This window comes from Schistocerca cancellata, chromosome 5 (assembly GCF_023864275.1).
Source record: "Schistocerca cancellata isolate TAMUIC-IGC-003103 chromosome 5, iqSchCanc2.1, whole genome shotgun sequence".
Taxonomy (NCBI): domain Eukaryota; kingdom Metazoa; phylum Arthropoda; class Insecta; order Orthoptera; family Acrididae; genus Schistocerca; species Schistocerca cancellata.
Window position 1 is genome coordinate 378,035,985 of NC_064630.1, and position 144,179 is coordinate 378,180,163.

At 43.5% G+C, this 144,179-nt stretch overlaps 1 protein-coding gene across 1 annotated transcript; it reads right to left on the reverse strand.

The window, feature by feature from the left end:
* Nucleotides 1-31,915: 31,915 nt before the first annotated feature.
* LOC126188550 (facilitated trehalose transporter Tret1-like) lies at nucleotides 31,916-88,675 on the reverse strand. Its single transcript, XM_049930149.1, has 5 exons — nucleotides 88,553-88,675; nucleotides 66,224-66,603; nucleotides 53,510-53,728; nucleotides 47,056-47,493; nucleotides 31,916-32,557 (listed from the first exon to the last, which is right to left on the reverse strand). The coding sequence occupies exons 1-5, from the start codon at nucleotides 88,596-88,598 to the stop codon at nucleotides 32,219-32,221; spliced, it is 1,422 nt and encodes a 473-aa protein (XP_049786106.1). The 5' UTR covers nucleotides 88,599-88,675; the 3' UTR covers nucleotides 31,916-32,218.
* Between the last annotated feature and the right edge of the window lie 55,504 nt (nucleotides 88,676-144,179).

The window sequence follows — 144,179 nt, forward strand, 5'->3', positions numbered from 1 at the left end:
TCCTCTACTTTTCCGACTTTCCCACAGTCCAAGTTTCACTTCCATTCAATGCTACGCTCTAGGCGTACATTCCTTCTCAAATTAAGGCCGATGTTTGATTCTATTAGAGGTCTTCTGGCCAGGAATACTTTCTTTGCACGTGCTATTCTGGTTTTTATATTCTTCTGGTTTCGTCAATCATGTTTTATTTTGTTTTGAACTTACGAGGATCTGTTCACTTCGTGGTCCTCTTTTTTTTTAATTTATCGTTAATAACACTTTTGCTACCGGTCATTACTTTCGTCATTCTTGGTGTTCTCTCAATCCATAGTGTGTGCTCATTAGTGTGTTCGGTCCATTCAATAGGTCCTGCAGTTTTTCATTACTTTCACCGAGGATAGGAATGTTGTCAGTGAATCTTATCATTTATAAGTTTTAGCTCTGAATTTTAATCCCTCTTTCGAACCTTTCATTTCCGTCATTCCTTCTACGATGTATAGATGAATAGTAAGGGCGAAAGACTACATTCATGTCTTATATCATTTACAATCGGCAAACTCCGTTCTTGGTTTTCCATTCTTATTTGATTTCTTAATTCTTATAAATATCCTAGAAGAATTAGGAGCATATAGACAGACCATAGCCATCATAGGAAACTTTATCTGAAACCACCTCAGTGAGGTGAAATTCTTGGGGGAAATCTCAAACTTATTCGAAATTCGTAATGGAGTGCGACAAGGAGACGGCTTATCACCACTCGCCACACTTCAACAACGTACAGGAAAATAATACTGAGAGAATGGGAAAAGCACGTCAAATGACTCCAAACTGGAAAAGAGAAAGCAATAAGAGTCACTCTGAAATGACTGGCCTTTACTGATGACCAGTCTGTATTAACGAACAACAAAGATGAAGCCAAGGCGTACGAGGGAACTCTACAGCCCCGATCCCGATGGACCGATTGAAACTCTGAGTGTATGTAACTATGTTGCACTAGATGACTGACGACGCTATCATTACCGGAAATCGGCGGAACGGAAAATGAGTTGTTGGAGTGAGCAAAAAATAAGTCAAAGTGGGAAAAAGTCGAAGACTATTTCCGAAGTCCTTTTCAAAGCTCCCTCGCAATTCCTGTAAGTCCTCTGCATGGTCACCACGATGACTGTTTCCTCGCTGGGAGCACAGGCACAGATGCTTTCCTTTGAGTAGCTACCAAATAAAGTCGTTGCAAGACATATTCTGCAATTCAGTCTCATCCGCCGAGTGAGGTGGTACAGTGGCTAAAAAAGCACTTGGCTTGCACTCGGGAGAACTCGGGTTCATGGCCAGTCCGCCCATCGTGATTTAAGTTTTGTTTGCTTTTCGTATATTAAGGTGAAAGCAAATATGTTTAGTGTGTAAAGGTAGCGACAGGTTTCCTTCCTCTTCTTTGACCTATCGGGACGCTCCTCTCAAATCTTCTATCCGCTAAAATTGTCATTTTTGATACAAATGAGGTGGTCAGTGTCGAGACATGTCATTGGCACTGTAACTGTTACATTCCACTCACAACCAGAAATGCGTGAGAGTTCTGCTGTTCCCTCGTGCATGCCCGTGAACATTAAATGGTCAGTCGATGCATTACGAAGCGCCCGTATAATAAAGAATAATAATAATAATAACAACAATAATATTTCCTGTTCTTTTTTTTAACAAACAAAGAAATCTACGGGATTAGTATGTTGCATCCGTTAACTTGTAGTTACTGTCTCTAGAAGTTGCTTACATCGGAACCTCGAGAAACTCCACGATATTAACAATAGTCTTCAACACAAAAAGACAACTATGAATGAGTACATTCGGGTTACTAGATAAAACTGAGCAAATGCGTATACGTTAATTTACCTCAATCTGAATCATGCCGAAATCCGTCCACATAGTATCGCTACGTCCTTGAGTGTTGTACATCGTTCCATTATACAACGTGATTCCGTAATGATGGAGAAGGGTAAATGTATCAGTATGAAACGACCGACTCGAGAGTAAGCGAAAACTGTTCTGATATCTCAGACAGTGGAACACCTGTAGTGATACCGTTGTTGCTGAAATTGTAGGGCAGCTAACTATCAGAGGCCGTAGTATAGTCCAAAACAAGAAAAAAGTCGAGAAAACGTGGGCTCTACGATGCATACCTTAAGAGCTATGAGCACTTCTTCATCTTAGATACTGTGCAAGACCTTTCGTTTCCATATTTTGACGGGTGATGGTATCGACCAAAACATGAAGACAGTGTCCAGTTAATATGGGCTCTAAAATGCATATTTTAAGAGCTATGGCCTCATGTTCAGTGGTGTTTCACAGTAGTGAAGATGAACAAGTGCTCATAGCTCTTAAGGTACACATTTTCCACTTGTTTCGGTCCATACTAACACCTCTGAAAGCTGCCTACCCCACTGCCATAGGAGCAACGGTACGGGTACAGGTGTTCCATCGTCAGAGGTATCACAACGATTTTCACCTACAACTATCGACTCTTCTGCTTCGAGACTAGGATTCCTCATCTCTAATTGATAAATTTACCCTTCTTCATCATCCCCGAAAGTTTGTAACATCACCGAATCGCCCTGGACTGGTCATATAGTGGCTACTTGATGTGAAAAATCAGAACTGACTTCTTCTCGTACTAATGCTGATACCGGCGAAAGTAAAGTCAAAGAGCTAAAAACTCGGACGTTCTGATAGACAAATGAAACACGACATTCGATCTGCGAAGTATTATTAAAAGTTTCTGTCCAGTGAAGATAAATTGCCGAATAAAATACATTAATATTCAAGAAAAATAGTAAATTATGCATTAGATATTACAACAAACGTTACTTTGCAAGTTTTTAGTTTACGTTTGTGGACATATTTGTGAAGGGATGCTACGGACACATCAGTCTAAAGTGCTCAAGGGCACAAGGATTTTCTCCAAGTAAAGTACATACAGCATTTACCAGAAAGCGACGCAAAGGCCAACGTGTAGGCGACGTTCGGAGCCGATCTTGCCTTGTAACCGGAATGAGCATTGTAACAAACGCTCTAAGGTACAAATGGCTCTAAGCACTATGGGAGTTAACATCTGAGGTCATCAGTCCCCTAGACTTAGAACTACTTAAACCTAACTAACCTAAGGACATCACACACATCCATGCCCGAGGCAGGATTCGAACCTGCGACCGTAGCAGCCGCGTGGTTCGGACTGAAGCGCCTAGAACCGCTCGACCACAGCGGCCGGCTACGCGCTAAGGGAAAAAAAGACTGCACAGACAAACAAATGATTACAATTCCAGAAAAATTTAATTATTTATTCAAGATTAAGAGTTTCACAAATGGAGCAAGTCAATAACGCAGTAGTCCACTTGTGGCACTTGTGCAAGTAGTTATTCGGCTTGACATCAGTTGATGAAATTGTTGGACGTCCTCCTGAGGTACATCGTGCCAAATTCCCTCCAACTGGCGCGTCTGATAGTCAAAATCCCGAGCCGATTGGAGAATACTGCACTTAAAGCTCAAACGTTCTCAATTGTGGAGAGATCCGGCGAATATGCTGGCCAAGGTATGGTTTGGCAAACACAAAGGCAAGCAGTAGAAACTTTCACTGTTTGCGTGTGGGCTTTAGCTTCCTGAAATGTAAGGACAGGGTGGCTTGCAATGAAGGGCAACGAAACGGCGCGTAGGTTATCGTTGATGCACCGCAATGCTGTAATGGTGCTTTTGTACGAAAAGAAATGGCATCTCACACTGTAATTCCTGGTTGTCGGGCCGTACGGTGGGCGACAGTCAGATTGGTATTCCATCGCAATGCGGGGCGTCTCCAGACGTGTCTTCGCAGATCATCTGGGCTCAGTCCGAAGTGGGACCCGTCACTGAACACAATTCTACTCCAGCCAATGAGATTTCAGCGAATGCGCCCGACACCACTGTAAACGAACAGAGCTCAATGACAGCCGGTGGAAGGGGTACAGTGAGGTCTGTCTCCTTTCTGTTAGTCGCTTGGTAATGGTCCTGAAGCATCGGATGCATATCGGATCGATGATAACGCTAAGTCCGGGACTCTGACTGCCTCTCTGACGATTTCTGGGTCCTCTGGGTCTGTCGTCTCTTTAGGTCAGTGGTTCCCAAAACTGGGGTATTATCCCCTGAGGGGTAATACGAAAAATTTTGAGGAGTAAAAACCAAACGATTCGATCATGTTTCAGTCACGAAACTAAATTAGTTCCAAAAGATCGTTACTATTATCAAAGTTATGTAAGACTCTAATACTGATTTTATAAGTTATTAACAATTTTTCTCAATTAGTAGTATTAATGCGGTGGAGGTTACAGGTTCCTCGCATATTCCACCCATTACATACAAATATTGTGCTTTATTCCATAAAAGCTGATGATAAAAGTGAGACATATACGTAACAAATGCTAAATATCTCAAGTATATGTCTACTAAAAATTGTAGATCGTACCTGCAGCACTCCAGAAATTGCTTCATTATGCTCCTCGAAATACACTCATGCTCATAAATTAAGGATAATGCTGATACATGGTGAAACAACGCTCTGGTGGGCGGTTTGCGGGTTTAAACCACCTCGGGGTATGACAATGCGTTTCATTTGACCTGCGGTCGTCGCACGGTGCGGCTGGTAGCAGTCCACATACGCAGAGGTTTGTTGGTGCATGTCAGAGTACGGTGCAGCGAGTAAGTGTGCAGACGTTTTCGGACGTGCTATTGGTGACTGTGTATTGAAAATGGCTCAAAGAACACGTGTTGATGACGTTATGAGGGGTAGAATACTAGGGTGACTGGAGGCTGGTCAAACACAGCAGGTCGTAGCACGGGCCCTCCGTGTGCCACAAAGTGTGATCTCAAGATTATGGCAACGATTCCAGCAGACAGGAAACGTGTCCAGGCGTTACAGTACGGGACGTTCACAGTGTACAACACCACAAGAAGACCGATATCTCACCATCAGTGCCCGCAGACGGCCAGGGAGTACTGCCTTGCTCGGGATCTGACCGCAGCCACTGGAACAGTTGTCTCCAGGCACACAGTCTACAGACGACTGAACAGAAAAAAATGGCTCTGAGCACTATGGGACTTAACTTCTGAGGTCATCAGTCCCCTAGAACTTAGAACTACTTAAACCTAACTAACCTAAGGACATCACACACATCCATGCCCGAGGCAGGATTAGAACCTGCGACCGTAGCGGTCGCGGGGTTCCAGACTGTAGCGGCTAGAACCGCTCGGCCACCCCGGCCGGCGACTGAACAGACATGGTTTATTCACCCGGAGACCTGCGAGGTGCATTCTACTGACCCCTGGTCACAGGAGAGCCCGTAAAGCCTGGTGTCAAGAACACAGCACATGTTCACTGGAACAGTGGTGCCAGGTTATGTTCACGGACGAGTCCAGGTATAGTCTCAACAGTGACTCTCGCCGGGTTTTCATCTGGCGTGAACCAGGAACCTGATACCAACCCCTTAATGTCCTTGAATAGGACCTGTACGGAGGTCGTGGTTTGATGGCGTGGGGTGAGATTATGATTGGTGCACGTACACCCCTGTTTGTCTTTGACAGCGGAACTGTAACAGGTCAGGTGTATCGATACGTCATTTTGCACCAGTATGTCTGCCTTTTCAGGGGTGCCATGGGTTCCACCTTCCTCCTGATGGATCATAACGCACTGTCCCACCGAGCTGCCATCGTGGAGGCAATTATCCTTCATTTATGAGCATGAGTGTAGATAAATGAATTAATTGACAGCACGACACAGCAGTAACTACTCAAGGGCTACTAAAGTATAGTATCAGGCGAATGGAGTGGCCTGCCTGTTCTCCGGACCTAAACCCCATCGAGCACGTCTGGGATGCTCTCGGTCAACCTATCGCTGCACGTCTTCAAACCCCTAGGACACTTCAGGAGCTCCAACAGGTTCTGGTGCAAGAATGGGAGGCTATACCCCAGCAGCTGCTCGACCACCTGATCCAGAATATGCCAACCCAATGTGCGGGCTGTGCATGGTGATCATATCCCATATTGATGTCGGAGTACACGCGCAGGGAACAGTGGCGTTTTGTAGCACATATGTTTCGGGACGGTTTTCTCAACGTATCACCAATACCATGGACTTACAGATCTGTGTCATGTGTGTACCCTATGTGCGTATGCTATTAGCGCCAGTTTTGTGTAGTGCCACGTTGTGTGGCACCACATTCTTCAATTATCCTTAATTTATGAGCATGAGTGTACATAAATGAATTAATTGACAGCACGACACAGCAGTAACTACACAAGGGCTACTAAAGTATAGTATTATTATTATTGTTATTATTATTATTATTACTCGTGGCTCTGTTCAGACATAAAGCATTAACAGCTTGAAGTCTTCCGATATTTGCCAGTTCCTAAGTAAGGAGTGCAACAGTGAAGTGATTTACGAACAGTAGGTACAGTGCACACATTTTAATTTAGTTGATTTTAAGTGGAGCTGCAGTGTGCAGATCAAGCAAGTGCGGCAATGGAGATAAGTAATGCAGGGGAAGAATATTTTGTAACAAGTGTCTCCCCTCACTGTGGATAATTAGCTTCCTGAGATCGAGCTGTGGGTACTTCCTTCGTCATTCATTCTAACACACACACACACACACACACACACACACACACATATACACACACTCAAACAAAAAAAAACTAAATGTCATTCACATTCCATCATTTTGAAAATAAAAGTGGTGAAGCTGGTGATAATGTTCGGGCGGGACGGGGGCGGGGGAGGGGGGGGGGGCAACAGACGGCAGGGGCTGGATGGAGAGGGAGGGGCTAATAGGTGATGTCTCATTGCGCTCAGGGGTAATGGTTTAAGAAAGGTTGAGTACTACTGCTCTAGGGTTGCCGTTTCCTGCTTGACACTGTGTTCGGCTGTGGTTCAGCCATTCCTGCCAACCTCGTCGAGTACTCGCATCGCTCCTACTGCAATCTCGAGCGATTCACCAGTCACTCTAACCGGCTTCTTTGAGCGCAACTACGCAACTACACGTCCTGTCACAAATGTTAACATCTCCGTGCATTGTTCACTCGCCTGTCGCGAGGCATAGTTACTGTCCAGCTGCGTAAACGAAATGAAATTCGCACAGACTTTATGCTCTGGTATAGACAAGTCTCCTGCTTGCCAGCTGCCAGATGAAATTGCGTTGTAGCGTCACAGATCCATCCATTGGCTGCCGAAATTTGCAATTTTTCACATTCCTTCGATACCTGCGTGCATATCAATTTGTGACCAATTTGCATAACTCTGTGGTGCATCGATTCCTTTTTTATTTATTTTTTGTGTTTGGCTTTGTACTATAAAATGTACAACTCTGAAACTTGCGCTTTTTACACCGTCATACAAAAAAATGGCTCTGAGCACTATGGGATTTAACAGTCATCAGTCCCCTAGAACTTAGAACTACTTAAACCTAACTAACCTAAGGACATCACACACATCCATGCCCGAGGCTGGATTTGAACCTGCGACCGTAGCAGTCGCGCGGTTCCGGACTGAAGTGCCTAGAACCGCTTGGCTACCTAGGCCGGCAACATCGTCATACACAATACACATAACGGAGACTGACTTGAAAACTTTTTGACCATGAAACCTTGATCAAGCGTAACAGGAATCAATACTGTGTCAGAGGTCAGTAAACCAGGTCTCACCAAGTTCGATCTCATTTGTCATTTTTTATGTTTCCCCCTTTATATATTTTTTCCTTTTTTGCCTTTCAGGAAGGCTTCGGAGGATGCTTAGTTCCATCTCTTCTGCAGCTAGGTAAGTTCTGTAGCCACTTCCAGCCAGTGTCTAGTTAAGCTCACCGGACAGGAAATTAGTCAGCCCAGTAAGCACACACAGATTGTTGGATCTTGCCTACTCGTCGCTTATAGGGTGCCTAAAGGGATGCTGCGTTCTCGGAATGCTATACAACAATTCAACCAAATAACGTTAGTAGTTTTATTTTTATAAAGCAGATTGACAATACTTAACTTGTATTTACAAAGGTGTCGCAAGTGACATACGAACAGTAATAGTCTTCGCTATAGACAAAGTCCAAGTAAGCACTTGATACGGATCATGCCTAACAGTTCTGTGAGTGCCGGTCTGAGCAGATCTGAGCCCCCAATGCTGGCAGGAGCGGCGCTTGCAGAGGTCGCTCCTGGCGCGGAATGGTCCTTGTCAGTGGGCTACTGGCTGACGTCGCCGCACTACCTTCTCTGATCTTCTTCGTCTTCGTTCCGCCGTTGTGGTTACGACAGAACACAGATGATTCGTTAAGCCTTTACACATGGCGCCGCGATCGAGTCATGTGCTCAAACACGAGCGCAATGCCTCTACGCCAGCATAAGATAGTGGCGGTCAGTGAGACATTCATATTTCAAGCGGACATTGTAGGTAAAGATGGGTAAATTGCAAACAAGGCCAATCGTGTTTGACCGTGCCCATGGCAAATACATCCGTACTCCGCAAGCCACCTGACGGTGTGTGGCGGAGGGTACTTTGAATACCTCTATCCGTTCTCCCTTCTATTCCAGTCTCGTATTGTTCGTGGAAGAAAGATTGTCGGTATGCCTCTGTGTGGGCTCTAATCTCTCTGATTTTATCCTCATGGTCTCTTCGCGAGATATACGTAGGAGGGAGCAATATACTGCTTCACTCCTCGGTGAAGTATGTTCTCGAAACTTCAACAGAAGCCCGTACTGAGCTACTGAGCGTCTCTCCTGCAGAGTCTTTCACTGGAGTTTATCATCTCCGTAACGCTTTCGCGATTACTAAATGATCCTGTAACGACGTGCGCTGCTCTCCGTTGGATCTTCTCCATCTCTTCTATCAACCCTATCTGGTACGGATCCCACACTGGTCAGCAATATTCAAGCAGTGGACGAACAAGTGTACTGTAACCTACTTCCTTTGTTTTCGGATTGCATTTCCTTAGGATTCTTCCAATGAATCTCAGTCTGGCATCTGCTCTACCGACGATCAACTTTATATGATCATTCCATTTTAAATCACTCCTAATGCCTACTCCCAGATAATTTATGGAGTTAACTGCTTCCAGTTGCTGACCTGCTATATTGTAGCTAAATCATAAGGGATCTTTCTTTCTATGTATTCGCAGCACATTACACTTGTCTACATTGAGATTCAATTGCCATTCCCTGCACCATGCGTCAATTCGTTGCAGATCCTCCTGAATTTCAGTACCAACTTCCATTGTTACAACCTCTCGATATACTACAGCATCATCCGCAAAAAGCCTCAGTGGACTTCCGATGTTATCCACAAGGTCATTTACTTATATTGTGAATAGCAACTGTCCTACGACACTCCCCTGTGGCACACCTGATATCACTCTTGCTTCGGAAGACTTCTCTCCATTGAGAATGACATGCTGCGTTCTGTTATCTAGGAACTCCTCAATCCAATCACACAATTGGTCTGATAGTCCATATGCTCTTACTTTGTTCATTAAACGACTGTGGGGAACTGTATCGAACGCCTTGCGGAAGTCAAGAAACACGGCATCTACCTGTGAACCCGTGTCTATGGCCCTCTGAGTCTCGCGGACAAATAGCACGAGCTGGGTTTCACACGATCGTCTTTTTCGAAACCCATGCTGATTCCTACAGAGTAGATTTCTAGTCTCCAGAAAAGTCATTATACTCGAACATAATACGAGTTCCAAAATTCTACAATTGATCGACATTAGAGATATAGGTATATAGTTCTGGACATCTGGTCGACGTCCCTTCTTGAAAACGGGGATATCCTGTGCTCTTTTCCAATACTATGGAACGTTACACTCTTCTAGAGACCTACGGTAAACCGCTGCAAGAAAGGGGGGGGGGGGGCAAGTTCCTTCGTGTACTCTGTGTAAATTCGAACTGGTCCAGCGGCCTTTCCTCTTTTGAGCGATTTTAATTGTTTTTCCATCCCTCTGTCATCTGTTTCGGTACCTACCAATTTGTCGTCTGTGCGACAATATAGAGAAGGAACTACAGTGCAGTCTTCCTCTGTGAAACAGCTTTGGAAAAAGACACTTAGTATTTCGGCCTTTAGTCTGTCATTCTCTGTTTCAGTACCATTTTGGTCACAGAGTGTCTGGACATTTTGTTTTGATCCACCTACCGCTTTGACATAAGATAAAAATTTCTTAGGATTTTCTGCCAAGTCAGTACATAGAACTTTGCTTTCGAATTCATTACACACCTCTCGCATAGCCCTCCTCACACTACATTTCGCTTCGCGTAATTTTTGTTTGTCTGCAAGGCTTTGGCTATGTTTATGTTTGCTGTGAAGTTCCCTTTGCTTTTGCAGCAGTTTTCTAACTCGGTTGTTGTACCACGGTGGTTCTTTTCCATCTCTTACGATCTTGCTTGGCACATACTCATCGTACGCATATTGTACGATGATTTTGAACTTTGTCCACTGATCCTCAACACTATCTGTACTTGAGACAAAACTTTTGTGTTGAGCCGTCAATTACTCTGAAATCTGCTTTTTGTCACTTTTGCTAAACGTACGGTGTGTGAAGTTGCTGGTTTTGTTGATGTTTCACGGTGGAACGTTCAGCTTGTATATAAGCAGAGGTTTAACACAAATGGCCAAGAAGCGCAACATCGGAATTGTGGTCGGATACAGATCCTGACTGAGAAGCACTGCTGATGAAAAAAATGGCTCTGAGCACTATGGGACTCAACATCTTAGGTCATAAGTCCCCTAGAACTTAGAACTACTGAAACCTAACTAACCTAAGGACATCACACACACCCATGCCCGAGGCAGGATTCGAACCTGCAACCGTAGCAGTTGAAACGTCCCCTTTGAACAATTATACAAGACTGTGCTTAAACTGACACACAATATTTTTAGCGCAACGCAATCTGACTATCAAAGATCCCTGCAAAAGAATGGCCCTAAGTAACATTAAACTATACCTTTCAGAAATCACATACCTCACAAAAACCTTCGTTACTCGAACTACTGCAATACAGCGAGCGCCACTACTGCCAGCTAAATAAAAGATTCAAACTACGGAAGGCACTAACTACTGATAGGGATAGTTAGCAAATGAAAGATATTAATAGAGAACAAACAATGTATTTACCTTAATATCATCACAAGTCATAATATATGTAATTTCAAAACTCCGCCATCTCTCTCCTCACATCCACCACTGCTGGCGGCTCACCTCTAACTGCGCAACGCTACACGCTGTTCACATCCAGCTGCCCCTCTACAATGGCAGACAACAATGCAAACTAGCCACAGACTGCACACAGCACAGCCAGTGATTTTCATACAGAGCGCTACGTAACGTTGCCAATAAGAAAACATAAACAGCCTACTTACATAGCCCCCATGCTCCCCACAAAAACTTTTACAAATTGTTTGGGGCAGTGGCCAATAATGATTTGATAAAATTTTTTATAATTACAATAACAAAGATATCAAATGCACACACTTATTTATACAATGTTGGTCAAAAGCTAAAATTTTCTCACAGTCCATAAAGACAGTTCTGATCATTCATCACAGTAAAATAGCAGTGTTTTTCTCAAAGTCTGAGCAGTAAAAGAAAATGCACACGGAAGTAGTGGATTTCCCAATAACGACGCGCGCCAACAAAGAAACAGACAATGGCTCGCATCGCAGGCAGCCACTTGCGCCCGCTGGCTCAGGTAAAAATAACATTGACGCTAACCTTGAGCAAAATTCCAGTATTCTTTACGGACGAATACTGCATGATAATTGCATTCAAGTTGAAACTCTGCGTACTGAGAAGAGCAAAGGTTTACACCACATTTCACATGTAAAACCGTATATTGAAAGATAATCTGCTTTTTAACTTAGTCTTTGCCATAAAATTTTTCACTTCACGTTATTAGTATGCCTTGTCAGACTTAGAATCTGTTACCATGCAACAATGTTGGAAGTTAAATATCAAATGAAGAACCAAGAGAACTTACTTAAACAGAAATTACGAATGCATTGTTATAGTGAACAGACGTCACAGTGTAATTGTGTGTGTACATTCTTGCTTGTTAGTTGCACGATTACGTAACAACTATAAGGCTCACATACTTAGAACATTTACCAGTACTGCTAATGAGATTCTAATGCAACATTTTGGTTTACTTGAAAATACATTCCGGATTTAAAGTACTTTCTGAGAGATACCAGATGACACAGTGGTTAGTTTATGTGACAGCTACACGATTATATCACGACGTTACTAATGTGTGACACAATTTACATTGTTGCTTTTGCGGAGTATCTGTTTTATATCTGCACAGTTTTTCTGAATTCTTCTGGGAAGTAAAACATGTTTTAGTAGTAACTTTTGTGGTATAGCTACAATGAGACAGCCTCTTTCGTAGCACAACAATACATTACAGCACAGTACGTTCTTCATCACAACAATAAGCGTAATAACTAAGATATCTATATGCACAGCATTTCACTTTTGTTTATCATGAGGTAAGTACATTGGCTTCTGCAGAACTTAGCTTTTGGAGGAAAATAACTACGACACTTCCACAGAGATTATCTTACAGCAAGACGCACATTTAGCGCTACAGGACACGTATTTGAGTGATTAATTTTGTACTTAAAACATTTATTTTTAAAGATTTTTGAATTACAAAGAAAGTTTTCCACGATACATTTCATTCCATTGCTGTAATCTGTAACACCTGAGGATATAATTACATTAATCCTCAGGGGGGTACATGCTTACTTTGTGTATCATGTGTTTGGCAAGCACAAGGAGCCCTAGCTAATATGGTATTTGCTTATACAACTTTACACATCGGTACCATATTTCTCTAACACAAATTACACAGCTATCTGATCATTTAACTGAGAGAGACAAACTTTTTATTACGTCAGTAACAGATGTTTACGTGATTACACCGCTGGATAACTTCACACTTACGAAATTGTATTTTGTCTGTACTTTGTGAACTGTTCATATTTTTTTGGAACCATTGTGATACTATGAGAGCTTTGAATGATGTATTTGGGATGGGATCATGATTTTTAAAGTACGTTTGTGGTAGATGACACTATTGAAATGAGCAGAGAATTTTCTTTAGGTTTTGAAATTATTGCAGAAAGCTACGACGTTTTTGAGATTTGACTGAGGTGTTTGATGTTATTATTACGACGGCGATGTGTATTACGCTGTTGAGGAATGTTTATTATGATATGTATTTATTATGATGAAGTGTTGAAGACGTGTTGATGAATATGTATATGTGTAATAAGGTAAGGAATAAGAAGTAGTGGTTAGGGACTCTGATTTATGAAAAGGATGTTGGAAACCAAGAATCGTACTTTAAGAGTTATGAAATGTGTGTAAATGCGTGAATGTATCACAATGCCGGCGAAAATATTTTGGACACTGTTATATTCATAAGATTTTGTTTCTACACATTTGTAACGCAAATTCTCGACCTGTGAAATTTTTTATATGAGACTGTCACTGTAGCGGAAACTGCTGTCATAAATATTTCGTTAAGAAAGGTAAGTGATCTTGACGTAATGCGTTTTTGGCGCCCAACTGAGAGGTAGTCGTCTGACAAAAGAAAGCCATTAGGTGGAGAAAAAAGAGGCCTATACCCACGCGAATGACATTCCTTTTTAGAAAGCATCGCAAAAACGATATGGTCGAACTTGAAAACATATGATTACACTGTGGAGCTCTTAATTTATAATACTTATTGACATGCCTAAGGAAATGACGAGAAATATTTTTATGTCTATGCACCTGATTATGACTACTGTCTCTCTAGTTGAGAGATTTTTCTACTAACTTATGAAATGCCTCATGACTACTGAATGATGTTCTTATGCTTTACTTTGTACATAGTTGCTTATTTCATTTGATATCTGGTTTCCAGCTGTCTTGCAGCATTGGTTTCATAAAATAAAATTAAATGCATTTGCTAATGTGAACACTTTCTGTCAATAGATCTATTAAATAATTATTTTATGATCCACATTCTTCGAAAAAGGAGCTTTAGGAATGGAAAGAACAATAAGAAGGGACTAATAACAGTAACTGCATATATAATTTTCTTTTCAAGTACATGGTAATATTTCTTTTTACAATAAGTTGTTGTGGTGCACCACTTTAATTACATAGACATTAAGATGTGAATATACATTTTCCTTATCTGCATTGTTGTTTTTACTGTAATATTTTTTCTGCTTGAGCTATGTCATGTTTAGGTATAAGTTGCTGCTGCTGTTTGCCAGGCATAGTGTTACTGAATTTGACTTTGTATTACGCTGTTAAGCCAGTTTTACTACTGATTTATTTTTCTTGTTGCTGCACATTGGCTCATATTAGTTGTAATTTTGCATTTTATTTGTTAATTTAGTTTTATTGCTGCTTGCATTGCTGTTTGTGTTAATTTGTTATGTGCTGCTGCCATGCCTCGTCCCTTAGTTTAGCATCTGAGCTCAGTAGTTTTAAGTTAGCTTAAGAGGGGGTAGACTATATAAGAAACTAACTATGATGAATTGGAAGAAATGCATTGAGAAGATATAAGAAAATGGTTTGGCCAAAAAAAAAAAAAAGAAAAAGGGTAGTGTACAGTGGAGAAAAACTATTTTGAAAGAGGATGTGAACAGAATACAGAAAGCAGGCTTAGATAGTACTTTTGGGAATAATGATGAACAAAGGGAGATCTTCATGCAAAATACTGCAGTAAAACAAACACTGTCCTTTCCTTTTGTGTCATCCCTCTATATGTCTGTGTACCCTTGTGTATTTGTGTTTTTCCTGTCTTTATGTGTTTAGCTGATGAGAGCTATGTTGTAGAATTTTTCTAATACTCTGTTATTTACTTTGTAAACATGCTTAGACATTATTTATTCTGTTTTGTTTTAATGGTCATGTGTGAAGTTGATGTTTCGCAAGTTACTCTGATCTTTTATGTATGTACTCATGTCATAATTCCTGTAACACTGATGTATATGTTTATTTCTATTCTGTTGTAAAGCCTGTACTACAAATGTTATCTGTATTGTTATGTTTTTAATTATGACTCTTGACATGCAGACAGGTAATGGGCCACAACAGAGCAAACCCACAGCAGAGTCATTCGACGTTTTGAAGAAGATTGGTAGGTAGGTCATCACAGAGTAGACCCACTGTAGTCCTGGTAGAGAGTATGGTATTGGTGGGTCATCAGAGGTGCAGACCCACTGTAGTCCTTGTAGAAATTGTGGACAGGCCCACTGTAGTCCTGGTAGAGATTGTGGTATTGGTGGGTCATCAGAGGTGCAGACCCACTGTAGTCCTTGTAGAGATTGTGGACAGGTCCACTGTAGTCCTGGTAGAGATTGTGGTATTGGTGGGTCATCAGAGGTGCAGACCCACTGTAGTCCTTGTAGAGATTGTGGACAGGCCCACTGTAGTCCTGGTAGAGATTGTGGTATTGGTGGGTCATCAGAGGTGCAGACCCACTGTAGTCCTTGTAGAGATGGCCAGCAGCCATCTGTTGCGATTGTGCAGGTGCACATTCACCATCGAAGAGTCTTGCGGAGAATTTTGCAAGTCCATAAACCACCGCTTATGCACTCACAAAAATTTTGGAATTGTCCTTAGAACCAGCAATGGTGTTATCCAGTCCCTTGCTGAATTATCAACACACGTGCAAACACTAAAAGTCCCTACTTCTCACATATTGTCCATATACTATGACCAACAGAAACGTGTGCAGTGAAATGTAACGTACAAGTTACTTAATTAGATGAACTGGCGTCAATTACAATTTTATAACATAAGAATACAATTACAAAGGTACTAAATACATCATTAAAAACATAACAATACAGATAACATTTGTAGTACAAGCTTTACAAAAGAATAGAAATAACATATACATCAGTGTTACAGGAATTATAACATAAGTTCATACATAAAAGATCAGAATAACTTTTGAAACATCAACTTTACACATGAGCATTAAAACAAAACAGAATAAATAATGTCTAACATCTTTACAAAGTAAATAACACATTATTAATGCCAATTATATTTGAGGATAACAGTATTCCTCATCATAGTGAATGTAGCTTAGTATTAGAAGAAGAAAGAATTCTATCAAACTACACAGAGACAGGAAGAAAACAAATACACAAGGGTACACAAACACATAGTGGTATAACACCAAAAGGAAAGGACAGGGTTTGTTTTCAGTGTAACATTTGGTACTGCAGTGCAACCCTAAACTTCATTCCATATATCGTCCCTCTTATTTCAACATTTGCTCCAGCCAAAAAAACATCCTATCCAAGCATGCTTTCTGGATTCTGTTCACACATTTCTTACCTCATTATTTATTTACCATTATCTTACCTCAACATTTATTTCCAAGAAAATCCTACCTAAACCTGTTGTCCCTAATGCCTACTTTTTTTGTTCATATCCTCTTTCAAAATTCTTTTTTTTTGGCCACACCATTTTCTTATATCTTCTCAATGCATTTCTTCCAATTCATCATAGTTAGTTTCTTATATAGTCTACCCCCTCTTAAGCTAACTTAAATCTACTGAGCTCAGATGCTAAACTAAGGGACGAGTCAATGCAGCAGCATAAAACAATTAACATAAACAGCAATAAAAATGCAGATTTCCGAAGCAAGCAGCATTAAGAAATTAGCAAAGCAACTGCAATATTATAACTAATATAAGGCAATGTGCAGCAAACAATAAAAATAAATCATTAGTAAAACTGGCTTAACAGAATAATACAAAGTCAAATTCAATAACACTATGCCTGGCAAACAGCAGCAACTTATATCTAAACATGACATAGCTCAAGCAGAAAAAATATTACAGTAAAAACAACAATGCAGATAAGGGAAATGTATATTCACATCTTAATGTCTATGTAATTAAAGTGGTGCACCACAACAACTTATTGTAAAAAAAAATATTACCATGTACTTGAAAAGAAAATTATGTGTCCAGTTACTGTTACTAGTCCCTTCTTATTGTTCTTTCCATTCCAAGAGCTCCTTTTTCGAAGAATGTGGATCATAAAATAATTATTTAATAGGTCTGTTGACAGAAAGTGTTCACATTAGCAAATGCATTTAATTTTATTTTATAAAACTAATGCTGCAACACAGCTGGAAACCAGATATTAAATGAAATAAGCAACTACGCAAACCAAAGCATAAAAATATCATTCAGTAGTCATGTGACATTTCATAAGTTAGTAGAAATTCTCTCAACTCTCGTAGAAAGACGCTTGTCATAATCAGGTGTGCAGATGTAAGTATCTTTCCAAGTAATGAGGGTGTCGCATTTGCAATGTTTTCTCTAAAGGAATGTCAATGGTAAATACATTGTTTGTTCTCTATTAATATCTTTCATTTGCTAACTATCCCAATCAGTAGTTAGTGCCTTCTGTAGTTTGAATCTTTTATTTAGCTGGCAATAGTGGTGCTCGCTGTATTGCAGTAGTTCGAGTAATGAAGATTTTTGTGAGGTAAGTTACTTGTGAAAGGTATAGTTTAATGTTAGTCAGGGCCATTCTTTTGTAGGGATTTTTGAAAGTCAGATTGCGTTGCGCTAAAAATATTGTGTGTCAGTTTAAGCACAGTCATGTATAATTGTTGAAAGGGGACGTTTCACAGTCCCGTGGTTCCGGACTGCAGCGCCAGAACCGCTAGACCACCGCGGCCGCCTCACTGCTGATGAGTTTCACAGCTTGTGAATCAGAATCGATTCGAAACCTGAGAGGAATTTCTGCAGGCTGTGAATGAAAGTCCGTTCCAACCTGTTAGCGAAAGAAAGTTGTGACGGGATCTGGACGCAAAGAACATTTGGATTCGGTCATTTCGCAAAAGGCTATTGCTTACACAGGCAAATAAATACGACAACAGCAAAGTTAGTTGGGATGGAAGAATATGTGACTAGTTTTCGCAAAAATTCCCCTACCCAATGACATCTCGACTGGCCTGTAAAAACCCAGGACTTGAACCCTATAGAAAATTTGTGGGACATGTTGGAACAGCAGGTAAGACGTCAACGCCAACACTAGTATCCCGCCAGTTTTGTTAAACTGCGGCACCAAATCCTCGGCGAGTGGCTTAACCAGGACGCGACGTACCTGCAAAACATTGTGGACTCCGTTTCTAACCGAATCTGGGTGTTTATCAAGCCCAGAGTAGGAATTAAAAGGTATTAAATAATGCTTGTAGTGATTTCTTTAGAGATGAGTAGTTTCTTTTTCAGTGAGTCTATATCAGAAATATTTAGTTGGGTTGAGATCAGGGTATGAGGCTAGCCGCTTTATTTCGTTTCCGTATCGTCAAATGTGTCCGTCGTGGATTTCCCTTTGTCAATAGAAGCATTATCACCCTGAAAAGAAAGATAGATGGTGTTGATTGTAACAGTGAGGGTATAAGAAGTTTGTTGAGTACTTTGTAAAAGGTTTCGGCCCTGATAATTCGTGAAAATGAAATTATCAGATGTAGAGTAAGCTTCTAATGACAGGCGTATGTTGATAAACCACTTCTGTATTCGTTAGATCTATAAAAGAGCGTAAGTTTTCCGCTATCTGTACTTGATTCTATACATCACATGACGTTCTGCCATAGTTCTGCTACTCACCGGCAACTTATTTGCACCAATGCAGTCTTTTTTTCTTTTCACAACACGTTCACTCAATGTCGATCATGGTACTGAATGACACATTCTCCCAGTGTTACCGGGGTGGAATCGTCAAATCATTGAGCAGCGACGTTAGCGTCGCTCGGATAACTACCAAAGTCTTCTACCATGCATCCACTGCTTTGCATGAGCTTCAAATGACGTGTGGCATCAATTAAGTATCATTTCATAAGGTATGGGAGAGGGTAGCGAAGAAGTGTTAAGTATACAGTTTATTGATGGAACACTGGGTAATCAGGAAGATGTCTTGGGCTTCTGAATGTTTTTCTTTTGCAAAAATCGGCGCTTCATTTTGCATTTTACATTTTACTGTGATATATGGGCAAACATTGACGATTGCTGTTGAGGAACAGTATGCATGTCTAACAAATGCAAAGTTACAGGCCGCTAAGTTAGCCAAGTACTTGCATCCGGGAACTGTATCCGTAGTGCTTCTCAGAAACCTCAAAATTTTGCAGTGAAATTACTACGGTTAAATACTGGTTTACACGAGATAGTGCAAACAATAAATATTATTGAATATCGTGTGTATTTTCTTCTGTTTTTGGTGAAATACATTGGTGTCCAAAATTAAAGCAACAAACCGCTATGTCTAAGTCACGATATAATCAAACCAGCTGTCAATAGATGTCCGTACGATAGTGTTCTGCATGGAAGACGGCATTCCGGTCAGTGGAAAACCACGCTGGCGATGACGTCAGGATACCCATCAAACGGGTTAGCATTTTTCGGGTAGTCCCACATCCCCAATCGCTGTCACAGAGGGTGGAGTGTGGCTCAGAGAAGACGCCTGACAGACACTCTACAGCCGGAAGGAGCAGGAGAAATGGAAGCAGGTCAGTCGCAAAAGCCGGCCGGAGTGGCCGAGCGGTTCTAGACACTACAGTCTGGCACCGCGCGACCGCTACGGTCGCAGGTTCGAATCCTGTCTCGGGCATGGATGTGTGTGATGTCCTTAGTTAGGTTTAAGTAGTTCTAAGTTCTAGGGGACTGATGATCTCAGAAGTTAAATCCCATAGTGCTCAGAGCCATTTGAACCATTCGAACAGTCGCAAAACCGATGTGGCCCGATGGCTTAAAGTGAATCGTTCTTTTGTTTCTCGAACATGGTGACGGTTTGTAGAGACCGAAACTACATCCCGAAGACCAGGACAGGGGCGACCGTGTGCGACATCAGGAAGAGAAGACCGTTGTTTGCCTGCAAGGGAGCAACAGTACCGCCTTAGTACTGCACAGCTGTTGGCATCTGACCTCGCAGCATCGACTGGACGAGTTGTATCGGGGCAAACTGTGTATAGAAGGCTTCGGCAGAGTGGCCTTTGTTGTCGACACTTGCTGTATGTGTGTCTCTGACGCGTCTTCACAGGAGGGAACGTCTAGAGTGGAGTCGCCAACATGCCACCTGGGTGGACGAACAGTGGGCCAATCTTCATTTCACAGATGAGTTCCGAACTGGTCTGGAGACTGAGTCTCGACGAATTCGCATCTGGAGGAAACGTGGAACACCATTTCGGGATCAAAACATTGTCGAAAGAGATCAATAACGAGAAGGATCCCTTATAATGTGGGGAAAGATTATGCTGACCACTTGAAGAGTTCTTTATGAAATTGTACGGTTGAATTGGCAAGGTTTAACTGCTGTCAGGTATCGTGACGAGATCTCGAGACCTCATGTGCGGTAGCTGCGAGGTGCTGTCGGCCCAGACTTCGTGCTAATGGACGATAATGCTCGACTTCATGGAGCACGGCCTGCTCGCTCTCCCTGTTTGAATCCCTTGGAGACTGTGTGTGATGCACTAGGGAGACGAGTTGCATCACGTCAACATCCACCAACCCCTCTCCCAGACTGCGAGCAGCTCTGCAGGAAGACTGGCTGTTATTGCCACAACATGAGGTTGATGACATCGTACACAGCGTACTACGTCGTTGTCAGGCCTTTATTGCTGGAAGAGGTGGTAACACCCCATACTCAGCACATTAATCAGTTGTCGGAATGTGTGTGCAAATCCGTTAAGTTGGAAAAAACCGAAGAACAGATTTGCAATTGCTTACGTTCTGTATTCTTTACATTGTTCCTACTTTACTATCACCTTACTGTTTAGCGGCAAAATAAACGCAACCTTGCAAAATTTCCGTTTGTTGCTTTAATTTTGCACACCATTGTATTATGTTATTTGCAAAATGTATCAATCGGAGACATAATTTGCAAGTAAAATGAAATTGAGCTGCTACTGTCCACACAGCTCCGGAAATTTGTTATTTGCGTGACGTCACTAATTTGCTGCGAAAGGCTGGGTTTATCTGTGTGCGACGAGCAGTGGAGTTAAATGTGCTAAGTCACCTTGCAGCGAGGTGCGAAGACGTCAGTTTAGTTAACAGCGTGCGAGGGAACAGGAGCAGCTGGTGTTACTAGGCAGGCAAAAAGCTTATGCAACAACGCACATTGTGGCCTGGCAGACGAGTGAAGGACAGAGGTACATATGACGGATAAAATGTTGTGCACCTCCAAAATAGCATGTGAATCTTTTGTATATTTGTTTCTCAAAAGTTCGTGGGTAAATTTACTTGGTATCCATAAGGACTGCAAAACTAAAAGTCAATAAGTACAGGCAAAAATTTATGAAGAAAGTCAGTTTGCATAAAGATGTTTATCGAGTTCTCTTGGTCCACAGAGACAAGTATCGTATTTAGCATACTTTCATTCATTACAGGTGACCCTCATATACCTAGAGTGTTTGCGGAGCAAAGATGAGACATTATAACATAGTACAGTGTTGTTAAAAAGCGGATGTCCGTATTATTGTGCACAGATTAACCTGCAGACATGTGTTAGCTCTCAGACGCCTGAAACGGAATTGAGAATCCCTACAATTTCAACAGGCAGCGAAAGTCGTATATTATTTCTTACCTTCTTTATACGTTATTTGAATATTTGGACTTTTCATATTCCTTTCATAGATGCAGATAACAATGTACATAAGTTCCAGTTGTAATCGAGTAATGAAGGATCTTCAGAGACGCCTGATAGAATATTATTCACAAGACTGTTAAGCACATTGTAGTATGTAGGTAATCGTAAAATGTAACAGAGAAAGTAACAATTTCCAGAAGTAGCGACTTTTCCGTTATTTATGTGAGACATTAATTTGCAGACTTCGTAAGTGTACAGAAACTGTGTTTAACTAGAAACTTAAGCTGCCTAATGGAATGATAAATGACCGTTAACGCTGTCTACCGAATCTGTGTATCACGGCTATAGCTCTATGTTGACGTGCGTTTTCCGCCGGCACACAGCCCTGTGATTTTCTATCATAACGAGTGGATGAAATCCATAATGTAAGGTCGACGTTGTGGCAGTAGGGAAGAGAACTGGCACACTGTGTTTATAATTTCTGGAAAACATGACTGATTTAGTATTGTAAAATGTTATGTTAAATTCTCCTTCAGATATACTTATCGAGTTCTAACAAATGGCAATGCGAACGTCAAATGTTATTATATTTCGAATAGAAACATGTACTGCTTGATGACGGCATAGCTTAATACGCAAATGAAATGGGGGCGATAAGTAGTACAAATTTCTGAAATGTAGTGTTCCAGGAGAATGCTAAAAATTATGTGGGTAGCTAGACTAACTAATGACGAGATACTGAATCTAGTTGTAAATTAGAGACCGTAATGGGACAACGTGACTCGAAGACGCGATAGGGTAATACCACTTTTCTAAAACAACTATGTTTTGTGTAAAACATTTGTATAAAGATATCAAGCACAGAGTCGATGTTCGTATTTGTATTATCTGTGTGATAAAAGAAGGCACAGCCTTCAAATTTTTTGAGAGCAACTAGGCCAAGCCTGCCTCTCGCACTTGTCTTTCTGCCCTCAGCTTTTGAAATGTAAAAGTCGTGGGCTGTTGCTGAAGTGAATTCAAAATATACTAAGTCATTCTGATTTACTTAAGTGCTGTTTTACTATCAGTTAACCAGTCCACATGTTCATTTAATTATACATTGTATTATGAATTTTATTTTTCAGCACTTCTAGCAGGGAAGACGTAACACTTCGATGTGGCATCGATTCACCATTGGCGTGGTTTCACTACTAATTTGCAATATCCACTCTCACGTAATGTTTGTGAGGAACCTGCAATCATTCAGAAAAGAAGTCAGAGATTTTTTTTTTCTAAAATATTTGTGTTGACGGAGGTGGAAGCAACAAGCGACCCCTCTCGCAAAATTATTAAGTAGCTTATATTACTGTATAAAAATGTAAGTAATTGTCATAGTTTGCATTCTCCTAATTGTGTTTTTTTTTTATATGTCGAGCGATCGCTTAAAGTACTACTGCTTGCACATAAAATAAACGGAAACCGGAAATTGAAACATCTAGAAAGAGATAAAGAGGAAACAAGAGAAATATATGAAAAGAAACTACCAAAAATAACACGAAATCAGAATGAAGGCATTAGTGGTAAGAGATAATTCATTATTGGGCTTTGCTGCTTAGAGCAGTTAGTGCTAGGCTGCGATCGTATTTTTTTTTTTATTTTAACTCAACAGCAGTACATTATTTTTGTAGCATGGTTAATAACATACTTTAATCACAATATAATACAATACAGTAACAACGACGAACTTAACAATGCGCAGTTTAGCTAATACAGGATGGACGATCTTGTGTCTCGCGCGTAATGGCGGAGCGTAGGTCAGGGGGAGCTGGACCACATTTCACCTTCACTATAAAGTTTGATTGTTTTTCTACTTTTTTGACTTCGGGCAGTGTGTTCGTACTGAGTGTCACATAAACCGGAAGAAATGAGTCAGTTAAAATTTCATATTTTTGTTTGGAATAGGCCCACAGTTAGGAGTGTTCGGGTCAGTGTGTGTTCAGACACACTTGCACTCTGCACAGAATTAAAGTCCGACAGTTGGGCGCCTGCCTTGTTTTACCAGCCTTCCCAGCCTACGACGCCTGACATCTGTAATGAGGGGTGGCTGCAAAACCCCACGACGTCTGGAAGAGCTTTCACTTTGCTTTCGCCACGGCACACAACACAGCACTCCTCGAACGCCCGACAAGTCGTGCAGTTTCAGAAATGTTTGTGGCTGGCCGAGCGGTTCTAGGTGCTTCAGTCTGGAACCGCGCGACCACTACGGTCGCAGGTTCGAATCCTGCCTCGGGCATGGATGTGTGTGATGTCCTTAGGTTAGTTAGGTTTAAGTAGTTCTAAGTTCTAGGGGACTGATGACCTCAGCTGTTAAGTCCCATAGAGCTCAGAGCCATTTGAACCACTTTGAAATGCTTGTGCCAAGCTTGCGGGCCATCACAATCTGCCCTTGGTCAATCTCAGATAGATCGCGCGGCATGCCCATTCTATACATGGACAGCATGGTCAACGTTGCTATGTGCACTGTGCAGGTGCCTGTCTAGCAGTCGTCCCTCGCCAGGTGACGCTGCTATCGCTTGAACGTCTTTATAGCGATATTAGGTCGGTGGTCATAACATTCTGTCTGGTTAATGTGCGTGCGTGCGTGTGTGTGTGTGTGTGTGTGTGTGTGTGTGTGTGTGTGTGTGTAGATGAAAATGTGCACTGAACTGTAAAACTTGGTGCAAACAGCAAGTGCAATGAACTTCTCCAGTTCACAATTTGCTATATGATGAAACTTAAACTGTTTTTTAGTAACAACTTCGCAACATGTACTGTATCTGTGAGTAATGAACTTTCCAATAAATGACAACTCACCTAATGCTTGTACTGTGACTCCACCAAAACGGCACGTCATGAACTGTATCCATGAGTCACAGAAATGTATGGGTTTATGAACTATGCAGGGTCATCTAATCGAAGGAGTAAAGGTCCTCAAATTGCCACAAAAACTGTCACGCCTGTCCACTGATTAACGTTGCCTGAACTCTCAAACAGAATCGTGATTTCTGCGCGTTTTTCGTCTTGCCGAGTGCTATATCATGTGCAAAACTCAACTGAAAGTTCCCAGTGTGCCTATGCCAATAAGTATTAGCGTGTCTTGAACAGTAAGTTACTCCAAAACTAGTGTTTTTCTACGTATAACTGTTTTGCTTTCTCTGTCTGCATTTTACAGGGACATTAATCTTTGTGTACCAGTAGTTGCCAATACAGAATAAATTTTATATCATATACGTTTACTACAGCATACACGAGAATTTAGCTGCAAGTTAAACTATGTGCACTTTCCCGTGCCTCACCATAACACAACTGCTTGTAAAAGAGTTGATGATTTTCAATTTGCTACCTCTCAGGTAGATAAGTGTTTGCAAACGACACATTATTTTGATATTCCTTCTTTTGTTTACCAGTGACATGTTTTGCAGTTATGTATATTTGATCTGAATTTATGAACGTGATTGTAACGTAGAACGTAAGAACCTTTGTAACATGGTTCGTTTCATTCTGTGAATTTAATGTTGTGCTTAGTGTCTGCGTTGACACTACTCTGTAGGATTCATATTGTTATTTCGTGTCATATGTCCTCATCCAAGAATATCGATTTGACTCAAATAATGAGTTGACTTTTTTTAATTTTCCTTTTTTGTGCTCATGGAAAGTTTGTTTCATGCTAAAATATTTATGTTTTGATTATATGATGTTTCTCATTTTATGTTTGTGTTTTATGTGGTCATGCCGCAATGTAATGTTTCTTATACTTAGAATAGTCGGTGAAGTATAAGAATGAATTATCTCTGTAAAACAAATGGGATGAATGGGTTCAGTTTACTGTAAAGTTTTCACGTGTGTCAATGGGACCACTATAACAATCCTTCCAAGTGTGAATAATGATGAAGTTTTGCTCCCAAGCAGACTATTTTTATGTAAATTATATTGGTATGAATGAGTTTAAAAGATGGTTTACTAAAATGATTATATGAGGTTAATTTCTTGCTACTACTTTGCTTTTCTAATTATGTCGGCAAATATATTAGCAGCATAGTTGTATGAATGGATGAGGCTTGACCTTGAGCACGAGTGACGATAATTACGATGTAGTTTGGTATCAGTTTTCAGCTTAAAAAGTTTCCACTAAAAATAAAATCAAGTTTCCCACTTTCCAGCAAAATAGTAAGAAAAAGTGTCGTTCCTGGCACAACTTCACCTCCAGAATTTCTAAACAAGGGTCGTGTATTGTAAGAGGGCTTAATTATTCATGTAGTGGCACCCTACATATTTTATTCATATTTTTTATGCTCTTATGGCACTCCCCATGTCCATTAAGAAGATGAATAGATAACTTAAAGGTCATTTTCTTAATTAGTATTACTAGTTGCAAAATGCATATTCAATTCCACATGTTGCACTCGGTCAGGCTAGGAATTGAATTAGCTGTAAACTTTTGTTTTTGAGAAACTGTATTTTTGCGTTTATTTGGCACAGCAACTTACCAGAGAGAGATGGCCAAGGGGCGCCAGCATTTGACGTTCGCCACAGTCATTAAAGTGTAGCTTTAAGTAGCATTCAGGGCCGATGCAGTCTCCAACCTCGTGCTTCTTCTGAATCGGGGCTGGCCATGTTAACGCCATAGGAGGTGATGCACTGGGCAGATAGAAAGCACTCTTGCAATGGTGCTACGCCTATATGCAAAAATGTCTCCTTTACTTAAAGAGATCGGGGGTTGAATTTTTCCGTGGCATCTGCAAAACACAGCGTCTCAACGGCTGCTCTGGAATGTGGCTAGAAAGAGGGTTAGTTTCTGCCTGCACCCCCGTCCACATAATAAACAAAAAGTGTCACTTTTGGTGGCGCTCTGTCAAAATATTGAAATTTCATTGGGAAAGTGGGCGAAATCTCGACAAATCTTGGCTAAAGATTGGATGGTGCTCGGAATCATTGCCATCATTTGTGGATGACTTGGAACTTTTCCAAAACTTGAGAGAGAGGTTAAATTTTCTGTTTAGACACACTCTACCTTCTGTGACCTCGAACGACAGTCTTGCTGGCATCCTCGCAGGCCGCACACATAGAGACTTTATCAAAGACTTTATAAAAGTTAAAGCCAGTTTTGTCAATTTATGTAGCGCTTTTTAGCTATGCTAGTACAACGTCCTACCTCATTGGACATAATAATCACTTAGGAATTTTTTGGACTATTGACTGTTTAGGAGATTTCCTTTTGTCAGACTGTACGTCCTGCAATTTTGGTGTTTCTAGAATGATTGCAACTTAGCTAAAAAATTCGCCAAACATTAAGGTTTCTGATTTTAGATTAGATTCCCTTTCCGTTTGGTAACCCAGAAAATGAGATGATTCTCGTGGTGTGGAAAATGTCAAAAGTATAACATAAAAAACATAGAACATCTGAATTTAATACTCACTTCTCTGATCATCTGTCACGACATTGTCAAAATATGTGAATACACTACAGTAAACTGGCACTGCTAATATTTACACAGTAGACTGTCAGAATTAAATATAGTTATGCACTAAAATTTATCATACACACAATACCTAATCTTGACTGCTGAGGCAAAGTAGTGTCAAAACTGAAATCCGACAGATGTTTCTACTTACGGTGGTGTAACAGTCCTTGTTACAATATTCATCTATAGAGTAAAAGGAGTTGTCTATTAAAAAGTCTTTCAAACTCTTTGCTTTATCTGAAACCAAGTTTTTAATGGTTGCTGGCAATTTATTGAAAATGTGTGCTCCTGAATACTGGACCTCTGTTTGGATCAAAGTAAGTGATTTTAGGTCTTTATGTAGATTGTTCTTATTCCTAGTATTGATATAAATGTTGAACTATTGGTTAGAAACACAGACATATTATTTGCGCCAAATTTCTTTAAGGAATAAGTATACTATGAGGCAGTGGTTAGAGTCTTCTACATGATGTTCTTAAATTTATTCCACAAATGAGTCTTATTGCAATCTTTTCCACTCTAAAAGCTTTTGCTCAGCTTAATAAGTTACCCTGGCATATGATCCCCTAAGACATAATAGACTAAAAGTAAGCAAATTATGCAAGTATTTTTAATATATTTATGTATCCTACATCTGATATCAGTCACATTGCAAATAAAGACTTCTTTAGGCACTTCAGCAGTTCTGTGTCAGGACTTTCCCAATTGAATTTATTATCAACTTGTAATACCAGAAACTGAACACTGTCAACCTCTTCGATCTGAATGTCTTCATATGTTATACTCGTGCTAGAAGAAAATCTCTTACAGGTTCTGAACTATGTATAATGATCATTTCAAAGTCTGATGACAATGAATTTGGCTTAAACCATTTATTGATGGCAATGAAAATTTTATTAGGAGCCATTTCTGAATCTGTACTTGACTTGATATTTATTGCAATGTTTGTATCATGTGAAAACAAAACAAACTTAGCATATGGCAATGTAACAGAGGAGAGGTCATTAATGTACACAAGAAAAAGTTACAGACCCAAGATGGAACCTCGAGGAACACCATGTATAAGTAACTCCCAGTCACATAAAGACTGATTGCTTACTCTACAGGTATTTCACTAAGACACCCTTTGTTTCCCATTAGTTTCATAAGACTCAAGCCATTTCTTTGCAGTGCTAGTGACACCATAATATTCTAATTTACTTAAGAGAATGCTGTGATTCACCCAGTCAAAGGCTTTTTATAGGTCACAGATAATTTGTTATCTAATGAATTAAGCACATTCTCACTGTATGTGCAAATAGCCTTAAGGAACCCAAACTATGATTTGGATGTTATAGTATTTGCTGTCAGATGCTTAAGAAGACACTTAAACAAAACCTTTTCAAAAAATTTAGGAAAAACCAGGAAACGAGAAACTGGTTGATAGTTTGACAGTAACTCTTTGTTCCCCTTCATGTAAAGTGCTGGGACTTAAATATATTTTAGCCAGCCTGGATATGTTTCCCTGATAAGGGATTGACAACTCAACTCACATGAGCACTCTTGATTAACTTCATTGACATGTTATCATAACCAATAGAATACTTTGATTTTAAGGATTTTATGATGGCTGCTACTCCTTTGGGAGATGCTAATGTCATTTCCATTTTATTGAAGTTATTTGTGAAGACTGGTCTCAGATATTCCATTCCACTGTTTACTGAACCTAATAACCCCAAACTATCAGTAACAGAAACAAAGTACTTGTTTAACAGGTTTACAATACTACATGCACTTGTTACCAATGTCTCCTTTTTTTAGAACCATCTGTTCCTCTTCCTTTCTAATCCCATCTGTCATTGTCTTCATTACATCCCATATAGTTTTTATTTTGTTGCCTACTGTAATTACCTTCTTTCATAATAAAATTACTTACATTTCTGGATTACTTGCTTCAATATTTTGCAATATCCCTTGCAATGCATCACAATGCTAACATCAGATATGTTCCTAGGTAGTAGATACAGTTTCCTTTTTGTCCCACATGATATCTTATTCTTTGTGTAGCGCATGGTTTATTTTTAGACTTCTGTTTGATTTGAGTTACTTTTAGGGGAAATGAACTTTCAAATATGGAAGTAACGTTATTAATTAATTCTTTGTATTTTCCATTTGAGTCAGAAGTGTTGTAACCATCTAACCAGTTCATGTATTTGAGAAATCTCCTGAAATTCTCAGTTTTTGACTGACTTATTACCCTTCCTTGCTCAGATTTAATATATTTTTTATCCTAACAAGTTTCAGCATTTAATATAAGGTTCTGCTTGTCATAATCAGATAGGCCATTTGCTATTAGTTTTTTGATATTGCTTTTTTTTACCTAAATTTGTCTACAAAGATAGTATCAATAGCAGTCTCAGAGCATGTATTTGTCCTATTTACAAAGTTCACAATAGGGACAAAACTGAATGACAGAGTTACTGATTGCAACACTTGTCCACTGACAGATTTGTTCAATAAATCCACATTGAAATCATAAGTAAATACTATTTTCTTGTTTCCTACTGTGAGATGGGACAACAGAGCTTCCAGATTTGTTACGAAGAAGTTGAAGTTTCATGAATCTGTTCTGTATATATTTACTATTACAAAGAATTTATTATGAAATATTCTGTTCCATAAGCTTCTAAGTGCTGCTCAGAGCAAAACTTATTAATATCAATATTCTTGTAATTAAAACAGTTTCTGACAAATGTAGCAACTTCTCCTGTCTCCATATTTTCTCTACAGAAGTAAGATGATAACCTGAATCCTGTAACATTTAACGTAGCAATACCAGTGGTCACATAATGTTCAGAGAGGGAGATTATATCAACTGGTTTGCTCAACTCTAGTTCTTCAATACAAATAAGCAATTAATTTAGGTTACCCCTCAGTCCTCTGACATTTTGATGCGATAAGAATAACTGATTTTGTGTACTGGATGAATTAGAGCTGGATGAACCTAATTTATCTGTCAATTTTTGAATATCTCCAGTTTCGATCTGGGGTTGTTTGCTGAACTGGGTGCATTATAATTTGCTTTCTGGCTGTCTGTTTTATCAATGTGAATGTTATTTTCAACCCATCTCTGGAAACCTTTTGTTTCTGCCCTCCCTAGCTTAAAAAACTGCTGTTCTGTCACTTGTAACAACTGCTACTAAAGTACATGTGATATTGTCTCCCCTTCAGTTATTTACCATTAGACCAGACAATTTTCCCTTCCGTTTCCTGCTGAGGTGAAGGCCATGCCTTGTATAGTCCCACCTGCTGATAGAATCAAAAGGAAACACACTAATATGAGACTTCATACCTGATCCATGCAGGCGTTCCACCTCTAAATTAAGTCTCCTAACAGAAGAGTTTAAATGAGGCCGGTCATGGCGCTTCAGAACAGATTTGACCCCATCACCAGTATGTCTCGTTGCTGAAGCTATCTTCACCATGTCCGGCACGACTGCCCTTCAGCTAAGGCGAGAAAATAAATTCCCCTTGTAATTCCTTCTGCGGAAGTGCTAGAATCACAGTTTGGCGCAAATGCAGTAGTTGCTTTGAGTCAAGGAGAAGGAGATGACAAAATTTTGAGTTCTCTGTATATCGTTTATATTGTATAATTCTTGTGTAGAATGGTGAGGTTGATTGAAAATCCTTCCAAGTGTGAGATTAGATCTGTGATTTTCTGAATGCAAGAACACAGATCAGTCGACATACATCGACAGATTTGTGAAGTTCACGATGAAAATGAGATGATAATGAGATGAGTCTGACAGTTCATAGAAAGAAATGATGAAGGAAGTGAAGGACGAACGAAGTTGGAGTCCATTTTTGGCTAATAAAGAATTAGGTCCGTGCAGTTGAGGAACTTTTGAAGGAAAACCCCAAATTAAAGTATCCAATTTTTCTAAGAATATCGCACAGATTTCAAGAACACATCTTCTAAAAACTCAATTTTCGAAAATTGTGCAGGTTTGATGCCAAAACCTCTTGCAGAGCCATATAAAAAACTGTTGTGGACAATGTATTTGACATATTGATACGTTAAAGCAATGGTGGTGATGATTTTCCAAGCAAGATAGTGACCGTGTGTGAAGATATGGTCGCTTATGAAACCCCCAATCGAAACGACACGACGAATTTATTGTTTGACACCACTGATTTTACATCGTTTAGTGTGATGTAAATGTTTTCGAAACTGCTGATGGTCCGTGGCGTGAAACTTGAATACACAAATTTTATCAGCAGCCCTTGGTGGCAAATAATGAAGTTCTACCAATATTTACGAGCTATGGCTCACCACCTTCTTAAGATATATTGAGACTACAGTCATCTGAATGAAGACACACTGCGTCGCCAATAAAAACTGAATGCAAAAACATCTTAACACATCTTTTGGGATAGACACGGCATTGTAGTGGTGCATTTGTTGCGGCGAGGTGAAACAATCAGTGCAAATTTTCCTGTGAGATGATAATGAAACAGCGTTTTGCAGTATAGTGTAAGCGCCACGTAAAGCACACAGACGATACTGGGGGTTTTGATCCATAACAACTTCTGACCTCTGAAGAAGACGCGAAAACTCCAGCAGGACTTTGGCTGAAGCAAGTCTGACCAACAAACCGTGACCGAGCTCCTGGCGATCTACATCTCCTTTTTGCAGCTATAAACGCTCCTTTGAGGTCAAAAAAATTTATAACAGTGACGAGATCAAAGAGACCATGTTAACAACTGGTAAACAACACAGGCAGCAACGGCCTAAGAGGAAGGCATACAAAAAGTGCTACGTTACCACACGGGCGACCAAAATGGCGGAAACTATGTAGGAAGATAGTTCGAAATCTGTAGCTTTTTTCAGTAAATAGTTTTTCTGTATATACACTAAGTTTTTATTACAAAAACTAAACTTACTTTCGGGGCGCACCTCGTATAAGAAAGAGTAGAGTGCCTATAGAGGTATACAGACAATCGTTTTCCCATCTCACAATACACGAAAGGAACAAGACCGGAAAACGCTAATACTGCTATGAAGTACCCTCCAGCAGACGTTGGACAGTGGCGTGCTGAGAGTACATGTACATGCAGGTAACTTCATTTCAGATCTGTGCTCGCAGTGTCGCTCGCCGCGGGCAGATGCTGGGAGGAGCTGTGGCCCATCTCCTGCGTGATCTGGAGCAGCGACTTGCCCTTGGTCTCGGGCACGACGACCAAGACAAAGACGGCCCCCAAGGCGGAGAACGCGGCCTCCGCCCAGAAGACGACGTGGTCGCCCAGGGCGGCGGCCGCCAGTGGGAACACCTTCACGAACAGGAACACCAAGAGCCCCACGAAGACGCCCACCAGCGAGATGGCGACGCCCTTCACCTCGGGCGCGAACACCTCGCCCAGCGCCATCCACGGCAGCGGGCCAGCCCCGAACGAGTAGAATACCTGCACCGAACACACGCATCCTGACTTCAGGCTCCAGTCACATCAACATCTGCTATACGACTCAAATCTCGCCGCCATAATCAGGTGGAATTAAAAAAAAAATCACATACTAGACATCTACGTATGATAATACAACAATGCAGGTGGATTATTCTTCTGAGTTTTGTTGTGCTGAATCCCCATAGGATGACAAAAATACTCTATCACCCATATACAGGGTGAACCAGAACTACACCGACATACTTTCAGAGTGATACTGTGGACCAAAAGAACAAAAAAAGTCTAGTAAACATGAGCTCCAAAATGCATCCCTTAAGGGGAGTTAGAAAGGAAAAAAATCTTTTTTCACATGTTCGGATTTTATCTCATTATAAAATTTACAATTTTCCGAATAAAATGGTATACAAATCTCAAGAGGTTACACGCATTCAAGCCCAACCATCGGGCGACGACATTCGACATGCTAGCACAGCCGGTCTCTTGGGCTATAATGCATTCCGCTGCTAGGAAAGCCCCTGGTCATGATGGCATTCAAAACCGTGTCCTCCAGGAGTTCACGGATAAAGCAACTGAGTACCTAACACACATAACGAATGCCATACTAAAACACCAACACTTCCCCGCCTTTTGGAAGACGGCCAAGGTCCTGATGTTCAGGAAGCCGGGGAAAGACCATAGCCTCCCACAAAATTACCGACCCATCAGCATTCTGAGCTCGCTCAGTAAGATTGTAGAGAAGGTGATTCTCAAACGCATCACTAGGCACTGCATAACAAAAGACATCCTCAGACCGGAGCAATTCGGCTTCAGGAATCACCACTCCACAACACAACAACTCTTACGGGTCGTTGAACATATAACACAAGGCTTCAACATAAACAAAGCTACAGGGGCGGTGTTCCTGGACATCGAAAAGGCTTTCGACCGTCTATGGCACAACGGCCTCATTCACAAACTCAGCGACGCGGGATTCCCCGACGGGCTGCTGCGTCTAATACACTCATACCTCACAGACAGGAGTTTCAACACTGACGTGCAGAGAAAACAATCAATACGACACGGTATACACGCGGGAGTACCCAAGGGAAGCATCCTAGGGCCCCTACTGTTTAACCTCTACATAAACGATCTCCCAACCACACACAACACAACGATGGCAATCTACGCGGATGACACAGCCATCCTCGCGCAAGATTGGAAACCATCAAACATTACGTCACGCCTACAGACTGCACTCAGAGTGGCTGAGCCTCGGTTGGAGAAATGGCGTGTTAGAGTAAACGTCGACAAGTGCGAAGCCGTTCTGTTCACTAGAAGACCGAAGCAACTGCGCAAGCACCGATACTGTAGATCAATAACTCTACATGCACGCTCAATACGTTTCCGTGAGAAAGTCAAATACCTCGGTGTCTGGCTGGACCGGAAATTACTCTGTGGGGACCACATACAACACATGACCAACCGAGCTTGCGTGAGGCTCAAACAGCTCTACCTTATGCTCAACAGGCGTAGCACACTGAACAGAAGGGTGTTGAGGTCCATATACATGACACTTATCCGACCCCTGATGACGTACGCAGCTCCTGTCTGGGGATACGCTGCGCCTACACGCCTGCGCCGTCTGCAGCTCATACAAAACAAAGTACTCAAAATCATAAGCAATGCTCCACGATACACACACATCGCGGACCTTCACCGGAAATACCGACTTGAGACTCTCACGGAGGTAATCCACAAACTCACCACAAGACTATACAGAAACTCCAGACATTCGCAGAACCCGTTTATTCTGAATCTGGGGAACTACGACCACAACCATAGATGGAAACATAAAAGACCAAAAGACATAGTTGTAAGGACCTAACATCTATGGCCAAGCACACACAAACACAACGGTACAGGTGAGCCCCTGTTAATCAGACGCCTTTACTGGATATCCAGCTGGAATACACTGCCGAATAACTGGCACCACGCAGGGAAGCCGTACCGTACACTGCATGCAGACAAGCTCCACACATCCCCCACACAATGAGATGATCTATGGCCGATCTCCCACTACTGTATAACGATCTTGATTGTGCCAGGAATGTAGCGGCTGCAGAAACTGGGATACATCGCCATCGCTTGCCACGGTAATGATGCATGATACCCATACTAACAAATACAACCTTGCATGAACTATCGCAGCTAGTAAGCCACCACTGCTCTTACTACCCACCCCACTGTCGCAGAGTTTTTTTTTTCTCACGGCACGAACCTTGGCGCTTTTTTCCCTCTGCTCTTCAAATCGGTACCCTCACTCGCGTTTCGTCCACTGTCTATCACCCGATGGACCGCGTTAATGCGTAGTCTTACCCAGACGCACGGATAACATCACAGCCCAGCATCTTGTGATCCACTTACTAGATAACTAACATGTTGACGGAGGTGACAGTAGAACTTTTGGTTTGGTCACCACGTTGGTACGGGCGTGGAGGGGCCCCATCTCCTACGAGAAAACACAGTATATTGAAAACAAATCTATAGATAATCTACTCAGTACGGGAAAGTGGAACAAATTTCCCACTTCAGATATCTGGGAGAGATAATCCAACCATCAAGACTGAACTCAATAACCAATAAAGATAGAATATCCAGATTACAAAAAGCATATGAGCTCACTTGGAATCACTATAATTAGAAATCTATTTCTGTCAATGCGAAACTAAGGCATTACAACACAGTAGTCCTGCCAGAAGCACTTTATGCTGCAGAAACTACAGTGATTCACGGTCATACTAAGATCAGAGAGGCTGAAAAGCAGGAAAGAAAAATTCTGAGGAAAATATATGGACCAGTGTTTCGCGAAGGAATTTGGATGAAGAGGCCAACTAGAGAGATTTACAAAGACATAGAAACAATAACAGACACCATTAGAAAGAGAAGGATGAAATTTTATGGACATATTAGCAGGATGAATAAAAGCAGGATCACAAGACAAATATTCGAGATAGTAAACAAGAGCAAAAACAAGACAAAGTGGATCACTGAAGCAGAAGAAGACATTAAAGAACTGGGGATCACACAAGACAAAGTAAACAATAGAGAACAGTTTAGAAACATCATACAGAAACACACACTTAAACAAGAACATACGGAGAACAGAACGGGAAAAAGATGGTCTGAAGAACGCAAGAGAGAACACAGTGAACGTATGAAGAGAATTTGGTTAGAACGAAGAAAGAATAAGAAATCATGACTACTCAAGTTCAATCGCTCTCTCAAAAGGGAATAATCGAAAATAATAAATAATATATATCTTATAAGGGGTCAAGGTGGTTGGTAGAGGTAGCACCTTTGCTTGGGGTTGACTCAGTACTGGTCCTCACCACCCCAGGGATGAGCTGAGGAGGTATGCAAGACCTTTGCCTCTGAGGAAGCTACGTCCAAGACCGTCCGTGCGTGGTGAAGAGCCACATCCTACACGAGGTGACCCTGTTAACGCAGAACACGGCGGATCTATATGAGAAAACCTTGAAAAAAAATCTCACATTCCAAATCCTCAATGCGTCTGTACTCGAGTCGAGCGGCAGCGAGGTCAGCGTCTGTCCATCTAGTAGGTGCGGCTGTATTATATGCTCCAGGAACTGACAATCCCTGGTTCTAAACACCCAGTGGAAACACTGGACCAAAACTTACAAGCTATCATGATTCGTGAGAGTAATGACAGAATTACCCCAGGTGGTAACCAATCCACTCGTCGACAGACGACAACTGGGTTTTCGGATTCTGGGGAACCCGGGCCATCACGATCAGTGTTCTCAAGCAAACTTCGTCCCAAGGTTCCCATATACATTGGTACCTTTAACATTCAGACCCTAATTCAAACTGGAAAATTACACAACTTAGTAACAGAGCTAGACCAACAAAAAATTAAGATCTTAGCGTTACAAGAAACTAGATTCACGGATGAAAATACAATATACTATGGAAACTACCGCATCTTCAAGAGCAAGACTGACAAACGAATTGCCAATGGTACACCACTCCTGGGCATGGCATTTGCGGTGCACAGAAATATATTAGGCTCAATTAGAGAGGTCTCTTCCATAAATAATCGCCTCATGACCATGCGTATCCAGTGCGCCAACAAGTAATACACATTGATAAATGTTCATGCACCCACAAACATAGACAACAAAAAACGCCAACTACAAACTGAAAAGTTCTGGACTAAACTTGAAGATGTCATGGCCAAAATTCCCCGGGATGATATCAAAATCTTAATGGGAGATTTCAATGCACAAATTGGCAGAGAGAAAGAACACCAAAAAACTGTAGGAAAATATCCAGCACACAGATTCACCAACAGAAACGGACTGAGATTTATTGAACTACGCCAACAAAATAATCTAAAGATAATGTCTACATCTTTGAGAAAAAAACCTAGAAAACAAAAGACCTGGAGGTCCCCCATACAAGAGATCGGCGAATATCAGATTGACCACATTGCCATCTCCTATTTCGTACAGAAAGAGATCCAGGATGTCCAAGTCCGCAGAGGGGCGAACATTGACTCAGACCACTACTTAACACGCATTAAAGTGAAATTCACCCCAAAAAAATTCTATCCGAAGAAAACACACATGATGAAATTTGACACACGAACAATCAAAGAAACCAATCTGAAGAAGGAGTGGGAAAAGGAACCAGCTGACTCTTGGGAAAAATTTCGAACAAAAATTACAAAGAAGGCAAAAGAACTGATCCCATTGAAAAAGAACACAAAACACCCCTGGTGGGACTCTGGATGTGAAAAAGCGCTGGAAGAAAGAAAGAAAGCCTTTCTGAAGTATAACAGTAAAAAATCCCCAGAAAATCTAGATCACTTCCACAACACCAGAAGACAAGTGGCAAAAACAATCAGACAAGTCAAGAGGAAGTACCTCAAGGAACAGTGTGAGTCTATTGAAGAAAATTTCCGTAACTATAATGAACGAGACTTCTATAAGACCTTTGCTGGGAGAATCAATGGATACGGCTCACGAAATCTATGTTTCAGAAAACCAGATGGAAAACTAGCGCTCACAAATCGGGAAAACTGTGAGGAGCTGGCGAGATACTTTTCCGGACTCCTCAATTGCCCTGAACCTTCTTCAAGATTCCCTCAAGAAACTGCTGTCTACACAAATCCAGAATCCCCACCACCTACACTAGAGGAGATCCAAAGACATATTCATAGACTGAAAAACAACAAGGCATCCGGAGAAGATAATATCACTGCAGAACTACTTAAAAATCTTGGACCAAATTCCCTCAAAGAACTCACTCAAATCATCACAGACATTTGGCAGACAGAAAAACTACCAGAAGATTGGAAATGCGCCCTAATTCATCCACTGCATAAAAAGGGAGACATGGCAGATATAAACAACTATCGAGGAATCTCCCTTCTCCAAGTCACTTATAAAATCCTCTCAGCTTGTCTTCTTCAACGGACACAAGAACAACTCGAACACAGTATTGGTGAATACCAAGCTGGCTTTCGCCCTCACCGATACTGTGCAGAACAAATTTTCAATTTGAAGACAACACTAAAATACAAAGCAGTCAGAAACAGTCCGATCATTTGTTCCTTTGTTGATTTCGCAAAGGCTTATGATTCAATCGATAGGCAATCTCTCTTTATTATCCTTGAGGAGCTAGCACTCGATCCGAAAACCCTAAACCTTATCAAAGAAACGCTCACAAACACAACTTCTAAGATAAAATTCCTGGGTGAAATATCAGAGCCCTTCCTGATCAAAACCGGCGTCAGACAAGGTGACGGCTTGTCTCCACTCCTCTTCAACCTTGTCTTAGACAAAGTCATCCGAGAATGGGAAAAAGAACTGAAGAATCAAAATTACTGGAAGCCTATACAACTAGGAAGATCGAAAGATGGTATTAAAATTTCATGCTTGGCATTTGCAGATGACGTGGCCATTCTAGCAGAAAACGAGACCACAGCAATTAAACAGATAGACATTCTCAAAGAATGCGCCGAAAAAGTTGGGCTACAAATTTCCTTTCAAAAAACCAAATTCATCTGCTCAAAATTTGAAACTCAAAAACTGACTACAAGATATGGACAAATTGAGAGAGTTCCATTCTTTAAATACTTAGGCGAGGTCCTAGAACCCACAGGGGGAGAGAAAACTGCACAAAAAGTTCGACTGCAAAAACTGAAAAGAGCATACTGGAAAACCCACAACATCTACAATAAAAAGTGTCTCTCCATTCACTCAAAAATACGACACTACAATACAGTAATCAAGCCCGAAGCACTATATGCCAGCGAAACACTCACACTCCATAGAAAAGGCGACCTGGAAGGCATCCTGAAAGAGGAACGCAAAATTATCAGAAAGAATCTTGGCCCAAAAAGAACTGAAGATGGATACAGGTTACAGTCTCGGAAAACTACAGAAAAATTATCTAACCTCGCCGCAGACATCCGGAAAAGAAGACTAAAATTTTACGGTCATATCCACAGACTCCCAACACCCAGACTCTCCCACAAAATTTTAATATACATTGAAAAATTGAAAACCATACCCTGGATAAAAGAAACCAAAACAGATCTAGCAAATGCACAAATAAATTCTTCAGAAGTTATAAACAGAAATGTATACAGGCAAAAAATCAATAGTTGGAAAGTACAACCCGAGAATGAAGTTTGCAAGAGACAGGGGAGAAAATGGACAGAGGAAAGAAAGAGATTGAATCGGAAAAGCTTTGCGTGATCCGTATGGGTCCAATCGCACATAATAATAATAATATATCTTATAAACTCACATGGGAAGTATTTTATTTTATTTTTTAAATATAAACCACACCATATGGAAATGTTAAAATTTTTACGTGCGTTACTTAAAGATCTAATAAAGTCGGTAATTTTTTATATAGAAAGCTGTAGATTTCTGTGTTATAAAGATTAAATTACGTGTTTGTATTGGTCATGTCCAGAAGAGGATGGGCACCATGTTGAGGAAGTTGAAACAAACTTTGAGAGACAAGAAACTTTCTGATTGTAAAACCATAAGAGGCAGGCTGACAGACAAAATGATTGATGAACTACAGCATTATTATGGGATGGCCACTAGAAATAATACTGATGATTTATTGAAAATGAAGCAGACAGTATGGGCTATCTTCTTCCACAGACTGTCAACTGATGAAAAACCAGTTCACTACCTTTGCCCTTCTGGACCTGATTCATGGTGCAGTTACCGAAATGCCCAGTACTCATACAGTTCATGCATGTCATAAAACCTATTTGCAGAGACCTGGCAAATCCTGAATTACTGAAAAGTGTCTACATGGTCAGACTCAAAATCTCAATGAGTCGTTCAGTAATCTTATATGGACTTGCCTACCAAAAAATGTTTCTGTTGGAATGAAGATACTAAAGTGGGGGTTCAGTAATGCTGTTATTACTTTTAATGATGGCAACATTGGTAGTGTGAAAGTGCTAAGCATATGGGAATTAATCCTGGGGCAAACTGCATTAGAGAACTTGAACGGATGGACAAGGTCTGCATTGATAAAGCGGAGTATGCAGCGCACTTGGACACTAAGGTGTCCAGAAAGAAGAAAAGAAAAAACTTGGAAAAGATCAAGAGGATGATATACAGTAAGGTGCAGGATGCTTCTGAGTGACCTAGAATAAAAAATTAAGCGTATATTAAGTGAGTTATAGTCTTTTGAAACTTTAGAAACCATTCCTGTAAATATACATTTTCTGTTGCATTTTTCCCTAAATCTCAGAAACCACTTCTAGTAGAGTATTCAAATTCTCAGGGAGTAGTAACATACATATTCTGAGTCTGCAGGAGTAAAAGAAGAACATAATGTTATGTATAATGAAAATTATTTAGGATAACGTACAAAAAAAGCACACAAAATTTTAGCCATGTAATTAATAAAATTGTATTTCCGAAAACAGTAGCTGAAATGTAATTATTGTAGTTCAGTAGACTCAGAACATACAGTTTAATGTCCTGCACAAGTTTCGTGTCAGTGGCTACAGGGGTTCCTGAAACACGGGAAAGCCAAGTCACTAAATTTAACATTGTCGAGATAGGGCGTTCCTCACGCCCGGGTTCCCGGGTTCGATTCCCGGCGGGGTCATGGATTTTCTCTGCCTCGTGATGACTGGGTGTTGTGTGATGTCCTTAGGTTAGTTCGGTTTAAGTAGTTCTAAGTTCTAGGGGACTGATGTCCATAGATGTTAAGTCCCATACTGCTCAGAGCCATTTGAACCACTTGAGCCATAAGGCGTTCCAACTACCCTTAAGAGCTATGGGCACTTGTCCACCTTCGATTCTGTGAAACACGTCTCTTCCGAAATTTCTTTGCTTTCCAAGTTTGGAGAAGCGGTAGTATGGACCAAAACAAGAAAAAATTGTTTAGAAGACGGGTTCTAAAGTACATGCCTTAACATATATGAGCACTTGTTCGTCTTCGCAACTCTGAAAGAAATCTTTTCTTCTGAACAAGTGTCCATAGCTCTTAAGATATACATTTTAAAGCCTATGTTTACTGGACATTTCTGTCTTGTTTTGGTCCATACTACCTGCACCCAAAATATGGAAAGCAAAGAGCTTTTAGTAGAAGAGATGTGCCTCATAATATCAAAGTTGAAGGAGTGCTCGCAATTCTTAACGTATGCTTTTCAGAACGCATCTCTACTAGATATTTTTTTCTTTTTTTCGTTCTTAGTATTACCTCCGAAAGTTTGTCGGTGGAGTTCTGGTTCACCTTGCATGCAGCTTATCTTTCATAAAGCCGTCAGGCGCCTTTTCTCTGGTGTTTCAGCAGATACTGCAATTTCGTTTCTGCATTGTGTACCTGGACTCAACCAAAAGAAATAGTGCTTTTCGCGCCTTTCACGCGACTTCCAGTGCCGACGCCATCCGTCGATTTGTTTCCCATTACAAACAAAATGATTTTTGAAGAGGAATCTTACGTGTCCATTCGATAGAGCGCTCCCAGGTTACTCTAGAGCGATATTTGTTTTACCAATATTTATTAACAGTAACAGTAAAACACGACGAACAAATAGCAATACACTAGTGACTCAGTAGCGCTGCATGCATGGCGGTACCAGACAGCGTGTGCAGAGCAGTGCTGTCACTGCTGGACCACTGGTTATTCTTCGACTTTTACTGTACCTGTTAATACATATTGAGCAAACGAATATCGCACTAGACTGATTTGGGAGTGCTCTATCGAATGGGCATGTAAAAGTCCGTTTCAAAAATCATTTTGTTTCTATCTGGAAACAAATCGACGCTTTTCGTCGACACTGGGCGTCGAATTAGAGACACGATGACCACTATTCGTCTGGGCTGAGACCAGCAACGCAATGCACAAACCAAATTTCAAATGAAACTTCCTGGCAGATTAAAAGTGTGTGCCAGACTGAGACTCGAACTCGGGACCTCCCAGGAGTGCAAGGTATGCAGGAGAGCTTCTGCGAAGTTTGTAAGGTAGGAGACGAGGTACTGGTGGAATTAAAGCTGTGAGGACGGGACGTGAGTCGTGGTTGGGTAGCTCAGTTGATAGAGCACTTGCCCGCAAAAGGCAAATATCCCGAGTTCGAGTCTCGGTCCGGCACACAGTTTTAATCTGCCAGGAAGTTTCATATTAGCGCACACTCCGTTGCAGAGTGAAAATTTCATTTTGCAAATTTCAAATATCTGGTGAAACACCAGAGAAAATGCACGTGACGACTCTTAGGAGAGTCACCGCGTATACACAGGATGTAACGGGTGTAAATCCAGATATTTTTATTGGTGATTGAGAACAGTGCGCTGAACAACGATACATCAGTATTTAATTCATTATAGCTATTAGGAGTAGCATGTTTCTAGGTCGGTTAGTATATCCAAGTACACATGGCAGGAGCAAGCCATTAATGCGTATTTTACCCTGGGCAGCAGGTCAAGTGTGAAAGTATGGACACGTTGAAGCAAATCGGTTAGTCTGTACTGACAGGTGTAATCCACTTAGTGGTGCAGTTAAGACCATGCAGAAAACATCAGGCAGTAAACTATATGACGTCTTTGTGCAAAGACTGTGAGACACAGCTGAGAAACAACCAACACACTAATATGAGTGCACGTTGAGGTACCACATGTGACAATATCTGAAAATATCTGCATTTATACCTATTAGACCATGTATATAAACACTTGTAATACGAGGTTGAGTCAAATGAAAACCTTAAACATTTTTTTAAATATTATTTATTATGCAGAAGTGATACAAAGCTGTATCACTTTTCAACATAATCTCCCCCAGGCTCAATGCAAGTCCTCCAGCACTTACGAAGTTCATAAATTCCTTTAGAAAAAATTCTTTTGGTAGTCTACGCAACCACTCATGCACCACGTGGCGTACCTCTTCATAAGAACGGAACTTCTTACCTCCCATTGCGTCTTTGAGTGGTCCAAACATACGTAAATCGCTTGATGAATATGGTGGATGAGGAAGACACTCAAAACTCAGGTCTATGATTGTTGTAACTGTTGTACAGGCAGTGTGGGGCCTTGAATTGTCATGTTGCAAAAGGACACCTGATGACAGTGATCCATGTCGCTTTGATTTGATTGCAGGTCGCAGATGATTTTTTAGGAAATCTGTGTATGTTGCACTGGTGACAGTGGTGCCTAGGCATGTAATGCTCCAAAATGACGCCTTTTTCGTCCCTAAAGAGAGTCAGCATTACCTTCCCTGCTGATGGTTCTGCTCGAAACTTCTTTGGCTTTGATGGTGAGGAATGGTGCCATTCCTTACTCGCTCTATTCGTTTCCCGTTGGTGGAAGTGAACCCAGGTTTTGTCCCCAGTAACGATGCTTGCAAGGAAATCATCATCTTCTCGTTGAAAGCGCCGAAGAAATTCTTCACAAGCATCAACACGTCGTTCTCTCATTTCAGGAGTTAGCTGCCGTGGCACTCATCCTGCAGACACTTTGTGAAATTGGAGCACATCATGCACAGTGTGGTCTGCTGACCCATGACTAATCTGGAAACATGCTGCAATGTCATTCAGCGTCAGTCGGCGGTTTTCCGTCACTGAGGCTTCAACTGCTGCAATGTTCTGTTGAGTCACAACTCGTTGTGCCTGACCTGGACGAGGAGCATCTTCCACTGAAGTCACACCATTTGCTAACTTCCTACTCCATTCGTAGAATTGCTGTTGTGACAAACATGCATCACCGTACTGAACCTTCATTCGTCGATGAATTTCAATAGGTTACACACCTGTGTGGCGGCCATCTTTATACTGATACTGCGACGGTATGTGTGCATCTGCACTATGCTGCCACCTACAGGCCATTCTGCACGCTGTTTGCAGCATGCTTACCAACTTACAGGATAACGGCGCGAAATTTCGATTTGTTATTACAAATTTAAGGTTTTAATTTGACTCACCCTCGTATATGGATAGAGCTGAGCGTACCGTCATTGACTAGCAATCAAAGAGTTCTGAGTCGCAGGTTCGATCCCATGAATAAAATTCATCAGCATGGCTATCGCAGCTTCTATTATAAGAAGTCACCCTCGTTGTGCCAGTGAAAGTGTCAAAGAGGACGGAGGAATGGACAGAGCTTCAGGAGAACCTGCTGCTCTGAGGGTGGGAAGAAGAATAAGCAATGATGGCAGGGGATGCAGAAGGCAATGTAACCCACTGAATTAATTCACTCATTGTGTTTCCAGAGGATATATAACCTGCAATTGACTTGGTGTCTTGATTGTCTTTCCACTAGCCAGCGACTACGCATGAGTCCCCCATTCGGATCGCAGAAACGGGGCTGCTAAGAGGGAGGTGACCAATGAAAGGCTAACATACTACGACTCGTGACGTGGAGTCCGGAAGTCTGATGTGGTGGGAAAGCTGGAAAATCTGAAGAGGGAAATGCAAAGGCTCATATATTGGCGGTCAGAGAGTGAAATGGAAGATAAAGATATCGAGTCAGACGAATATAGAATAATATCATCAGCAGCTGAATACGGTGTAACGGGAGTAGAATTCATTATGAATAGTAAGTTATGGTAGAGAGTGACTAACCGTGAGCCATTCTATGATAAGATTCTCATCAAAGTCGACAGAAAATCAACGGCAACAACAGCAGTTTAGGGATACATACCGTCAGAAACATAACATGAAGATGTAGAGGAAGTGTATGAAGACTACGGAAAGGGTAAAGCACCAGACAGGCAGTTCTGACTTTGTACTTGAAAATAGGGTCGAGAATTAACAAAAATCAAGAAGCCTTATATGATTTTCCGGTCACGAAAAAGAGGTCGACAACGGGAAATGGTATAAGAGGCTCGAAATTTTCAGAAAAACAGGAGTAAACTGTAGAAAATGAGGAGTAATGTACAATATGCACAAAAAACAATGGGAAATATAAGAATGGAAGAACAAGAACACAGTGCTTGGATTATGAATTGTGTAGAATAAGGATGCAGTCTTTCGTCCCTACTGTTCAATCTTTAGATCGAAGGTGCAATGACTGAAATAAAAGAAAGGCTCAAGAGCAGGACAAAATTCATGGTGAAATGGTATCGATGAGGTATCGACGACAAGATTCGCAGTAGCTCTGTCATCCTCAGTGAAAGTGAGAGAGATTGCAGGTCTTGGAATGAACAATCAAATGAGTACAGAATTATAAGGGGCGTTCAAAAAGAAACGAGCCGGAGTCTGGAATGCGCAAACCGGTGACTGGAGGGCAATTTCGTGGCATGTGTAACGAGGTGTGGTTCCGACCAGAGCGTGGAAGTTCACAGCCCGTCGCTAGAGGGCACGCGTGCACGTCACGTGACTATACAGAGCTAGCAGCAGCATGCATCAATCGTCCACCGCAGCCAGTCGCATTGCAAACAGTGACGTGGAGGCGTCAAAAGAAGAACAAAGAGGTGGTGTTCGTTTTCTGACAGTGGAAGGAGCAGGAGAAACGGAAATTCATCGACGAATGTCACAAGTGTACGGCGAACACTGCATGTCCCTTCCAACGGCCAAGGCGTGGCACAAGCGCTTCAGGGAAAGACGGGTGCCGTTAGCCGATGATGCACAGTCTGGAGCACCACACTGCATTACCGATGTCATCGTCCAGGTGGTGGATGCACTCATTACCCAAGGCTTGCGAGTGACAGTGAAAGCCAAAGTCCCCTTAAAAAGGCTCTGAGGAGCAAACAATTCACCTCGGACGACGACGTCCAGCTAAACGTGGGGAACTGCTTAACATCGCAGCCCTGGGAATTTTATGAGACAGCCATTTACTGCCTTGTGTCACAGTGGGACAAGTGTCTCAACAGCCAGGGTCAATACTTCTCAAATATTGGTTTCTGTGATTATGCTTCCCACTCGTTTCTTTTTGAACGCCCCTCATAGACTGAGAGGAAGACGAAGGAAGACGAAAGTAACGAGGAGTAACAGAAATGATACTAGTGATAAGCTCAACATCAGTAGTGAGGACCATAACGTAGACGGAGTAAATGAATTCTGCAATCTTGAAAGCAAAACTGAACATGAGGGGCAAAGCAGGGATGACGTAAGAAGTAGACTGATACAGGCAAAGGAGGCTTTTCTGGCCAAGAGAAGTGTACTAATATTAAACATAGGCCCTCCTAAGAGGAAGAAAATTTCGGATGATGTACATCTGGACAACAGCATCGTGTGGTACAGAATTCTGGAGCCGCGCCGTTTAAGGCGGCTTGCCACGGTTCGCGCAGCTCCCCCCATCGAGAGTTCAAGTCCTCCCCACTTCATGGGTGTGTGTCCTTAGCGTAAGTTAAAGTAAGATAAAGTGGTGTGTAAGCCTAGGGACCGATGTTCTGAGCAGTTTGGCCCCATTGGAACTTACCAGAAATTTCCAAATTTTCCAAGAATTCTGAGGTGTAGTTCAGCAGAAGAATATTGAAAATTAGATGGACTGGAAAGATAAGGAATGAAGTGGCTATCCATAGAAACTGGGAAGAAAGGAGCATGTGGAAAACACCGACAAGAAGAAGGAACAGGATGACAAGACATGTGTTACGACGGCAGGGAATAACTTCCATGGTAACAGAGGGAACTGTAGACGGAACAAATTAAATGCAGCGGCGAGAGTTGAAAGTGTGTGCCGGACCGGTACTCGAACCTGACGGCTCCGCTTCTCCATAATTGTTGTCTCGGCCGCCTCGGATACGCCATCCGTCAAATCGAAATTCCCAACTTCCAGCTCGCACTCTCTAGTCGCAGATTTCTGATTCCTGTAGGTGCTCGAACGTTGGTTGTGCATCCGCACTGAAACTTTTTCGCCAAACAGCCGTCGTAATCATAAAATTATAAATGTGAGTCCGAAAGAACAGACACCACTCATGTAATTATAGCATCAGGATCATCACGATGATGATAATGACGATAATGGCGGTGCAGAGGAAGACGAAGGCGACAAAGCTAGCGTGGTTCAAAAAGGAAGACTCACGTAATAGATTATGAGGGCGGTGAGCGGCAACCAGCCTAGAGTGGAGACGTCCGTATCGGTGGCGTTCTGGAGGTAGAAGTAGGCGCCCACGCCGGCCATGGAGGCCGCGCAGCCGGCGAAGGAGGCGACGAGCAGCGGCCGGCGGCCCAGGCGGTCGACGACGAGCGAGGCGGCCAGGTTGACGACGATCTGCACGACGGCCAGCAGCATCACCGACACGTCGGGGTCGAGGCCGGCGTCGACGCTGTCGAAGATGGCGGTGGCGTACGAGGAGACGCTGACCATGCCGCTGGCGACCTGGAAGAAGAACAGCCCGCCGGCGACGAGCAGGCCGCGCAGGTGGCGCGCGCGCCTCAGTAGTTCGCGCAGCTCCGCCAGGGGGTTCCGGCGCCCACGCAGCTGCTCCGACACGGCGCGCTCCATCGACTCCAGCTCCTCCTGCACCGCGCAGACAACGGTTACCGCCCTCTCCCCCACTCTGTCATACACTGACAAGCCAAATCATTCTGACGACTGCCCACAGTGAAGTTGGATGCCGCCTGAAAGCCCTGCGGGCTCGTGACGCAGTAACAAAAGTATGTAAGCGGAGCACACACGGACGGGGTATCACCCTAGCGATGATATGCGCTGCAAATGGGGAAAACCACTGAGATAAGCGACTTCGACAAACGGCAGATTAATATTACTCAGAGTCTGTGAATCTACATCTACATGGATACTCTGCATATCACATTCAAGTGCCTGGCAGAGGGTTGATCGAACCACCTTCACAATTCTCTATTATTCCGATCTCCTATAGCGCGCGGAAAGAATGAACACCTATATCTTTCCGTACTTTCCCTTATTCTATCGTGGTGATAGTTCCTCGCTATGTAGGTCGGTGTCAACAAAATACTTTCGCATTCGGAGGAGAAAGTTGGTGATTGGAATTTCGTGAGAAGACTTTCGTCGCAACGAAAAACGCCTTTCTTTTAATGATGTCCAACCCAAGTACTGTATCATTTTTGTGACACTCTCTCCCATATTTAGAAATAATACAAAAAGTGCTACCTTTCTTTGAACTTTTTTGATGTTCTCTGTCAGTTCCACCTGGTAAGGATCCCACACCACGCAGCAGTATTCTAAAAGAGGACAGACAAGCGTAGTGTAGGCAGTCTCCTTAGTAGGCCTGTTACATTTTCTAAGTGTCCTGCGAATAAAACGCAGCCTTTGGTTAGCCTTCCCCACAACATTCTCTATGTGTTCTTTTCAATTTAAATTGTTCGTAATTGTAATACCTAGGTATTTAGTTGAATTTACGGATTTTAGATTAGACTGATTTACAGTGTACATCTACATCTACATCCATACTCCGCAAGCCACGTGACGGTGTGTGGTGGATGGTACCCTGAGTACCTCTATCGGTTTTCCCTTCTATTCCAGTCTCGTCTTCGTGGAAAGAAAGATTGTCTGTATGCCTCTGTGTGGGCTCTAATCTCTGACTTTATCCTCATGGTCTCTTCGCGAGATATACGCAGGAGGGAGCAATGTACTGCTGGACTCTTCGGTGAAGGTATGTTCTCGAAACTTTAACAAAAGCCCGTACCGAGCTACTGAGTGTCTCTCCTGCAGAGTCTTCCACTGGAGTTTATCCATCATCTCCGTAACGCTTTCGCGATTACTAAATGATCCTGTAACGAAGCGCGCTGCTCTCCGTTGGATCTTCTCTATCTCTTCTATCAACCCTATCTGGTACAGATCCCACACTGCTGAGCAGTATTCAAGCAGTGGGCGAACAAGCGTGCTGTAACCTACTTCCTTTGTTTTCGGATTGCATTTCCCTAGGATTCTTCCACTGAATCTCAGTCTGGCATCTGCTTTACCGACGATCAACTTTATATGATCATTCCATTTTAAATCACTCCTAATGCGTACTCCCAGATAATTTATGGAATTAACTGCTTCCAGTTGCTGTCCTGCTATTTTGTAGCTAAATGATAAGGGATCTATCTTTCTATGTATTCGCAGCACATTACACTTGTCTACATTGAGATTCAATTCCCATTCCCTGCACCATGCGTCAATTCGCTGCAGATCCTCCTGCATTTCAGTACAGTACCGAAGTTTAACGAGTTCCTTTTCGCACTCATGTGGATGAGCTCACACTTTTCGTTATTTAGGGTCAACTGCCACTTTTCGCATCATTCAGATAATTTTTCTAAATCGTTTTGCAGTTTGTTTTGATCTTCTGATGACTTTATTAGTCGATAAACGACAGCGTCATATGCAAACAACCGAAGGCGGCTACTCAGATTGTCTCCCAAATCGTTTATGTAGATAAGGAACCGTATTTCGAAAACGGAGAAGCTGGTCGAATGTTCACATGCTACTCTCGTGAGCATCTACGGAAAGAGGTAGAAAGACACTGATAGTACCAACAGGCGCTAAATGGTTGGATGTCCACTACTCTTCGCAGAATGTGGGGTTTGGAGGCTTGTCTGCTCTGTATTTGTGTAAGTAAGCACAATTATTAATTTCAGCAGGTCAAGTGTAATCAAAGTCTGGATCTCGTCCTTCCAAGGCACTGACAAAACTGCTGTATCAAACACAATTACGCCCAGCGGCATGTTGGCTGGATTCAAAGCGACAGGCATGTCCCCATTAAGCAGTAACATTTTCACCGATAGTGACTTCCTGACTTCATACGTTACATGCAGACCTCAAGGTTGTGGAATAAATGCTGAACCTCGCCATCCAAGTGCTCAAGAAAGCTGTGGCATGCCTATGCTATCGGTAACAACACCTGTTAAGTTGAACGTCGCGTCACTTAGCTAGCTTTGCTTCCTTACGCCTGAAGAAAAATAGCATGAAAAACACCAGCAAACAAATGGAAAAGAACTTCAGCAATATTGACGGACAGTCCAGTGAATGCCGCGTTACAAAGCAAACAACAAACCTACATAGGAGAAACGAAAACACTTTGAAGAGACATGTAGATTTTCTGCGTAAAAACCTATTTTCTTAAAAATAGTGGCCGTGTTCAAGATAAATCACACTATAAAACTCCTCAAATAAAGCGCAGAAGAAATAGACGGTTCTTCGAGGTGAGATAAGGGTGCCCTGTGTTTAGGTGACTTAAACCGATTTCTCACAGCAATGGATTCAATGCACAAATTGTAAGCGGTGGACACATGTGTTAAGTTATATGAAAGGAATCCTTTTCTTAATGTTTTAACCGTGAAGATCCTATTGGCTAATCATTCGTAGATTCATGATAAAAAAAAATTGCACATACTTTTCCGTCAACCTGTTATTATAACGATGAAAGTACGGTTTATGACTGTAGTTTTTGTGATGAAGCTGTATGAATTTGTATTAACATAAACTGTGAGACTTGTAGTAGATATATTTTCGATCAAATAACCAGTGTCATAATAATTAAAATGATAAACTCACATCAGCCAACTTGCCCCAAATGCTGCACCAAATTGCCACATGGATGGGGTTGGTTTTATGAATAAACAAACAGTGAGAAGCCTTGATTACTTATTTCTGAAGACGCTGAAATGACATAGCAATGTTTCCACGCAAAAAAGATCAATAGAAACATTTAAAATAAAAGCTGCAAAAAATCAAGAGAAGAGACTGGGAAAACTTGTCCCGCTTTTCCCTACAGGGTTTTTCATAAGTAGGGAAACCGTGGCAGAACGGCGTACTTAATGTTCAACAGTCATGTGTGGTGTTATCACCTAGTGTGCACTCCTGTAATTGTGCCAAGGCACATCGTTTTTATATGGACTGTGTTAGGACAAACTTTTATGAATATTATGAATGTTCTACATTTGGTTGGGTCAAATATGACGAAAATGTATGTCTGATACATTGATGTACACTGTTTACCTCCTGTGAAAATGAAATGAAATGATCGTGGGGCATTGTTGGCGGGAAGGCCCCAACCGGGGAAGTTCTAGAGCCGGGTCAAGTCTTCTTTCATTCCATTCCCATTAAGCGACTTGCACGATAGTGATGATGATGAAAGGATGATGATGACAACACAACACCCACTCCACGATTGAAGGAAATCCCCAACCCGCGCCCGCTGCGAGGTAGGCAAACATGTTATCATTTAGCTAAGCAGATGGACTGCTGTGAAGATAATCGTAACAGTCGAATCTCGTAGAAAATAAACATACAATTGTACAGCTGATAGCACAAATATGCCTTTTTTAAAAATTATCTAACAGCTGTGGACAGTCGTTTACGAGAAGTTCTAAAAAATATGCTTAATCATTTTTTGGAAATTTAACTACTAAGACGGTAAAAACAGCGCGTGAAAGACTTTTAAAATAAATCATTATTGAAGTACAACTAAGAATTTTTTAAAAGCTACAGCTGTGAAAACTGATATTTGACTTTACTGTAGGAAACATAAAAAAATGTGATTCAGTATTTTTGTAAATTCATCGCCTAAGCGGGTAACATAGGGAATGAAAATTTTTATGAAAATGTTTTATAACGAAAGCACTTATGAAAAAATCTCCGAAAATTTGTGTTTGAATTCTCGGTTAACAATAAAGAAACCTGTTTCAGGGTTTGTTGTTTGGAAAATCAATCCCTAAGAGGGCGAAATAGACGATGAAAGTTTTTATGAAAATATTTTCTTATATTAAAAATTTTTTCAATTTAAATATATGAAAACTGGTATTTGGTAATTTGACTTCTAAAGATGAAAGTTTCTACGGAAATATGACTACAAGAACTCAAAACGCTGAATTAACAAAGACCTCCGACCATAGCCTCCAGAATGACTTTTTGGTCAGAAGTACGTTCGTAAAAGACCATACTTCTATGACTTTCACTAGTGCGAAACGTTTAGAAGTTTAGAATCTGCGCAGACCACACCCTCTATGAGAGCGAAGCAACAGACGCTAAGGTGGTCTAAGTTAGGTCTGTAAAGTTATGGAGTACAATAGACATAACAATGACTAAAAACTAAAGCAGTCTGTCGATAAAATTTGCGTACGGCGCTAATGTAAATCAAAATTTATTGTGCCTTCCGTATCGTATCAGATATATGTTATTGGTTTGTAACCTCAAGGGTAAAAGATTTGCGAACTGTTTTTACTATGCACTATTTTTATATTTCAGTGGTCACACTTAAGAAGGGATGGAGATAAAGCAAATGTTAAAAACAAATATTAGATCTACTATACCGAGGTGACAAAAGTCATGGGCTACCTCCCATATCGTGTAGGACCTCCTTTTTCCCGGCATGGTACAGCAACACGACGTGTCGTGAACTCGACAAGTCCTTGGAAGTTCCTTGCAGAAATATTGAACCATGTTACCTCTATAGCCGCCCATGATTGCGAAAGTTTCCGGTGCCGCGTTCTGTGCACTAACTGCCTTCTCGATTACGTTGGGATTCATGGGGGCCAAATCATTCGCTCGAATTTTCCAGAATTTAACTCAGACCAATCGCGAAGTGTTGTGTCCAGGTGACAGGCGCCTTATCATCCATAAAAATCGTTGCTTGGGAATATGGTCTCCAGTTTATCGAATATGTCCATTTTCAGTCAATGATGGCTTCAATTTGACCAGAGGACCCAGCCCATTCCATATACAGACAGCCCACACCATTATGGAGCCATCACTAGTTTGCACAGTGCCTTGTTGACGATTTGGATCCATGACTGTGCAGGGTCTGCGCCACACTCGAATCCTACCGTCATCTCTTACCAACAGAAATCGGTACATATTTGACCAGGCCAAGATTTTCCAGTCGATATCAGCCGATATGGTCACGAGCCCACGAGTCCAGAAGAGGCTCCGCTTTTAGCAAAGGTACTAACATCGGTCGTCTGCTCCCCTTGCCCATTGACGCCAGATTTCGCCGTACTGTCAAAGGGATATGTTCCTCGTATTCTGCGGTTATTTCAAGCAGTGTTGCTTGTCTGCTAGCACTGACAACTCTACCCAAACGCCGCTGCTCTAGGTCGTTAAGTGGAGGCTGTCTGCCTCTGCGTTGCCCGTGGTGAGAAATTGCGCCGTAAATTTCGTACTCTGGGCACACCCTTAACACTGCGAATCTCGGAATACTGAATTTCCTAACGATTTCCGACATGGAATGTCCCATGCATGTAGCTACAACAACCATTTCACATTCAAAGGCTGTCAATTCCCGTCAGACACCTTTTCACACGAATCACCTGAGTACAAATGACAGTTCCACCAATGCACTATCCATTTATACCTTGCGTATGTATACGTGCACATCGCTATGCCATGACCTTTGTCACTTCAGTGTATTTCTTGTGTGCAATAATCTAAGTATGGACTTTGTGTAATTGGGTGTGCCAAAACACCTGAAATGGTGAGGGGCAGTGAAAAGTATTTTAATCACATAAACAATGACTGGATCCTGTAATCCCTTTCAGAATAAGAAAAGATTCTGTCACATATGAGTGAGACATACCTGAATCCCATCGGGGTCGGTCTTGCCCCTCATCCTCAGAAGGGACTTAACGGCGTCCTCGCGGCGACCTCTGGAGAGAAGGTGATACGGGGTTTCGGGCATCCAACAGAAGGTGATCATGAACAGCAGCGGCAACACCACGCAGGCACCAGATATCCCTCCGTACGAGACGTAAGGCCCCAAGGCGTACATGTACAGGATGCCCATGTTTTGCACCACCTGCAACCAGCCGTGAAGCAGTTACATTGACATCCTTGATGGTCTTCACACACCATTTCCCTCTGTCCACTGTCTCATAGAGCGGGCAGTATGAATCATTTAAAATTCTGTAAAATCGTAAGGTTTGGATAGCAGCTTCTAGAAATCAGTCACAATAAAGACTAGATATGAGTTGTGTCATATAATTTCTGCGTAGCTTAAAATGTTGCAACCTATTGGAAAATAAGAAACTTTTAATATTTTTGGGCCACATTCCTGTAATAACGTTTTAATGATATTTCCGCCGTTTGACTGAACAACTTCTTTATTCTTTATTACTATCATGATTTCGGCCTTTAAAGCCATTATCAAGTACAACACTGACAAAAATTTTAGTACAAATTCCTAGAACGTGAGGAGGACTAATACAGGGCTATTACAAATGATTGAAGCGATTTCATAAATTCACTGTAGCTCCATTCATTGACATATGGTGACGACACACTACAGATACGTAGAAAAATTCATAAAGTTTTGTTCGGCTGAAGCCGCACTTCAGGTTTCTGCCGCCAGAGCACTCGAGAACGTAATGAGACAAAATGGCGACAGGAGCCGAGAAAGCGTATGTCGTGCTTGAAATGCACTCACATCAGTCAGTCATAACAGTGCAACGACACTTCAGGACGAAGTTCAACAAAGATCCACCAACTGCTAACTCCATTCGGCGATGATATGCGCAGTTTAAAGCATCAACGATGCTTTCGAACTCATTGATGGGGGCGTGTTGCGCCGAGTGTGAGAGGAACTTGATTATTGGCTTGATGTCTGCCGAATCACTAAAGGGGCACATATCGAAAATTTGTGAATGCCTAAAAAAACTTTTTGAGTTTTTGTATGTGTACGCAAAGCATTGTGAAAATATCTCAAATAATAAAGTTATTGTAGAGCTGTGAAATCGCTTCCATCATTTGTAATAATCCTGTATTTAACATCAGTATACCATTCCAATGTCAGATTAAAAATTATCGAAATAATGCTAACGACAAACTTTCATAATTTTCTGGACCATTTTTATGACCCATAGACCCGCTTTTTAATAATATTTTACAGATGGTTGTGTTCTGTCACGGTGATAATTGTTCTACACTGCACTGATGTATGGGTGATTCTCATTTAAAGCAGTATATGATTTAGGGGACTCCTATCTTCATGATATAAGCATATTGTTTACACCTTGTATTTACAGATAATACTGGTCTTCCAAACATGTATTTACAAATTTATTAATAGGTAACACAGTTCTTCCAATCATGTATGGTTTAATGTCCCTTTAATCTTTCCGTAATCGTAGATTACGCAACATAGGCTTACAACCTACACTGTTTCTTTGACCACCAGTGAGCCAGTAACTTCCACAATGTATTTTAAGATCATGTTCACTGCACATTCAACTACTGTATTTATGTTCATTATGTGACTCAATTGTTTTATGACTGGAAAACACGTTTGTTGTCTGCCATATATTTCGTTGATTTTGTATTTATCTACACGCTGGGACACACAGTGCAATAGAAATTGACAAACTCTAATTGTACTCATCATGTAAGTAGTATTATTTGATAATTTTAAATCTGACGTTGGAATGACATACTGATGTTAAATTTTGGTCATCCTCACTGTCTATCCGTTTGTACAATTCTTTTTTTCGATATTGTACTTGATAATGGCTTAAGGCTGAAACCATTGTAGTAATACAAAATAAAGAAGTTGTACATTGAAATGGCGAAAATATTCAAACAATAGCAAAAATTGCTCACTGGTTAAAGTAGGTCCTGTAAATGTCACTATATCATCTCCACACAAATACAGAACAACATTTTTAATAAAAATCTTTTGTTTGTAATTGCTAGTGGTATGAAAATAAATTGAAACTTGACACAGACCTGCGAAATGCAATTTTCTTAAACGAAAAAATTATGCGCATCATTAATACTGTTCAATCTCCATAAATAAAGAAAAAATTATTTTCTACGTGATGTATCGTATCTTTTTACCAAATTCGGTTTTATTCTGAATACTCAGATATTCATGCAAACAGTAATTCAAAATAAAAGATTCTATATTTATTAAAAACTATGACTCAATATTCATTAACCTATATTTCTATTTATTAATGAATATGGAATATATATAAAAGTAAAAAGGAAAGTAGGGTAAGGTGCCGCAGCACTGATACAGTAAAAACTTTCAAAACATTGCACACCCAGTCTGTTCATAAGAAAACCATACCCTTACAAATGTTTCTACTGTTAGTTATGTTGACATTGTTTAGCTACAGTTAGTCATAATTTTTAACCGTAAGAAATTTATTTTTTGAGATAAAAATTAATTTTGAGGGATACCAGTTTCGGAATGAAAATAAACGCACACACAGCTCTAAAACATTTGCTACACTTACACAAATATTGAATACATACCAACCAAATTTATTACACACACAGAAACTTGTGCTGTATCTGCTGAATTAGTCATTATTGCCACATTTATTATACAGAGATAATTATTAAGCAGTCAATATGATCCATAAATATGTTATACACAATTCCAATATCTATATACGGTGGTGCCTGTTCTTTCGGACAAATCTGAAAGACTTGACGCCATTTTAAACCAGCAGGCACTATGAACTAAGACACAAAGGAATGAAAGACATTAGCTGCGAGTGGACACTGAGTTGTATCAAAAGGGAAAGTAAAAAATTATTGCTGGACCGGGACTGGAATCCGGATGTCCTGCTTATAGGCAGATTCTGTGACCACTTTCTCTTTTTTGGTTAATCTCATTTTGTTCGTTACTGGTCGTTGTATTTGCTCGGGGCAGAGTTCCCACGACGCTTGCTCAAGTTCATCGTTGATTCATTTACTCAGTTTTACTCGAAGGGCAGCTATCCCTTAAGCCATTCGGACACAGTGATCATCGCAACTACACGAACTACCCTCGCACGCCTCCCGTGAGACCCAAATTCTCGGCTTATCCACACACTACAAATGCAGCGCCCCTTGACCATAATCCTCATTACTCGCGACATTTCACTGATTTTCGTAGGAAGTCGACACTGGTTAGCATCCTCACTGAAGATATCATTGGCCGTCCTCGCCTTAATTATGTGTGGTGTCTGATGTTTCGGACAGACCGTCAACGTGATAAGATTGCAGCATGTCACAATAAGCAAATCAGAACGTTTCACAACACATAAAGCCACCTTAGCTAGCAGCCTGACCTATAGACACTGTCGCAGAAGTCTCTTTTAAGGGATAACATCTCGTCGCACGATTCATCTTTAGTTTCATCGCGTTGAGGTAATAAATATGCTAGTGCGCTTGATATGGTCTGAGATAAAGTATTCTGTTCAGGCCGCAAGTTGAAGATTGAAAACTAATAGTTCTGTTTTCCCATATTTGGTGCTCAAAACTATCTCAAAATATTAAGAGATAGTGCGTTACATTTAGTGTCCAAAATAAGAACAATACATTCATTTAATACATTACGGCTGATACCAGCTTAGTGGATCAAAATATCTGGTAAATGTGTTACGAGCTCTTCTCTGAAATTGTTCAACACTGTCTGAGCTTAACCATTATCCTTGTCAATGGTGAATTGGTATCAGGAAAAAACTAAATCCAAAGCCTGAAAAGTAACATATACAGTAAATGTAGCCTAAGATGGCAACTGTAAAGGCTAGAAAGAGTGGATGTAGACGAATGTGTAGCTCGACTCTTTCTTTTTTCTTATCTCACGCACAACTATTGCGCTTGTGAAAGCTCACACATATTACAGCCTTAAAAATTAAGTTGCTTCGTTTCACATGATTTTATCGCATGCTTTGATAATGTAGAACGCTCATTGCAAGAATTATTTTACTTTCAATGCTAACTGCCTGACAATGATGTTGAGCAGATCCTTTTGCTCTTCGTCTTCGAGAATATTTCATCCTAGACATTGAAAGGCATGCTTTCCTCTCTTTTCAAATGTCTCTCAGTATGATGTATCCTATCAGCTCAGTTGCAATGTGGCATGTAACATTACCATTCGAATCGTATTGTAATCCCATGGTGTATGTTAGCCAGTGAACAACTATTGAAACCTTAATTTTTATTGAGAACTTCGATGACATTGTAGTCGCATTAATAACTAATTTTTTATGATTTGAGTTATTTTATGACTTTACAGTCATGTGGACTTCCTCATATGCCACATTCTGCCTTGAAGTTTCGGCAGTAAAGTGTATATCATCTTTGAAATGTCTCAGGACGGAAAAGTATGTAAGTTGCTTGGATTGAATTCATATATAGACGGAAGTTCTATTGGGGTTGGGGGTCTAGCCTTTTCATTGAAATTACAGTCGAAAGAGATACGCTTGACAAACAGAATATTATGACCGCTGACCTACTATCGATATAAACCCGTGCAGGCGAAGCAGCATCACCCGGCGACGAATGCCTGCTATTCAGTCCCACGAGCGGTGCATGTAGTATCAGTGAGCTAGCTACCTGTGTGTAGAATGGGAAAGGCGCGCTATATATCTGAGTTCGACTGAGGACAGATTGTGATGGCCCCGTTACATTTCGGAAACTGGACGAATTGTTCGAGGAGTGCTGTGGTGAGGGTCTTCAACACATGGCGAAACCAAGGTGAAACCACGCCCAGGCATCGTGGGGTTCGACGCTGTTTCCACTGTTTCAGACTTCACTGACTCTTTGAAATTACTTTCACTGTTTTCCCTAAAGCATCCGTATATCATGAAATATTAGTAGGGAGGGATAACCGATTCATAAGAGCTTACAATGTTTTTCCAGCCCTAAGTCCTTTACCGATGCATCTCAACCCATAGAAATACCTGAAATTCGTCACAAAATGATTATTGTTTTTAGATTTTTCAGATAACCAAAATTATTTCTTACTCTCACAACTCGAACAAGAGAGTTCCAAACTAAGAACTAAACCGTTTATTTTGAAGACCTTTTTAAAAATTATTATCTCTCCACCACATAAATTACGGCAGGTCGTTTGATTAAACATTATTTTAGTACAGTAGCTCTGGTTTCAAAGTACACTTCATTACTGTTCACTTGGTGGTGAAAAATTTTCTTGAGTGTTGCATGTCCTGACCTCTTTCTCTGGATATAAACTTCAAACAGGACGTTGTCTGTAGAAACTATTTCCCTTATTTCTTCTCGTCTTTAATATTGCCTTTGATGAAATCATATTAAAGAGAGAAACACAACTCAATAAGCAACAAGTACGAATATATACAACGATAGGTGTAATACGACATACGAAACTTGGATGATACCATGCGTTATTCCACAAACAGATAGTGATATCACAGGAACCAGTGCACCCAATCTGCGCAGCACGATGTTTGCTATAAATCAAGATAAATTACTGCCTTATAGGTGAAACAGTTGCCGAAATATCTGGTCGTAACTAAATAAATGCTCAGCGAACCTGTAGCAATTAAATGTGCAGTAAATTATTTTAAAATAAATTAAAAATACTTATAGCCATACAAAATCAACGATACGCACACAAAATTAAAAAGAAAACTCCAAACAACAATTTTCCATAAAAAATAAACATCGACGTTTTATATCCACACGACCTGTCGTACTCCCCTTAAGTGTTTGTCCTCCACTAAAATATTAGGTTGGTGCATAAGATCGTAGCGTTTTTCTTTTATGTTAGTTTTAAGTTAGTATTCTGGCTGCTATTGGTTTATTACTCGATTGTCAATTTTTTTTTTTGTAACTCACTGTTGCTATTTGAATTTACAGACTGTTATTTTCTCGTTTGGGGATAGTATGTTGAGCTATGGATGCTAGAAAATGGAGTGCTAAGTGGAGAAGTTGGAACATGTCCGACATTTTCTTATGTTTGAGTTCAGTGGAAGGGTGACAACACTGGAGGCAGCCAGAAACTTTTTGCGCCGTGTAGGATAATAATGCCATTCGACAGAGCACGGTAAGAAAATGGTTTTCTCGTTTTAAGGACATTAGTGACTTTCTACGTTCAGCAAGACCTTCGTGATCTGATGAATATCGTTGAAATGCATTAATCCTCGTCAGTGTATTCGAAAACTGGCAAATGTGATGAACTGTTATCATTCCACCATCGTGTACATTTGCATGCAATGGAGATGGTTGAAAACTCGGGTATATGAGTACCGCATGCTCTAGGACAAAATCACAATCAATGGTTGGCCATATGTGCGTCTCTGCTTGCTATTTATCACTTGGCTCATGAACACTACCGATCATTCCGATTGTGTTTCGTTACTGGTGACGAGAAATGGTCTACTTATGTTACCATATGAGCCCAAACAAAGCAACAGTACTGTCCGTAGAGAGACCTGCGCACATCCACAAAAGATAATACACTGAAGCGCCAAAGAAACTGGTATAGGCATGGGTATTCAAATAACGAGACATGTAAGCAGGCAGAATACGGCGCTGCGGTCGGCAACGCCTCTATAAGACAGATCGGTTGCTGAAATGGCAGGTTATCAAGATTTAAGTGAGTTTCAGCGCTGGAACACAGTATCTCCGAGGTAGCAATGAAGTGGGGATTTTCCAGTACGACCATTTCACGAATATCAGGCCTTAAATATCAGGCATCGAGTAAAACATCAAATCTCCGACTTTAGGCAAGTGTACCAGATTCTTCGGCTCTTCAGTGTATTATACATCTGGTGGAACAGCAATGGTGTGATGTAATACGAATTGCTTCCCGAAGGTGTAACCATTACTGCTGACATTTGTTGCCTAAAACTGAGAAGTCTTGTAGACGCAATCCAAGAACAACAACCAGAAAGAATGAGGAAAGATATGTTTCTTCAAGCCCGGCGGCGTTCTATTACACTGATAAAAAAACATTAGATAGGAGTTGGGTTGGGAAGTCATTCCGCGCCCACCTTATTCATCTGCTCTTGCGCCCTCAGATTTTCACCTATTCCGCTCAGTACCGAACGACCTTCAAGCAAAACCACATGATTTCTACAGTCGCGGAATCGAAAAGTTACCCCAGCGTTGGCAGGCTGTTGTAAATACTGAAGAAGAGTATACACTCCTGGAAATGGAAAAAAGAACACATTGACACCAGTGTGTCAGACCCACCGTACTTGCTCCGGACACTGCGAGAGGGCTGTACAAGCAATGATCACACGCACGGCACAGCGGACACACCAGGAACCGCGGTGTTGGCCGTCGAATGGCGCTAGCTGCGCAGCATTTGTGCACCGCCGCCGTCAGTGTCAGCCAGTTTGCCGTGGCATACGGAGCTCCATCGCAGTCTTTAACACTGGTAGCATGCCGCGACAGCGTGGACGTGAACCGTATGTGCAGTTGACGGACTTTGAGCGAGGGCGTATAATGGGCATGCGGGAGGCCGGGTGGACGTACCGCCGAATTGCTCAACACGTGGGGCGTGAGGTCTCCACAGTACATCGATGTTGTCGCCAGTGGTCGGCGGAAGGTGCACGTGCCCGTCGACCTGGGACCGGACCGCAGCGACGCACGGATGCACGCCAAGACCGTAGGATCCTACGCAGTGCCGTAGGGGACCGCACCGCCACTTCCCAGCAAATTAGGGACACTGTTGCTCCTGGGGTATCGGCGAGGACCATTCGCAACCGTCTCCATGAAGCTGGGCTACGGTCCCGCACACCGTTAGGTCGTCTTCCGCTCACGCCCCAACATCGTGCAGCCCGCCTCCAGTGGTGTCGCGACAGGCGTGAATGGAGGGACGAATGGAGACGTGTCGTCTTCAGCGATGAGAGTCGCTTCTGCCTTGGTGCCAATGATAGTCGTATGCGTGTTTGGCGTCGTGCAGGTGAGCGCCACAATCAGGACTGCATACGACCGAGGCACACAGGGCCAACACCCGGCATCATGGTGTGGGGAGCGATCTCCTACACTGGCCGTACACCACTGGTGATCGTCGAGGGGACACTGAATAGTGCACGGTACATCCAAACCGTCATCGAACCCATCGTTCTACCATTCCTAGACCGGCAAGGGAACTTGCTGTTCCAACAGGACAATGCACGTCCGCATGTATCCCGTGCCACCCAACGTGCTCTAGAAGGTGTAAGTCAACTACCCTGGCCAGCAAGATCTCCGGATCTGTCCCTCATTGAGCATGTTTGGGACTGGATGAAGCGTCGTCTCACGCGGTCTGCACGGCCAGCACGAACGCTGGTCCAACTGAGGCGCCAGGTGGAAATGGCATGGCAAGCGGTTCCACAGGACTACATCCAGCATCTCTACGATCGTCTCCATGGGAGAATAGCAGCCTGCATTGCTGCGAAAGGTGGATATACACTGTACTAGTGCCGACATTGTGCATGCTCTGTTGCCTGTGTCTATGTGCCTGTGGTTCTGTCAGTGTGATCATGTGATGTATCTGACCCCAGGAATGTGTCAATAAAGTTTCCCCTTCCTGGGACAATGAATTCACGGTGTTCTTATTTCAATTTCCAGGAGTGTATTATTAATGACTGTGTTTGCTATACTTATGGCAAAACGCTGCGGACTTATACACCAGTCTAAATACCCAACATTATGTCTTTGCCAGTTGTCCCAGGAGTCAATGAAAGTTCTCCAGTCGACACATTAAAATATAGTCACGCCATGTTTTTGTCTTGCCTTAACAGTGGGCATGGTCCAAAAGTCAGAGCACATAAGTGATACGCAGACGACACAAGTTGAAAGTTGTCTGTCATCTTCACAATTTTCTCTGTTCAATGATTTCACGTGTATAAAACTTGCAGATATACTGCAAATATATCGACTATCGAGCTGTCGGTTTCTGTAAGCGTAACTGACTGTGACACGGTCAGTGAGGCGGTCGGAAGACACTCTCTGAGTTTCCGATAACACGAGCTAATGTATTCGAGCGCCTCGTTTCGAACGGAGGACGGCGTGATTCCACAATACTATATTGTCAGTTTTGTACAATCTGTCGGTGATCTCGCGTGGGGCGGTGGTTGGGGGAGGGGGGAGGAGAGGACACGGTGTGGAAAATGCTATATGATTGGATGAAATTCGAGTACAAATGAAATCGACATTGTACCGTTAATACGTGCCTATTTTCTAGTTCCTGTTGCAGGGATTCGAAGTAGCGACTTTCGCGGTGTTTTCAGAACTTTACAGCGAGTCTTTTTGGTGCAGAAATTTTACACTTTTGGCTTTTTGAAGTCGATGATCTTCGATGCACCGTAGAAAAGAGGTTTTCCATTAATCCATTCGAATCGTAGGACATTTAAAACCCATCACACTCCCATTCAATGTGCTTCTTTGAACATTTTTCGAGCTATACAGATTTTCTTTCTTTCCAGTATTTCACGTGTTGTAGCCTTGTGTACACAAATGTTGTACGTGGCATGACGACTTAACCAAATTTTTGGAGCAATTGCATTTCTTTCCTAATAAAATATTTTCAAAGTCATTCGAATTTCTTTGCAATAATTTCTTTCCATTTATGATGGCTTTAGGCCGAGTTGTTCTTTGTAATCTGTACTAAACAATTTTTCACGTAAAGTGCAATTTGCCAACAGAAAAGATAACCATTATCCTGAATTGCTTTTTACGATCAACAGTACATTACTCAGTAAACGCGGTGAGCAATACTCTCCGTCTTTCTATGAATGCTTTCTCAGAACAGAAGATAAGTCAGTTGAAGTCAGTGCTAATGGAACTGAAGTTCGTCATTTTGTATAAAGTGTGATTACTTTACGTCTTCCATTTGTGAGCTATGCTAAGAAAATGGGTTCAGCATGCCCAATGGATACATTTGAGCTATAAGCACAATTGTTTAAACATTTCTCTTGTAAATTCATATGTTTATTATGACAAGTTAGGTACACAAAAAACTTTCTTTCTTAGTAATTTAGACAGATCGCATTATTATAAAAGTTAATTGATGAACTTTGTATATGTGAGGCCATTTCAGTTCAGGACATATTTAGACTATACATTTGCAGGTAATACGGTTATCAATAATCTGACAGAGCGCTTATATGGTCTTCTGCAACCAACGTTAGCGGTGACCGTACAGCATGCAGTACCTCCCTAATATCTCGTTGTGATAATGCTGCTGTGTTTCAGATTCGTTACTTGCAAAACACTGTACGTTGGTGTCCACAATTCACAATTTAGGGACACTGGTTGTCTCTATAAACAGAAAAGTACCGGTCGGCCAAGTGTGCCAGATACAATCGTGCAGAGAGTGAGGGAAAGTTTCATACGCAGTTCAAGAAAGTCAATTTGCTGTGCAAGCCGCGAATTTGGAACATCGCAGCAAAGTGCAATGAACGTATTCCGTCGGTACTTACATTTCATACCGTACCGTCTGCAGCAGGTGTAGCAATTAAAACTGGCTGGCCGGACAGCACCTGTAACACTTTAAGATGAACATTTGGCCTCCAAGCAAATATTCAGTGACGAATCAATCTTCCATTTACCTGGAAAGATTAACTGTGACAATATGAGAGTGTGGACACTGAAAATCCTGATGTAATAGGGGCTCTTAAAAAGTACACTGGACTTTAATGTTTTCTGTGCAATCTCACAGGCGAAGCTGAGCCATGGTCGGCTCGCCTTAATGCCGTTTTTCCTTTTGGGCATTTTGTCACCATCGAGTGGCGTCTTATTCCTCCCTCAGTTACTATCTGAACGAGTTGCTCACTTTCCTCCGTCAGTGGCAGCAGCAGTGTTTATCGATATCAGTACTGCTGTAACTTCTTTGGTGTGGCAGTTATATTTCTGTGTCATGGTGTGTGCGGGCAGTTGGTCGGTTGCGACGAAGCAGCGAGGATGTCTCTGTGGCGTGTGATCAGGCTAGTTGCGAGAACTGCTAAGTGCCTTAACTGTGTTTATACGCCAGTTATTAAGACATAATCCTGCTGCGATCCTCGTCTTCACTGATATCTTTGGTTGTTTTGCTATTGGTAGGGTGGAAGGAAATTGATTAGGCGGTTGGTTGGTTCGTCAGCTGTCCGTACATTGTGCTGCAACCAGATTGTTTAGTGTTACGTTTGGCTATCTGTATCACCTACACTGTGGTTAGAGTTTCCTCCCCAGGCCGACCCTTGGAACACTTCTGAGCACAACTGTTTGTTGTTCGTGATTGTCATTTTCTTAGGCCGCAGGTACTTGAATTCTTGAAATGGCCGCATGATGGAAAGCAACAAACTTTGAATGTGGAATGGTAGTTGGAGGCAGAGACACGGGACATTCCACTTCCGAAATCTTTAGGGTATTCAATATTCCGAGATCCACAGAGTCAAGGATGAGGCATTGCCTCTCACCACGGACAACGCAGCGACCGATGACATTCACCTAACGAGAACAGCGGCGTTTGCGTAGAGTTGTGAGTGCTAACAGACACGCAACACCGCGTGAAATAACCACTGAAATCAAGGGGGCGTACGACGAAAGTATCCGTTAGGGCAGTGTGGCGAAATATGGCGTTAATGGACTGTGGAAACAGATGACCGACGCGAGTGCTGTTGCCAATAGCACGACATCGCCTACAGCGCCTCTCATGGGTCATGACCATATCGATTGGACCCTAGACGACTGAAAATCATGAGCTGCTCAGATGAGCCTCAGTTTCGGTTTGTATGAGTGAATGGTAAGGTTCCTGTGTTGCACAGATACCATGTAACCATGGGCTCAGGTTGTCAACAAGGTACTGTGGAATCTGGTGATGGCTCCATAATGATAGCGTTCACATGCTACTAACTGGGTCCTTTTGTCCAGCTGAACCCCTCATCGACTGGAAATGGTTATGTTGGGTTAATTGGAGACCTTTTGCAACCATTCAGGGACTTCATGTTCCCAAACAAGAAAACGCCGTTGCCCTGGACCACTGTTGTTCGCGATTGGTTTGAAGAACATTCTGAACAATTCAAGTGAATGATCTGGCCACCCAGGTCGCCCGACATGAATCCCATCGAACACTTACGGGACATAATCGAGATGTCAGCTCGTGCACAAGATGCGGTACTGGAACACTTTCACCATTATGGACTGATATACTGGCAGCATGGCTCAATATTTCTGCAGGGGACTTCCAGCGACTTGCTGAGTCCTTGCCACGTCGACTTGCTGCACTACGCCGGGCAAAAGGAGGCCTAACCTGTCATTATCAGGCGTGCCACGACCTCTGTCAGAAATCGTTCAAATGGCTCTGAGCACAATGGGACTTAACTTCTGAGGTCATCAGTCCCCTAGAACTTAGAACTACTTAAACCTCACTAACCTAATGACATCGCACACATCCATGCCCGAGGCAGGATTCGAACCTGCGACCGTAGCGGTCGTGCGGTGCCAGTCTGTAGCGCCTAGAACCGCTCGGCCACTCCGGCCGGCACGACCTCTGTCACCTCAGTGTGTAGTAGTTCTGTATGTAGACGAACTTGTGTGAATTGTTGCTGCTGGGATGGGATCACGTTACCTGCAGCAGCGTGGTGATGAGTCCGCGCACGGCCGGTTCTGCGACCTCCGCGAGGTACATGGGGCCCACGGAGGTGGCGACGCCCACGCCCAGGCCGCCGACGAAGCGCGCCGCGATGAGGACGCCGGGGTTGGAACTCAGGCCCAGCATGAGCCACTGCACGGCCAGCGGGACGCCCGCCGCCATCAGGGACCACTTGCGGCCCAGCGGAGAGTCCACCATCAGCGACACTGCCAGACTGCCCGCGATGATAGCTAGGTTGTTCACGGACGCCAGCCACGACACCTCGTCCGCGTTGGCGTAGCCGTCATTCTCCAGGCGCTGTGTCATCGGCGACGCCCAGCCCATCACGGTGCCTGCGCTGGCGTACACCAGCGTCTCTGCGGGCAGGGCCAGCGCCCACACGTTATCTCCTGGCCATCCGAAGTGCGATCAAGAAGTATCTGGATTTTTTTTTAATTTCGCAGATTTTATACATCCTTTTTTTTATCTTGTTGGTAAACGTTTCTCTGATTTACGTTTGCATTTTCAGTCGTTTTTAATATTCAGCTTACTGCTGACACTCGATAAGGTTATGAATGTTTTCTAGTATTCGGCGATTTCGGCATTCGAAAAACTAAAATTATTTGTCCTGAATTTTGCTGTGACATTGCAATAAGGTGCAGCATCGCATTGCGCATTCGAGATGTTGACACTCGCTTTTTGCGAATCTACTATGAGTAAGGGTTTACGAGTGGTATTAAAGTTTCAAAGAGGGTGGAGAAGACGTTGAAGACTGTGACCACCCTGGACGCGCTAGCACATTAATTACTGACGACATGTGGAGGAAGTACAGAAAATGGTTGTGGAAAAGCGCCAAATCACCATCAGAGCGTTTGTTGATGATGTCGGCATATTCTTTGGCTCATGCCAAGCAATTTTTCCGGATGTTTAGGGAATGAAACATGTAACAGCAAAATTTGTTCCGAAATTGTTCCTCACGAACGCTCTGTATGCATTCGACAGTTCATGTAGTACGGTGTTTGACGAAGACTGGCGTGGAACCGAATAATGCTACATTCTGTGTGGTACGAGAACATGTGTGCAAGGCATCATTTGAATGCTTACGATCGTGGATGAACAGTTCGATAACTAAACCGATCGAAGTGTCCCTACTGTGGCAACAGAAATAGGTGTGTCCAAAAGTGTCATCTCTCGACTATAATAGGCCACTGAAGATGAGAAAGCTATACGAAAGCAAGACGATGATCGCTGACGGACCACCGTGGACGGACCACCACACTTCAAGAGGATCGATACGTAGCCCTAGCGGCGAAAACGAATATTGATCTCACCAGCAGGCAGATCGCTGCAGTCATTGCAACCGCCAGCGATACACGCCATTTCGCGGCGATTAAATCAGACTAGTTTGCATGCTGGAAGCTTGTTATACGCACTGCGCTTCAACCATGCCATCGTCGCGAAAGAGTTCGTTCGTTTAGGAACCATGTTGGTCGGGTTCAGCAACAGTGGTCCAGAAATGTTCTCCGACGAATTCCGCTTGACTGCGCCAAGTGATTCTGGCCACCAGTTAGTGTGGAGAGAGAAGGGAACACTTTACATACCACAGGATTTTCACGAGCATCATCGGTATGGCCTTGGCACAATGACGTAGACAGGCATTATACGCAGTAGCCAAACACAGCTGAATACGATTGCGCCGAGTACCGTTACAGCACAGCGGTATTGCAGGGAGATGATTCTGGATCACGACCATCTCATTAGCGATGCGGGTTTTCTCGACTTTCCGTTTATGGACAGCAACGCCGGTTCGCACAGGAACACTGAGGTGTCGGGCCCTCTGGAAATTAAAGATACTGAACGCATCGAATGACCTGCCTAGTCCTCGGACCTGAAGCATACAGAGCATACCTGCTATGCTTATGGCAGATGTGCTTCACAACGAACACCACCCCTCCGAACTGCGCAAGAACTGAAAACGGCCTTGAGAGTGGAGTGGGTCAATATCCCCCAAAGCCTCCTTAACAGTTTGGTAGCCAGAATAAATGACAGGTGCTAAATATGCACTCGTCCCAGCGAAGGGTATATTTCTTACTAAGAGTCCGATATCGACCTTTATATTGGGAGTCTGACCGGTGCCAAACATGGACGTTGTGTACTAGGGGTTTCCAATAAATAATGCAGCACATTTTTTTCCTCAGTAAGTTTCGGTTGAAAAAATGCAGAATTTTTTGTAGAACGTAGTGAAATATTCCCGTCTCAGCCCATATATTTTCATGAAGTTCCGAGAGGTGGTGGCGCTATATGTAGCCTTCAAAATGGCGTCTGTAAGGGAAGTGCGTTCCGAGCAGACAGCTGTTATTTCTTTTGGCGGGCAACCAGAGAATTGTGGCTATTCATAGACGCTTGCAGAATGCCTATGGAGATCTGGCAGTGAACGAAAGCACGGTGAGCCATTGGCTGAGGCGGTCATCATCGCAACAAGGTCGCGCGCAAACCTGTCCGACCTCCTGAATGCCGGCCGTTCGCACGCAGCTGTGACTCGTGCAGTGTTGGAACGTGCCGACGCTCTCATCAGAAGTGATCGACGGATCACAGTCAAACACCTCGCTGCTCAACTGGACGTCTCCGTTAGTACTGCTGACACCCTCGGCCACCTGTTGGGGTACTCAAAGGTGTGTTCCCGCTGGGTTCCCCGCCGCCTATCAGAAGACCATGAAGAGCAACGAAGTACCATCTGTGTAGAATTTTTTGAATGTTAGGAGGCTGATCGTGACAGTTTGAGTCGAATAACGTCACAGGCTATTAAATTTGGGCTCATTATTTCGAATCGGAACCAAAACGGCAATCCACGGAGTGGTGCCACACCGCCTTTCCTCGAAGAAAACGATGGAAGCCGCACGCTCAGTCGGCAAATCCATGGCGACCGTTTTATGGGACTCCGAAGGAGTTATTCTATTCGATGCAACGATCAACTTTCAGCGTGCTCATCGCCACAAAAATGCAAACAATCTTCTCCATCCCCATGACGAGGCCTCAAACAAGTTTTTGCACCCGACAGGTGCTCACAAAACTTCATTGGACGGTTCTTCCTCATTCGCCCTACAGTGTCCGCCCCACGTAGCTGAATGGTCAGCACGACGGGATGTCGTACCTAACGGCCTGGGTTCGATTCCCTGCTGGGTCGGATATTTTCTCCGCTCAGGGACTGAGTGTTGTGTTGTCCCTACCACCATCATTTCATGCCCATCGATACGCAAGTCACCGAAGTGGCGTCAACTCGAAAGACTTGCACCAGGTGAACGGTCTACCCAACGGGAGGCCCTAGCCACACGGCATTTCATTACCCTACAGTAAGGATCTCGCACCTTCCGACTTCCATACATTTGGCCCAATGAAAGATCCACTCCGCGGGAACCAATGATGTGGAGGTCACTGATGCAGCACGACGTTGGCTCTGACCTTGACCGTTATAATGGTACTACGCAGTCATATCGGCCCTCCGAGTAAGGCGGCGTAAGGGCGTCGCACTGAACGGAGATAATGTTGACATATACGGTTTTGTAGCCAAAAGTGGGGAATAATACGTTGCAGTGCAATCCCGAATAAATTTCCTTTACGTCTATGGTCACAAACTTTTCTTCAACAGATTACCGGTTTCAGTTTATAAGGATCATCTTCAGATCTGTTTAATAAAAACAATGTCCCAATGTACTGCAGCCATAGTGGCATCGTCAAATGTTAAATGCAGTACATTAGGACATTGATTTTATAAAACAGATCTGAAGATGGTCATTATAGACCGAAACCAATAATCTGTTGACGAAAAGTTTGTGATCATAGACGTAAAGTAAAGCAAATTTATTCGATATACTGGTCATTGTTTTATTCGCGACAATGTCGCAGCTTGTGAATCCCGACTAAAACCAGTTCCTTTCAGAAAAAAGTGTTGCATTTTTTTTGAACGCCCCTCGTATGTGTGTTATCCTACTTCCTCGTGTTGTGAAATCTTTACGATTTTTCATTATAAATATGATACTCCACTTGTATTACCTATGTACCACGTTTCATGTCTCCATTATCGCCTGTGATTATTCCTATCCGACAGCGTAACTATTTCTCGGTAGTTGTCAAGCAGTGCAGACCAACACGCCGATGAGCCAAAATATTATTACCACTGCCCACCGCGACATTAAATGCCACATGGTGGCGTTGCGAATATGTGACTCGGTAAGGAAAGTATATAAGCAGAAAGTAGACGAATAAGAAATCATTCCAGCGTCAATACGGACCACAAGGGGGATTTTTGATAACGGGAGTCTGTCTGACAAAGGGCGGCACCATGTGTAGTATGTGAACATTACTGCAGATAACCTCCATCCGTTCATGTTTGATGTTTCCCATGACGACAATGGCATCTTCCAGCAGGAGAACTGTCCATATAATAAGGCCAGAATCGGCCTAGAGTGGTTTGAGGAGCATGATAGCGAACTCAGTTTGAAACCCTGGCCACCAAATTCGCCTGATCTGAGCCTGATGGAACACACGAGGAACGCCATTGGATGCCAGCTCCACGTCCACAAACCACCGTACCGTAATTTACGGGAACTGCGTGACCTCGGATAGACATCTGATGCCACATACCTCCGGAAATCTACAAATGACATGACGAATCCATTTTGCGCATAATATCCGTTGTATTGCGTACAGAAGAGGACCGACACTTTACGAGTATTAAACAGGTGGTCATCACTGTATGTTTTTATCATTGCCAATGCTGACGAACACAACTCCATGATGGGCCAGCTGAATTCTTCATGGAAATTAAGGCAAGTGATGCGTACTGTCCTCATCAAAGTGTCATACGATAAAAACCTATAAGAACATGAAACAGCTGCAGTTCAGTCAGTAGAGAGGACAGTTGTTATTAAATGTTTCAATCCTTGTCTATATAGTAAACATCAGAGCTGAGGTAGGTCTCATTGCCTTCAAATGTACACTACTGGCCATTAAAATTGCTACACCACGAAGATGACGTGCTACCGACACGAAATTTAACCGACAGGAAGAATATGGTGTAATATGCAAATGATTAGCTTTTCAGAGCATTCACACAAGGTTGGCGCCGGTGGTGACACCTACAACGTGCTGACATGAGGAAAGTTCCCAACCGATTTCTCATACACAAACAGCAGTTGACCGGTGTTGCCTGGTGAAACGTTGTTGTGATGCCTCGTGTAAGGAGGAGAAATGCGTACCATCACGTTTCCGACGTTGATAAAGGTCGGATTGTAGCCTATCGCGATTGCGGTTTATCGTATCGCGACATTGCTGCTCGCGTTGGTCGAGATCCAATGACTGTTAACAGAATATGGAATCGGTGGGTTCAGAAGGGTAATACGGAACGCCGTGCTGGATCCCAACGGCGTCGTATCACTAGCAGTGGAGATGACAGGCATCTTATCCGCCTGGCTGTAACGGATCGTGCAGCCACGTCTCGATCTCTGAGTAAACGGATGGCGACGTTTGCAAGACAACAACCATCTGCACGAACAGTTCGACGACGTTTGCAGCAGTATGGACTATCAGTTCGTAGAAAATGGCTGCGGTTACCCTTGACCCTGCATCACAGACAGGAGCGCCTGCGATGGTGTACTCAACGACGAACTTGGGTGCACGAATGGCAAAACGTCATTTTTTCGGATGAATCCAGGTTCTGTTTACAGCATCATGATGGTCGCATCCGTGTTTGGTGACATCGCGGTGAACGCACATTGGACGCGTGTATTCGTCATCGCCATACTGGCGAATCACCTAGCGTGATGGTATGGGGTGCCATTGGTTACACGCCTCGGTCACCTCTTGTTGGCATTGACGGTACTTTGAACAGTGGACGTTACATTTCAGATGTGTTGCGACCCGTGGCTCTACCCTTCATTCGATCCCTGCGAAACCCTACATTTCAGGAGGATAATGTACGATCGCATGTTCCAGGTCGTGTACTGGATACAGAAAATGTTCGACTGCTGCCCTGGCCAATACCCAAGCGTATAAAGGCCGTTATTACGGCCAAATGTGGTTGTTGTGGGTAGTGATTTCTCAGGATCTATGCACCCAGATTGCGGGAAAATCTAATCACATATAAGTTCTAGTATAATATATTTGTCCAATGAATACCCGTTTATCATCTGCATTTCTTCTTGGTGTAGCAATTTTAATGGCCAGTAGTGTATATGTGCAGACACTGATGAGAGTGGAGTATATATATTAACACTAATTGTTGCTCTTCTGGAATCTACAGCTTTATCAATATTTAAAGGAGTCTATACTCAGTAAAAGCGAAAGTGCACGTAGTCATTCTCGAAGCACTAACACCGTATGTATTAAAGTTCTTGCACAAATTTTGTTGGGAAATTTCGACAACCAAGACAATGATATGACAACACATGTAATGTAAAGGTTTAAAGAAGGCCATAAAAACTGTGTTGAAAAATTACTGTGCAGGAAATAACAGCCTCACCCACGGCCTAAGGCGTCAGAGCCTCGGACTAGAATTCACTTCAGATCATTCTGAGGATAGCATGGAGGTGAATCTCATTTGCCCACAGCAATAAGAGCAGAAGTAGACGATGCTCCATTACATCCTCTTGGCGGAAAAGGGTGGAGGGAGGGGGTGAAGGAATAAGGTGACTGCGAGAGTTGAATGGAAGCTCGACTGCAAGCTAGCTTTCCCTCTAGCAGTATAGGTTGCAAGGGTGGCCTACTAACCAGGCGGAACGAGACCGCTAGCAATTCGAGCCGCTTACAGCCGAGGTCGCTAGAATAACATAAACTACAGGGGTGCACAAAAATATGGAAACACCAAAACACAACAAAATTACCGTGCATAATAAGATGTAGGAAAACCATTGACATTCAAATCAGCTTCCAGGCGTCTCGGAATGGATAAATGTAAGTCCTGTATGGTTTTCAAGGGAATCTTACACCACTCTTCCTGCAAAATAGTGGCAAGTTCAGAAAACGACGGTCGAGCTAGATTGCAACATGCACTTCCCAAAGTAGACCACTAAATCTCAATTACATTGAGATTTGGTGACTATTGTGAATAGGAGACATATGAAAATTCATCGTCATTTTCACTAAGCCAGTCCTAGACGATGCGAGCTGTCTGAACAGGGGCCCTCTCTTAGGAACTAGCACAGCACCACGGGATAGGTCTGATAAGCTAAAATCGTCAAAAAATGCTAGACAGTAATGCCACTTTGCGTAGTAACCATGGAGCCTATGAAGTACCATGATATGGCTACTCAAATCATCGCCGAACCCCCTTGGGGCGTTAAGTCGATCAGAAGTTGGAAACAGTGTGAAAAAAAACTCATCCGATGAAATTACATTCTTCTATTGCTCTATAGCCGAGCTCATATTCCTTCGGCACCACGGTTTTCTGTTACAGCGATTTTCTGTCTGCATCACCGATGAGTGATTTTGGAAATCCCACTAGACATGCAATTCCCTGCTTATGACGAACCCCCTCATCTCGTTTCATTGCTGACGGGGATCTCGAGTTCGATATTCATTTCTCCAATTACTTTTCCCGCAGTGACCTTCCTATTTCTTATTTCAATGACTTTCTGTCACGATCACTCAACACATACTGTTTCATCGGCGTTGTGACTTAGTGAAGATGTTTTCCGACTTTGTCTCTAAGTCCTCAATACGTTTCCTCTTGAAATATCATCAAACACTGCGGCTACCTTCGTTACGGAAGCACCCACCATACGAACAGCAACAACTTGCCCACGTTCGAGTTTACTCAGCCCCGACTAATACACTCACATCTACAGAAAAGAATCACCGTTATGACCACGACTGACACTTGCAACGTATTGATGGTACTCCCCAGTTGTCGCTCGTGGTCAAATACAAAAACTAATGTTACAGGCTTCCCACATTTTTGTCCAAGCCCTGTGTGTTGCAAGTCGGCATTCATGTAGAACAAGCTGTGTGCAGTTTCAAATTACTGCGCAAACCAGGTCATAATTGGCGTCCCGCGGCTTAACATGCAGTTCGACTTCCATCGAGCTGCTCAGTTCCATCGCAGGTCACCTATCGGCCACTATCGACCTGTTAGCCGAAGGAAGCCCACTCACGCCGACGACGGCTAGAAGTCAGCACCCCAGCGACAACAACAGACATCGCCAGGGGGTGTGGGGTGGGAGCTGGGGGGATAGGGGGAGACAGTTGTTCACTTTGGACTTGATCAAATGTTCAAATGTGTGTGAAATCTTATGGGACTTAACTTCTAAGGTCATCAGTCCCTAAGCTTACACACGACTTAACCTCAATTATCCTAAGGACAACCACAGACACCCATGACCGAGGGAGGACAGGGACCAGACGCACAGTCTATGACTGCAGTGCCTTAGTGGACTTGTTCACTGAATGTGACGCTTGCTAAGGCTAGGACTATTTGCACAACGATCACATGAAAGTTGAGTATATGTGTTACTGATAGTTTGGCCACAATAATCTGTAGTTTTTTCAGCAACTGTAATATTTATGTTTAGGTGTGCTTGATGCCATTTGTTTGGAATAGCGCCATTGTTCGCACAGAACTCTAAACGGAACTTCGTCGGCTGTTGTCAACCTACAGAAACCACAGTAGCCGGAACGAGTAGTGATGAGTTGAAGTTATAACACAGTTACTAAAGATGGCAATAACACAAAATATGCAGGGTTTTCCAAGTGTCAAAATTGTACAGAGGGTAGAGAATCCTTAGCTGAGTAGTTTTAGACAAAGAACGGAAGGGTAGATATAACTACTGCAAGCGGTTTGACCTCTTAAATAGGCAATCCGCGTGAAGCAGGTACTCGTCTCAACCTATACTTTAGGAAAAGAAACCTAGCGCATCGACGATGGTAGGGCTGCCTTGGTTAACGATGCACAATCATCCGTGATGTGTCTTGTGGGGAAACTTTCCATTGTTTAAACTTCAAGACTGATCCTCAACGACGAAACTTTACTCGTTACATGAATTTACAGACGTTCATGTAATACGTAGTGCAAAGGGTGTGCTGCCAGGAAAACCAAGCAAATGTACAGAGAAAATTTTCACTTCCTATGTCATTTTAACTGGAAGAAATTTTTCCCTGTGAACGGGGAATTATGAGAGACTGATTCCGTTCAACGCAAAAAAAGTGGACCAACGTTCTTGATAAAGAATATTTACAGTGTAGGATTTAACGAGATGTAGGAGAAGTGTCTTCCATAAGTACCCGTCAACTTCCCCATGAAATGCATACTTCGAAGAATACTGCGTGGAGTTTAGTGGTTGAGCAGCAAGAATTCAGATCTGTTAATGGACTAGCCAGCGCAGTACTACCGCGCTGAAGTTCCTGTAGTTTGTGTGTTCACAGTTGTGGTATCTTTCAACACTGATAATGTTATCAACTGCCACGATAGCCAAGTTTGTAGTAATGAAAATCGTGTGCTTCAGGTCACTTGTGGTAGGTACCTGTGGGACCAAACTGTTGAGGTCATCGCTCCCTACTACTTAATCTAACTTAAACTAACTTACGCTAAGGACGAAGGACTTGAACATACCACGGGGGGAGCCGCGCGAACCGTGGCATGGCGCCCTAGATCGCGCGGCTACCCCACACGGCTCAGGCAATTATCAATCAACTTGTGGTTTTTATTCGAGGTGCTCTGCCACAATTTTTGGAGACTGCTTGTCATGTTGTCAGTAAAAGCACCCGGTTGAGATATGACTGTGCTTTGCGTCACTTGGGTATTAAGCTCTGTGAGCACTATATTCCCTCATCGTTTGACTGGAACAGAAGGCACTGTCCCATAGCCATCATTATAGTCCTGTCTCACTATGGAATTTTTCGTGTTGGGTTACATGAAGTCCATTGTGCATAAAACCCCAGCAGCAAGAGAACAGAATCCTTCTGATATGGTCGTAGCTGTCCGTCTCACTGTACAACAGACAAAAGAAATATCTGAGAAACTGCAGCAAAACTTTACGCACCGTTGCAGTGCGTCACAAGCATCTCCAGCGCCGGCAATGCCACTGTCGCCAGCTCTATCACCGGGGCCATTTCCAGCTCCATCACGGCCAGCACCTCCAGGATCATCACCAGTACCTTAGGCAGCATCACAACCAGGCACTATTTCCAGCACCAGTGCCAGGAAGTCCATGAGATCCAGCCACACATGTCACTATCGCAGAGACATTGCCACTATCACAAGCTACCTGCCGCCACGTGCTATCTAACAATCCCACGAAAATCCCACGTAGAAGACCATGAAATCGAAATAGTACAAATGAACTACCGATCTTGTGCATTCAAAAAATCCTCAAATTAAAGAAAAGAGTCTGCTGATAACATAGCCATCATGTCACTACAAACCCCATGTTCCCAAACTCCCCCTTCCAGGCTACGCAACTCCACTTTCGAACCACTTCTTCTACTCTCTCCGGACAAACACATCCTTCATCCCACCCGCCGATTCTCAGCGCTGTGCTCAGTGGTGTCAACCCAGAGATTACGGTCAAGGAAATCGCATAGGAAATTAGTTGCAAAGCCGAATTATAAATCAGAGTAACCATTCTCCCACTATACGGCCTTTCTTTACACCGATTCCTCTGCCATCATTGATCACATAACTAAAAACTTTACATCATTTACTAGCAATGCTATGAAGTCGAACCATCCAAAGCCCAGCCCAAATCCTTCTGTTGCCTTGTGTGCCTCCAGTACAGTGATCTCCCCACAAACAAATGCCAAAACCCACTCACCTGTCCCCACCGAAAAACCCCATAATGTCTGCAAAGATTATCCTAATCTGTACAATCTCCGGTCCTATAACAGCTGAACTAAGCACCGCCACCATTCTCCGGTAAGTGGACCATCAAACAACTTGTACCTATTTGCCCCACTCACTGCCTCCGTCCTTCTCCTGAAGCTGAAGATATAGAAATATATGTTTTCCTATGCATTCATCTTTTCTATCGTCCCAACATCTTACGCCAAATCTCTCTAGTACTCCAGACAACATCTCACCTCAATGAAATTACTACCTTCCCCCACAACAAAGCCCGCTTTGTCTTCGACCATGTATCAATATTAATTTCAGATACCTTCTTCCGTATCATACTTTGCCATTTCCAAATTGCGTGACAACAATACAGTTTGGCCTTGTGCCGTAGCTATATCAGCCTTCCCTCCATCTCTAAGCATCTCATGTACTCAGAGAGCGCAACTTGAAACGCTTATCCTCTCTCAGACTATGGACTTATGAACTCATTCATTGAAAATTACCCCTACTTTCCTACCCATCCCATCCGAAATCAAGGCTAGAAAGAAACTTTTTCTAGCTACGCATCTGGATCCCACCTATCTGTTCCTTCCCATAAGCACACCCCAAAGCCTTTTCCATAGTATACCTGTCCAATAATTCCCACATCCCAATCCTTACCCTCAGTTACCATTTGTCCCCATCATATCATGTTTATAATAGAGATAGTTAAATCACGTCTCCATCGTCTTGTCATAAACTCATCACCTCTTTTTGTACTTGTTAAACGGCGTACATTTTTCATACTTTGACGCATTGATGTAAATTCTTAATTCTTTTCATTTTTCTGGGAGGAGTTAAGAAAACTTTTACAGTTACGCGGCTCAATCTATCCAGTGTAGTCTCTCAGCCAACAATATCATACGACATCACTTTTTTCCCTGAACAGTCACTTCAATAAAGGGAATATTCGTACAAACTACCATCATTTCAGAAAACTCTGTCACTTGCTACGTAACAATAACAACTGTTATCAGTACAAAGCTATTTCCGATGTACTGAAAGGCGGCCTTGTACCCAGTCTTGAATATGAAGGGCAAACTATATAAGGGGTATCTTTACAATTAGTTAGGAATATTAAACTATTACATTAATATAACTGATGTGAGAAAGGAATGCTATAGGATGCACCCTAGATCAGACATGGATGAAGCATGGAGTGGAAATTTAGCACTGGGAGCGTAAACACAAATTATCTGATTCGGTACGTATAGTAAGTAATTCGCGGTTGCTGCTCCCTGCGATCTACTACATTGAATAATAATGAATCTTACGTTACTTGAGTCCCCCGCAAGGTTTATAATCTATAAGAGAGGAATGTAAACCTTGCGGGGGATTCTGAAGTAAAGTTATAGGTTTCATTGCTATACAACGCAGTAGATCGCAGGGAATAGCAACCCTGATGTTACTTGCTATACGTATTCATGTGTGGGCCCGCAAGGTTTATGACCTATAGGAGGGGAATGAAGCTTTTGACAATGTTCACTGGAATACTCTCTTTCAAATTCTGAAGGTGGTAGGGGTCAAATACAGAGAGCGAAAGGCTATTTACAACATGTACAGAAACCAGATGGCAGTTGTAAGAGTCGAGGGGCACGAAAGGGAAGCAGTGATTGAGAAAGGAATGAGTCACGGTTGTAGCCAATCCCCGATGTTATTCAATCTGTATACTGAGCAAGAAGTAGAGAAAATAAAAGAAAGAATTGGAGTAGGAATTAAAATCCACGGAGAAGAAATAACATTGTAATTCTGTCAGTGGCAGCAAAGGACCTGGAAGAGCAGTTGAACGGAATGGACAGTGTCTTTAACGGGTCGTGAGTCGTGCTTGGGTACCTCAGAGGTAGTGTCGCCTTGCGCGTCGAGCGAGCAGGTTGTCGTTAACTTCCACCTGTGCCGCAGCACCGCTTGTATCGAACCTACTCAGTCTTGTTGGTGTATCGGCCGGAGTCACATCGTAGTTGCGTATCAGAGTCTGTTGTCGTTCTCCTCTTGGCGGCGGTGTTTTCTGCCCGCGCCATGGTGTCTGTCGAGTCTCCTAAATCTGTTCCTCGTCGAGCTACTGTTCGTTTCAGTTTTGACAAGAGTACGCGTCCTGTTCAACCTGGCTCCTTAGAAATTCACGATTGGTTGGCTGATGTTATCCGTGTTACACCTGACCAGGTAGATACTGCTTACTTTGATTCTGATTTGTATGCATTCTTTCTGAAGTTTTATGATCCCGTTCAAGTAGAACGACATCTGTCCAGGGTTGGTTCTCAAGTACTGTTTACGCATCAAGATGGTTCCGTTAGTCAACTCCTCCTTGAAAATGCGGCACTCGAGTATACTCCGGTTAGAATTGATAACCTTCCTCCTGAAGTGTACGATTCATTTCTTAAATCAGTGTTGCTTCCGTTTGGACTAATACGGCATATCCGATGGAAACGCTGGTCAGCACAACATCGCTTCCAGTGATATAATGGTATCCGGACTGTGGACATGCGCGTTAAAAAAGAATATTCCTTCCCACTTAACTGTTTGTAGTTACCGAATCCATGTTACGTATGCAGGGCAAGAAGGAACGTGTTTTCTTTGTAACGAACGCGGTCATCTAAGATCTGATTGTTCACGCCGTACCACTGTTCTGACGTCTTATCAAAAACGTCTTCCTTTAACGTTAGCAACCATAGTATCTTCGCAGTCAGCTTTCAGCCAGTCTCCAGTTTTAAGTGATGTAGCGGCAACATTACCCCCTACTCCTCGCGAATTTCCACCGTTACCGGCGCGTGCCAGTGCGGCCTCTGACCACGAGGGGACGACGGGTCCTGCAGCGCAAGTCAAACGGCGGTGGACTGAGGACGGTACAGACTTCGAGGGCGCCCCACAACAGTCTCGTTCTTCTGACACGGCGTTGACAGAGGGTGCACCTTCTGGCGGTAATGCGTTGTCTACTGATGTTAATTGTGTTTCCTGTCTTACCAGAGAGGATGTAGCTGCTTCTGTTGATGTTGAAATGTGCATTGTATCTGCGTCCCCCACTTCACCCGTCGACGTGAAGTTTCCCGTGAGTTCAGTTGTTTCCGCAAAGACGTTGCCTGCTGGCCAGTCTTTACAGTGTTCCAGTGAAGTACCACCTCTCCTCCGCGCTGAGACGGTAGAGCAACAGGATTCTACGGGTTCTCTTCCTGATGCTCAGGAGATGCCACCCGACACCGGCACTGCGTTTCCTGTCTCTTCTGTACCTGATGTTGCTGTCGTTTTGAGTTGTGCTCCCAAATTTCCGATAAGTGCAGTGGCGATGGCTCCTCTATCAAAACGGAGCTCGACGTACCCCCAACCCCTCCACATCAAGAGTCTATGTTTTCACGGAGTGGTGTGAAACATAGTTTTGAAATGCACGTGCTGCGGCGCGTCGTAAAAAGAAAGATTCCACGGCGTCCGGTGGGGAGGACTAGAATTATACCTTCTTTGCCCCGCCTCTGGACGTTGAGACGGACGTGATAGTGCTTTTTCCTTAGTGTTGTTTTATTGACCTTACATGTGTTAACTGATGCAGGCGTATACATTTCTAACCCTCAATGTTAATAGGATACGTTCCCAATTACGGCTTGCTGCGTTACGCCAGTTTATTTACGATTCCCAAGCTGATATCGTGTGTTTACAAGAGGTATTATTTGATGTTTCTTGTCGTCCTGGATATTCTATGTTTTGCAATGTCGCGCTTGAAAATTCTATCGGTATTCCTTTGCTTTATCGAGATGGAATCCCGCTGACGGACTTCGAAACGCTAGATGATGGTCGCGGTATAGGCTGTAGTTTTTATGGCCTGACCCTAATTTTTCTTTACGCTCCGTCTGGATCCGGTCGTTCATCCTTTCGCGCGCGGTTTTATAAGGAAGAAGTTGTTTATTTACTCCGACGGAACCCGCGCAAGGTTTTGTTAGGAGGCGATTTTTAACGACGTCTTACGCCGTGACGATCAGACCCCAGCTTATACATTTTGTCGTGAACTTAACGATATGGTGACGTCCTTGCATCTCCAGGATGCTTGGGTTTGCAGATATCCTACAATGGTGCGGTATACGTTTTTTACAGCCACTTCAAGTAGCCGATTGGATCGCTTTTATTTATCTGCTCGCATATGTAGTCAGCTTTCATCGATTGATGTAATTCCTGCCAGTTTCAATGATTAATGTGCTGTTTCAATGACTTTTAACCACGTCCCGCAGCGGGTCCATCTTTCGCGCCCTTTATGCAAGCTAAACACTCTACATCTCACGGACACCTCTCTGGAAGGTATCATCGCAGACGTATGACGGCGGAAAACCCTGTCCCAGGCGCGTTAACCCTCACTTCTAGAATGGTGGGTTGCCTTTGCTAAACCACGGATTCGAAATACACTCAAGCATTTTAGCGCTGAAAAAGTGGCTGAAATAAGGCGCACTAGGGAATTTTATTATGCTGTCCTTCGCAATCTTAATGATAACACTCGTGATGCCCCCTTGAGGGTCGTCGACGTCCATCGTGTGAAGGCAAAACTTCTACAACTCAAACGTAGGCAAATGGACGGTGTCCAATTGCGTTCCCAGCCTCTTTAAACCGTACAGGATGAGTTTACCACTCCCTATCATCTTCTCCGGCTTCACAAGTGATCTCAAAGGACGTGTCTTTCTACCATTCGTTCTCTAGATGGGCATGAGTGGTCCTCCGAATGTGATATCATGCGTGAACTTTACCAATACTATTCCGAGCTTTATGCTGAAGTGGATTCAGACGGTCCACCGTCTATTTTCACCTCCCTCCTTGATAGTGTTGTTACGCCAGCTCACCAGGAAGAGTTTTTCTCTGTATTCCATCGCGATGATATACTTGATATTGTGCACATTCTCCTTCCCACAAATCGCCTGGCCCCTATGATCTTCCCAAAGAATTTTATATTCGATTTTGGCCCCTACTAGGAGATACGATAACTTCCATGGTGAATGAAGTGTTCCACGGAGGCCTTCTCCCGCCCAGCTTTAAGGTTGCTAAAATTGTCCTGGTCCCCAAAAAGGAGGGTCGTTTGCGTGTGGATCAGGTCCGCCCGATAACCCTCTTCAACTATGATTATAAAATAGTGGCGCCAGCGGTCAATAGCCGACTATAGGTATTGTTGACTACCATCATTGCGAGCCATCAAAGTTGTCTTCCGGGTCGTACTCTTCTGACACCCGTTGCTGAATGTCGTGACTTAATTTCGGTTGCTTCCACCATTCCCGTGCCAAGCGCTTTGCCTTTCATTGATTTTCACCAAGCGTTTTACCGCGTTAATCATGGATTCTTTATGCGAGTACTGACGACTTGGTTTTAACGATGCTGCACGACGCCTGTTCAGCTCTCTAATCACTGGTATTCGGGCGCCCATTGACGTAAATGGCCCATCGCGGTGTGTCAGGGCGTCCTTCAAGGGAGTCCATTATCCATGTCGTTCTACGTGCTGTTTCTGGAACCCTTATTGCGAACTATAGCTGCTCGTTTGGGTGGCTGGTCGCTGCTGGGAGAAAGATTTACCGTTCGTGCATATGCTGATGACGTTATGGTTCTTCTCCGTACCCATGATGATATTCCACTCTTCAAGGAAGTTTTGGATGCCTTTTTTCGTCTTACGGGAGCGCGGGTCAATGACCAGAAATGTCGTTTACTCAGTTTGCGAGGATTTGACGCTGTTGAAATTCCATGGGCTTTGAAGGTCACCCGATATCGATCATTGGGTGTTATAATTGACAGTTGTCCGCTAAAGATGGCTACGATAAACTGAAAAGCCTGTCACGGACAAGATTCAGGGTGCAATCATTGAACACGAGAGTCGCTCCCTGGTTCGGGCCATGGAAACGTATGTGTTAAGTAAGGCTTATTTTATTGCACAAATCTTTCCACTTCCTGCGATGATGTACCGCAAGTTGCAAAGTTTAAGTGGCAGGTTTACCTGGCGCCACTCTGTATTTCGCGTGCATTATGGGGTCATTACATGTACCCGTGGTCTAGGGTTAGCGTCTTTGATTAATAATCAAAACATCTTCGATCCCGGGTTCAATCCCCGCCACTGCCTAAATTTTGATAAATAATCAGCATTGGCGGCCGAAGACTTCCGGCATAAGAAGTCAGCCTAATTCTGCCAACGGCCTTGTCAAAGAGGGCGGAGGAGCGGATAGAAGTTCAGGGCACTCTCTTGTCCTAGGGGTGGGAAATTGCCCCTAAAGGTGGAAGAATCAGCAATGATCAACGACATGAGGATGCAGAAGGCAATGGAAACCACTGCATTAAAGACACGTAACATGTATCCACAGGACATCTGGCCTGTAATTGAAGAAGTGTCATGATGATCTCTCCATTGGCAAAAGATTCCGGAATACTCCCCCATTCGGATCTCCAGGAGGGGACTGCCAAGGGGGAGGTTACCATGAGAAAAAGATTGAATAATCAACGAAAGGATAACGTTCTACGAGTCGGGGCGTGGAATGTCAGAAGCTTGAACGTGGTAGGGAAACTAGAAAATCTGAAAAGGGAAATTCAAAGGCTCAATCTAGGTATAGTAGGGGTCAGTGAAGTGAAGTGGAAGGAAGACAAGGATTTCTGGTCAGATGAGTACCGGGTAATATCAACAGCAGTAGAAAATGGTATAACAGGTGTTGGATTCGTTATGAATAGGAAGGTAGGGCAGAGGGTGTGTTACTGTGAACGGTTCAGTGACCGGGTTGTTCTAATCAGAATCGACAGCAGACCAACACCGACAACGATAGTTCAGGTATACATGCCGACGTCGCAAGCTGAAGATGAACAGATAGAGAAAGTGTATGATGATATTGAAAGGGTAATGCAGTATGTAAAGGGGGACGAAAATCTAATAGTCATGGGCGACTGGAATGCAGTTGTAGGGGAAGGACTAGAAGAAAAGGTTACAGGAGAATATGGGCTTGGGACTAGGAATGAAAGTGGAAAAAGACTAATTGAGTTCTGTAACAAGTTTCAGCTAGTAATAGCGAATACCCTGTTCAAGAATCACAAGAGGAGGAGGTACACTTGGAAAAGGCCGGGAGATACGGGAAGATTTCAATTAGATTACATCATGGTCAGACAGAGATTCCGAAATCAGATACTGGATTGTAAGGCGTACCCAGGAGCAGATATAGACTCAGATCACAATATAGTAGTGATGAAGAGTAGGCTGAAGTTCAATACATTAGTCAGGAAGAATCAATACGCAAAGAAGTGGGATACGGAAGTACTAAGGAATGACGAGATACGTTTGAAGTTCTCTAACGCTATATATACAGCAATAAGGAATAGCGCAGTAGGCAGTACAGTTGAAGAGGAATGGACATCTCTAAAAAGGGCCATCACGGAAGTTGGGAAGGAAATCATAGGTACAAAGAAGGTAGCTGCGAAGAAACCATGGGTAACAGAAGAAATACTTCAGTTGATTGGTGAAAGGAGAAAGTACAAACATGTTCCGGGAAAATCAGGAATACAGAAACACAAGTCGCTGAGGAATGAAATAAATAGGAAGTGCAGGGAAGCTAAGACGAAATGGCTGCAGGAAAAATGTGAAGACATCGAAAAAGATATGATTGTCAGAAGGACAGACTCAGCATACAGGAAATTCAAAACAACCTTTGGTGACATTAAAAGCAACATTAAGAGTGCAACGGGAATTCCACTGTTAAATGCAGAGGAGAGAGCAGATAGGTGGAAAGAATACACTGAAAGCCTCTATGAGGGGCCGGCCGCGGTGGTCTAGCGGTTCTGGCGCTGCAGTCCGGAACCGCGGGACTGCTACGGTCGCAGGTTCGAATCCTGCCTCGGGCATGGGTGTGTGTGATGTCCTTAGGTTAGTTAGGTTTAAGTAGTTCTAAGTTCTAGGGGACTTATGACCTAAGATGTTGAGTCCCATAGTGCTCAGAGCCATTTTTGAACCTCTATGAGGGTGAAGATTTGTCTGATGTGATAGAAGAAGAAACAGGAGTCGATTTAGAAGAGATAGGGGATCCAGTATTAGAATCGGAATTTAAAAGAGCTTTGGAGGACTTACGGTCAAATAAGGCAGAAGGGATAGATAACATTCCATCAGAATTTCTAAAATCATTGGGGGAAGTGGCAACAAAACGACTATTCACGTTGGTGTGTAGAATATATGAGTCTGGCGATATAACATCTGACTTTCGGAAAAGCATCATCCACACAATTCCGAAGACGGCAAGAGCTGACAAGTCCGAGAATTATCGCACAATCAGCTTAACAGCTCATGCATCGAAGCTGCTTACAAGAATAATATACAGAAGAATGGAAAAGAAAATTGAGAATGTGCTAGGTGACGATCAGTTTGGCTTTAGGAAAAGTAAAGGGACGAGAGAGGTAATTCTGACGTTACGGATAATAATGGAAGCAAGGCTATAGAAAAATCAAGACACTTTCATAGGATTTGTCGACCTGGAAAAATCGTTCGACAATATAAAATGGTGCAAGCTGTTCAAGATTCTGAAAAAGGTACGGGTAAGCTGTAGGGAGAGACGGGTCATATACAATATGTACAACAACCAAGAGGTAATAATAAGAGTGGACGAACAAGAACGAAGTGCTCGTATTAAGAAGGGTGTAAGACAAGGCTGTAGCCCTTCGCCCCTACTCTTCAATCTGTACATCGAGGAAACAATGATGGAAATAAAAGAAAGCTTCAGGAGTGGAATTAAAATACAAGGTGAAAGGATATCAATGATACGATTCGCTGATGACATTGCTATCCTAAGTGAAGAAGAATTATATGATCTGCTGAACGGAATGAACAGTCTAATGAGTACACAGTATGGTTTGAGAGTAACTCGGAGAAATACGAAGGTAATGAGAAGTAGTAGAAATGAGAACAGCGAGAAACTTAACATCAGGATTGATGGTCACGATGTCAATGAAGGAATTCTGCTACCTAGGCAGTAAAATAACCAATGACGGACGGAGCAAGGAGGACATCAAAAGCAGACTCGCTATGGCAAAAAAGGCATTTCTGCCCAAGAGAAGAATACTAATATCAAATACCGGCCTTAATTTGAGGAAGAAATTTCTGAGGATGTACGTCTGGAGTACAGCATTGTATGGTAGTGAAACATGGACTGTGGGAAAACCGGAACAGTAGAGAATCGAAGCATTTGAGATGTGGTGCTATAGACGAATGTTGAAAATTAGGTGGACTGATAAGGTAAGGGATGAGGAGGTTCTACGCAGAATCGGAGAGGAAAAGAATATGTGGAAAATACTGATAAGGAGAAGGGACAGGATGATAGGACATCTGCTAAGACATGAGGGAATGACTTCCATGGTACTAGAGGGAGCTGTAGAGGGCAAAAACTGTAGAGGAAGACAGAGATTGGAATACGTCAAGCAAATAATTGAGGACGTAGGTTGCAAGTGCTACTCTGAGATGACAAAAAAAAAAAAAAAAAAGGGGGGTCATGGCGCGCCCTCATCTGCTGGGAGGTTTGGGCCTCCCTGACATTCGCGTTAAGGCTTCTGCCTTATTCATCCGTCGCACCGTTTTAACATGTCAACGCGCTCCCCAATCACTTACAGCTCGCCTTTATGACTGTATCCGACCGGCGAGTTTAACACCTCTAATAGATATTGATAGGATTTGTTATAAACTACGGCACGTTAAGGAATGTTTTCTTGAGGTCAGTTATTTAGGAGTAAATATCCTTTCCGAAGCGAATCTCTCCCTAAAAGTGCTGTTAAGCCGCTGGACAATTCCACACAGTATTCCCTCTGTGGAAGCCCTGTTGCCAGAAACGAATTGGAAGATTGGTCTAACATCAGCCTCCCGATTTTACAGATGGAAGTGGCGTCCTCGTGGTACCAAGTTGTTCGTGATATTGTACCTACCAACGAGCGACTTTTTCGTGTGGCCTCAGTGTAACGGATCGCTGCAATCGTTGCCATGAAACTGATACATTATCTCATCGGTTGATTTCCTGCACTCATGACCATTGTAGGTGGCTTTGCCGACAATTGGTTTTTCTCCTCAGGACGTCGGAGGCGGTTATCTCGGGGGACATTCTCGTGCATCCCGATTTAACCTTCTTCTCCCGATCGAAGAACAATACCATCATATGGCTTGTTGAACATGACGTCCACTACGTGATGATGAGTGGATAAGACGCAGATCCGTGTGCCTTTTCCCAATATGTGGCCACCGCCCATAGGACGTGGCTGAGGATGCACCGTTATCGTGAATTTTTTCTAATATGTTGCATCTTGTTTTTCATCGACAAGGCGTTGGATTAGTTGTCATTCCCCCCCTTTTATTTTTGTGGGCACTTCTATGGATTTAGATGTTCCAGGATGTATAAGTGACGGAGGAAAAATGTGTGGGCATGTTAAAATTAGCGCCCCATTCCTTCATATACGTTATTCTGATTTCACCCTTTCGTTTTGTCGAGATGACTTCTTTTGTTTTATTTTAATTGATTGCCTTCAGTATGTTCTTTGGAAAAAAGAATATTTTCGTTTTTTGAAGGAATGCACTGCCATTTGAATGTATATTTCGGTGTGTTTCCTGTGTACAAAAAAAAGTGATTAAAAAGAAAAGTGGATAGGCTCACGGTTTACGAAGATAAAGAACAGGCGTTCGAATCTAGCTGGAGTGAATTGTCATTTTTTTTATTTAGGTAATATTTTAAAACTTAATTCGCTACAAGTTGTGCAGTTCTAGGCTTTTGTAGGTTCTACATTCTTTCAAAAGGTTCCATTTTACATTCGTCCCTCGCTCCAGAGATCTTTCTACTCTATGGTAGTACTGTGGGTTGTACAACTTAGAGGAGTTCATAATCATCAAAGACTGTAAGAGATCTGTTCAAGAAAAAAAGTGGTAAAGCACTTTCCCGCGAAAGGCAAAGCTCCCGAATTAGAGTCTCGGTCGGGCATACAGCTTTAATCTGCCAAGGAGTTTCATGCCTGGTAATACTGTTATGTGTGTATATTAACAAAATTTTTAATTATTTATCTCTTTGCATTAAAATGATATGTCAAACATTCTTTTGTGATTGATTCGTTGACGAATAAACTACCTAGTTTTAATTCAGAAAATTTATGTCAACAATGTACTGTAAATACTGGCTCCACAGCAATCAGTACGAAGCTGAAACTTCAGGCATGAGACATCACGTACGGACCATCGCCTGCAGTGATTTATGGAACCCACGGTTAAACGATAACTCTACGTGCTGAGTCAATGGAGAATGATAGCAAAGCATTTTTGACATCCTGTTTCTCTCCGAGAAAGGCTGAAGTGGATACAAAATGTGAATTTCTCATGGTGCACGAACATTACGTGAGTGCTGTAAGTGAAGTGGGAGCGGATTTCCACGAATATCAACACGGTCTCCATAACACTCTCCAAATTAAAGTAGAGGCGACAAGTTTGGACTTCTGCCAAGTGAAAAAGTAGCCGGCTGGCTACTTACCCGACAAGGTGGCCAGGTACTGCATCCGCCTGCTGCCCTTCTCCATGGCTGCGGTGTAGCCTCACTTGACGAAGGCTGCGGAACGCTACACTAACAGCTGAGGTCTGCTCTCTCGATTCCCACTTGTGGCACGGACGCTAATCGGCCGATCAGCAGTAATCTGTAGTGGCCTCCGAATGTACTGATTGCGAGATAAGGTGATTGCTACTGCTATCGTTTCCAATGGCAGCTGGATCACCTGCCGGTGATTATCAGATTCAGGTATGTGACCTCGACGCTTTTATTGTTGCGATGGTAACTACAAATCCAAATTAGTATAATTCCTACAGAGTGCGGAAAGAACTGCGAGCAGAACAGATGCCTCTGTTACCGTTATCAAGAAGAATTTGGCGTAGCGTCCGCAACTTCACGTTCAGTAACGACCTTTAGACGATACACTGATTGCGGTTCAGATACTGAGGCACAAACTTACATTCATTTTATACAATTGCTACCAGTTATTATCTACTGTGCACAGCCACAATAATTTCCACTCAGAAAATAAAATATATGAAAACTCCACAAAATCCAGTATGAAGAAAAACACACTAGCGGAAAAGAATAGTGAACCTGAAAGACAATGTCGCTTTCGATCCGATGACGGCATATGCCACCTGGGGATAGTAGATGTATTGATAATGGTTTCAACGTGGTTCGACAAGAGATGGCGTAGTCGCATAGCTTAGAGAGTGCCAACTGTTTTTATCCTTTAATAGGGAATGCTCACAGCCAAAAAGCTCAGTGTAGTGTAAACTTGTGAAACTATCAGGTAACCACGCCAGGGAGACGCGGTCGTGCTTTCTATAGCCATCTGAGCGAGTTTAAAAGGTGTCAAATTGTGGCCTCCCGAGTGGCAGAATGGTACTTTAGAAGAATGTGGGCTTTCAAATAGGAAATGCATGAAATGACGTGGCCCTCAACTACGTACCCTCCGACTCAACGTTGAAATATTAAAAGTTTTGGGTGGTTTCGTTGTCTAGGGGCTAGGGTATGTAGTTGCCGCATTACAGGTCAAATACTGCTGAGTCTACAGTATACGATAAGAATACGCACATGAATCGGATGCTCGAAGGTTTCTATCACTCGGAAATTGCGAATTATGAAAGTAACATAAATTTATAAACGAAAAATTTCAATTAAACAAAATCTGCAGGTACTATCTTAATTACTTTAAATAACCAATTTCTTCAATAACAGTATACAGGGTGTTACAAAAAGGTACGGCCAAACTTTCAGGAAACATTCCTCACACACAAATAAAGAAAAGATGTTATGTGGACATGTGTCCGGAAACGCTTAATTTCCATTTTAGAGCTCATTTTACTTTCGTCAGTATGTACTGTACTTCCTCGATTCACCGCCATGATTTCATACGGGATACCCTACCTGTGCTGCTAGAACATGTGCCTTTACAAGTACGACAGAACATGTGGCTCATGCACGATGGAGCTCCTGCACATTTCAGTCGAAGTGTTCGTACGCTTCTCAAGAACAGATTCGGTGACCGATGGATTGGTAGAGGAGGACCAATTCCATGGCCTCCACGCTCTCCTGACTTCAACCCTCTTGACTTTCATTTATGGGGACATTTGAAAGCTCTTGTCTACGCAATCCCGGTATCAAATGTAGAGACTCTTCGTGCTCGTATTGTGGACGGCTGTGATACAATACGCCATTCTCCAGGGCTGCATCAGCGCATCAGGGATTCCATGCGACGGAGGGTGGATGCATGTATCCTCGCTAACGGAGGACATTTTGAACATTTCCTGTAACAAAGTGTTTGAAGTCACGCTGGTACGTTCTGTTGCTGTGTGTTTCCATTCCATGATTAATGTGATTTGAAGAGAAGTAATAAAATGAGCTCTAACATGGAACGTAAGCGTTTCCGAACACATGTCCACATAACATATTTTCTTTCTTTGTGTGTGAGGAATGTTTCCTGAAAGTTTGGCCGTACCTTTTTATAACACCCTGTATATCGGATATAAACAAAGATACAGATGAATAAATATATTTATAAGCATGCTGCTACCGTTTTTCGTGTAATTGTGGAGTACTTATCGCCTGACGCGATCGATAGTAATCTTTCACTTTTACCTGCAATAACTCATGTACTATTCAAGTTACATACCTGTAATTCATGCCAATTAGGTTTACACTAATATCTTTCTAAAGACACGTCGATCGACAAAATCGGATGAAGCGTTCATATTTTGGAAATTTGTTGCTCGGTGTCACTTGTATAATTTACCGTCAGATACTTTAAAGTAATAAAGATACTGAAAATCTGATCACACCATCAGAATCGAAGTGAAAATAACGTTTCTTTTTGAGGTATCATGATTGATCTGGCTACTATTAATTTCTACACGAACTGTGAAATGTCTGCCATTAAGGTTTCACAAAGTCCACCATCTTTGGCATTCCCGCCGCACAGCGTCACGAAGGAATTGCCAGCCACGTGCTGGATGGATCACGTGGTCCGGTCGTCGTGCGGCATTACGCGCTTGCTAAGAGCTGCGCCTCGCCGACCGGCGGCAGCGCTAGCCGCCAGCTCCGAACTTAGAATATTTTCAGGGCGCCACGACTCGCCCGTTACCTCACAAGAATTGCCACACAGGTTGGACGTGCTACCTCAGATGTGGAACGACGCTGGTCACGTGAACGTTCTCTCACCTGTAGACGAGGTTCTGGACGTGCACGCAGCACAGACGCGTGCCAGGATCGCCGTATTGTAAGGGCAGCAGTGAGAGACAGCAGAGTTGCAACTGCGCAGGTAAGAGACCTTGTGATCCACGATATGTCAACACGTTCTGTTGTCAACCGGATATTAGTAGTGGGACTACGGACACGCACACTTCTACCCCGTCTTCCACTCGTCACAGCATCGACGTGCACGGCTCGACTGGTGTTCTTAGAGGATCACTTGGAAGATGGAGCGGTGGGCCGTGATGTTCAGTGATGAAAGCAGATTGTGTCTGCTTGCAAGTGATGGTCGTTTGTGCGTACGACGTAGACCTGGTGGCTGCAGTCTTGTAGACACACTGGCTTCACCCCAGGACTTCTGGTATCGGGTGCGATAAGCTACGACTCTCGTTCACCTTTGGTGTTTCTGGAAGGAACGCTAACCAGAGCTCAGTACGTGCATAATGTTGTTAGATCCGTTCTTTTGCCAATCAAATAGCTCTGAGCACTATGTTACTTAACATCTGAGGTCTCAGTCCCCTAGAACTTAGATCTACTTAAACCAAACTAACCTAAGTACATCACACACATCCATGTCCGAGGCAGGATTCGAACCTGCGACCGTAGCAGCAGCGCGGTTCCGGACTGAAGCGCCTAGAACCGCTCGGCACAACGGCCGGCTCTTCTGCCGTTCTTGTAACAGAACGGTGGTGTGTTTTTCCAACAGGCTAATGCTCGCCCACACACTGTCGTGAAACTCCTGCAAGACGTGCAGCAACTCTCTGGCCAGCACAATCGCTGGACTTGTCTCCAGTCGAGCACGTGTGGGATGTGATGGCACGAGAAGTGACTCGTGCAACTCGTCAATCAACTACTCCTGCAGAGCTAGAGGAAAGGGTGGAGTAAGCGTGGCATGGCGTATCCCATTATAGTATTCGCTATCTGTACGATCGACTGGGTATTAGAATCAGCGCCTGCATTGCCGCCCATGGAGGCTACCCGCATATTACTGTGGGGGTTGCAGCATGGACCGATACCTGCTACATCAGAACCCCTTGTGCTACTGATTTGTAAATGTAATTTTCCATGTTCTCCATATGCACTGTTGCAACAATGTATCTTGAGTGATTTGGAAACCTCAGAAACGGTGTACTAATTTTTTTTCGGTAGTGTACCATTAGAAACATGCAGACAAAAAAAATATATGCGATATATGAGTCAGTTAGATCGCTATTTTATCGGGATTATGAATGACTAGTTTTTTGTATACATGTAGTCAACATCCACGTGTGGTATCATCGAGAGTGTTCCTTCATGCAGTCATCATTTCCTTCCGGTGTTCCGTTTTATGAGACCACTGCCGTCTGAAGAAAAATGTAACGTGGGAGCATAAAAGATAACACACGGTTTTAGCTTAGATTGCAGGTGTAAATGAAATTACAGTTCCAGATAAACACTCTCACTGTTTCTGAAAATGCGAAGACGCAGTTATACTGTAATTCAATAAATTTCAAACTAAGTGCTGTAAATAAATTAGAAAAAAAGGCCTGTGGCGCTACAATGACGCTTCCGTTGCACAAATATTTTTCTGCTTTGTGAGCAAATGGTTCAAATGGCTCTGAGCACTATGGGACTTAACTTCTGAGGTCATCAGTCCCCTAGAACTTAGAACTACTTAAACCTAACCAACCTAAGGACACCACACACATCCATGCCCAAGGCAGGATTCGAACCTGCGACCGTAGCGGTCACGCGGTTCCAGACTTCAGCGCCTAGAACCGCTCGGCCACACCGGCCGGCCCTTTGTGAGCAACTAGTGCTTAAATGAGGTGGGAGTTCATGAAAGAATTACTTCGCTAATGCATGATCTATGGTACTTTCTCCTTCCACGAGAGTGAAGCTACTGTTCTTCAGGTTCATTTCAGTTATTTTCCAATAATGATGTTTACAAACACAATAGCGGGAGAATGAAATACTTTCCAAACTCATATAATAATGTAAACTGGACTTAACAGATTAGTAATTATCTTACGCAAGAAAAACAGTATGGATTCAGTAAGTGGAAACAGCTACATCGTCTGACAACTTTATTCGTCTTTATGTATTTTGCAATACTACCACGAATATAGTCGACGTCTTACTACTGCTAACATGAAAACTTGCGTCAACTATTGTGAGTAGTATACTTGGTGATCTGTGCATGATTCTTCAGCGTGAAAAGTAAGTGTCGGTGTTGACCCAACAGGCAGATGCGAAGCTGTTTATTCGGCAGAAAGTGTGTATATTTGAAGCGTTGTATTTGTGATCTATTGCAACGTACAAGGTCCACATGTTGACGATAATATAAGCCAAATTACATTACACACTTTCCTGCTTGGTGAGATGTTGGCTTCGATTACTCAGATTCACGTAAATTCAATTTCCTTTTGCTATGACCATTGAAAATTGTAGCGCGAATTAAGCTTTCTCTGTCTAGGCACTATGCTGTAACATTTATACAATTAGATCCCGTTATTAGTTTGTTTCATGGTTTAAGGGAGGGCATTTTAATTAAGTCAGAGCATATTCGGACTTATTTTCATAGGTAATCCGTTTTTCAAACCTAGCAGGATCCTTAGAAACCGTTCACATGTACAGTCGTGGACAAAACGAGTGAAACCCCTCGCCTTTTCTTTACGCTGATCCGCACAGCTTTAAAGTCTGCTACACGCCATAACAGGCGAGTTGACGAAGTGCTACCAACATACTATGCACAGGCGTTTGTCAGTTTTCAATCATGAGTAAGACTATATTAATGCTGATTAGTGTGTTAAACACAATACGTAAACATAAGATATAAATGGTAGAAGAAAAGTTAATTTTAGCATATCGAGATAACATAATTGTTTTAGTAAGACGAAGTAAACCAGATCGTTACGAATTAGCAAAATATTATGTGCATTCGTCTGCGAAACAGTCTATGTCAACGTTCAGACCAGTCATACCGGATTACTGTTGCTGACCTACCGTGAAAGTGTGCAAATTTAGCAATGCGTGAAGATTCATAACGAAATTCAGTTAAAAATCATTCAGTGCCACACTTAAGTCAATTTAATTATTGACAGAAGCGGAAAAAGTAGGCACTAACAAGTATGAAATTCGACAAGAGTTTCATATTGATATTCACAGGCCGCCGGCACAGAATAAAGGTAACAATAAAACGTATTAGGGGCGCGAGAATTTCTTAAAGTTGCTTCACTGATAGTATATCTGCCTCCTTCGAGATTAGAACCGAAAACAAACCAGACCTCCCTTGCAGTAGCAAACACCTTTCACTACGCTAGCAGACAACCTAGGCAAACGGCCCTCTATAAAAATGTCGTGTGACTAGGGCCTCCCGTCGGGTAGACCGTTCGCCGTGTACAAGTCTTTCGATTTGACGCCAGTGCGTCGATGGGGATGAAACGATAATGGCTAGGACATCACAACATCCAGTCCCTAAGCGGAGATAATCTCCGACTCAGCCGGGAATCGAACCCAGGGACTTAGCACTGACATTCTGTCACGCTGACCACTCAGCTACCGGGGGCGGACAACCCTCTATTATTACCCCAGACATGAATAAGTCGGCAATTTATCAATGAAAATAGCAAAAATGATCTGCAGTTTCTCTTGCATAGAGCTTTCTGGACTCATAAACATGAACTTTCTACCTTTATGTCACCGCTTATGTGACAATAATTCAGAACGTTTATCGAAATAACAAAATACTGTTATTAGCGAGTAAATTTAGTAGGATAATTCAGCACCACCCCAGGACATAAACGGCTTTATAACCGCCATACGTATTCTACAACGTTTCAAATAGCCGAAGTATTTCTTAAGCTAGCTAGCAATTGGAATGATCGCACTTCTAAAACACGATGGCATTAATACTGGGATCTAAATCACCACGTGTATAGGCAACTTGGAGTTTATTTGCATTCCTGTAAACGTGATTTGAATCGAAAGCGCAGCTACGATTAATATGCTGCTGTATCGACTGCAACTAGAACATTTCGCATAAAGAGTAGAGGGAATTATTTTCGCGGACCTCAAATAGTTCAAATGGCTCTGAGCACTATGGGACTTAACATCTGAGGTCATCAGTCCCCTAGAACTTAGAACTACTTAAACCTAACTAACCTAAGGACATTACACACATCCATGCCGGAGGCAGGATTCGAACCTGCGACCGTAGCGGTCGCGCGGTTCCAGACTGAAGCGCCTAGAACCGCTCGGCCACAGTCCACAGCATGCGGCCCTCATCTTCAGTAACTGTCTTAGGTAGCTATTTTCGTTGTTAGGATTTCGTCACGTAAATCGGTAAAAATGGAACCCTACTAGTCTCACTTTCTTGACCGTCCATCTGTCTACCCAACCCTTAAAACCCGTTTACCTCGAGTACGCGTGGACATAATAAGCGCTAATGTATCGCACTTCCTGCGGTATACGGTCCCTTGGTGGTGTAAAAAAGTGGATTCTATGTCAACTCAGTCTAAAGATACGGCCTTTTATGTAAAGATAATGTATGCCAATGGTCAAAAAATGGCTCTGAGAACTATGCGACCGAACTGCTTAGGTCATCAGTCACCTAGACCTAGAACTACTTAAACCTACCTAATGTAAGGACATCACACACATCCATGCCCGAGGTAGGATTCCACCCTGCGACTGAAGCAGCCGCGCGGTTCGTAACTGAAGCGCCTAGGACCGCTTGGACATCGCACCCGGCGAAACTATTTTCACCTCATGTAAAATGATAATATATACTGTCTAGTGAGGATAAACTGTATTCGTCAGAAATACAGATCTTTTGATCACGGAACTTTTACGAAGCTACATTCAAACTTTGTCAAAATTTAAGTCGTCTGCAATATCCAGTTATAAACACCCTAGTAACGTAGTATGTGATATCCATTTCTGAAGACGCTGGCAGATACTGCAGCACCGTAACAAGTAGTTAAGAATTTATTGTTATTGGTCCATGCATGACACTTTATTTCAGTATCAATTTAACGCACCTAGGTGTTTGTCTGTTGCTGAAAATAATGAACAAAAAATTAAAATGATTCAAATGACTCTGAGCACTATGGGACTTAACATCTGGGGTCATCAGTCCCCTATAACTTAGAACTACGTAGACCTAACTAAGGACAGCCCACACATTCATGCCTGAGGCAGGATTCGAACCTGCGACCGATGCGGTCCCGCGGTGTCGGACTGAAGCGCCTAGGACCGCTCGGCTACGAATAAAAAATAAATAAACAGCAAACAATTTCGATTTTCAAATCAAATGTAACTCACATGTCGCAATTACAACTTAATTTCTTTGTTACATCTACATGACTACATCTACTGGATTTCTTTGCAATCCAGACTTACGTGCCTGGGAGAGGATTCATCGAACCACCTTAGGACTATTTCTCTACCGTCCCACTCTTTAACAGGGTGCGGGAAAAAGAACGACTTAAATCTTTTCTTACGAGCCCTGAATTACATTATTACTATGGTCATTTCTTCCTGTGTAAGTTCCCGAGGAAATAATGTTTTGGCATTCAGAACCGATGTTGGTGATTGAAATTTCGTGATAAGATCTCGCGGCGACGAAAAACTCTTTTGTTTTCATGAATGTCACCCCAACTCGTTTATCAAATCTGGGACTCTCTCTCCCCCATTTCGTGACATTACAAATCGTGCTACCGTTCCTTGGACGTTTTTGGCATGCACCGTCAATCACATCTGTCAAGGATCCCATACCGCGCAGGAATACTATAGCAGTGGACGGACAAACGTAGTGTAGGCAGTGTTTTCAGTAGACCTGTTGCGCATTCTTAGTGTGCGGCCAATAAAACGAAGTCTTTCGTTTGCCTTCCCCACAAAAGTATGTTTGCGATCGTTCCAGTTTTAGTTTTACTGGGTACTGAGATGAATCGACAGTATTTCTACTTGTGTTTTGTCATCTAACCGAAAGTTAATTATTGTTACTGGACGCAGCTTTCGTGTTTAATGTATTCTTCATTCAACAGAGTACACTCCTCGTGCACCACTCGTAACTGTTCCAAAGTATTAAATTGATATTGAACTTACCAAGTTGCAGTGGTCATCTAAACTTGCCGTTTTGAAACAAAGGAAAATATTATAGCGAAATATGGCAATTAAGAAGCAGACTATCCAAATAAACAAACATTTCCGGTTCAAGTCGTTGCAGTAGGTCTACTACACAGTAACGTAAATTAGGAGCAAAGCCCATTAGTACATTAGTAGATCGTATCAGGAAAACCAGCCTAGTGCAAACTGCCACTACAAAAATGAAAGTTTCCAAACATGTCAATGAGTAGTCGAGGAAAGAGGACGCATTCTGTCTACTGAATTGCAACGCACGCCGCTTACGAGGAGACCCGCCAAGTGTCATTGACCGATATTGCTGAAACTTCGCTCAGTGAAAGAGGGAACAAAATAAGCGAACACGTGTCTCGGCTTATTTGGATACACTCGACCTCTTCTGAGAAAAGGACGGTCAAAGTTTTCAATGCGCTGTTGCTGCAGTGTAGATACCTTTTAGCGTGTAAGGATTCAATTGAAGCGGTGGCTCAGCGGCTACCGTAGCGAATTCAGAACGTTGCGCTGCGAAATCGAAACCCGGCTGTTCCTTTTCTTTCTCCCCTCACTCTCTGAATTATCTGAGAATGTTTATTCCAATTTATGTTGAAACAATGTTGTCGTTATTCGTCAATTAATTTACTGTGTAATGAAAGACGTTAAAAAAAAACGAATGAGAAAATGATGTGAAATATTTGTGAATGTCCTTGCAACCTAACAGGTTGTAAGCAGGTTCAAAAATATTTCACATTATTTTCTCATTCGTTTATTATTTTTTTAATTCATTAATTACACAGAAAGTTAATTGATGAATAACGACAACACAATTTCAATATAAATTGGAAAAAACATTCGTAGATAATTCTGATAAAGAGAGAGGAAAAAATAATAATAAAAAAACCAATATGGTCACGAACTAGGGAATCAAAGTTAAGAAGGAACGACGGTAGCCACTGAGCCACCGCTTCAATTGCGTTCTCGGGCGCAAAAGGTATCTACACTATAGCAACAGCGCGTTGATCACTTTGAACGTCGTTTTCTCGGAAACGGTCAAGTGTCTGCGGATAAGCCGAAACGCATGTTCGCTTATTTTGTCCTCTCCTTCACTGAGCAAAGTTTCCGGACAATCAGCGTATTATAGCACCTGGCGAGTTCTCCTAGTTAGTCGAGTCGCTTCTTACGCCACGCGAGAATTATATATGCCTCAGAGTAAACTGCACCACTTGGAAACACGGCGAGTGAGGATAAACACCTTTTCCTTCTTATAAGGTAATCTTCTACAGCTAAAATTCACGGAGTGCTCTTCAGGTTGCCTCAGATATTTCAGAAATGTTTCTTGCCTTAGGCCTGCCGTATATGCAAAACGTAGCTAAACATTTCATTTCATGTAATATTTATCAGGATAAGACATGACAAGAGCGGACCAGTCCCTTCTGAGAAAAATTACAGATCCTAAGTTGCTCCACTATCTAATGACACGGGTACGGGCTTGCGATTTCTCGTTTATGCCATCGATTTCCATGTTACACATACTTGGCCATTGCGTTGTGGCTGCAGTCGTGGAGGAGGCAGTCTGTTTCCTACTAGCGCTGTTTTCGCAGCTGATATTAACCACGACGAATCAGTCAGTCAACGCTAAATGGTCCATCTCGCTGAGCCAGACAAGGACGCTATAATAGCACTCCATGCAGAGGGATTTTAAAATGGCTATATAGCAAGAACTATGGGTCTTCACAAATCGACGGTAGCCAGGTGGATTAGGCGAAGCTCTCTGCTATTACGAATAACGCACAGAATGCAGAAAACAAATAAGCACAATTTCCTCTGTTATTGTCCATGGATACTGTGCATGGATGCATGCAGTAAACATCTGTTAGTGTTAGGTTGCCATGGCGGCCAGAGAATGTCCAGGATCAGTAATGAACCGTGATTTATATTTTCTAGGAATATTCTTAAAAATTTAATTTATTTACTAGCGATTCATCAAGAACATTAACACATTTAATCACACTATGTGAGCGTGAAAGTAATTGCCAGGGAGTAACTGATGAAATCATAAGCAAATTCCTTTAACAAATGGGCATTTTATTCACTTTAATAGTGCCTAAAAGTATTTTTAAACGAAACAGATTTAAAATTATAAAGCAGCCTCTACATATCAAGTTACAATTTATTCAGAGGCAGAAAGAAACAAATTTTTGACTGTATGAGCTTTCGGGCTGAGAACCTTGCCGCTCCCTTTTGACACGCCCGTAGTCATGACCGCTCACAACAACCTCTGAAATGGTATAAAACACTAAAATTAAAAAATTAACTTTGCCACCGAAGGTGCAACTTGATTTTAAATTCTAAGAAAAGTCTTACGGTGGAAAGGTGGCAACTTTATATACTAAAATGGTCATTTAAATAAAATCCCATAAAATGCAATCTTATATAAAATTCTACAAGGTTGGCCAAGCAAGTAAAGATGCTCTTCAGTACACAGATACCGCCTCTCAAGATAATAGGCAAGATCACAACGTATTTCAGCAATTAGGCCGTTACACTCCAAGCAATAAATTCGTCAACACACCAGATCCGACAAACATGACAGAGACAGCTCCGAACGACAGACAGACACTAACTGCCTAACAAATGCGGACGAGAGACAGACGAGCAAACTGAGGACGAGAGACTGACCAAGAAAACAGGTAGAATTTAACAAGAGTAATCACACAACCTATAACCAATCACTTAGCTTCTCATAAACTGCGATTTCTCGAAAAGACCTGGCGCAGCCCCCCCCAAATCGCTCTCCCGAAACGTCCGCTGCCAGCCGCTTCAACGGACGCAGGAAGGCGCCCCGATCTCCCGTTTTTCTTAGTCCGCACCAACTGATCGACTGCCTGCTGCTCCGTCGCGACTGCCCTGCTGGCGCGTCTCCCATTCACTTCCACACGACGGCGGAAATACTTGCTCGGACCCAACCATGCAGAGGAAACATGGGCACTGGCAAAACGACATCCCTGCACCAGAAAGGACCGAGCCAAGCTCCACAAGATGGTAACTGAAGGGGCCCAGAAGCTCCCGTGTCGACCGCGAAGTCACTACCCCTCGCTATACGCCGCGGCCCACTGGATTCACGTGCCTCTTACTGACTGCAAAACGGTTGACGAATATAGTCTTTGAACATAACTAGTATAATATTGAGTTTAGGATTCCAATTTAATTGACACGTTATCCGTAAGTCGAGTGTGACCTTCATACTCAGGTGGTGAATCACGTCAGGAATTTCCATATACTCGGCGTAGGTTCCTAAAGGCAGCTACTGCCGACCTCACATGCGCCGACGCTCAAGACGGATAAGTCATCTTGTGTCTCAGTGCGCTGGTCGCGGTGGCCGAGCGGTTCTAGGCGATTCAGTCCGGAACCGCGCGACTGCTACGGTCGCAGGTTCGAATCCTGCCTCGGGCATGGATGTGTGTGATGTCCTTGGGTTTAAGTAGTTCTAAATCTAGGGGACTGATGACCTCAGATGTTAAGTCCCATTGTGCTCAGAGCTACTACTTGTCTCAGTGCGCGACCGACTAGCCGATCGATCCAACCGCCAATGCTGACTGGCCTAGACTCCTCAGACTGACCAACTGGCGAGCTCATAGCGACCCTTAAATGCACGTGAACAGGCAACCTTTCTCCTTTCCCAAGAGAGGAAGACACTAAAGCTGCGATTGCCGCAGCGTCGCCACCGCCAGAAACGGAGGGCGACTGCTTCACGCTACGCACTGCGGCGCGCTCTTCCAAACAGCAATTTTTACCACGGCTCAACTGTAGGCTGTATTCGCTGCGGTGCTATTAATCCCCAATGCTATCGCGTGAGAAAAATTGTCGCTACCGTGCTGGTATGTTTGGAGTGGCAATTAGTACAATGTTTCGATTCAAACTGCAACGTTACCTCCATTGAATGGAGGACTGGGTGTTAAAAAGAAACCCAATCGCAATATACGGTGATGTTTCACAATAGTGATCTCAAATTATTGAACATTAATCAGATTAGCGTATCACGAAACCTGTTTACTGCCTAACCATAATGACGAAAGTGCTCCAATAAATGTCGGACAGATCGTTCGCTTACGAAAGGTCACTCAAGGAATACAATTAAGATGAAATATAAAGATCAAAACTGTACAAATATACGGCAAAATATCAGTAGCCGTATTTTAAGATCGAATGCATATTCTCTTTGGTACGATGTGGTAAATCAGAAGGTCCTTACAGGAGACAGGCTCTGTAAATAAATCTATGGCTCATCCATATTAACAGGAGTCACAACAGGTGGAAATTCTAGAACATATTCTCAACAGTCGAAACCCAAAATGGGATCCTGAAGTGGACAGGAAAAAAGCTGCTCACCGTAAATAGACCCTCTGAGCGCATCGTTGCCGTACTTCATCCAGGTTATAATTTATATCCTAGTCCAAAACAAAAATAGTTATAATTGGCTCCTTGAACAATATGTACATTACTGGCCATTAAAATTGCTACATCACGAAGATGACGTGCTACAGACGCGAAATTTAACCGACAGGAAGAATATGCTGTGATATGCAAATGATTAGCTTTTCAGAGCACTCACACAAGGTTGGCGCCAGTGGCGACACCTAAAACGTGCTGACATGAGGACAGATTCCAACCGATTTCTCATACACAAACAGCAGTTGACCGGCGTTGTGCCTGGTGAAACGTTGTTGTGATGTCTCGTGTAAGGAGGAGAAATGCGCACCATCACGTTTCCGACTTTGATAAAGGTCGGATTGTAGCCTATCGCGATTGTGGTTGATCGTATCGCGACATTGCTGCTCGCGTTGGTCGAGATCCAATGACTGTTAGCAGAATATGGAATTTGTCGGTTCAGGAGGGTAATACGAAACACCGTGCTGGATCCGAAAAGCCTCGTATCACTAGCAGTCGAGATGACAGGCATCTTATCCGCATGGCTGTAACGGATCGTGCAGCCACGTCTCGATCCCTGAGTCAACAGATGGGGAAGTTTGCAAGACAACAACTATCTGGACGAACAGTTCAACGACGTTTGCAGCAGCATGGACTATCAGCTTGGAGACCATGGCTGCGGTTACCCTTGACGCTGCATCACAGACAGGAGCGCCTGTGATGGTTTACTCAAAGACGAACCTGAGTGCACGAATGGCAAAACGTCATTTTTTCGGATGAATCCAGGTTGTGTTTACAGCATAATGATGGGCGACATCGCGGTGAACGCACATTGGAAGCGTGTATTCGTCATAGCCATACTGGCATGTCACCCGGCGTGATGGTATGGGGTGCCATTGGTTACACGTCTCGGTCACCTCTTGTTCGCATTGACGGCACTTTGAACAGTGGACGTTACGTTTCAGATGTGTTACGACCCGTGGCTCTACCCTTCATTCGATCCCTGCGAAGCCCTACATTTCAGTAGTATAATGCACGACCGCATGTTGCAGGTCCTGTACGGGCCTTTCTGGGTACAGAAAATGTTCGACTGCTACCCTGGGCAGCACATTCTCCAGATATCTCACCAATTGAAAACGTCTGGTCAATGGTGGCCGAGCAACTGGCTCGTCACAATACGCCAGTCACTACTCTTGATGGTATCTTGTTGAAGCTGCATGGGCAGCTGTACCTGTACACGCCATCCAAGCTCTGTTTGACTCAATGCCCAGGCGTATCAAGGCCGTTATTACAGCCAGAGGTGGTTGTTCTGGGTACTGATTCCTCATGATCTATGCACCCAAATTGCGTGAAAATGTAATCACATGTGAGTTCTAGCATAATATATTTCTCCAATGAATATCCGTTTATCATCTGCATTTCTTCTTGGTGTAGCAATTGTAATGGCCAGTAGTGTAAGTGATTGTTCTTGAAAAAGAACATTTTTATAAAAATAATTCTTCATTAGCGGAACTGGGTCTTTACGGAGAGGAGAAATGGCGGCTTGTAGTTGTGACAGCTTTCGATACGGCACCCTGATTGCTTTCGCCTCTGGCTCAGCCGTGTGTCTAGTGAGCCAGTGGGCCGCACTACACCTACCTATAGATCTGTGCTCTGGCACCCACTGTATGCTTTAGGCGGAGGGTATAAGGTGTACCAAATCATTCCGCCTTCACCTCTTTTTTCTGTTTAATTCTCAGATGATGCACGACAAAAAAGATGATTTTACTCCTTTGTACTCGCTCGAATTTCGCTAACTTTTCCGTCGTGGTAGCTTCGTGAGATATACACTGTAAGATAAAAAGAAGAAGCACAACCAAGAAATTACCCGAATGCGGTTCGATGTAATGTAGATATACAAACAAACTATTACAGTTTCAGAAGAACTGTATGATTTATTTAAAAAAAGTGCTTCACAAATTCAGCAAGTCAGTAACGAGTTGGTTAACCTCTGGCCCTTGTGCAAGCAGCTATTCGGCTTGGCTTGATTGATAGAGTCGTTGGATGTCCTCCTGGGATGCCAAATCCTGCTAATCAGCGAGATAGATCGTCAAAAGGTGGTTGGATGGCCCTGCCAATGGTGCGCCAAACGTTCTCAATAGGGGACCGATCCGTTGACCTTGCTGACCAAGGTAAGATTGTTAAGCACGAAGACAAGCAGTAGATACTCTCCCCGTGCACGGGCGGACATTATCTTGCGGAAATGTAAGACCGGGATAGCTGCCATGAAGGCCTACAAAAAGAGGCGTAGGACGTCGTCGACGTACCGCTCTCCTGTAGAGGTGCCGCGTGAACAAACAAAGGGATCCTGCTACGCAAAGAAATGGCATCTCGGACCATCACTCCTGGTTGTCGGGCCGTATGCCTGGCAACAGTCAGGCAGGTATCCCACTACCGTCCAGCCATTTCTTCTCATAGCAGGACCCCTTTAGTTGTCATCCGCGGCACCCTTAGAACTGTAGTCGAGCGGTTCTCGCGCTTCAGTCCGGAACCGCGCTGCTGCTACGCTCGCAGGTTCGAATCCTGCCTCGGGCATGGATGTGTGTGATGTCCTTAGGTTAGTTAGGTTTAAGTAGCTTTAAGTCTAGGGGACTGATGACCTCGGATGTTAAGTCCCATAGTGCTCAGAGCCATTTGAACCACCCTTGGAGCTCAGCGGTATGTCGACGACATTCTACACCCTGTTTGGTGCCCTTCATGACAAGCCATACTGGGCTTACATTTTAGCAAGATATTGCCCACCCGCACATAGCGAGAGTTTCTACACTGCTCGTCTTCGTGCTCCCCCACCTTGACCAGCAAGGTCTCCTGATCTCTCGCCAATTGAGAACGTTTGGAGAATTAAGGGTAGGGACCTTCAACCATCTCAGCATTTTGGCGATAGAAATGGCACGATATATCTCAGGAGATCATATCTGCCGTGTGACTGACGACAATCTAGTTGGTATCCCGCCATTGTCTGATCAGTCTCCAGACACGTCTTCGGACTGAAATCTCACTTACTGGGGTAGAACTTTCAGTGATGAATCTCGGTTCGAACTGGCCCCCGATGAAAAGCTGTATTCCACCCAGGCAGCAGTAGGATATCAATCTGGCTGTCGCTCCCTATATGGCTTGATAACCACTAGTGATGGCCTCCATTTCTTTATATAGCAGAACCCCTTTTATTGTCATCCGGGGCTCCATTAACAGCACAGCGGTACATGATATTCTACGGCCCGTTTTGTTGTCCTTCGTGACAAGCCATTCTGGGATTGCATTTCAGCAAGATAACGCCAGCCCGAATGCGGAGAGAGATTCTGCTAAACCCTACCTTGGCCAGTAAGGTTTACGGATCAGGGAGCATTGTGGACAGGGCATTCCAATCAGCTCGAGATTTTGACGATCTAATACCCCAGTTGGAAAGAATTTGGGACGATATCTCTCAGGGAGACATCCAAAAAAATCCATCAACCAATGTGAAACCGAATAAGTGCTTGCGTAAGGGCCAGAAGTGGACAAACGCATTATTGACTTTCTCGATTTGTGGTGCTCTTTCTCTTGACTTTTTCTGAAAGTGTAATCATTTATTTGAGAGCACATGTGCTTCACAACTACTGATTTCCGTTCCATTCGGATAATTCAGTCGTGATGCGTCGTTTTTTTTTCTTCTTAGAGTATAGATTGTGAAAATTAATGATCCTATAAAACTCGCTCGGGGTACGACTTGATTGATTTTTACGTCTGAGGATTTCTCTCCGTTAAGAAAAACATCCCGTGTTCCATTTGCTAGGAAGTCTTCAATCCATTCATAAAGCTGGTTTGATATTCGGTACGCTTGTTATTTTGTTCCTTAGGCGACAGTGGGTAACTGTATCGAACGCCTCCTGCAAGTCAAGGAACGTGGCATCCAGGTGCACGTCGGTATCTATTACCTTCTGGATTTCATGGACATACCGAGCGAGGTTAGTCTCACACGATCGTTGTTTGAGGACCCAGCGTTTATTCCCTACAGAGGGATTGTCGTATTACGCGAACTAACAGTACATTCCAAAATTCTGCATTGTACTGATGTCAGCGATTTAAGCTTATAGTTTTGAGCATCTGTTCGATGATGCTTCACGAAAACGGGAATGACATTCGCACTTCTCCAAACACTAAGAACGCTTCGCTCTTCCAGCGACCTGCAGTACACTGACAGCACAAGAGGAGCAAGTTCTTTCGCATACCATATGCAACATTGTACAGCTATTCCATCAGATCCAGTCGCCTTTCCTCTGTTGAGCGAAAATAGTGTCCTTCTGTAGAACTATTTGTAATGGATCAAATCAGATGTGAGGAACTGTTTAGAAAGCCTAGGGTCGGAAACAAATTGTAATCGGATCCGGAGATGTCTGGTGAATGTGGTGAGGGGGAAGTGGGGTGGGGGTAAGACATCTTATCAAAGTCCCTTCAAGTTTTCCTTCACTAGATTTGTGACATGCAGTTTGCCGCTGTCACGGAGCGCAGAATGACTGCCATGTCTATGGACGTATTGCGGGAGTTTCTCTTTAAGTGCACGATTCAGTTTGAGTAATTGTGCTTCGTAGCGTTCAGCACTCACCATTTGACCCGATTTCAGCAGTTCATGATACACAGCATCAACCAGGACGCATTTCATCACGCGCCTCAAAATCGGGTGTGTCTGAATTGTCGAAATCAATCTCTGCATATCGTTTCCAACAGAGCATGTGCTCCAAACGCTTGTACTAGTAGACGATGACTTTCCGCAGCAGATTTCTCGAGGTCAAAGATGAACATTTCGCGCAAATACTGTTTGTTAGGAACAAAATTCGACATGTTTAATGCATCAATTAGGAACGTTCTTCTCATTCCTCTCGAAAGTCACGCACGTGTATGAAAGTCTAATGTTTCTACTCAAAATAGGTTTCGTGATCAGAGACCTTATCGGTAGCCAATTTGCTCTGAATTTTTGTTTATCAGTATGCGTACATTCTCATTTCAAACGAGTTCGTAACAAGATCTGTTTTTGAATGCTACCGTTAAACCAATATGAGGATGTGCTGTCTTTTATTGTCTTGCTTTGTACGCATTTATGTGGATCGCGATTTATGGCTTGTGTCGATTCTGACCACATCTGTCGAGTTTCAGATTAAATGAACTCGTTTCATGCTTCAAGTAAGGTGTTATCGTCTTTTTCTTCTGCTAAACAGAAATGCCCTTCTTGCCTTCTCGATAGACTATTTAGCTCCGGTGACAATTGTCGCATCAACAGAATCGTGGTAGCAATCTTTGTCTGATGTTTCATGCAGCGCCGTAAACGTCAAGTCATATGGAGAATATCTTACCAAACAACAAATCCCCAGGAGGACTTTTGGCCGGAAATGCTCTCATTGCACTTTGGGTCCACACATCCGTCAGCCTTTACTGATATAGCTCACGTCACGTTACTTGTAACAGACAATCTTCTGGAGAGACTTGACAGCAGTTTAAACCATTCATCATACAAGGCGTGACCTTCAGAAGTTTATCAAACGCCGTGTATTCACAAAGTGCTGTCTTCCTGACATCATCAACTGTAATTAGTAACATTTCGTAATCGCAACAATCCATTTGATAGCATGGTGTTCAGCGACACGACTTTGAAACAGCAGCTAAATAAGTGAGGGTGTGGGCAATAATACGACGCACAACCTTATTCAGATGATTACCTAGTTTTACACGACCTACGATTTTGAAATGCATCAAAATCACAAAATAGAAATCAGTTCTTAGTCCGACGTTACAAAATTTTGTATACATTAGAACGGCACGTCAGAAACAGCGCAAAGTAGAATACTGGGTGCAACTGTTCTGTTATTGGCAAAAGAAAACGTACACTAGCAAGGGGGGCTGCATCCACATTGCTGCTCTCCGACGAAATTACGTTAATACAAAGACTTACAGAGGTTAAAATAAAATCATTAAAATGCAATGAAAAATTAAATTCGATGATTTACTATAAAAAAAAGAGTTGTCAATGGTGAGGCAGGTGCTTTGACGAAGGAGTCGATGCTGCTTCTCGCAGGCCTCAATTAGTGCTGTGGTGATATGATACGAGGCTCTGAGCACTATGGGACTTAACATCTATGGTCATCAGTCCCCTACAACTTAGAACTACTTAAACCTAACTAACCCAGTCATCACGAGGCAGAGAAAATCCCTGACCCCGCCGGGAATCGAACCCGGGAGATATGATACGACGGAGCATAGAGCGTTGAAGGGCAATAGGACAACAGACATGGATTGAATCTCTAGGTCGGTGAGAAATGGTGGGGAAGGGAGTATATGTGATGGATAAGTGCAGACTGGAAGAGAAGGGAATGAGAAAGTGTCAGGGGGCTGAGAGAGGTATTCGTGGCTTGAGCCAAGAATTGATTTGGGGGGCGAGGACTGTAGTAGATACAATGACTTGATACCATCACAGGTTTCTGGATCAGGAAGAGGGCGTCTGTTAAAGTTTCCTTGGTCTGTATACGGATAATGTGGTGGAAGAAGCGCTGGACATATTGGTTTGAAACATAACGATATAAGTAAAAGAAGTAGTGTTCCTCTGCCATTGTCACATTCAGCAAAATTTTTCTGAGTTTGTGACCGCATTTTCAATATACGCTATGTGATCAAAAGCATCCGGATACTCGGCTGAAAATGACTTGCAAGTTCGTGGCGCCCACCATCGGTAATGCTGGAATTCAATATTGTGTTGGCCCACCCTTGATGACAGCTTCCACTCTCGCAGGCATACGTTCAGCCAGGTGCTGAAGGTTTCTTGGGGAATGGCAGCCCATTCTTCACGGGGTGCTGCACTGAGGACAGGTATCGAAGTAGGACGTTGAGGCCAGGCACGACGTTCCATGGATTCGGGTCAGGACTCTGTGCAGGCCAGTCCATTACAGGGACGTTATTGTCGTGTAACCACTCGACCATAGGCCGTGCATTATGAACAGGTGCTCGAACACGTTGAAATATGCAATCGCCATCCCCGAGTTGCTCTCCAACAGTGGGAAGCAAGAAGGTGCTTAAAACATCAACGTAGGCTACGCAAAACAGCAAGGAGTGCAAGCCCCCTCGATGAAAAACACCACCGCCTTCGAATTTTGCAGTTGGCACTATACACGCTGTCAGATGTTCGCTGGGCATTCGCTGTAGCCACACCCTGCCATCGGATCGCGACATTGTGTACCGTGATTCATCACTCCTCAACGTTTTTCACTGTTCAATCGTCCAATGTTTACGCTCCTTACACAAACGAGGCGTCGTTTGGCATTTACCGGTGTGATGTGTGGCTTATGAGCAGCCGCTCGACTATGAAATCCAAGTTTTCTCACCTCCCGTCTGTCATAGTACTTGCAGTGGCTCCTGATACAGTTTGGAATTCCTGTGTGACGGTTTGGATAGATGTCTACCCCTTGCACATTACGACCCTTTTCAAGTGTCGGCGGTGTCAGTCAACAGAAGAGGTCTGAATGTACGCTTTTATGCTGTACGTGTCCCTTCACGTTTCTACTTCACTATCACATCGGAAATAGTGGACGTAGGGATGTCTATGGGTGTGGAAATCTCCAAATCACCTGATCACATTCGAAGTCCGTGAGTTCCGTGGAGCACCCCATTCTGTTCTCTCACGATTTCTAATTACTGAGGTCGTTGATATGGAGTACCTGGTAGTAGGTGGCAGCACAATGCACGTAATATGAAAAACGTATGTTTTGGGGGTGTCCGAATACTTTTGATCAAATAGTGTATATAAAACTACCGACGCTTCGGTCCCTGTTGCAAGCGACGTTCTTCAAAGTGTTTCTTCACCTAAGAAGATACTGTATTCAAATCAGTACGTATATCTATATATACTCTCAAAGACAAGAACAAAAGATAGAGAGATGACAACGAGCCACAAATAAATGGTCTGGATGGCACAGAAAACGATAGATGCGACGTACATGTACAGACAATCAGATGGTTGCAGTTTCTGAAAAATTGAATAATTTATTAAAGAGGAAGATCTTCAGAAATTGAGCAAGTCAATAACACGTTGGTCTGCCTTTGCCTCTTACGCAAGCAATTATTTGTCTTGACACTGTATGGTAGAATTGTTGGATGTCCTCCTGTGGGATATCATGCCAAATTATGTCCAACTGTTGTGTTAGACCAGCAAAATAACGAGCCGGTTGGAGGGCTCCGACCGCAATGCTCCAAACGCTCTCAATTTTTTTATATAATTTGGAACGCCTCCAAGCTCACACCAGCATGATGCCCAACGCAAAGGGCTACTGCCATCTCTGCATATTGGCTAGATTCCACTAAGTAAGGTCTGGCAGGATGTGGGTACTGCGATGTTTGCGAACGTGTGATAGTGATTAACCATTAATACGCGCTCGCCTGGAGTTAGATTGGGTAGAAAATTGAAAGATGGGTAGTTGTTTGAAAGGCAGTATAAAAAAAGTGCGAAGGCAAGAGCCAAGAGGAAAAAGCCTTTGCAATAGTTGAGTCGGGCTGTAAGAGCAGTAGCGGATTTCTTGCTGCCTGCAACAGGTCATGCAAGCGTAACTTTTGTTAGTAGTGAGTATCAATGCAGGCGGATATCTTTGACGTTGTGAAGCATTGTTACTCTCCGGCTGCAGCAGGATACCGGCACGGCTTCCTGACCAGCATCAGCATACCTGTAACAGAAGGCCTCAGCAGTTAGTGCCCTATAGCTCGTATATCGGATTCACAGTGTAGGATAGTGTTAGCTGTTTGTTTTTGCGTTAGTGTACGAGCTTCTCTGCTTGCCTGCCGTAGCCTGTTGGTCAGCTGTGATAGCAGCTGGCATACCCAGTCAGCATTGTTTCTTCCAGTGTTTTTCACACTCTAGTTGCGGGCACACATGACAACCGACGATGTCTCAGCAAAAAAAGAAAGAAACAGGGAAATGCGTAGGATGGCAGCACAAGCAGTCAACCAGCCAGTTTACATGCGAGATCATAACTGCCCAGCGCAAACACTCGCCCATATTCAATCTTCTCAAATTTCCACAGACAAAACTAGCACCGCACGCGATCCCGAAGGCTGCCCAGCACATACTGAATATTAGTTCGCTATTCACCCGCCTAGAGAGTGACATGGTTAGCTCATGATGCATTCTTACATCCCAGCCTCTCCAGTTCGGGGGCCTCCTGCAATAAGTGTCAAATGTCAATCGTTCCGGCCACAGGCTACCTCCGCCACGCGCTCCCGCACGCCAGGCAGAATCATCCTAGGAAACTAGTTACATATTTATCACTCTACTTACGATTAAATATTACGATTGCAGCTTCAATCTGATGACATTCGACAATGAGCGAAGTATCGGAAATAACCCCTTCTGACGACTGTTGCTCTGGAAATATCAAAATTGTACCATTCATATGACTGGACATACTTTTACATGTAAAAAAAGTCTTTCATCTCCCTTACAACTATCGATGCACTGAAATCACAATTTTCCACGTCAAATTCATATCTTCCGTGTGGCAAGACAAAGCCACTTTCTTTGCACATGACAGAACAATACCCGTAGTAATTTTACATACCAACACATATTTTATAAGTCTGTTGAGCACAGCGAATCTATCACACATCCCCTCCTAAGTTTAATACTTCGCCAATAACTGAATACTGGTGAAACAAAACGATATTGAGTGAAAATCCGTGATGGATGGACATGGTTAATTTGTTTTCCTTGCGAGTGGTACCAGTTTGTCTTAGGAAGAGAGATGTAATCCTCTTATAAGTGACGAGCTATTAAAAAATACGATCGCAACGCCTATGTTACTACCACCGTGCAAAAAAAGCGGTCTTGGTTCTACAGGCACACACAAGTATTGCTAACGATATCCACGGTAAAAACTATACAGCCTTTATAACTCGAGTTATGGTATTTCTTTCGATTGAAGGGAGTTCCCACACAAATACCGTGACAGTGAATATAGACAGTGATCGCAGGGGTGTGTATTAACAGACAAAAGCGTGGGTGCCCGTTGTTGGCAGTGTAAGCTCGCAATAAAAATCACCATTCCCATCGAATTTTAGAAAGTGATTCGGCTAAGGAACGTGCTATAAGCCGATATTAGCAACTCCGTTAGATATTTCTCACGCTAACAAACAGTATTTGTGATGCAATATATGTCGATGCCATGTGCGAAGTTCTGCAATTTATCCATTGGGTTATAGGTGAGGGAGGATGATGGCTGACTGAGAACGATCGCATACAGTAGATCGTGTGCTATCTGACGACTAACCTTAAAAATGCAACGCTAGATTGAGGCCGTAAGAAATGTACAACATATTATGACCAATACAATGGTTTTTCAGATCTAAGGTTTTCCAGTAGATATGCTGTCTATGATTTGGAATCAAGTCTCTCCATTCAACCACATACCTGCGTTGCGTCCTGTGGATGTCTTTCAATGGGTACAGACACTAGTAAAGCACATTTGTAACACTCTCATACCTCGAGATGAGTCACCTTCTTCGAACCTATCCGCTAAGGACCCGACACAGCAGAACTCCAACGTGGGTTTACACTGTCCCGATGCATTTTGTAACTGTTCCTCAGTCTCTGCCCCATCCTCCTAGTAGCTTTGTCAATGTGATCGTCCCAGTTTAAGTTGGAACTGAGTAGAAGTCGCAGAGCGCTATATCTATCACCTTCTGCAACCCGTGGAGAAACGAGGTGAGCTGGGTTAATGCGACAGGATCGTGTTCTGACCACTAAGTGGAAATGGAACAAATAGCTTCGCCAACTGTGTACAATGTGTAAGGCCGGCGCCAAGCGAAGCTTTTTCCTGCAGCACGAGGTAGTAGAAAAGACAGTACGAGCAGTTACGGGAACTGGAAGAGTGGCCCCTGTCCGTGGAGGGTGCTCTTATCGCCCATTACGTCAGCGTTTGCCTCATGACCGTTGGCTTTGGTGGATGACGGACCAACCTCGTGGGAAATATGTAGTGCTGCAACTATATACTGTGCATGTGCTTACGTTTTTGGCGATCTGTCTGTCTTCGCAGTATATGTATGAGACGGCGGTGGTCGATAGCTATATGCGGGGCGAAAAAGTGATGATTTTGTATCGTGCAGGATACGAAATGAGTTTACTAAATCGATATGGTATTATGGCACAATTGTTTGTGGTGATACAGCCTGGCTGTAGATCGGTTTCACGCCGAAAAAATTCAAGCTTTCCTCGACAGTAGCGGAGCAGTGTAACTGAGGAAGTGCCTTAGCGGTAGTTTCCGTAATTCATAATGTGTAGACCACTTTTGCAGGGTTTAACTGTCAGTGCGATATGACCGCTGTATGTTTTTCGAGCTGTAGAAAATAGTTTGTCACTGAAAGTATCGTAATCTTTCCATCTGCAGAAAATGGACAGTGCTCCCACACAGGCAGCAGCAGTTTGGTTCTCACTGAATTTACCAGCCAATCAGAATGCTTCGTTCACAGAAAGTTCCACGACGTCAGAGAGTCAACACATCCTTTCTGTGGGGCGTGGGACCCCGCACAGCAAAAGTAAAGCAAAATATGGTGCAATGATCTTTTTGAAAGTATATTTAGAGACATATTCAATTGGATTTAATAACTCCTGAAGCAGCTCGTGATCAGAGACAATGGAAGAATATGGTACTTCATACAAAACCTCATCAAGTGTCTCAAGGAGGTTTCACAAGTGTGTCATGATCATTTTTTTTAGAGTTAATGTTCAAGTGTGGAGGTGGTATTCCTCGGAAGAAAACGTGCAATTATGTCGCAAATTGTTTAAATATTCTGCCGTCATCCGCAGACCTCTCTCTCTCTCTCTCTCTCTCTCTCTCTCTCTCTCTCTCTCTCTCTCTCTCTCTCTTTTTTTTTTTTTTTTTTTTTTTTTTTTGCAGTGGTACATTTAGTTCCTGTGACATCTTCAAGATATGTATGTGATAATATTCTGCACATTGCTTACACATTTGATTTAATAACTCCTGAAACAGTTCATGTTCAACGACACGGCAGGGATGAAAAGGAGGAACGCTTTGGATACTTCTAAAGCGACAGGAAGCGCTTAGAACATGGCCGCCGTGTGTCGCTGCCGTGAGCACTTACATCAGAGTGTGTGAACGTTTTGCGTGTGCTTCGGGATATTGACTGGACTGTTATCGAATGATACACAGTTACAGCACACACATTTATCAACATGAGATGCGACCTGTAACTTAGCCCATCCTGATGTATCTGCATTATTTGATAAAGTGTATTCGTGTCCTTCATACAAGCACCAAATGTCATTGCTTCTGAAGCATCGTACAGGTGAATATGGACACAGTCCTCAGCTGCATGATTACAGCTAATATACCCATTAAACTCCTTTTCCAGCACAGAATCTCATCCATTCAACACATAGTACACAGTAAATAATTACGCCAGTCCCCTTGAGAAACTCGGTGCAGGCAGCCAGTTTCCCGCCATTTTTCCCCAGACTGCCATCTTAGATAACGTTTTGGGAGGGGAGGGGAGGGGAGGGGAGGGGCAGGGCCAACAGCGCCATCTGCGGGTGGTGTTGTGAACTAGGTCAGTTGGATTCCAGATATCGAGGTGAAAACACTTGTGGAGCTACTGTCTAGTGCTCAATCAGCGACAAGTCAAATTGTTTAAATGAGCAATATGACACAACGAATTCAAAATAAAGACTGTCCACCCTATCCCGCAGCCCACATAGACTGAGTACTTTTCCTGCCAATTTCGAGGTGGGCAGATGTGGCGGAGAGGTGGGGGAGAGGGGATATGTTAGTGGAGGTAGCCCAATTAATCTATTTTCCCGCCAAAATTTGAACTTCGCACCATGTCATCAGTGCGATATTGCCAATAGCTTGGATCCGCCATCTTGAATAAATCTGGCAACAATGTCGACTGTGGTGGTACCCTGTTACCCTACTACTACGAGTTACATGAGTTATGGGTGAGCTTGCCTCAGGAGTATATACAACAACTGTATGGCACCCCTCCAAACCAAATCAGCTCATGAACACAGGCCAGAGAGGGTGCAACGTCATACTGCGAAGTTTTTTGCAAAATATGAGTCGATTTTGTAGATTTTGAAATTATAGTACATACTTTGTCAAACCCTGAAGTTTCATTTGGTTTCCTCTTCTCCTGCTAGATGCTTTACCTTTGTGGTCACGCGGTATACATAATTGCTAACACTACCTGCTTGTCACAAAAATACGTTAACTATCGGTGTAGGTGGTTTGCAAAGGTACAATGTTCCCTCAAGTTAGTGCGTGGGTTCTGAGGCAGAAAGCCAAAGAATCGAGAGAACACAGTCACTGAGAACAGAATTATTACTATACTCAACTTTTGTACACTGACTCCTCGTTGACGTTCAAATAGAAGACTTTGGGAAATGCTGATACAAGTTACACTTCAGCTGTTCACAATAAACATTAGTTAGAGACCAGTCCAGACAACAGGATAAGCTCTACTGCTAACCTCGGAGTCTCGAATGATTACGCCCTTTGTGGTATCCATGGGTTACGATACCGCACTTACCAAGTGAGATTACTCAGCGGGTAACACATTGGACTCGCATTTTGGAAGGTAGTGGTATACATTTCATGTCGTATCGTCCAGCTTTGTGTTTTCCGTGGTATTCTTTTTAACTGCCTAGAATGTAATAGCAGATGGCTGCCTGGGTTGTGTAATCTGCCCAACTGTATCGTATCTACTGACGACAAACGTACCTGGTCGAGTGAGACGTGTTGTAAGAAAGCAACACCTCGAAACATAAATTATCAAGGGTACATCTCGTTGATAGTGCTGGCTGTTGCCGATGCAAATGACATGTTCACGCTGATCGAAGTCTGGGTTCTTGGAAACATTACCGATGAAGAAGTATTTCATCACTCTTCGTTAGTAAGACTGTTGAAAGAAGGTAAACTGAACGCTCCAAGCCCACTTACTTGTTACGAGATTCGAATAAGGAGCTGTTTTGCTACATCTTTATTGGTGACAATATTGTCGTATTACTTTCGAACCTAATGCGACAATTTCCGGAAAGAAGGACGAGTGATGCGAAAAAAAAGGTTCAAATGGCTCTGAGCACCATGGGACTTAACTTCTGAGGTCATCAGTCCCCTAGAACTTAGAACTACTTAAACATAACTAACCTAAGGACATCACACACATTCATGCCCGAGGCAGGATTCGAACCTGCGACCGTAGCGGTCGCGCGGTTCCAGACTGTAGCGCTTAGATCCGTTCGGTCACTCCGGCCGGCTGCGAAAAGACTTTTCAGTTTTTATCTAATATATGCTGAACTTATGAAGATACAAATTATGAGTGTCTGACGAACAGATTGCATGTAACGAGGAATATGCTATAAAACAGTAAAAGTGGCCTCTGTGTTGCATAGCCTTACAGCTTTACACAGGAAATTTCTGGGCCAGCAAATCCTGAAAGAAATCACTTGCAGGATACACTACCTAACGCACAAACTATTAAGTTATGGAATAATGTGCATAGATACTTTCTGAGGTCATCAGGAGTAATTTCTTTCCATTGACAGCATGTGGGTTTATCATAAAATGTCTATTACAATAGCTGCTGCTTCGTTTTATTTACTTTCATTCCAGTTGACTGACAACAAGTGCGGTGTGGGGGCAAAGGGTTGATAAACGGTGCACAATGGAGTGTGTATTGCCGCAAACCAATTCCTAACGGTCCTCATGATAATTTTGCGTCTCTCTTCAAAGATTAACATGATTGTCTACTTAAAAAAGCGAAATTGAAAGTAAAAAGAGTTCAGTTATCAACGAGTGTCTGGCACACATGCAGTACCTTCAGAAAGTAATGTAACATGCAGAGGCCTATTTTCTTTCGTTTTCCTTTTTTTTTCCATCATACCTTTCGAACACAATAGTACTGTGACAGCGAGTCGCAACTCCACTGCGGGATAGCCTTCCCTCTAGCAATGCAGGATACACGGGGCAGCCTAATCACCAGGCGGAGGGTGACCGATAGCAATGCGAGCGGCCTACTACACAGGCCGCCAGCTTAATGGCAACTACTGTACGTTGTACTTCAACATTCACATCGGGCAAATAGAGCGCATTTCATGTCATTGTGCAAATCAGCATACAAATAGCGCTTCGTGGCTTAACGGGCCGTTCCAGTTCCATAGACGTCAGTAGTTCCATTGCAGGTTACTTACCGATAAGAAGCGACCTCTTCGCCGAAGAAATCGTGGTTTCACACTGCACGCCGTCGACGACTCTGAAGGTGTATCATTAGACCAGCGGAACGCAAGACAGTCACGAAGTAGTATCTGCACCGGGGAAAGAATACTGTAGTCGTACTCACAAATCGTATTCGCGAGGAGAAAACATCTGGCTATCCTGTATAACTAACATCAGCAAATCCAGAATAACATGTCGACCCCGAGGAGAAACTGTATGTAGACGTGAAAATGATAAAGACTAATCTCTGATGAATCTCACACGTTAATGTCCGTTCGGAAGTAAAGTTAACGAAATTCGCAAAGCGCAAACGCACTGCACGTAATATTAAAGATAACTTCAAAACCCCGTAATTGCTTCCCCTCTGGGACGTATAAGTTTCAAATTTGGCTCATAGGTGCGTACTACCTTCCATTTTAGCTGTGAGAAAGCATGGCTCCGTGCAACGTCACCGTGGAGCTTGAGGACGCTTCAAACAGCGAGGTGTCGACACTAGCGAAAAACAGGCCAGAGCTCAGAAGTTCCTGTGAAGAGTAACGTGGGTTAATAATGTCATATTGGTATCAAATTTCACCGCAATTCTACCCTGCGCCGCCGTGAACATGTCACAAGATGGGAAGATCGTCCCACACCCCTCTTACATTTTGCCCCTTCTTCTGGTGCCTGTGCTAAGGAGGTCAGAAGCGATGAAAGCACGCGGTTTTCTTCTGGGTGGCCGAGGAAAACAACATTCGCTCAGAATCGACACCAAAACACCCCAGGGCGTGACACAAATGGCGTCAGTGAATAGCACCAATTTCCTTGGGGCATTGATTCCCTCACGTTTCGCGGCCGGACATTGCTAGTGCGCCCTGAAGTTTCAGCTCTTCTCTAAGGGCATTGTGGGGCTGTGTCCCCATTGAAATGATCGCATCCGTTTGGAGTGCAGCGCAATTGCTATACTATTTTCCTGTACAGAACAGTACAAGAGGGACCGTTCAAAATCATTCGACCGAATTTGAATGTGATCGAAAGCAGCAAGGGGAGCTTATGCATTTTGAGCTCTCCTGTTTCGCGGGGCCCTCCTATGACGTAATCACGTGGGAGCGGGGAGGGGGCGGTGTAACATTGACACATGTGTAAATAAAACGGCAAAGGAGCCCTCTATTACTCCCTAGTTCGGCAACACCCTTGGTAGCATCCGCCCACCTTTGTTGAGAATTTTAAAAGTAGGCGTTTTCACAGACAACCTCTGAAGTAGTCCTAGGCGCCTGCAGGCTGGCAACTCCTTGACATCTCACCGATTCCGGATGCCCACCTGCAGGCCTGCAGATGCAATTTAAAAATCAAATCCTTTGCTTCCAGCTTCAGTCCTGAACCACGCTACTGCTACGGTCGCAGGTTGGAATCCTGCCTCGGGCATGGATGTGTCTGATGTCCTTAGGTTAGTTAGGTTTAAATAATTCTAAGTCTAGGGAACTGATGACCTCAGATATTAAGTCGCATAGCCCTTAGAGCTATTTGAACCATTTGAAGTTTCCACATGCAAGTTTTACCTAAAGTGCCTTTTTCAAACTATGCACTGTCCATTTCGCTTTATTTTAATGTAAACTCTCCAACTGACGAACAATTCTTTTAACATGTGGGGACTGACCTTCTTGAGAGCAGAAATCTGTTTTGGCTCAATGTAACCTTCCAGCTTACATAAATTTAGCTGTGAGTTTACACTCTACTGATGTACTCATGCTGGTGGTTTTCTGCAATTGTCTCTGCTGACGGAGTACTACATTCATTTAGTTGAGTAGGATCCTGACGATATACTTTTAATTTTTTCTTTTTGCCTTCGGTACTATATGAGAAAGAAATGTTGGTGTGGCATTGAAATTCAGTTTCCTCTTGCCATCGATCCTCATGTTCTCCCTTTGGTCATCAGTGAAATGTTTCTATCACAAAGAAGGAAAAGGAAAGATTTGTGGTAACATGATATCATAACAAAATGCATAAACACAACTATTCTGAAGAGAGAAAATAAGTGAAAGACTAAATATGAAAATTGTGGAATTTCCTGGTCTGAAAGTAGTAATGCGAACCTGATAAACATATAGTCAAACCATCTGGAATCGCTAACGGTATAAATCGAGAGGCATTTGTGAAAACATTTAAGTACTGTTAAAAACAGGTCATAACCCAAAGACGCATAATTATGAGGTATTTGCAGCTTAGAAGAATCTATTCACATCTGATACATAACATTTTAATTCTATGTTTATAAGAATAATGTGTATTATAGAGCCGCATGATGTGGCAGCGCGGTTTGAGGCGCCATGCCACGGATTGCGCGGCCCCTCCCGCCGGAGGTTTGAGTCCTCCCTCGGGCTTGAGTGTCTGTTGTTCATAGCGTAAGCTAGTTTAAGTCAGTTTAAGTAGTGTTCAAGTCAGTTTAAGTAGTGTTCAAGTCAGTTTAAGTAGTGTTCAAGTCAGTTTAAGTAGTGTTCAAGTCAGTTTAAGTAGTGTTCAAGTCAGTTTAAGTAGTGTTTAAGTCAGTTTAAGTAGTGTTTAAGTCTAGGGACTGATGACCACAGCAGTTTGGCCCCTTTGGAATTCACACACATTTTTTTTTACTATAGAGAATTGCACATAGCCAATTTACAGACCAAATGTCACATCTAAAAATAACATGTATTTTGCAGTTCGTGTCATGTGCAGCTGGAAAGAAAAAATAACTTGCTTCGTATAGAAAAGAGTAGTTCGTTTGGTTCCACAAGGCTCCTGTCTAATACCACTCCTGTTCACTGCAACTGTCCACTGCTTTCTTCTTTCCTATTCCGTGGTAATACGAGCATACCAAATACACTTTCCCCTCTGCTGGAACATTCGAAAGCAGCACAACTAGGCATCGTTTCTGTGTGTCTGTATAATGAATTACGGAAGGTCAAATACATTTACAGAAAACGAGAACAAGATGGCGTTTTTACCGTTTTCTGGCGGAATAACAGGGAAAATTAGCTGGGTCGTGAAGAGAGACAAAATCGACACGGTCTTCAGAACCCTAGCAAAGTTCCGGTAACTAATGAAGCCTGTGAAGGACGACGTAGCCCTCGGAATCTACAAAATATCGTGTGGGTGTGGGCAGTTTTACGAGTAAGTCTGTCAGACTGTTGTACAGCGCCGCATAGATCATGGAAGGTGTTTCCGCCTACGCCTATTCCGAAAAATCAGTCGTAGCGAAAGATGCACTGGAAAACGGACACCGAACCGCATTCGACGAAACTTCTGTTATTAAAGGGACCAACGGAATGTGGGATAGCGTAACAAAAGAAGCGACAGAGATCAAAATATCGAACAATATCCTCAACAAAGACGGTGGATTCCAACTGAGTACGGCCTGGGACCCAGTGATTGAGGAGTTGAAGCGGGCTCGGCGGTCATGCCACCAAATCATTGGCATATATGGTGCGGGACTGGGCACCAGTGACGTAACTGGCGGCAGCACGGTTATATAAGAATTGCACCGGCATCTACACGACAGTCAACCACTTGACAATGGCACAGGAGATCTCTGCCGAACGCTCGTGAGAAATTAACCATTTGACGCGCCTTGGAATACGAGAATATTTTATTAAGGTCTTTAACTATTGCACGAAATATCTCATCTGTTTGAAGCAGAGTAATAACAACGGATACGTACAAAACTACACTCAAATACAACTGAGAATTCAAAATATGTCCTCTATCAGAGGAGTGTCATATTTTAGTATACGTACAACTTAAACACTAAAATATGCGTGCATCGCTTTACGACATCGACTTATCCGTTTACAGTTAATGGACTAGAAATTTGCCTCATTCAGGCTTATGAATCTACATTTCACAAACACAAATTATTAGAATGGTTCAAATGGCTCTGAGGACTATGCGACTTAACTTCTGAGGTCATCAGTCGCCTAGAACTTAGAACTAATTAAACCTAACTAACCTAAGGACATCACACACATCCATGCCCGAGGCAGGATTCGTACCTGCGACCGTAGCGGTCGCTCGGCTCCAGACTGTAGCGCATAGAACCGCACGGCCACTCCGGCCGGCTACAAATTATTAGAGAATAGTACAGCTGTACTCAAATAATTAATTGTATCACAAACATTTATATTTCGTTTCCAACGCTATGCTTAAGAGCTCATTCACTGAAGGGAAAAATTTCAGAAGACCCAAAGAGGGTTATGCAGAATAAACGAAGGTTGGTAGGCGTGTTTGTACATCTTAAAGATGGTATCTAGTAGCACTTCTACACTATGTGATTTAAAGTATCCGGACCCTGGGTTGAAAATGACTTACAAGTTCGTGGTGCTCTCCATCGGTAATGTCGAAATTCAATATGGTGTTGGCCCACCCTTAGCTTGATGACAGCTTCCACTTTCGTAGTCACAAGTTCAATCAGGTACTGGAACGTTTCTTGGGAAATATCAGGCCATTCTTCACGGAGTGCTGCACTGAGGACAGGTATCGATGTCGGTCGGTGAGGCCTGGTGCGAAGTCGGCGTCCAAAACATCCCAAAGGTGTTCTGTAGGATTCAGGTCAGAACTCTGTGCAGGCCAGTTCATTACAGGGATGTTATTGTCCTAAAACTATTCCGTCACAGATCTTGCATTACGAACAGCTACTCAATCGTGTTGAAAGATGCAATCGCCATCCCCGAATTGCTCTTCAGTGGAAAGCAAGAACGTGCTTAAAACATCAATGTAGGCCTGTACTGTGATAGTGCCACTCAAAACAGCAAGACGTGAAAGCCCCTCAATGAAAAATACGACCACACCAAAACACCACCGTCTCCGGATTTTACTGTTTGCACAACACACGCGGGCATTCAACATTCCCACACCCCGCCATCGGATCGCCACGTTGTGTACCGTGAGTCTTCACTCCACACGTTTTTCCACTGTTCAATCGTCCAATGTTTAAGCTCCTTACCCCAAGTGAGACATCGTTTGGCATTGGTGATGTTTTTTTTTGTTATGGTTTTAGGGCGCAAAACTGCTAAGGTCATTAGCGCTCGGTCTGTGACTTAGGAAGCAGTAAAAACGTAAAACGGAAACCAGCAGCAATGGGAACGAAAGTCATAAAATTGGAGAAACTAAAAGCAGAAGGAAGACTTAAAAATCCACTACAGAAAAGGGGTTGGTTGTCCCAAAAAAAAAGCTTCAAATGACTGACGTCATTTCACTGGCACGAATGAACTCTAGAAAGCGATCGGCCGATCGCGTGTCATCTGCTAAAATTGACGATAGATCAGGCGACAGCTGTAGACGGGCGCGTAACGGATTAAAATAGGGGCACTCAATTAAAAGGTGTCTTGCCGTCCACAGCTGAGAGCAGTGGGGACAGAGTGGGGGAGGATCGCCGCTTAAAAGATGTCGATGGCTAAAAGGACAGTGCCCTATCCGGAGTCTAGTTAAAATTATCTCCTCCCGACGACGCGTTCGGGAGGAAGAGGTCCAAGCACAAGGAAGAGTTTTCACGTCCCGCAATTTATTTTGGGGAAGTGTCGACCATTGCGCGTGCCATAAAAGAGTAACACGACGACATAAAACGCTCCGTAGATCGGCGACGGGAATTGATTGAATAGCTGGCCGGAGAAGAGAGACTGCAGCCTTGGCCGCAATATCGGCCGCCTCATTTCCGCAGATACCAACGTGTCCCGGGAGCCAGAGGAACGCCACCGAAACGCTCCCCAGGTGGAGCAAGCGCAGACAGTCCTGGATCCGGTGGACCAGAGGGTGCACAGGGTAAAGAGCTTGGAGACTGAGGAGAGAGCTGAGAGAATCGGAGCAGATAACGTACTGTATCCGCTGATGGCGGCGGATGTAGTGGACAGCCTGGAGAACAGCGTAAAGCTCCGCAGTATAGACCGAATACTGGTCGGGAAGCCGAAAGTGATTTGGGGTGTCGCCAACAACATAGGCACTCCCTACACCGAAGGATGTTTTCCAGCCATCGGTGTAAATAAATGTGGCTTCCGTCATTTGTGCACATAGAGCAGCAAAAGCCCGACGATAAACAAGTGAAGGAGTACCATCCTTGGGAAATCGACGAAGGTCACGGAGCAGGCAGATCCGGGGACGGAGCCAAGGCGGTGCTGTACCCCAAGTTGTCAAGAAGGTTTTAGGAAAGCGGAAGGAAAGAGAACGGAGCAGTTGACGGAAGCGGACTCCCGGTGGTAGTAGGGAGGAGGGGCGGCCTGCATACCCTACATCAAAGGAGGCGTCGAAAAAAATGTCATGGGCTGGATTAGCAGACATGGAAGACAGATGGCTAGCATAACGACTCAGAAGGACTGCTCGCCGACTGGACAGCGGAGGTTCAGCAGTCTCAGCATAAAGGCTGGTGTAAAAAGCTCCAGACACTAAACGTAATCCACGGTGGTGGATAGAGTCGAGACGCCGAAGAATAGACGGCCGAGCAGAGGAGTAGACTATTCTTCCATAGTCCAATTTCGAGCGCACTAAGGCGCGATAGAGGCGGAGAAGGACCACTCGGTCCGCACCCCAGGAGGTACCATTCAGGACACGGAGGGTGTTGAGGGATCGCAGACAGCGAGCCGAAAGATACCAAATGTGGGAGGACCAGCATAGTTTTCTGTCAAACATAAGACCCAAGAATTTAGCGACGTCTGAAAACGGAAGGTTGACAGGTCCTAGATGTAAGGAGGGTGGAAGAAACTCCTTACGTCGCCAAAAATTAACACAAACGGTCTTACTGGGAGAAAAACGGAAGCCGGTTTCGACGCTCCAAGAGTGGAGGCGATCGAGACATCCTTGAAGACGTCGTTCAAGAAGGCTGGTCCGTTGAGAGCTGTAGTAAATCACAAAATCGTCCACAAAGAGGGAGCCCGAGACATCAGGAAGGAGACAATCCATAATTGGATTTATGGCAATGGCAAACAGTACAACACTCAGCACGGAGCCCTGGGGTACCCCGTTTTCTTGGGAGAAAGTACGGGAGAGAGTAGTGTTCACCCGCACCCTAAATATGCGCTCTGCCATAAATTCGCGAAGAAAAAGGGGCAGCCGACCTCGAAAGCCCCAAGAGAATAGTGTGCGGAGCATCCCTGTCCTCCAACAGGTATCGTATGCTCTCTCCAGATCAAAAAATATTGCTACTGTTTGGCGTTTCCGGAGAAAATTGTTCATGATATAAGTGGAGAGAGCAACAAGATGGTCAACTGCAGAACGATGCTTTCGGAATCCGCATTGGGCAGGTGTTAAAAGACTGCGGGATTCCAGCCACCAAGCTAAACGGTAATTCACCATACGCTCCAAAACCTTACAGACACAACTCGTGAGAGAAATGGGGCGATAGCTAGAGGGGAGATGTTTGTCCTTTCCAGGTTTCGGAACAGGAACGACGATAGCTTCCCGCCATCGTCTGGGAAAGGCACTGTCGGTCCAAATTCGATTATAAAGGCGAAGGAGATAACGCAGACTATGTGTTGATAAATGCTGCAACATTTGAACGTGGATACCATCCGGTCCTGGGGCGGAGGAGCGAGAAGAAGAGAGTGCATGTTGGAGTTCCCGCATGGAGAAAACAGTATTGTAGCTTTCGCGATTTTGAGAGGAGAAAGCAAGATGTCGCACTTCCGCTGCACGTTTCTTCGGGAGAAACAATGGCGGGTAATTGGAAGAGCTCGAAATCTCAGCAAAGTGCTGACCCAATGAGTTAGGAATTGCGACGGGGTCCACGAAGGTATCACGCGCCACAGTGAGCCCAGAGACCGGGGAGAAACTAGGCGCGCCTGAGAACCGTCGAAGCCGACTCCAAACTGCCGAGGAGGGAGTGAAGGTGTTAAATGAGCTAATAAAGAATTTCCAGCTTGCCTTCTTGCTATCGCGGATGATACGACGGCATCGAGCACGGAACTTCTTATAGCGGATACAGTTGGCCAAAGTAGGATGGTGGCGGAAAACGCGAAGAGCACTACGCCGCTCACGTATTGCGTCACGGCATGCCTCGCGCCACCAAGGAACTGGGGGGCGCCGGGGCAATTCGGAGGTGCGTGGTATTGAACGTTCCGCAGCTATAAGAATAACGTCGGTAATATGTGTGACCTCATCATCGACGCTGGGAAAGTGACGGTCATCGAATGTCGCTAGAGACTAAAAAAGTGTCCAATCGGCTTGGGTAAACTTCCATCGACGCGGGCGCATACACGGCAGTTGAGGCTGCAGCCTGAGGACACATGGAAAGTGGTCACTCGAGTGTGTGTCATCAAGGGCGAACCATTCGAGGCGCCGAGCTAGCGGAACAGTACCGACCACAAGGTCCAAATGAGATAAATTGGTCGTGGAGGCAGACAAAAATGTAGGGACCCCAGTGTTGAGGCAAACTAGATCCACTTGGTGGAAGACGTCTAGCAATAGTGAGCCACGTGGACAAGGATGTGGAGATCCCCAAAGCGGGTGGTGGGCATTGAAGTCCACAACCAGCAAATAGGGGGATGGAAGCTGACCAAGAAGATGAAGGAGATCAGCTCGGGCCATTGGTGTGGACGATGGAATGTATAAAGTACAAAGAGAGAACGTGTATCCAGAAAGGGAAAGACGGACGGCGACAGCTTGGAAGGAAGTGTTTAAGGGGATTGGGTGATAATGGAGAGTATCATGGAGAAGATTCATGAGTCCTCCATGGGCTGGAGTGCCTTCAACAGAGGGGAGGTCATATCGGACGGACAGAAAATGAGGGAGAACAAAGCGGTCATGGGGACGCAGCTTTGTTTCCTGAAGACAGAAGATGACCGGCGAGTAGGATCGTAAGAGGAGCGACAATTCATCCCGATTGGCTCGAATGCCGCGGATATTCCAGTGGATAATGGACATAGGGTGAACAGAAAATGGAGGAATGTGACCAAGGTTGCTGTCAACTCAACGACTGCTCAGAGCTTGCGACCGACAGCATGGAATGGCATTCAGCCGAAGGCAGAAAATCCTGATCCATAGGTTGTTCAGGAGCAGCTCCTGCCACCAGCGATTGGCCAGTTGATCGGCCGCCAGCAGTGCGCCTCGGCGACACAGAAGACGGCCGAGGGCGATTTCCGCCAGGTGGTGCTGTAGATGGGACACGCCTCGGCGGAGAAGGAGATGAACTGGGTTTCTTTGTAGCCTTTTTGGAATTATGATGTTTAGATGAAGGAGGAACCGATGGTTGTGAAGTTGGGGTACGTAAAAAATCTTCACGAGTATGCTCTTTTTTCGAAGTCTTGGTGTCGGACTTTTGGGCTCGAGATTTAGCAGAACCCAATGAAGGGTGACCCATAGAGTGGGCAGGCGAAAGTGGTGAGGTTGAACGGGCGATCTTTGCGCTGGCCGATCTGACGACCGTGGCACTAAAGGTGTGGTCGCAAGTCTGCGTGGCCGCCCCCTTTGTTGGCCGAGGAGAAGCAAGGACAGTGCTGTATTTTCCTGTCTGAGGCACGGTGGGCTGTCGACTGGCGAATAATTTTCGAGCAGCAAAGGTCGACATCTTTTCCTTCACTCTGATTTCCTGGATGAGCTTTTCGTCCTTAAAAACGGGGCAATCTCGAGAGGAAGCAGCGTGGTCACCCATACAGTTGATGCAGCGAGGGGATGGAGGTGGACAAGCACCCTCATGGGCATCCTTGCCACACGTAACACATTTGGCCGGATTGGAACAGGACTGGCTGGTGTGATTGAACCGCTGACACCGATAACAGCGCGTAGGGTTTGGGACGTAAGGGCGAACGGAAATTATCTCATAGCCTGCTTTGATTTTCGGTGGGAGTTGAACTTTGTCAAATGTCAAGAAGACAGTGCGGGTTGGAATGATGTTCGTGTCAACCCTTTTCATAACTCTATGAACAGCCGTTACGCCCTGGTCAGACAGGTAGTGTTGAATTTCTTCGTCAGACAATCCATCGAGGGAGCGTGTATAAACGACTCCACGCGAGGAATTTAAAGTGCGGTGCGCTTCAACCCGGACAGGGAAGGTGTGGAGCAGTGAAGCACGCAGCAATTTTTGTGCCTGGAGGGCACTGACTGTTTCTAACAACAAGGTGCCATTCCGTAATCTGGAACAAGACTTTACAGGACCTGCAATTGCGTCGACACCTTTCTGAATAATGAAAGGGTTGACCGTGGAGAAGTCGTGACCTTCATCAGACCGAGAAACAACAAGGAACTGTGGCAACGATGGAAGAACCGTCTGTGGCTGAGACTCAGTATACTTACGCTTGTGAGCAGACATAGTGGAAGGTGAGGAAACCATTGCGGAAGAATCCCCCATGATTACCGGCGTCTCCGATGGCGCGCTCCTCCCTTGTGGGGGCCCTCTCTGAGGGCACTCCCGCCTTAGGTGATTGTTCACACCTCAGGTCACACCTCCCGACAAACGGACGGAGAGACCAATCGGCACTTTCGGAAGGTATCAGCTCGGGTAATCACCCCTCCCTGGGCCTGGCCGTTACCAGGGGGTACGTACGTGTCCTACCTGTCTACCCGGGGCGGGGAATTACGCGTTACCCCATCACGGGCTACGCACAAAAATGCGTGGGTCGGCCTTCAGACACTCACAGGGAGGAAGAAAGAGAAAGGAAAGGAAAGAAGAGAAGTCTCAAACGCCGCAGCGAAGAAAAGGGTAAAGAGAAGAGGTAAGGAAAAGAGAAGGACAAAGGAAGGAAGAAGACATACAAGCAAAGAAGGCGAAGAATGCGTTACATTTTCGAGCGTCCGTCTCCGGACGTAGGCACAAACCATACTCCCAGATGGGGAGAAAGGGAAGGAAAGAGCCAGAGGTGAGGGGAGGAGGGGTGAAGATAGGGGAAGGGGAAGGATGCGGAAAGGGAAGGTATGCAGCCCGGAAAGGAAGGAAGGCTACATTAGCTCGGGGTCCCGTGCTCGCTATGCACGTATCCACAAAAGAGTTGTGGACCCCCTGGGGGTACATTGGTGATGTGTGGCTTAGGAGCGGCCACTCGACCGTGAAATCCATGTTTTCTCACCTCCCGCCTAACTTGCAGTGGATCCTGTTGCAGTTTGGAATTCCTGAGTGTTTAGTCTGCCTATTAGACATTACGACCCTCTTCAACTGTCGGCGGTCTCTGTCAGTCAGCAGACGAAGTCGGCCTGTACGCTTTTTTGCTGTACGTGTCCCTTCACGTTCCCACTTCACTATCACAGTAGACCTAGGGATGTTTAGGAGTGTGGAAATCTCGCGTACAGACGTGTGACGCAAGTGACACCCAATCACCTGACCACGAGTGTGTGAGTTCCGCGGAGCGCTCCATTCTGCTCTCTCACGATGTCTAATGACTACTGTGGTCGCTGATATGGAGTAACTGACAGTAGGTGGCAGCACAAGCACCTAATATGAAAAACGTATGTTTTTGGGGGTGTCCGGATACTTTTAATCACAGTGTATGAGTATGCAGATCAGATTTGCCTTAAATACACAATGTAACGGTCGTGAGCCTTAGTTACCTTTGAGATTGGACGTAGTGAGTAGATGTTAGTCAAGAACGCCTTTAAGGCTACAAAGGCGCAATTATCAACACCTCGCTTAGATTGAACGAGGCCGTATAATAGGGCTACGAGAACGTGGATGTTCCTTCTGCGATGCTATAGATATACTTGGCAGTAATGTAGCCACTATACATGACTGCTGCCAACGGTGGCCACCAGAAGATATGGTCGCAAGAAGACCGGGCTCCGGGCTACCCAGAGAGATGCCCATTGTGTTCGGCGTACGGCTCTGGCGCATCGTACTGCATCTGTAGCAGCATTTTGAGCGGCAGTTGGCCTCACAGTGACACAACGAACGGTTACAAATCGGTTACTTCGCGGACAGCTCCTAGCTAGACGCCCTGTAGCGTGCGTTCCACTGATCTCAAACCGCCATCATCTGCGACTTCGGTGGTGTCAAGGGAGAGCTCATTGGAGGGTAGGGTAGAGGTCTCTTGTGTTTTCTGATGAAACGAGGCTCTGTCTCGATGCCAGCAATTGCAGAGGGGAAGAAGTGACAAAGAAATATCAATTTCTCTGCCCACCTCTCAATCCTTAGCCCCACGTTAAGTAGTCTCCCTTCCTCAGGGAATGTGCCAACAAAAAAATAAAATGAAATCAGTATAGGAGCTGCATGTAAACAACTGTATGATACAAACATTCAGAAAGTGGCAGTACCTGACGCAGCACGTGTGTTGGTGCAACAGTGAAGAGAAAAACAGGTACAAGTAAGTGTAATTTGCACATGGCATTTGCGGAAGGGCTGGAAATGAAAAAAAACTGAAATGAAAACACGCCGACAGTCACCTGATGATGATGATGATGATGATGATATTGACTGAATGTTTCTTCAGAATACAAGAATATTTAGTTGGAGAAACCGTACTGCTTAAATCACACTCAGAATAGTCTGCCAAACGGGAAAGAAATAGCAAATGGCAACTATTGCATACAGGTTAATATAAGATTACTAGATCCTGTATCCAGGGAGCTACGTTTCGACTTTTCCAAAAACAAACAAAATTAGAGGAAAGATATTGCAGTCATGTGGAGTAGATAAAAACTAGCTTTCGCTGTTGTGGTGCCGGATGAGGTTTTTATTTATTGTATTTAAAGTAGAATAGAAGGGAAGGTACAGTGAAAATGAGAATATGTTCGTAAGGCAATACATGACATGGTGATTATTATTAATGATAATTGACGAAAATAGCAGTGTATCACATAAAAATAAATAGGTATTTGGTAGTTCAGGAATAACTAAAGCCTTCTACAGTTTTGAGGAGAATTTGTGGGAATGTATGTAATTAATAAAGTTAATGATATATGGTATCTATTTGCTTAAAAACAGTGACCTGCAGAGCTCTAATTCTAGGAATGTAATATTGCAAAAAGAAAATAAAAACACCAAAAGAACAGTTTACAGATGACACTAGTAGCTTGTTTGACTGAGTCAGTAGTTCAGATAGCGTTGGTTTGGCTTAGTGGGGACGTATGGAGCTATTCGCTGTGTTTACCGTTAGAAGATAAGTTTACTCCTCATATATATAATGAAGACAGGAAAACGTTGTTTAAAAAAATTGCTGAGCTGCCAGACGTAGTCACAAGTATGTGTTAATTAGTGTAAAAATCTTACAGCTGGAGCTATTGCGACGACATGCAGTATCTGGAAACACTGGGGGGGACACGGCCAGGACTCCATAGGCGCTGACAGTAAGTCGACAATACTTTGGCCGCCATGGGACGTCGGGACATCAATGCTGCTGCTGAGAAACTAAAAAAAAATTATCTAGACAGTTTTACGCCATGTAACTGAATGTCTGATGTAATGTTATATGTTGTGCCAGGCCAAGATTTTATTACATTCATTATTGAAACTGATATGAACAGAAACATTTGAAACAGAGAAATACGAGGCGCATTGCGTGTAACTCTTTTAAGAGATGTGTATGAAGTGTGTTACAGCAGTTTAGCTCTTCTCCTTTGGAGTTTGGAGATATTTGTGTTTTAGTCAAGAACTGTGAGCCTAAACAGATTACTACTCAATGCAACAGTTAATTTCATTTTGATATATAATTTCGAGCACTGCATAATATTTATTCTTAGGAAAATCTAGAATCTCCGTGGAAAGTAGAATTTTCGAGCAGTACTTATTTCACAAGACTTCCTGACAACTTAACGTCATTTTGACATCACTCGCCTTATCGACAACCGCAGGAGCCATCAGCGTTTGGATTGCAGGAAGTCTTATGAGTGTTACCCGTAAATTATTTGTGGAAGGAAATATGAAGTGCCGGCAGGAATGGCCGTGCGCTTCTAGGCGCTGCGGTCTGGAACCGAGCGACCGCTACGGTCGCTGGTTCGAATCCTGCCTCTGGCATGGATGTGTGTGATGTCCTTAGGTTAGTTAAGTTTAATTAGTTCTAAGTTATAGGCAACTGATGACCTCAGAAGTTAAGTCGCATAGTGCTCAGAGCCAAGCAAATAGGAATACCTCACGTATTCGGAAACATTGGTGACAAGGAAAAATATGAATGTTATTGCTCCTCGTTTCGGTCGCAGGAATTAAGCTGTCCTCTTAGACACCTGCCTAATCACACACTTTCAATGGCCACATATTCGGAAATAAATAGAAAAATGTTTTTATCATCCTTGGCTCTCTAATCAGATAGATATGTTAAATAACATTGCAGAAAATACATTACCTTCATAAGGAAGCCCCAGAGTGTGTTAATAACGCTAAGCTGAAAGAAGAGAATATGTTAGCACCTAGCAAAATACGAACCTCCATCTTCCAACCCTCGCACGCCATTCTGTCACGCTAACCACTTTAACCTTTTTTTCCAAAGAATCCTTCCTGGAGCCCAAAAGTAGGGATGCAGAGTGGATAGGGGTCGGAATCCGATGCCTGGCCACCGTGTCCCGTTCCCTCACCCAGTAACAAAGGAAACTGTAGGGAACGTGATTAGAGGTACAAAAAACATCGGTGAGAGTATTTATTTTATTTTTATTTTATATTTTCATTTATTATTATTTTTATATATTTTTTGATTTAGTAAGCAATCGGGCAGAGTAGGAAATTGGAGTTGCTAGGAGGAGGGAGCAGCAATTTACCACGCTCGGTTGGAGTATCGAGGCGTAGGGTTTCGGAGAAGAACATTCCAGTGAACAGAGAATAATCGATCTTAAGAGCGGAAAATGCCCAGATCAGCTCATTGCAGTAACACCCCAACTCCGGTGTGTGCTCATGAAGACTCTACAAAGGGAATTAGAGAAAAATTTTCTGTATTTGGGATTGTGGATAACAGTAAAGTGTCATTCATTAAGGAAGCGTCAAAAGCCAAGGATATTTTTCTCGCCATCAGCAAACAAGCAGTGAACTTCGTGTCACAAATCCACATCACGGAGTTTGTCTGCGGGAATTATCCCGAGTACGGAAAGAGTAGCAGGTGAGGAGGTATCTGAGGAGAAGTCGTATGGGTAATTATGGCCAGCATTTGCCACACCAAGAACCACACACCTATCGCCGATCCGTACACCAGGTGATGCTCGCCCGTGTACAGAACATCATAGGCGACATAAACACGATCGAGACGACCACTACGAACATACTCCTAAAAGTCCACTAGGCCGAGGTGCTGGAGAATTGCCGCTAGCACCGCGCACGGAGAGTGACGCGGCAGTTGGTCTCTGGGCGCCTTGGGAGGAGCTCCCACGATTAAGACACCCTGTCGACCCACGAAGAGAGTCGTGACCGCCTCTAAGAAGGAAGTGGAACTTTCTCGGCAGCGAATCGAACCAGATGACGCAGACAGACATTGACATTGATAATCCTGATGCCACCAAATGTGAGAGCCATCCATACCTCTGGTAAACGGTGGCGGCGGGGTGGGGGTGGGGGAGGGGGGTAGGCAACTGCATCAGTGAGGATACTGTCACATACGAGGATAGCTACCCTAATACCAGTAGTAGAGGAATGTGGCATAGAGGCAGGGGGAGCACAAAAAGTTGCAACAGGCACCTCCTGAAAGAGGGCAACGTCAACGTCACCAGCACACAGTATTTCGTAGAGTAAGGGCAGTTAACGGCGCTCGTGAATGGTATTGACATTGACTGTGGTTTCGCAATAAGTTTGAAAAGCTGGCTTCGCCAGGTGGCTGGGCTATGTAAATACGGAGGAAGCACGGGGATCTCACTGTATAGGCCCCCGTGAAGGAACACGTCACTCTGGCGGGGAGAGGCCGACACCACCAATTGGGTTTCAGCGATCTGTACACCTCTATAACGTCCATTCGCAGCATCGACATCGTCCGTCCAGGAGACAGACAGACAGATGTCTCACTGGGCCGATTCAGTGGAACACTGTCAGAGGTGCGCCCACAGGTAGCGCCAGACGCAGAAAGGGGGGCAGCCGCATAAGACGCGGGCGGAGGAATATCGGCTTCCGTAGATCCGTAAGTAGATGCTGACTAGAGGCGGAGGCGGGGAGAGACGTCGCGTCGTCCGATGTTAGGGAGTCAGAGGACAGCGCACCATCAGTAGGAAGATCGTTATTCTGTGTACACATCCGATGAAGGCAGTGATTATAAGGGGTACGGTGCTGTCTTTTCCGTTTTCTCGGCAGTCGTTGCCTTCTAACTCTTTCTGTGTCGGATGGCAGACGGCTGTCGTCTGACATGCGGCCATATGAGAGGCAAATGGAGATCAGTACAGCTCCATGATCAACAACCATGGGGTCGGGATGGACGGCTTGCGTCTACTGACAACCATCGTCCGTTGGCACTGCCCCCGGAGGCAGTGTAGGAAAGAAAGATATGGGCGCAGCCAGCTGTTGCGTAAGACAGAGCACAATGGGCGTCGCAGGAGAGCGACGTCTCCGATCGGCGTCTGAACCAGTCTGAGACATCCATAACGGACATGGCCTTCCTGACCACAACCTAAACAACTGCACGGCAGCCATCGTACATGACAGCCCTACAGACGGCAATAACGGAGTAAGAAGCCGTGTGTTTGCTCAGTTCAACTTTTGTCAGACGGACATCATTGAGGACGCGGTAGGTCTCGATTATCCCTCATGAATCAGCAATGTGACTGACGTCGACGCATGGTTTGAAGGCGGCCACCACAACGTCCGACGGCACCGCACACGGAAGTTCGAAAACCTCAACGTTCGGAGGTCAAGAGCAGCGTGATCAACCACGACGGCCCCTATATGGCCGTCAGAGTACTGGAGATTGAAATCGGTATAATGACGCCTCACATGGTCGGCGCACAGCTCTTCATTCGCCAGCTTATTGCCCACAGTGGTAATACGGATCGAAGATGAATTCTGAGAATATTTTGCGGCGGAAGACACATTTCATCCAGTAAAAAGTATAAAATGTTCTTTTTCATGTGCTTTTCGTTCATGATCCAAAGGAAAATTAATTTAATCGTGGCTTGGCGATAGGAAAACGCCACGATAGTCGATGAATTCGGACAAGAAGACAGGCCACCAGGCAGAAGTAAAGAAACACGCGTTCGCTCGCAAGCAGAACAACAGACGAGACGCAAACAAGGCAGACTGTTCCATTACTCTACGACTTGGCTTTGCCGGCGGGTGTGGCCCAGCGGTTCTAGGCGCTTCAGTCTGTAACCGCGCGACCGCTACGGTGGCAGGTTCGAATCCTGCCTTGGGCATGGATGTGTGTAATGTCCTTAGGTTAGTTAGGTTTAAGTACTTAGTTCTAGGGGACTGATGACCTCAGATGTTAAGTCCCATAGTGCTCAGAGCCATTTGAACTTTTTTTTTTTACTTGGCTTTGTAATATTTGTCTCATGTGTCGATTATCATAGTTGCTGTCGAAAGCTTATATCACTGATGTACTATTAACCGGCATTTAATGATGAAAGTGATGTTTTTGTAATAGATTTTCAGTGCGCCGTTGCCTTGAAATAGCATACTGCGGGTTATAACACAACAGCTAAGTATGTCAAAATGAATATGACGCCTGCCGCATCGATTAGATGAAATTCGAAGGCTCAAGTACTAAAATTTCTACTGAATACGCCGTAACGCATACTTTGGCGATTTAAATATTTAGCTGCTATCGCGGATAGTTTTGCCCGAGTCAAGTAATTTAGAAATTTTCTGAACGCTCACTATCAGAAATGCATGGATTGGTAGACAGTTTTAAATATATTCTTACACACCTACTGACACGACAAACGCCGTAAGATGTAAATATATGCCACGTTGTTGAATGCAGGTGAACCTCTGTTGGCTGGGAGCTGCAAAAATAGATCACTGCTCGTTTTTTGGTGTAAATCTAAGCGAGCCATAGTTCAGTTCATTTCGATCACAATGGTTCAGAATCCTTCTTACGTAGTAGCTTCGTTAAGATTTAACCACTAGACAACAATTTACGAAAAATGAAGATTTTAAAACCACGGTGACAGGAAACACTTATCATATAAACAGAAATTTAATTTATAAATGCTAAGGATTATGCAGCTCAATGATTTTCCTAAACACAAGGATCAGACTAAAAGCTTTTAACAGCACCAAATTAGAAATCACTACAATACAATTTTCCGCAAATGAAACAGCGTCCAGACATACATGCGAAACGTAAATCTGGCTGGCCATGTTGAATCTCCGTTCCTCCAAAACGTTACTAGAGTATTTTAATCCCTGAACTATCTTTTTCCTTATTAATTTCTCGCGACACTTTTTTACGTTTTTCATTGTGTCATTTTGTGCCATTATAAATTGAGTGTAGATGATTAACACTATTTTTTGATAAATGATTTTGGCGAGAGTGTTACTTCCATAGCGACAACTAGGCTTTGATTTCATTAGTTTGGAGTGGAAGCTTCTTCCTCGAATGTAATGGAGGGTCACGTCATAAATTAAGCTTTGAGAAAATTTACTACGGAAGACCTTCATATTTGTATAGCTCAAGTACAGCGGATCGACTGATGAGCAAACGGTTAAGAAGAAACCACCAGAGCTGTATTGATACAAATGTGTTATCTATGACCGGTTTCGACCAAAAGAACATCGTTAGATTACAATGCTATCAGTTTTCACAACAAGGTCCCACAGATTTATGCCAATAACATGACTTGGCAAGGAAGCTAACCAGACTCCTTAAAACATGATACTGAATTATTAAGTCAAGATATTGACACAATTCTCTGCGGACTTGTTATGAAGACTGTTGACAGGATAACCCGATGATGTACTTTCGAACAAAGGTGGTTGCGACATAATAAATTTGTATCAGTTTAGCTTTGACGGTGATTTATTAGTATTAACAAAAAAATCAGCTGTGGAGCTTATTTGCTCAAACATTACAGCGTAAATTTCCGAGCTTAACTATCGATTGAATATGTCACACAATGTTATGGCTTAAGGGCACAACCTCTTTAATTTTTAAAACTGCTGAAAGCCCACGATTTACAATACAACTACAATAAATTTTCAAAAGGCAGAAAGTGCAATATTTTATCCTTAAATAATATTTCAAATGAGGCTGAAGGCCCAAACAATCTAACATTTGAGAAGTAAGGAAGTTACTTGTCATTATTTAAAACCCAACTAAAAGCATACAAATTAAAACCATCGGATATGAGCCATTAAAATACACAATCAAACACCAATAAGAAAAGGCAGTACAGCCGGCGGCGCTCAGAAGTTTCCGGGGGTCGGTCTGCACTTGAAATATTAACGTTCGCTTAGGGGTGACAGGTAGTCGGCCCAACCATATCCGATCCGCCGGCAACCCAACCAAAAGATAGTCGACGGACCCACCGACAAGACGACATGCTTTCCACCCGACCAGTTCACAAGGAAACCTAATGCCAAAACGTAAAAGGCGTAGCCGCCCACAACCAAGTATGCATAAGCTGTCAAACCTACACACAGGGTGTTGGACAGCGACAACACGGTGAGGAAAGGTCACTGCCTGAATTTTGCGTCAGCGGCCACGGCAGGTAACCGGAACGCTAACGGCCACAAGGCAGAAAATTCCGCTGGTGCACTCGGACTTCAAATAACCAAAATAGAGTCAAACACCACCGGATGGTGGCCAAACTTTCGCCAACTCTAACACTCGCAGTTGCTCACGGGAATAGCCCCAACAGCCAACCACGAAATCCAACAGCACAATGTGAACAGACTGGCTTCGGTAACTAAATCACCACTCAACTATGATGTCCTGGTTCGGTAAGCCACGAACTTCGTAGCAATCGGAACAGCTCCCACACCCTCCGACACTGCGTAGAGACCGCCAGCAGACCCGGCCCACTGCGCCGCGCGGAGATTTCCTGGTTAACTCACACCAACCGACCGACTGTTCAGAGCCAGTACGCCGACAACATTTAAAATAACTTGTTAGTCAAAATCACACAATCTACACAAAGTTTCACGAACGCTTGCACAACTAGACAATGCTAACTGCAGTGACTGTGCAATAACACGGACGAATCACGAGTCGGCACACACAGTCAATCCACAAGCGATCGCCGGCCAAATACACGTCGTCCGGCAAGACGACCGACCGACGACCAACCAAAGTCGTCGCCACTCCAATCATGTGTGTCGGCAACCGTCGGGCGAGTCATGTCGGTACGGACCTCACTGCTGCCGCGCCCCGACTGTACTTGTGCCGCGTGCCAACTCAAACACTACCAGTTCCGAACTACACTCCTGGAAATTGAAATAAGAACACCGTGAATTCATTGTCCCAGGAAGGGGAAACTTTATTGACACATTCCTGGGGTCAGATACATCACATGATCACACTGACAGAACCACAGGCACATAGACACAGGCAACAGAGCATGCACAATGTCGGCACTAGTACAGTGTATATCCACCTTTCGCAGCAATGCAAGCTGCTATTCTCCCATGGAGACGATCGTAGAGATGCTGGATGTAGTCCTGTGGAACGGCTTGCCATGCCACTTCCACCTGGCGCCTCAGTTGGACCAGCGTTCGTGCTGGACGTGCAGACCGCGTGAGACGACGCTTCATCCAGTCCCAAACATGCTCAATGGGGGACAGATCCGGAGATCTTGCTGGCCAGGGTAGTTGACTTACACCTTCTAGAGCACGTTGGGTGGCACGGGATACATGCGGACGTGCATTGTCCTGTTGGAACAGCAAGTTTCCTTGCCGGTCTAGGAATGGTAGAACGATGGGTTCGATGACGGTTTGGATGTACCGTGCACTATTCAGTGTCCCCTCGACGATCACCAGTGGTGTACGGCCAGTGTAGGAGATCGCTCCCCACACCATGATGCCGGGTGTTGGCCCTGTGTGCCTCGGTCGTATGCAGTCCTGATTGTGGCGCTCACCTGCACGGCGCCAAACACGCATACGACCGTCATTGGCACCAAGGCAGAAGCGACTCTCATCGCTGAAGACGACACGTCTCCATTCGTCCCTCCATTCACGCCTGTCGCGACACCACTGGAGGCGGGCTGCACGATGTTGGGGCGTGAGCGGAAGACGGCCTAACGGTGTGCGGGACCGTAGCCCAGCTTCATGGAGACGGTTGCGAATGGTCCTCGCCGATACCCCAGGAGCAACAGTGTCCCTAATTTGCTGGGAAGTGGCGGTGCGGTCCCCTACGGCACTGCGTAGGATCCTACGGTCTTGGCGTGCATCCGTGCGTCGCTGCGGTCCGGTCCCAGGTCGACGGGCACGTGCACCTTCCGCCGACCACTGGCGACAACATCGATGTACTGTGGAGACCTCACGCCGCACGTGTTGAGCAATTCGGCGGTACGTCCACCCGGCCTCCCGCATGCCCACTATACGCCCTCGCTCAAAGTCCGTCAACTGCACATACGGTTCACGTCCACGCTGTCGCGGCATGCTACCAGTGTTAAAGACTGCGATGGAGCTCCGTATGCCACGGCAAACTGGCTGACACTGACGGCGGCGGTGCACAAATGCTGCGCAGCTAGCGCCATTCGACGGCCAACACCGCGGTTCCTGGTGTGTCCGCTGTGCCGTGCGTGTGATCATTGCTTGTACAGCCTCTCGCAGTGTCCGGAGCAAGTATGGTGGGTCTGACACACCGGTGTCAATGTGTTCTTTTTTCCATTTCCAGGAGCGTAACTTGCTGGCGCATTCCAACTCACTGCAGATCCGAACTAACTCCGAACACAGGACAACCGGGAAGTAATAGCAGTCAGCAAAGGTAATACGCCAAGGCTTATATCGATAAGCGCCGCTGCTGCCGCTCACGTGCAGGCAAGGCGGCAAGTCAGTGACACCAGTAATTGAAATTAAGATAACGAGGTGGTAGTTCAATATAAACAGGATGTCAAATGATATATGGCACGAACACGAGCCACACACGGCTCAGAGCTCAATATGATGAAAGAATTATCAATGAATTTTTTTTTCTTTTTTTCAGTTTTAGAGCACGAACAACACACAGACAGCCAGCCCCGAATACATGACGATCGAAAACGATGTATTACTCAAATAGCATTGTAATGCAAGTCCTAGGTCTGCATACACATGTACTACACACACACACACACACACACACACACACACACACACACGCGCGCGCGCGCGCGCGCGCAATAAGACAGCGAGAGTTTGGACATTACTAAGTATTATATCAGTGCATAGAAGGACGAATGTGCGCCAGTAGTACTCCACTGGATAACTTTAGCGGCTCCGCCACAAGCGGTGACAGCTATCCCACGTGACCTCTGGCCATGCAGGTAAGTTGCCTGGAGAACTGCTGTACTACCGCAGGATTCTATGTCAATAGTTCCCAACCGTAGGAGGTAAACTTCAAAACTTTTCCTTTGGATATCTGTGCTACCTTGGGCTGTGTCCTGAGGGTCACTGAATTTGGTTACATTATTGTCGAGTATTGCTGACTGTATCCTGTGATAGGTGCTGAATTTCTTCAAGTGTGAACTCGTTCTCCTTCGTTTAGTTTCTTGCAGACTTTAATGTCCCCTGTTTATAAATATCTAGCGATTTAAGTTGTATTAATATTTGATAGCAAAGGAAGAGAAGGAAGAATCGTTTTATTTCATGGTGCCAATTTTTCAAAATTTAGTGTTATCATTTGCCAGTTACAGTGTGCGTTTATGATAATTTCTTTATGGATTTCAGACTTCCATAACACGTCTGGGAGTATGCGTATGGAGCGATCTGAAGTGGAAAGTCCACACAATATAATCGTGGGTAACTGATCGCGAGATGAATCCTAAGGAATCAACAAAGGAAGTAGTTCACAATACACCCGTCCGACCAATGCTTGAATATTTCTCGTCAATGTGGGATTCATACCAGATTGATAGAGGAAATAGAGAAGATCCAAAGAAGAGCAGCATGTTAATGTTCATTAATCATTCATTTAGTAAGTGCGAAAACGTCACGGAGGTGCTCAATTAACTCCATTGGTAGGCGTTCAAAGAGAGGCGTTCTGCATCACGGTATAGTCTACTGTCAAACTTCCGAGAGCCTACGTTCCTAGAAGAGTTATCAATTAAATTATTCCTCCTGCGTATATCTCTCGAAAAGGCCTTGAACATTAAATTAGATTAGAGATTTGTCACCATGCGTACCAGCAATCATGTTTCGTGCTAACCATAAGGTAAAGGAGAAAATAACAGTGGGACACAAAGTACCCTCCACCACACGCACCGTCAAGTCGCCTGCGGAGTACAGAAGTAGATGCTGATGTTATTTTCCTTTTTTTTTTTTTTTGGAAATTTCATTATAATTTTCATTCCAGTTTCGCTGTTATTTTGTTGTTGTTGTGGTCTTCAGTCCTGAGACTGGTTTGATGCAGCTCTCCATGCTACTCTATCCTGTGCAAGCCTCATCTCCCAGTACCTACCTCAACCCACATCCTTCTGAATCTGTTTGGTGTATTCATCTCTTGGTCTTCCTCTACGATTTTTACCCTCCACGCTGCCCTCCAATACTAAATTGGTGATCCCTTGATGCCTCAGAACATGTCTACCAACCGATCCCTTCTTCTAGTCAAGTTGTGCCACAAACTTCTCTTCTCCCCAATCCTATTCAATACTTCCTCGTTACTTATGTGATCTACCCATCTAATCTTCAGCATTCATCTGTAGCACCACATTTCAAAAGCTTCTATTCTCTTCTTGTCCAAACTATTTATCGTCCATGTTTCACTTCCATACATGGCTACACTCCATACAAATACTTTCAGAAATGACTTCCTGACACTTAAATCTAGCCTCGATGTTAACAAATTTCTCTTCTTCAGAAACGCTTTCCTTCCCATTGCCAGTCTACATTTTATATCCTCTCTACTTCGACCATCATCAGTTATTTTGCTCCCCAAATAGCAAAACTCCTTTACTACTTTAAGTGTCTCATTTCCTAATCTAATTCCCTCAGCATCACCCGACTTAATTCGACTACATTCCATTATCCTCGTTTTGCTTTTGTTGATGTTCATCTTATATCCTCCTTTCAAGACACTATCCATTCCGTTCAACTACTCTTCCAAGTCCTTTGCTGTCTCTGATAGAATTACATTGTCATCGGCGAACCTCAAAGTTTTTATTTCTTCTCCATGGATTTTAATACCTACTCCGAATTTTTCTTTTGTTTCCTTCACTGCTTGCTCAATACACAGATTGAACAACATCGGAGATAGGCTACAACCTTGTCTCACTCCCTTCCCAACCACTGGTTCCCTTTCATGTCCCTCGACTCTTATAACTGCCATCTGGTTTCTGTACAAATTGTAAATAGCCTTTCGCTCCCTGTATTTTACCCCTGCCACCTTCAGAATTTGAAAGAGAGTACTCCAGTCAACATTTTCAAAAGCTTTCTCTAAGTCTACAAATGCTAGAAACGTAGGTTTGCCCTTCCTTAATCTAGCTTCTAAGATGAGTCGTAGGGTCAGTATTGCCTCACGTGTTCCAACATTTCCACGGAATCCAAACTGATCTTCGCCGAGGTCGGCTTCTACTAGTTTTTCCATTCTTCTGTAAAGAATTTGCGTTAGTTTTTTGCAGCTGTGACTTATTAAACTGATGGTAATTTTCACATCTGTCAACACCTGCTTTCTTTGGGATTGGAATTATTATATTCTTCTTGAAGTCTGAGGGTATTTCGCCTGTTTCATACATCTTGCTCACCAGATGGCAGAGTTTTGTCAGGACTGGCTCTCCCAAGGCCGTCAGTAGTTCCAATGTAATGTTGTCTACTCCGGGGGCCTTGTTACGACTCAGGTCCTTCTGTGCTCTGTCAAACCCTTAACGCAATACCATATCTCCCATTTCAGCTTCGTCTACATCCTCTTCCATTTCCATAATATTGTCCTCAAGTACATCGCCCTTGTATAGATCTTCTATATACTCCTTCCACCTTTCTGCTTTCCCTTCTTTGCTTAGAACTGGGTTTCCACCTGAGCTCTTGATGTTCATGCAAGTGGTTCTCTTATCTCCAAAGGTCTCTTTAATCTTCCTGTAGGCAGTATGTATCTTACCCCACGTGAGAGAAGCCTCTACATCCTTACATTTGTCCTCTAGCCATCCCTGCTTAGCCATTTTGCACTTCCTGTCGATCTCATTTTTGAGGCGTTTGTATTCCTTTTTGCCTGCTTCATTTACTGCATTTTTATATTTTCTCCTTTCATCAATTGAATTCAATACATCTTCTTTTACCCAAGGATTTCTACTAGCCCTCGTCTTTTTACCTACTCTATCCTCTGCTGCCTTCACTACTTCATCCCTCAAAGCTACCCATTCTTCTTCTACTGTATTTCTTTCCTCCATTCCTGTCAATTGCTCCCTTATGGTCTCCCTGAAACTCTGTACAACCTCTGGTTCTTTCAGTTTATCCAGGTCCCATCTCCTTAAATTCCCACTTTTTTTGCAGTTTCTTCAGTTTTAATCTACAGGTCATAACCAATAGATTGTGGTCAGAGCCCACATCTGCCCCTGGAAATGTCTTACAATTTAAAACCTGGTTCCTAAATCTCTGTCTCACCATTAGATAATCTATCTGAAACCTGTCAGTATCTCCAGGCTTCTTCCATGTATACAGCCTTCTTTTATGATTCTTGAACCAAGTGTTAGATATGATTAAGATGTGCTCTGTGCAAAATTCTACCGGGCGGCTTCCTCTTTCATTATTTAACCCCAATCCATACTCACCTACTACGTTTCCTTCTCTCCCTTTTCCCACTACCGAATTCCAGTCACCCATGACTATTAAATTTTCGTCACCCTTCACTATCTGAATAATTTCTTTTATTTCATCATACATTTCTTCAATTTCTTCGTCATCTGCAGAGCTAGTTGGCATATAAACTTGTACTACTGTAGTAGGCGTGGGCTTCGTATCTATCTTGGCCACAATAATGCGTTCACTATGCTGTTTGTAGTAGCTTATCCGCATTCCTATTTTCCTATTCATTATTAAACCTACTCCTGCATTCTGCCTATTTGATTTTGTGTTTATAACCCTTTAGTCACCTGACCAGAAGTCTTGTTCCTCCTGCCACCGAACTTCACTAATTCCCACTATATCTAACTTTAACCTATCCATTTCCCTTTTTAAATTTTCTAACCTACCTGCCCGATTAAGGGATCTGACATTCCACGCTCCGATCCGTAGAACGCCAGTTTTCTTTCTCCTGATAACATCCTCTTGTGTAGCCCCCCCAGGAGATCCGAATGGGGGACTATTTTACCTCCGGAATATTTTACCCAAGAGGACGCCATCATCATTTAACCATACAGTAAAGCTGCATGCCCTCGGGAAAAATTACGGCCGTAGTTTCCCCTTGCTTTCAGCCGTTCGCAGTACCAGCACAGCAAGGCCGTTTTGGTTAGTGTTACAAGGCCAGATCAGTCAATCATACAGACTGTTGCCCTTGCAACTACTGAAAAGCCTGCTGCCCCTCTTCAGGGACGACACGTTTGTCTGGCCTCTCAACAGATACCCCTCCGTTGTGGTTGCACCTACGGTACGGCTATCTGTATCGCTGAGGCATGCAAGCCTCCCCACCAACAGCAAGGTCCATGGTTCATGGGGGGGGATGTTATTTTATGTCACTTATTTTTCTAAGTAGGTTGTTTATTTTTGTATTTTAATGACTTTTAATGTTATATTGAAAATATACGTATTAATACATACCTTTTAGTTACATTAAATTTGGTGTAATCAATTTAAGAACAAATAACTCTACAACGAAACACAGTTCAAAATTTTTCACAACAACGCAGTGTGATTATTTTCAAATTTCTTCCGACACATTATTCTGTTGATCCGTCAGTACTTCGATATGGTTTGAAAACAGCCACTCGGGGTCTATATTCGCAAATCGAAACCAAGCTGCCTATAGTTCAACACCAGGAATTTGACAATCTTCGTACTTAGTGACGATTCCGAGACGTTTCAACTAACGTATTTCCTTAGAACGACAAAAAATTGAATGTATTTTCAGAGTAGAAAGCGCTGAACAGGAAATGCTAAGGAATCTATGGAAACCAGTAGTAATATAGCCCCAATTTGATGACGACTTTGAAGATTTTAAATGTAGGCCTACCCTGAACAGCACTGTTATAGACCTAGAAGA

Excerpts from the sequence above, each read along its gene's own strand:
- LOC126188550 (XM_049930149.1), bottom strand. The coding sequence starts at position 88,598 with ATGGAGAAGGGCAGCAGGCGGATGCAGTACCTGGCCACCTTGTCGG. Across the intron at positions 53,729-66,223 it reads TCATCACCACGCTGCTGCAG|GTGGTGCAAAACATGGGCAT; the intron begins GTAACGTGATCC and ends GGCTGGTTGCAG. Across the intron at positions 47,494-53,509 it reads CCGACCCCGATGGGATTCAG|GAGGAGCTGGAGTCGATGGA; the intron begins GTATGTCTCACT and ends TGCGCGGTGCAG.